Source organism: Xenopus laevis, chromosome 3S (assembly GCF_017654675.1).
Source record: "Xenopus laevis strain J_2021 chromosome 3S, Xenopus_laevis_v10.1, whole genome shotgun sequence".
Lineage (NCBI taxonomy): Eukaryota > Metazoa > Chordata > Amphibia > Anura > Pipidae > Xenopus > Xenopus laevis.
Window position 1 is genome coordinate 104928700 of NC_054376.1, and position 144179 is coordinate 105072878.

General features: G+C 38.8%; 1 protein-coding gene across 1 annotated transcript; it reads right to left on the minus strand.

Moving 5' to 3' along the window:
* Nucleotides 1-22884: 22884 nt before the first annotated feature.
* On the minus strand, nt 22885-93494 carry ergic1.S (endoplasmic reticulum-golgi intermediate compartment 1 S homeolog). The gene is given in 10 exon segments (NM_001091317.1): nt 22885-23261; nt 37451-37573; nt 39549-39649; nt 40211-40271; nt 42136-42240; nt 45423-45547; nt 46806-46900; nt 66664-66736; nt 74050-74111; nt 93292-93494. Coding segments are annotated over 10 exon segments (873 nt in total). The 5' UTR covers nt 93312-93494; the 3' UTR covers nt 22885-23153.
* Nucleotides 93495-144179: the final 50685 nt, after the last annotated feature.

Here is a 144179-nt window from a genome sequence, read left to right on the forward strand (position 1 = left end):
TTAGAAAACAACTTAGCACTAGTTGACCATTTAGACCTTTTTAGACATTTGTTGAACTCTCTACCCAAATCCCAAATGTTAAGGGGGGTGCAGATAGACAGTGACCCTGAAAAAAAAGAGCCCAAGATTTTGATAATATGGGTAGAAAATTTCTAAATAGAGGTTACTCTGAAAAAATAGTGAATGACACTAAATGTTGGGCCCTAATCCAAGATCGTAAAGCTACATTATGGGAACAAAGCAAGGCGAGTAAACAGGATAAAAGTGAGGCTATATATATTATGTAAGCCAATAGAACCCCTGGCACTCCAGTGGAGCTTGCTCTAGTGTTAGCTTCTCTTAAGTGTTTGCTCCTTAAGTGGGGAATCTGTAAGTGGAGTTACAAACACCGGAGTTGAAAACTAAAGGAGGTTCAAACTAGGTCAAAAAATTGTTCTAAACCCTCATTTTTTATATATTTATTTTCATTTTTTCCTGTTTTGATCTGTAACTGGGATAATGAGTGCTAGCAAGATTGAAGGTCTGACTCAGTGCACAGTCTGCCATATGTATGCAGATTTGGAACAAGAGATCCAAAATGCTTACCTCTGTGGTGGTTGTGAGCAAATTACCACTTTGGAGGCTCACGTTAGAGCACTAGAGCAACAAATTGCAACATTGTGGTCGATTGACAATCTTGAAAGGAGTCTTTTGCTCACTGAGCAGGACCTAGCGGGGTCAGATAGTTTGGGGGGAACAGAACAGCAGCAGGATATTGAGGCAGCTAGCTGGGTGACAGTTAGAAAATCTAAGGTGGGCAAAAGGAAAATGGAGGCCGATCCAGAGATTATACATCGCAACAAATTTGCCAGATTGTGTGAAGATGATGGGAGTATGAATTCTGGATTGGCAATTCTAGATGGGGCTGATCTCTCTAACAGCCGGGAGACCAGTTTCTCTAGTAGTGGTGGGGAGGAGAGTAGAGTCAGGCCTAAGCAGATTGTGGTTGTAGGGGACTCAATTATTAGGAAAGTGGATAGGGTAATTTGTCATCCGGATCGCTATAACCGAACAGTTTGCTGTCTACCTGGTGCCAGGGTTCGGCATGTGGTTGATCGGATAGACAAATTATTGGGTGGGGCTGGGCATGACCCAGCTGTCTTAGTGCATATCGGTACTAATGACAAAATAAATGGTAGATGGAAGACCTTAAAGAATGATTTCAGGGATCTAGGCTCTAAGATCAAGGAAAGGTCTTCCAATGTCATCTTTTCTGAAATTTTGCCTGTGCCACGTGCAAGTTTAGGAAAACAGCGGGAGTTTAGGGAGCTAAATGCGTGGCTCAAGTCTTGGTGCAGGAAGGACAGGTTTGGGTTCCTAGAGCACTGGGCTGATTTTTCGTTGGGGTACAACCTATACAGCCGTGACGGTTTGCACCTCAATGGAAGCCGGTCCGCGGTGCTAGGGGAAAGAATGGCTAAGAGGTTGGAGGAGTGTTTAAACTAGGCAAGAGGGGGTGAGATAAAGAATTATGGGGAAGCTAGGGTAGACGGGGCAGTGGGGTTAGTAAGGGGTCATGGGGGAGGAGTGAGGGGGGCATACAGTTAACCAGCTAAGGAGGTCCCTCTGTTACAAGGAAAACAGAATAATACTAACTTAACGTATAATTCTTCACTAAGTAATGCAAATTTCAAAAGTAAAAGTAGTAACCTCCGCTGTATGCTGGCAAATGCACGGAGTTTGTCAGGTAAAATGGGAGACCTGGAATTAATTGCATGCTCTAAAAATTATGATATAATTGGTATCACTGAGACCTGGTGGGATGAAACATGTGACTGGATTGTGAATTTAAATGGTTACACCCTTTTTAGGAGGGACAGAGGGATTAAAAAGGGTGGAGGAGTGGGTTTGTATGTAAAGCCTGAATTAAAACCATGCGCTAAAGAAATAAAAATAGCTGGCACTGGTGAGGGTGTAGAATCACTCTGGGTAGAGATTTCGACTGGGCAAAAGGTAACAAAAAGAATTATCATTGGTGTATGTTATAAACCACCTCGTATAAGTGTCGAGTATGAAGCCCAGCTACTCTTGCAGCTACAAGCGGCTTCACAGCTGGGTCAAGTTGTTTCTATGGGTGACTTCAATTATCCAGACATTGACTGGGGTAATGGGGTTGCTAAGACAGAAAAAGCTAGTAGGTTTGTAAATATGCTGAATGACAACTTTTTATTCCAGCTCATTCAAGAACCTACTAGGTATAACTCTCTTTTGGACCTTGTAATAACTAACAATATTGAACTCATCTCTAACATTTGTGTGGGTGAGCATTTAGGGAATAGTGATCATAACATGGTCTCCTTTGAGATTCTGTTGCAGAAGCAATTCTATAAGGGAGTAACTAAAACACTACATTTCAGACGTGCAAACTTTGACAGTATAAGGGCATCTCTGCAACATATTAAGTGGGAAATGCTTTTCTCAGGGTTAAACACAGAACAAAAATGGGAAGTCTTTAATAAATATACTTGTCCGTATATTCCACTTGTAAGCAAGGAACGTCGTTGCAAAGCAAAACCTTTTTGGTTCAATAGAATCGTTGGTGTTGAGGTGGGTAAGAAAAGACGTGCTTTAAGGCTTTCAAGTTAGCTGGTACAGCCAAAACATTTATAATGTACAAAGAGGCCAATAAATCATGCAAAGAAGCTATTAGGCAAGCTAAAATTGCTATAGAAAAGGATATTGCAGCAAGCAGTAAAAAAAATCCAAAATTATTTTTTAAATATGTTAATAGTAAAAAAATGAAGCAGGAAGGGGTGGGACCCTTACTATCAGAGGGGGGTCAGCTGGTTGATGAAAACAAAATAAAAGCGCAGATTCTGAACTCATATTTTTCATCTGTCTACACAAATGAGGAATCAGTAAGTGAAGGTTTCCTTCTTAACAGTCCCAATTCTAGTAATACAACTAATGATGCATGGTTCACACATGAAGAAATTCAAAAGAGACTAGAACATGTTAAGATTAACAAAGGTCCAGGGCCAGATGGTATTCATCCCAGGGTAATTAGCGAGCTTAGCTCTGTGATTGCCAAACCTCTTTACTTAATTTTTCAGGATTCATTGAGATCTGGCATAGTGCCGAGAGACTGGCGAATTGCTAATGTGGTGCCTCTATTCAAAAAAGGATCTCGTTCTCAGCCTCAAAACTATAGGCCAGTTAGTCTGACGTCAGTGGTAGGAAAGCTTTTCGAAGGGTTAATAAAGGATAAGATACTGGACTTCATAGCAAATCATAATACTATGAGTTTGTGCCAGCATGGTTTTATGCGTAATAGATCTTGCCAGACTAACTTAATTTCTTTTTATGAGAATGTAAGTAGAGACCTCGATTCTGAGATGGCAGTGGATGTGATTTACTCAGATTTTGCTAAAGCATTTGATACAGTGCCACACAAAAGGTTACTGGTTAAATTAAGGAATGTTGGCCTGGAACATAGTATTTGTACCTGGATAGAGAACTGGCTAAAAGATAGACTACAAAGAGTGGTGGTAAATGGAACATTTTCTAATTGGACCAGTGTTGTTAGTGGAGTACCGCAGGGCTCTGTACTAGGTCCCTTGCTTTTCAACTTGTTTATTAATGACCTGGAGGTGGGCATTGAAAGTACTGTTTCTATTTTTGCAGATGATACTAAATTGTGCAGAACTATAGGTTCCATGCAGGATGCTGCCACTTTGCAGAGTGATTTGTCTAAACTGGAAAACTGAGATTCAATGTTGATAAATGCAAGGTTATGCACTTTGGCAAAAATAATATAAATGCAAGTTATACACTAAATGGCAGTGTGTTGGGAGTTTCCTTAAATGAGAAGGATCTAGGGGTCTTTGTAGATAACACGTTGTCTAACTCTGGGCAGTGTCATTCTGTGGCTACTAAAGCAAATAAAGTTCTGTCTTGCATAAAAAAAAGGCATTAACTCAAGGGATGAAAACATAATTATGCCTCTTCATAGGTCCCTGGTGAGGCCTCATCTGGAGTATGCAGTGCAGTTTTGGACTCCAGTCCTTAAGAGGGATATAAATGAGCTGGAGAGAGTGCAGAGACTAAGTGGCAACTAAATGGTTTAGAGGGATGGAAGACTTTAAATTATGAGGGTAGACTGTCAAGGTTGGGGTGTTTTCTCTGGAAAAAAGGCGCTGCGTGGGACATGATTACACTTTACAAGTACATTAGAGGACATTATAGACAAATGCAGGGGACCTTTTTACCATAAAGTGGATCACCGTACCAGAGGCCTCCCCTTTAGACTAGAAGAAAAGAACTTTCATTTGAAGCAACGTAGGGGGTTCTTCACATGTCAGGACAGTGAGGTTGTGGGAATGCACTGCCGGTGATGTTGTGATGCTGATTCAGTTAATGACTATAAGAATGGCTTGGATGGTTTTTTGGACAGACATAATATCAAAGGCTATTGTGATACTAAACTCTATAGTTAGTATAGGTATGGGTATATAGAATTTAATTAAAAGTAGAGAGGGGTGTATGTATGGATGCTGGGTTTTCATTTGGAGGGGTTGAACTTGATGGACTTTGTCTTCTTATTTGTCGGGGACAGTTTTACCCATCCACAAACAGGTAAAAAATATGATATCAAACACAGTCCAGTTCATGTATGCAATATGCTTCTTTTTTAAGTAGGGCTTTATCATAGTCCCCCCCCCCACCGTGAACCAAAATCTGATCAATTTCCATATATCTCAATGATCCCGGTCTGTGCTTAGCCTCGGCCCAATGTTTGGCCACCAATTGTCGTGATATGTCTTTTTTTTTTTCTTTTTCACCTTTATCTGGGTTGAGAGCTGCCCTAATGCTGTATCTATGCCATAGAGTAGAGAGAATTGTAGTACATGGAAGTGACCACAAGATGCCATTAGTGGGTTATTTTCAAAAGTACGTTTTTACCACAAAATGTCAGTATTCACCCAGTTTATGCTACAATAAGCTGCTATGTTTTATTTGCAATAATAATTTGTTAGTACAGTAACACTGAGCTTTCATGCCGTCATATTGACCCAAAAAGAATCCTCTGTCCTTTGGCTAACAAGTTTACTCTGAATTGTTAAAACCCCATGGCATATAAATGATGGGGGATCTCATATATGAATTGGTGATAATCTCATATAAGAATCTCATTGTGCTTGTTTTTTCACATTTCAAATTGGGTGCTTTTCCTCACACACCACTTGGGTCCTGGGTAGTGATGAGCAATTTTTTCACCAGGCATGAATTCGCTGCAAAATTCTACACTTCACCAACTGCGGCAAAAATCTGCAGCAAAAAAGTTGCCAAGACAAAATTGTCGCAGAGACAAAAATGTCGCCCTAAGAAAAAAAGCTGCCAAGACAAAAAAGTCACTGTTTCAATGTACTGGGCTTGCGCTCTCAAAGATAATATACAAATACAAAGTGGTATAAAAAAAAAAAGGAAAGTCCTTTATATAGAGATAATAGAATGCCGGAACGTGGGGGTTATTCTCATGCTCTTTGTTGCTTTACTGCCCTAAGTACACATTTTGGTGGTATATATATATATATATATACTGTATCCAATGGAATTTAACTTTGCATGTTTATATACTTTAAACATATTATTGTTCTGAATTGATGTATTGTATATTATCTCTATATAATACACAAAAGCCATGAATATCTTGTAAAATATATACTTATAAACGATAGTGTACTATTTCAGGAGCTGCAGCTATTTAATATACAAGGTCTTACAATACAGTGCAATGGGCAATCAGTGTCATAAAGAGCAGTACATTATATATGTATAATACACAAAAGCCATGAATATCCAGTAAATGATATCCTTATAAACGGTGAGTTCTGATGTCATCAGTTATAAACGGTGAGTTCTGATGTCATTTCTGTCACATGACTCACTGAAACATGTGTATTATAATTAATAAAGTACCCCCAGTTGCAAAATATGAGGATATTAGAAGTTAACTCAGAGTTCCATGACCTTCGGCCTCGTGTTTTTATATGGTCATGAAACTCCTCGGTAACTTATAATATCCTTATATTTTACAAAAGGGGGTACTTTATTCACTATATAATACACAAAAGCCATGAATATCTTGTCAATTATATGCTTATAAACGGTGAGTTCTGATGTCATCAGTTATAAACGGTGAGTTCTGATGTCATTTCTGTCACATGACTCACTAAAATTTGTGTATTATAATAAATAAAGTACCCCCAGTTGCAAAATATGAGGATATTAGAAGTTACCTCGGAGTTCCATGACCTGTATAAAAACACTCGGCCTTCGGCCTCGTGTTTTTATATGGTCATGAAACTCCTCGGTAACTTATAAGATCCTTATATTTTACAATAGGGGGTAATTTATTCACTATATAATACACAAAAGCCATGAATATCTTGTAATTTTTATCCTTATAAACGGTGAGTTCTGATGTCATCAGTTATAAACGGTGAGTTCTCATGTCATTTCTGTCACATGACTGACTGAAACGTGTGTATTATAATAAATAAAGTACCCCCAGTATACCCCCAATATGAGGATATTAGAAGTTGCCTTGGAGTTCCATGACCTGTATAAAAACACTCGGCCTCGTCTTTTTATATGGTCATGAAACTCCTCTGTAACTTATAATATCCTTATATTTTACAAGAGGGGGTACTTTATTCACTATATAATACACAAAAGACATGAATATCCTGTAAATTATATCCTTATAAACGGTGCGTACTGATGTCATCAGTTATAAACGGTGAGTTCTGATGTCATTTCTGTCACATGACTCACTAAAACTTGTGTATTATAATCAATAAAGTACCCCCAGTTGCAAACTATGAGGATATTAGAAGTTACCTCGGAGTTCCATGACCTTCCGCCTCGTGTTTTTATATGGTCATGAAACTCCTCGGTAACTTATAATATCCTCATATTTTACAAGAGGGGGTACTTTATTCACTATATAAAGGATTTGCCCTTTTTGTGATAGTAAATTGAAACAGTGTCTATTTTGGTACTCTGTGAGGGGGTACTTTTGGGTTGTTTAATAGCATAGTGATTTACTTCATTGATTTGTATTTCAGGACAAAAAAGTCGCCAAGACAAATAAATCGCCACAAGAAAAATGCCCATTGACTTTAATGCATTTGGAGTGAGAAAAAATTGTCACGCGCATAAAGAAATATGTTGAGGCCTGACTTCAATGCGTTTTGCAGAAATTTCTTTGTTTTCTTTTTACTTACTCCTCGGTGCAGAGTTCCCGGCAGCCATCTTCTGGGTCTTTGGTAATCTGAGAATGAGACCGTCAAATCGACGCATGCGCAGTTGGAGCAATTTCCTGGTTTGCAACAACTGCGTATGCGGCGAAATTGCCAAAGTGCCGGAAGAAGACACGAAGACCCAGAAGATGGCTGCCATGATCATCCCATCCCTGAATCTGCATCAAGGGGTAAGTAAAGAGTTAGGGGCTCCTTTAAGGAAGAATGAAAGTCATAATTATTGTTGGATTATTTTGGTGCATCCCCTACCCTGAGTCAGTGATCCATTTGCCCAAAAAGTGACCACCCTGCAGCTCCAAATTTTGAATTTTAAGGTGAACTCATTTACAGAAAAGTAAAAACACATTCTTGATTAGTGGAACCAGGAACACCCCCAATGTGCTTCAGTATTCAAAGATTTGGTGAATGATTGCATACACACACACACATATACAAACACACATACACACACATACACACATAAACATACACACACACACACACACACACACATACACACATAAACATACACACACACACACACATACACACACACACACACACACACACACATAGACACACACACACACACACACACACATATACAAACACACATACACATACACACACACATACACACATAAACATACACACACATAAACACATAAACATACACACACACACTCACAGAGACACACACACATAGACACACACACATACACACACACACACACACACACATAAACATACACACATAAACATACACACACACTCACAGAGACACGCACACATAGACACACACACATACACACACACATAGACACACACACACACACAGACACACACACACACACATACACACACACACATACACACACACACATAGACACACACACATACACATAGACACACACACATACACACACACACATAGACACACACACATAGACACACACACACACATAGACACACACACACACATAGACACACACACACACACATAGACACACACACATACACACACATAGACACACACACATACATACACACACACACACATACACACACATACACACACACATATACACATACACACACACATAGACACACACACAGACACAGACACAGACACACACACATACACACACACACACACATAGACACACACACATACACATACACACATACACACATATACACACAATCCCTATACATCTTGGCTGCTGCAATGGCTGTAGGATATTAAATTGGTTATTATCTTTATTGATGGGTAAATAAATTCACCAGATGCAAATGTGTGGCGAATTTCTGCTTTTCGCTAAGGGGGGAATAAATTCGAAACTGTGGCAAATTGCCATCAAAAAAATGTGCGTCGGAATAGTAGATTGCGTCATAACGGTCACGTGTCAACATTAATCGGACGCCCAATGACTTTAACGCGGGCGTCACAATTTACGTGAATTGATGCAGGCGGCAAAATTTGCATTCCATGAATTTTTCACAGTTTCGTGGGAATTCCCACATTTTTCAGGGAAGCAAAACGGGACAAATTCGCCCATCACTGGTTATCTTGAAAGCGGCAGAACTGTAGGGAAGTAACAGGGGAATGGACCATTATCATCATCACCCAATCAAACTGCAGAAGAGATGGAAAAACTACCCGGGAGTAGCTTCACATAGTGACATCTTCCAAGATTAATGCTCTTAGTACTGCACTATATACACTTTCTTTCTTTTCTACACAAGACACATCCAGAAGGGGGTGCTCTAGTTCAATATATTAGTGGCTTTACTTAGTTACTAGTCAGAGAATCAGTGTGACCAAATACAACAAAACTTCTCAGTGATCGAGACCCCAAATGCAATGGACTTACATACAGTATATTGGACTCTTATTGCCAGAGTTTTTTTTAATGTCATTTAGACTCGAAATTCAGGGACTGCCCTTTCATGTGGAAGAAGCTTTTATTGAGAAAACATTTTTTCTCTTACACAGTCGCCAAAATACATTTTAAAACAATGCCCTTAGAATACAAAAAAGAAAGCTCCTTGAAAAGCTGATAATGGTGATTTTTGCGCTGTTACCTTTGATCATTGGGCCCAACGGTGCCTGTGTGAGTAAAGTAAGGCTTTTATTTTATATAACTAGTGATAGACGAATAAATTCGCCAGGCGCGAATTAGTGGCGAATTTCCAAGTTTCAGTGCCAACGTAAAACTACGCAGAAAATTCACCTACGAAAAATCCGCCGCGGCGTCAAAACCTGGGCGTGCGTCGGAATAGTCGTGCGCATAAACATTGTCACGCGTCAAAATTATTCAGACACCCATTGACTTTAATGCATTTGGCCAAAATAGACGCACGTATAACAATTGTTGCGGGCGTCGAAATTGATGTGCGTCAAAATTATTTTGATACCCATTGATTTCAAAGCATTTCGCTGTTTAGCAAATTTCCCGCAAAATTCTAAATTTTTTTGATGAAGTGAAATGGGACAAATTCGCCAATCACTATATATAACCACAATAAAGCCAGACTTTTCTATCATCTCTTTAGTCGCTGTATAGAGGGTATTCAACTCCCAGGAAATCAAGGGAAAATCTAATGGTAACTCAGTATGGACATATGTTAGATGGTCTTCTTTGTAGATCTATTAACCAGTGAATATGCAAGGCATTTGGAGAAATAGAGTAGTTGCTGTCTGTATTTGATTTGATGTCACCGAATCAATGGACGTGCAGGGTATTGGCTGTATAGTCAGAACCTGCAGTGCAGAACAGACAGATACTGCTTTCAAGAGGGATTATACAGATAACTGTACACTGAACAGTCATTTTAACCATTGCAGAGCCAAAGTCCTTCCGTTTCAGTTGTGCTTGGGCTACTATCCACTTGGAGTTGGGAATTTTCTTCCCATGTTTGTGTGGCTTTCCCTGGCAGTCGAAAAAAAAATGTTGGATTCTGAATTTCCGATGAACCTGACCCAAGTGTATGTGTCTGTGGAAGGGCAATTAGACCAATCCTGCACTGGGCCAGGGGAAGATGTCAATTTTAAGTACCTTTTATCCAGAAATCTGTTATCAAGAAAGCTCCGCATTACATGAAGTGATTGGCTAATTTGTCCCGTTTCAGCCAAAAGATTTGCAAATTTCCTGTGAAATTCACGAAACGGTGAATTATGACGCCCACGTCAATTTTGACGCTGGCGCTAAAGTCAAATAATGTTGGCACGCGGTGGTTTCAAATTTGTATTATTATTCCCCACGAATTGGCGCCTGGCGAATTTATTCACCCATCAGTAATGAAGACCATCTTCCATAGACTCCATTGTAATCAAATAATTCAACATTTTTAAAATTATAACAGCACCTTGCACCTCTTCCTAGCTAATTTTAATTCATGTATAAATGGTGTTTAGCATACTTATTGCAAGGAGATCCAATATACAGAAAGCTCCATTATCCAGAAAACCCCAGGTCCTGAGCATTCTGTATAACAGTCCCATACCTGTAGTATGTGCATGATGATCTTACATAAATAAAAAATATCAATAGCTTATCAATTTCAGTTGTAAAGGCCCCCATACACGGGCCGATAAAAGCTACCGACAGACCGAGTCGTCAGCTTATTGGCCCGTATGTGGGGCCACCCAGATGGGGTTTCCCCAGATCGATATCTGGCTGAAAGTCAGCCAGATCTCGAGCGTACAGGTTAAAAAATGCCGTTGGATCACGGCCGTATATGTGCGTCTATGTGGTCCCACGATCCGACTGCCCATATCAGATCTGTTATTATCCAATCATTGGGCCCTAGGGCCTACGATTGGATCAGCCCGATATCGCCCACTTCAATGTGGGATATCGGGGAAGAGATCGGAGAAATCGCCAAACGAGCGGATCTCTACGTCTATGGCCACCTTTACATTTACAGTCTCCTAACAATAAGGCAGAACAGACAGACTATTTCAATTAGAAGCTTTAAATTAGTGATGAGTGAAAATTTTGCAGCGTTTCCCCAATGGGGGAAAAAATTGTCGCACTACAAAAAAAATTTGATGCAACAAAAAGAATTTGACACCCATAGACCAATGCATTTTGGCAAATTTACCCCCGGTTTGTGAATTTTTGGCGAAACGAAAGGGGTCAGATTTGCCCATCACTACGGTGTAAATGGCTCTTCTTTTTAACAGGGGCAGAGAGATGCCGCCAGTTTAAGTCAGTACAGTTATTTGCCGATACCAAGCACTATGCTGTAAGTATCTGGAGGATATTTGGGCCCTTTTGACAGGCACTTTTACATAGTTGATCTTGATTAAGAAACCAGGACTATTAAAATGAATCAGGAGTTAATATGACATGCCAGGAAGAATGATTTCCTTCCCGCTTGCCTTTAAAATAAATAGGTCTTTGAGATTAAAGACATGCCACATGGATTACACCGCTGAAATCTTGAGTGTTTTGTGGATTAGTAAATAGGGCACTTTTTCTTTTATTTACACAGTGATATATTTTGAAATCTGCACACCTTCCAAATATGACTGTGAATGCAGCTCTCCTGGAAAGCGTCCAGCAGCGACTGTGATATTATTAATAATAAAGAGTGATCTTATCAAATCACAATGCCCGCTAGTCATAGCGGAATAAAATCCATGCACCGTGTGTTTTCTACCGTCCAAGATGGATTATTTCCCTGATACGTATTTATTCGGCATTAAAGAATCCACACTGTTTAGTCTATCACATTCTTTCAGCCCGAGAGGCGATACTGTAACAAGGGAGCTAGAAAGGAACCCGATTTACAGTATGTTAAATGCCTCAAATGATGGCTGTGATACTTGTAATTTAGATGCATTCAGGTTTCAGTCACCCCCACCCATTGCAGTGAGAGGCAGAGGAAGTGTGTCTCATGTATTTAATGTTCCTAGAAACCTGTCAGAAATCAGCACTGACTGTACAAACCATATAATGATATGGTAATTATTCCCTTACGCTAAGGGCAAGAGAAATACGAGAAGCGACAAAACTCCTCTTCTTCTGGCTACTAATCTCTCCAAACTGCCGGATGTAAATCGCCAGCAGGGTGGCACTCAGAACGCTTCGAAGTTTCCTCATGAAGCAACTTCAGGCGACTTTGGAAAATAAATCGCTCCAAATGCTGGATAGAATCTAAATCGACGCCGGGATGACACTTAGAATGCTTCGAAGTTTCCTCATGAGGCAACTTCGGAAAACTAAGCGCTCCAAATGCCGGCTAGAAACTAAATCGCCAGCGGCATGGCACTCGGAGCGCTTCGAAGTTTCCTTATGAGGCAACTTCGGGTGACTTTGGAAAACAAAGTGTTCCAAATGCCATCTAGAATCTAAATTGCTGTCAGAAAGGCAGTTCGGGAGATTAGTTGCCCGAAGAAGAGGCGATTTGTCGCCAGGCGACAATCTCCCCAAATATTCTCATCTGTCTCTGTCCTAAGGACTCTTATATTCACATGTATAGCAGATGAACTTCTCTTATTTCTCTGAGCCTTAAGCTAAAGTGTATTAAAATTGCATTTCTATTTCTCTTCTGCAGGGCTGTTTGGGGTGTTTAACATAGGGTGTCTAGGGATGCTTCCTTTTGTAGACAAACCCTACATGTTAGGTCACATGAGCCAATTAACAGACAGAGTTCTGTGTTCTACTTTCACACTTCTTCCTGTTACAGATAGAGTTGTAGTATTTCTGGTCAGGTGATCTCCGAGGCAGCACACAATGCCATCACAAAATGGTGTAAAATAAGTATAAGGGCAATAGTTACTCACAGTAAATATATATTCCAGTTTGGTAAGAATGTTTAATAAAATGTATTTTATTTTTAATGTATCTGTTGCTTAAGTATTTATTTTGTGGGTATAGTTTTCCTTCAAAGGGAATTATAATAGCTATGCACATTGTATTATCCAGAATACTTGGGACCTAAGGTTTGCTGGATAAAGGGTCTTCCTGTGATTTGGATCTCCATAATTTTAAGTCTACTAAAAAAAAAAACATTTAAACATTAAATAAACCCAATAGGATTGTTTGGTTTCCTGTCGATACGGTTTGCTGTCAGTATATCACTAATTGGTAACTACAGGTATGGGACCGGTTATCCAGAATGCTCGGCACCTGGGGATTTTCGGATAATGGATCATTCCTTAATTCAGATCTTCATACCTAAGTCTACTAGAAAATCGTGTAAATAAACCCAAGAGGCTGGTTTTGCTTCCAATAAGGATTAATTATATCTTAGTTGGGATCAAGTACAAGCTACTGCTTTATTATTACACAGAAAAAGGAAATCATCTTTAAAAATATGGATTATTTGCATAAAATGGAGTCTATGGGAGACGGCCTTTCCGTAATTCTGGATAACAGGTCCCATGCACATGATTTTCAAGAGAGAGAGAGATCCTCGGCACATCTTCTCCCTGGTTACAAGGTAATTTGGCCAATCTAGTGATAAGTGAAACATTTCCCCAAGTTTCACCACAAAAATGATGCCTATTGACTCTAATGGGTGAAAAAAAATTGTCCAAAAATGTTGTCCAAAATTTTTTGTTGCCCATTTTGGGGAATTTTCTCCATTTTGCGAATTTTTGCCAAAGCGAAATGGGTCAGAATTGCCTATTACTACCAATGACCTCTCTCTGATTTGTTGGGGGGGTGTGTTTACTAACAATGGGTAACCAATCAGTTGGTTTCTTTCTGAATTCAAATACCCAACATTGTTTGCTGATTGGTTGCACTGCTGTAAATTTACTCAATGCTAGTAACCGAGTCCTATAGAATTCCATGTTTTTTTTTCTCATACACCCTCGTGTTTTGGATTTCCTTGTGTTCTGTGAAACATCCAAATAATGATTGTTACTCGACTAATCTGTCTGTCACCATTGTATTAATGGAGGTCTTCTTAGTTATTAGCATGGCAAGTGCAACACCCCCAAAGAGAAAACAAGAACACTGCTTCCTCTTAATTCACACATATATTTTGGGAGGTAATGTAATAAAAGGTGCACATTTTACTACTTGTCTAGTCCGACATAGCAACCAGTGAGCAGCAGTCAATTACTGGTCAAACACCTGATTGGTTGCTATAGATAACTTGACCTGGGTACACTTTGTGCCTTCACTTACATTAACCTGCAATTATGAGATAATACTAATATTTGCCTATAATTATAACCTAGGCAATCACTGTATGTATGAGGATAAATCAAACGGGGTAAGTGTCATTTTCAAGCTGTATGTTGTCCTGGCCTGTCATAGGCAGGAAAACTGCTGGTTGACTAAAGTGTCAGTGGGCCCTCCTGTTCCTAATTATGTGGCCTAATGGTAATTCCATATCTCTGTATGCAAAAAAGACAAAACAGATGGCATAGTATGTAAACTTAAGACACGAGGTAGGAAGACTTCCTTTTAAACAGTTGAATTTTATTGCTACGACTCAGTAACAGGTAGACAGCGGCACAACCTTTTCTGCTCACCTCTCAAACAAAGACCGCTGTCCCTTCCCCTATCACTGCCAAAATCGCTACCGTATCCCAACTGTCAGAGGGACAGTTCCTCTTTTGACAGCTCAACCTGCAGTCCTTTGTTTGTACTGGAAAGTCCCGTTTTTCTCTGCAGAAAAAAGCAAAAGAAACAAAGTTTCTAGCTTAATTGGCTTTTGGCAGAGAGCCCAGAACAACCACAGCAGCAGACAAGATACTTTTGTAACAGTTTCTAGATAAGAAAATAAATAAATATATATAAATATAAGATAACAGGTCCCTTGAGAAAAGTTAGACTCACAGCTTAAAGGGCAATTCACCTTCATTAGCAAAACTGTAATTACTGAAAAAAAAAAAACCACAGAAATATGTTCAAACTTTCATAACCTGCCAAATGTTGTAAAATGAACATGGTAATTAGGGGGGGTGGCCACAAAAATGGGTGTGGTCAAAAAATTCCGTCGTGCTATGCACAGCAACTCTTTTGTCCCTTTTTTTTATTTCCAAAATGTTGGGAGGTATGTATTTCCTGTTCCTGTATGCTTTATTCACTCTTCAGTACCAACAACTTTCACAGTTCAACTTCTGACTCACTGCCACCTAGTGGCCAAACTAATTATACATTAAACATAACTTAACAATTCAAATTTCGCCCCCTTACAAACAGAATATAGTATGTAACCGGAAAAAAATAGGAGAATAAACAGGCTGAGAGTGGCCTATGGTCTAAGGCAGAGGTTCCCCCTCTTTTTTTACCTAACATAGTAAGAACAGGTTGAAAATAAGTTGAAGAATAGGTTGAAGACACACGTCCAAGTTCAACCTTTTAACCTGGGAGCCACATTTAGATGTAAAGAGATTTGGGGAGCAACACAAGCATAAACATGTTCCGTGGGGTGACAACAAAGGGCTGTGATTGGTTATTTGGAAGCCCATATGTAGAGAGACAGCCTACCGAAGGAAGTACACTTGTTTTTTATGCAAACACTTGCCTCCAAACCGGGAATTAAAAATTAAGCACCTAATTTGAGATCACTAGGAGAACATTCAAGGGGTTGGTGAGCAACATGCTGCTCATAAGCCACTGTTTGGGGATCAGTGTGGGTCCCTGTATCCCAGTCATACACTGAAGCCATTTACTCCTCTGTTCCTCATTACATTTATTCACTTGTGATGCTGTAGTTTCTTGGTTGTGTCCTTTGTTCCTAAATCTCTGTCGGTCTATCAATACTAAACTCATATCCTACTTCTTGGAGCCCTATCCTATGCCAATATCAAATATGGTACAATGGCCCCGTGCCATATAAGTTTGCTTCATTAGGGAAACAGACTATAAACAAGCATTTGCTACCAAACCTACACCACCCAGAAATACAAAGGGTCAATATTAGGACGCATAGAGTTCAGAAGGTGATGGGTGGAGTTTTATACTGTAAAATGAATGAAGGGCAAGTTTGTTATTCTTTGTTAATCCAAATCTTTTCTTTTAGATTTAAATGAAGACCAAAAGCTCCACAGATCATTTTCCCATTGCAAGACAAAGGGGCAGCTCCCTGACATCATACAAGATATGTTATGTACTTGCCACCTCAGCTTTGTTATATGTCAAAACCCCCAGGCAACCGTGAGAAAATATGAATGGAGGTATGCACTGGCAAATTGCTGGGTTTGTTTTTCCTGATTAACTCTTGGCAATGAAACCATTTTACCAAACAGGCAGATGTTGCTTTCCTTTGAATCGCTGAACTAATATTTAGTTGTACAGCAGTGTTTCTGAGAAGGGCTGCACATCTGTGTTACGTCAACCAAATTCTGGCACTGTTCCATAATTCTTCTGCATTTCTTGGTTTTGCCTCAGAAAAAAGCATTTTTTGATGTCACACCACAAGTTTTCTATTGGATTAAGGTCTGGGAATTGGTCTGGTGACTCCATAACGTCAATCTTGTTGGTCTGGAACAAAGAAGTTACTAATATTCTAGTGTGTTTGGGTTCGTTGTCTTGTTAAAACACCAATTTCAAGGCTATTTCTCTTCTTCATCTTCTTCAAGTCCTGAGTCTTTGCCAATTTGGCTATTCTTCTATCCTTTTCAGGTTTTGGTTACCATTTTAAAGCATTTGAGATCATTTTAGCTGAGCATTTTCTGCACTTCTTTATCTGTTTTCCCCTCTCCAATCAACTTTTTAATCAAAGTACGCTGTTCTTGTGAACAATGTCTGGAACGACCCATTTTACTCAGAGAGAGAAATTCACTATATAACCGCATGTACAACATTTGCTGCCTTCCTTCCTTAAATAAGGGCTGAAATTGAATGTTTTTTCACAGAATGAATGACCACTAATTGAACCCCACACTGCTATTATTTGGAACAAGCCTCAATTAATGATTCAATTACACAGAATCAGCAGCATGCATGTCATGACTGTTGGTTTTCTATTACTTTACTACACCTACTAGTAAATGATTTGCCATGTAGAAATAGAATTTGATTGATCAGATTAGTGATGTTAGACTGCTTTTAGTCTGAACACAACTGTATGTTTGTCTGGACTTGCAGTGGGAGCTGCTGAGTTTTAGATGTCTTGGTTTCCCTAAAAGGATGACATGTTTCAAACCCACGTATTCAGATGGACCTGCAGATACAGGCTAGTGGAGATATGTGCAAATGGAGTGTAACTCAAAGCCTGACTTCAGTTCCCTAGTGAACATTTGTGATTTCCTTGGGACCATGGGAAAGCTACTAAAGGCCTGCACCAGGCATATTCACATATGGAAGGAGGTCTTCTTCTTCTTCTTCTTGATCCAGAGTATAGTGTGACAATCACCCTAGATAGGCAAAAATCTACTATGGTCCCTGTCATTAATGAGTTATTCTGCCACCTACAATTAAATTGTAACCTATAAGCCCAGATAAAATTACATCTATGCACAAAGTGTGTACAATCGGCTGCATTTCATGGCTTTAACCTCTAAATCTTGCATTACACACAGTCCCAGCTATGAATTCCTGAGGCTCGCAGTAATCTGAATACGACCTCCAGATGTTCTGGGGAGAGTATCATCACATGGGAACCGCGAGGAATGAGGAAGACACAGCATTTACAAAGTATTCCTTTATTTCAAGGTTTTCTTTTTTAAAAAAACAAAGTCTAAAAGTAAAATCAATGATCCAGATTGCACAATATCCCCTGCTCTTCCCAACATTCGCACGTTTCCTTACATAGTTCCCTTTATTTGTAAATAACGATAAAACCAAAACAAACAAAAATCACATAAAATCGACATACAGTCTAGGCAAAGGATATGTCATTTTGTGCAGCCTTTGCTGAACTACATCTCCCAGCAACTCCCACCAGTCAACAGGTGATGTCAGTTATCCTATCATTTGAAGAATCAACAATTTCTGGTAGTGCATTAAAAAGAAGAGACATGGAGCTACAGTAATCTCATGGGAATCCTGGAGATACCAGTCACTGTCAGAAGTGTGTGTGATAATGCTGCCCTATTGCATTGCAGTGCATGGGGATAGCTACTGCCCACTTCATTCTTGTTAAAGATACGCTATGTATAAGCAGTGCTGAACTTTGGTTTGTTTCCAAAGAGAACACTGATTTTTTTAGTGTTACTGTTCCTTTAACAATTTTATTCCCCCTCAACCCAACATTCTTTTACCTGTTGCAAACACTCACACTGCGAGCAGATTGCAGCTGCTCTGATTGGCTGATTCTAGTATGAGGCAAAGCATTACAGACATTATGACTTGCAGCAGAAAAGTAAGTAAGCAGACAAGCAAAATATTCATATCTCAAAAAGTATAAGAAAGAAATAATAAAACCTAACTGGGACAAGAGAATTATTGAGATCACTGACCATTCCATTCCAAGCAAGAGGGGCAGAATATAAAAATTAGAGGTAGATCGAACAATTCTTTTCTTCCTATAATGGTAATTTGGTTTATTCTGCACAGATAGAGGATTATTCCTAATATAGAGAGCTCTTATTCCTTCATTTTAATCACCTGTCAGATTTATAACACATAAAAACTGTCCCAACCCACCACACATAAGCCCATTCGTACTGATTTCCTAATTAAAGACATAATATCTCAGACATTCCCTAGTCTGTAACGGTTACATGTAGCAATATCATAACATAAAATTGGTGGGAATGGGCTGACACGTTTGTGTTTATAAGAGAAAATATGTAACAAATTTCTCCAAAAATATTCTTTTTGCTGTGCAAGTTTCTCAATTTATTTCATGACCTTTTGGCAAATGCTTTAAGGAATAGGTGGATACCCATTCAATGAATTACAGTAGGGCACACAAATATAAAGCAGGAATTCTCAGCTGGCATCTCTCTTTTTGAACTACAGTTCCCAGAATCCCCCAAAAACACTTGGGCTTTTAGTCTTTTTTAGGGCAGACACGCGCTCAGATTCGTGGGAGATTTAGTCGCCCTGTGATAAATCGCCTCTTCTTCGGGGCGACTAATCTCCCCGAACTGCCTCCCGCCGGCGATTTATATTCTAGCAACTGGTGCGATTTTCGAAGTCGCCCGAAGTTGACCCATGAGGAAACTTTGGGCGACTTCGGAAAAAAGAAGTGCTCCGAGTGCCATCCCCTTGGCAATTTCGATTCTAGCCGGCGAGAGGCAGTTTGGGGAGATTAGTCACCCCGAAGAAGAGGAGATTTATCGCAGGGCGACTAAATCTCCCTGAATCTGAGCGTGGGCTCTTACCTGTAAGATCCCTTCAGTCGTTAAACTGCTGTTTATATTGTGAGAATTCTTCTTTCCTTGGGGTAAATCTATCAAAGAGTGAAGTTCCGCAGCTCTCAATTCATTTCTATGGGATTTTGAAAGGCGTATTTATCAATGGGTGAAAGTAAAAGTTCACCCTTTGATAAATGCGCCTATAAAAACCCCATAGAAATGAATGGAGAGTGGCGGAATTTCACTCTAGTGGCGGAACTTCACTATTAACTTAAAATATACCCCCTTATGAGAGCTGTGCTGTCATCATTATTCAAGTACTAATGGAAGACTAAAACCCCAGAGCTGAAAGGAACACAGGCAACAGACTAAACCATAAGGGGGCACTGATGCTTAAAGCACTGCCCATAATGATATTGACTTGGCTAGCAGCAAGTACAGTCATTATACTTCTATATATTTCATAGAATGACCAATGTAACAATATCTTGGTTAGTAACAGATCCCAGTGAATCAGTATATATGGATTGCTCCAAATGTAGAGGGGACAAGGACTAATAAGTAGCAGTAACAGCAGTATTAGTAGTTTCATTAACACACATTAATAACGGAACTATTGCACATTCAATTCCAAAGAGATCTTATTAGGCCTTCAAGGGAACGCAGCGGCCAAAGCAAAACACTTTGGCACATCTGATGCCCCTTTATCATCCCATCGGTAGAATACATATATGGAGAATTTTAACATTGAACTTAGTTGTGGAAAGCAATATGGCAGCTTCTTTTCTTAAATGATAAATGCAAATATACATGAACAAACTTGATACTACAAACACTACTAAATGTCATGTGACAGGTAATAAATACAGCACTGAGCCTTCCTGCACTGGAAGCAGGCAATTTAATAGTCGCTCAGTGATCAGCCTTCAAGGTTCTTTGCATCAACTCCTAATAAATGTAGCCACATTTCCACGATACAGCTACATATAAGTTCTTTTAACGGGAGCACAGATGTAGCAATATCATTGGAAACCAAAACACAGGGCCAACTTTGCTTAATAAATGACCCCTAATGTCTGCTTAAGGCAAAGAAAAAAAAACATTTGAACACTGATATAACGTATGTTCCTATCCTGCTGACTCTTGATAATAAAGTTACCACCATAATAATAATTTTGGCATCTTATAAGGAAACGTACTTTTAAGCAACATTCATTACAAATGTTCAAGTTACTTGTAAATGAGTCTTTCCATTCCTACTTACTTTCTATATATCAGCTTCCCTCTGGCCTTCAGTTGCTTACTATGGCTTGTACACTTATTCACCCTTCTCAGGTCTGTAAGTCAGCAAACAGGCAAAGAAATGGAGTCTTGGCTGAATACTGATACTACGTCGGAATGGTATGAGTAGAACTGTAAACTAAAGGAAAGGTTTCCAAATACAATTACACCTACAAATACCTTTAAAACGACTGTATATTGGAATTTTTCTAAGAACTAAATATAATGAGATTAAAATGTTTTAGATGAATGAATTACATCTCAGTTAACATTAAAGGGGTGGAAATTTTCATTTTAAGTTAGACATGAGTAGTGATGGGCGAATTTGTCCTGTTTTACGTTACAGAAAAACTCGCAAATTTACCGCTAAAATGGTGAGAAATTAGCGAAACGCGAATTTTGACGCCCGTGTCAATACTGACGCCTGTGGTAAAGTCAATGGGCGTCTGAATAATGTTGACACGAGGCAATCGACTTTTCCGCAGCGCGGAATTTTTTGATGCCAGCGAATTTTCACACCAGTATTGCAAACTTATTTGCCAGCAGCAAAACACGTAAATTCGCTGCGATTTTGCACCTGGCAAATTTACTCGCCCATCACTAGACATGAGCCTTCCATGATCTTTATAAATGAAAGATAAAGACTCCCTCAACACTTATACTTATTATTATTATACTTACTTGCTTATTAGGATGTGAATGTGTAACTCTCCAGCAGGAACTACTACAGCCCTTTGAGCCCCCAACTAGTGGATGCCGGAGAGCCACAGTTTTGCCATCTTTGAGGCTGTACAGATATATGGTAGGTCAGAAGTTAAGTAGCCCTTAAATAGATATTTTATGGCCCCAAACACTAGAGGGCTACACAGACTTCATCATATGAATAAATCCCATTCCTCAAGCACAGGGCAAGCTGAATAATCAGCCCAATGCACAGAAAAAACTGGACATCATAAGGAATTATATGTAAATATTGACTTCAATCTCACTTGTTACTTTTAGATTAGTCACCATAAACAAAGCTCAAGGGTCAGGGCACATGCTCAGATTCGGGGAGATTAGTCTCCCGGCGAGAAATCTCCACTTCTTCGGGGCGACTAATCGCCCCTAACTGCCTCCAACCAAGTAGAATGTAAATCGCCGGTGGGATGGCACTCGGATCGATTTGTTTTCCGAAGCCGCCCAAAATTGGCTCACGAGTAAACTTTGGTGACTTTGGAAAACGAAGCACTTCGAGTGCCATCCCACCAGTGATTTCGATTCTAGCCGACGGGAGGCAGTTCGGGGAGATTAGTCGCCTCAAAGAAGATCAGATTTGTCGTTGGGCGACTAATCTCCCCGAATCTGAACGTGTGCCCTGACCTTTACAGAATGGACATCGCCCTGCAGCAGCACCTAATATAGAAGAAATCCCTTTATAAGAACATCACACGCTGCAGAACAGGATTTTAAACCAGATGCTGTCATGGTGCCTCGTGTATAAAATACCCACCTGCTATTAAAGAAGACAAAATACAATTTCTAGCAAAGAAAATACAGGCAATAAGGGGCCAATCCACACAAAAAAAGCCACAAAATTCTCTCATGTCACTCCTACAAAATGAAGTGCAATAAAAACCTAAAATACATTTCTCTTGAACAGCATTGATTTTTTTTTTTTTGCTTCCTTCTCAATTGCCTGTGCTCTCAAGCATGATGCTGGGAATAAAAGTTCTGAATAAAAGTTATTATACAAAAATAATTTGGTAAAGGTTTGTAATGTTCGTACTCAATACTGTATTCTAAAGAAAAATTGTTATTGTACGCTGAGCAAAGTTGTATATTGCCCTCCCCTAAAAGTCCCTGCGTGACTTGCATAAAAGCTGAGCGTGCAGCAGCTGTAACATAAGTGATGAGCGAAAAGGAGCCTGAATAGGAGGCCCAATGTTATATTAACAGCAACACAGCAATGAACATTTGTACCTTAAGTCACATTAGGTCAGGGATAGGCAACTTGTGACACTGCTAATACTGCTTTACTATAACACTCAGGATCTCTCATTGCTAGCAAAGCAAGTAATGGGATTCTGAGAGTTGTAGTTCTAAAATAGCTGTTTTTTTTTCTTTAGTTTTGTCCTACATTAGGCTAAAATAACGGAGCCACTACAAACAGATGGCCGCTGGCCCTTCTACACAGCATGTAAACAAATGATATGAGTTAAAGGAGATGTACCTTCCTGAATCACTAGCTGCATCTGGCTAGGTCTGAGATATTGCATTTGTGCATCATTTATATTCTAAACAATAAAAGCCCAAAATGTGTTTCCTTAATGTATTGGTGTTTCTTCTGATTGGTCCAGTCCCACAATAAAACAGCGCGGGGTAAACATTCCCTACTGCATCTTCCCAAGCTGGATTTTTTTCCAGGCTTCCGAAGCTGTGAAAATGAAAGAGTCCAAAATCCCAGCCACTGTGAATGTTCCCCCGATGATGGCACAGACCTGTAATGGAAAAAAATTACAGTAGGGTTGGAAAGGGAATTCTCTATTTATGAAAATGACACAGAACATTGAATACAGTAAGTCACTTTATCTGGGAGGAATCGTAAACATTTTTCGGATTTGATGCCCGAAAACCACAAATTGTTCAAATTATTGGATAAAACCCAGCGCAGATCATTATATCTTCCAATTGTAAAAGGGACAACCACCCTTGACTTCTACATGACTTCGGCAGTAGTGATGGGCGAATTTATTCGCCAGGAGCGAATTTGTGGCAAATTTGCGCGATTAGCAGCCGGCGAAATAAATTTGCGAAACGGCCGCGAAAATTTGCCAGCGTTAAAAAAAATGTCGCCGGCGTCAAAAATGGATGCCGGCGTAAAAAAACTGACGCAGGCGGCAAAAATGAGACACACCGGCGCCATTTCACAATTTTTTTGCTGTTTCGCTGGAAATTTTGCAATTTTTTGGCCAAGCAAAACTACGCAAAATCGGCCATCACTATTCGGGAGGTATTTTCGGATTTGGACTTTTAGCAGCCTCAGGGTATAATAAATCTTGACACCATTTTTTTTATTTTCAGAAAAATTTGGATTTTGGTAAATAAGCCCCTATAAATGTCTTTATGCCCCCCTTAATAACCCCCTCAATTCCAAATGTTATATTTGAATTCACAGTCCATTTAAAACTGCTGAAACTAAGTTTTAAAAATGAAAAAAAAATATCTTTATCTGAACTTACAGAAGATTTCTGTACCTGAACTAGAACAATGTTTACATTTGCAGTGCAGTTTCAGGGAAACACTCCCCCTCATCCTGGCAATGAAATGAGGTTGTGCGAATAAGTGAAACTACGCCACGGTTCTATGGTGATGAGTCGCGTGTTTGAACAAATTCGCCAGGATAAGCACTTTTCATATTCTATTTCATACTGAAATCACAATCAATGGTAAAGTAAACAGAACTCTTTGCAATGGACACAAATTTGACACGACTGACAGTCATTCGATGACTACGTGGAATTCAGTAGAGCAAACATTCATTTGGCATTACTTTTGCCATGATTACTGCCCCCAATGTCTAAAGGGGAAATAAGTCAGAACATACAATTAGGGGCAGATTTATCAAGAGCCGAAGTGAAAATTCGATTTTTTTTGGGTGAAATTCGACTAGGAAATAGTTAAAATTTGATTTGAGTTTTTAAAAAAAATTCTCATTAGAATTCAAATTCAACACCTTAAAACTTGCCGAATTGCTGTTTTAGCCTATGGGGGATGTCTTGAGATCAATTTGGAGTTGCTTTTCGGAGAAAAAACAAATCAAATTAGATTCCAGTTTGTGGGTCGATCCCATTCACCCGAGTCTGAAAAATTAAAATTTTTTAATAAATTGCAGTTGGTCGAATTTCGAGTGCATGGGAGTTTAATAAAAACTCCCATGAACTCTAAATTCGACCCTTGATAAATCTGCCCCTTAGGGTAGAACTAAACGAGCGTTTTCGGTCCGTTCTGACACGCTCCAACAAAACGCAGATGCGCCGGAAATAAGGCAAGAGATAGAAATGTCGGATGAAGTCGCATCGTTCATCTGACACGACTGTCGGATGAACGATGCGACTTCATCTAACATTTCTATCTCTTACCTTATTTCCTGTGCATCCGACTTGACGCAGCACGTCGGATCAGACCGAAAACGCTGGTTTAGTTCTACCCTTAGGGGCCGATCCACTAACTTCGAGTGAAGGATTCGAAGTAATAAAACTTTGAATTTCTTAGTGTTTTTTGGGCTACTTCGACCATCCAATGGGCTACTTTGACCTTCGACTTTGAATCGAAGGATTCGAACTAAAAATGGTTCGACTATTCGACCAATCGATAGTCGAAGTACTGTCTCTTTAAGAAAAAACTTCGACCCCCTAGTTCGCCATCTAAAAGCTACCGAAGTCAATGTTAGCCTATGGGGAAGGTCCCCATAGGCTTTCCTACATTTTTTTGGTCGAAGGATAATCCTTCGATCGTTGGATTAAAATCCTTCGAATCGTTCGATTCGAAGGATTTAATCGTTCGATCTAACTATTTGCGCTAAAATCCTTCGACTTCGATATTCGAAGTCGAAGGATTTTAATTCCCAGTCGAATATCGAGGGTTAATTAACCCTCGATATTCGACCCTTGGTGAATCGGCCCCTTAGAGTGCTAGACCATTTATATTTAATCTAACATTAATCTAATATACCCGATCTGATCAGATCAGCTTCTTTTCTGACATTCAGACCACAATGTGGCACCACCCTACAACAATTTTGAGCAATTAATATTTGATTAGGAAACACGACCCAATTGAGTAGTGAACTTTCTTCTTGTTTTGCTCCAAAAACATTCAGCTCCTGAAACCGATTCAGGAATTTCTTTGTGTATAGCTTTACGCTGAAATGTCATATTATAGAGGGCTGCTTTTCACGTGTATCTTCCCAATGTTGTGGCAACTACCATTGGTTTTCCTGCAAATCTGGTGAAAAAGACAGGTAGCAAATGATTGTACCTTATACAGTTTGGTGTATATTTTTGTCATAATGACATCAATATCTATTCAGAAACACTTCCCAATTTAAAATACATACACAAGCAGGCAGCATAACAAGCTAAAAAATAACCCACATCAATCCTCAGTCTTCAACAAATGCTATATCTGGCTAAAATGCATATTTTTATCGTTCCCAGGGGCACCAGCTGCTGTTAATCCCATGTTGGGGCATGCCAAAGATGATGACAGAGTCATTTTGGTTTGACTGTTCTAATTTGGTGACTGTGATGATCTGGCTCTCGCTCTCTCATGTTCGCTACAGACTTAGCTCCTATTTTTGGTTGCCAGCTCTACTTAGATCAAGCCCTGTACGTGTTTTTTATTTTGTTATTCGGCCTTATATACGCACACAAGAATGAATCTGCAATGGGAAGATTATTCCTTGGATCTGTGAAAGATGCATAACTGAGCCATGCTGTTGGTCTCCTTTTCTTGGGAACATCGGTACCATGCATGCTCATAAATACTATTAAATAGGGATTATTACAAAAGAATATCATAAGCATACAAAATAATGCAGTAGCAGCAGAAATAAAGCAGTAGAGCAGCCTCTGGCGACTAGAAGGTCAGCTGACAAAAGAGTGACATATGATCCAAATCGAGCTTAGCTGGTCAAGTCAAGGTTTGGCAGGTGAGCAAGCTAAATAAATAAGGAATATTATAACTTCTCTTGAGGTCAACGCTCCCCCCCCCCCTCTGCCAGGGGATGTGTTAATCATTAATATTCACCCAAATGACGCAGAGCTCCCTATCCAAAGGCACAGTATAAAGAGTGACGTGGGAGAGGAGCTGCCAGCACACAACTAGGGAAACTTTGACTGCGCTAGCAAAATTGAACAAGTATGTAGCAGCCTCATAATGAGTCACTTATCGAAAATAATATTTTAGGTCAAGTGGGAACAGGAGGGATTTAATAGAAACTGCTAAAATAAATACAAAAATAAAAAGGTGAGGCTAAAAAAAAATATTGTGTCCTTGTGATAACTGCTTTATACCGTATACTGTATGGCACCGAATGAAAACAAAATCCATATGTTGGAAGTGGTGTTGGATACACATATTTTCTAGAGGTATTTGTGGGTTCTCCTTATTTGCTGAATTAAGACTGAACTATCTATGGCTCTGCCAGCACCACCCCCATTCAACAAATGATGGCCTGCAGGATGGGCAACAGTTTTTTAAAGTGCTATTTCGCAGCTACAGGGGCTATCATCCCAACTGGAACTAAAGAAACCACCTCACTATAGCTGCTATTCTACAGTCATATTACTTTCCCAGATACCAGAATCAAATATCATGGACCCATACCTGTATAGTATTTTTAGAGCCAAACAAGGTTTGTTTTAGAGCCAGGTGAAGATGACATTAAGGGGCCGATTCACTAACTTCGAGTGAAGGATTCGAAGTAAAAAAAACTTTGAATTTCGAAGTAATTTTTGGGCTACTTTGACCTTCGACTACGACTTCGAATCGAAGGATTCGAACTAAAAATCGTTCGACTATTCAACCATTCAATAGTCGAAGTACTGTCTCTTTAAAAAAAACTTCGACCCCCTAGTTCGCCATCTAAAAGCTACCGAACTCAATGTTAGCCTATGGGGAAGGTCCCCATAGGCTTGCCTAACTTTTTTTGATCGAAGGATATTCCTTCGATCGTCGGATTTAAATCCTTCGAATCGTTCGATTCGAAGGATTTAATCGTTCAATCGAAGGAATAATCCTTTGATCGTACGATCGCACTATTTGCGCTAAATCTTTCGACTTCGATATTCGAAGTTGAAGGATTTCAATTCCCAGTCGAATATCGAGGGTTAATTAACCCTCGATATTCGACCCTTAGTGAATCAGCCCCTAAGGGTCATATTTATCAAGAGTCGAATTTGTAAGTTGTGTGAGGGTTTTTCTACCTTCGATAAACTCTAATGTTTCATATCAAATCGATCAAATTTATATCCTGAAAACTCAAATTGATCGAGTTTTCAGATAAAAACCCTCAAATCAACCAAAAAACTTGAACTTTGCCTGTTCACTTCTACATGACCTCACTAGCTTTTAGATGGCAAATTTTTACATTCTAATTTTATTTTTTTTTGATTATTAACTCACGGATATTTGAGTTTACGAAAATATAACTTGAATGTGTGAGTTTGGGTGCAAAGAAATTTTGAACAGTGGAAAAAAATCACATTCTATTTTTGATAAATCTGCTAGAGGCAACGCTACCATTATTACGAACATGTCTTTATAAACGCTAACATATTCTGCAGTGTTATGAAACTTTTTTTGTTGAATGAGTAAGAAGTTTCCAAACCACAGAACTGGTATTACAGTCAAACCCCAATTTTACGTTTTCCAGGGGACCAAAAAAAAAAACTATACATAAAAAACCCTGTAAAATCCAAGAAAAAATAAAATGGAGGTAAATAAATTCAGGGTTTTTCTGTAAATGGTGTAAACTGTAAAAAAATATTTAAAATGTGGGAAAACTAACAACAAAAGCTCCCATTAAAGGAGAAGGAAAGTAATTTCACACTTGGGGTGCCAAATGTTAGGCACCCCCAAGTGAATGTATCTATTTACCTAAAACCCAGGGGTTATTCCAGCGAGCACCACGTAGCGATCCTCTTCCGGCTTAATCTTTCTTCAAATTTCCCGGGGCAGACGCATGCGCAGTAGAATGAAATATCCGGCTTTTTAGTTAAAGCTCGGCCTTCCACTCTAATGTGCATGCGCAGCCGCGAGAAGCAAGAAGAAGCTGGAAGAGGATCGCTCCGCGGTGCTCACGGAATAACCCCGGCTCGGTGCAGTTTTCTGCTGATAGGAGCACCGGCCCGGGGTTTCAGGTAAGTAAATACATTCACTTGGGGGTGCCTAACTTTTGGCACCTCCAAGTGTGAAACGACTTTCCTTCTCCTTTAAAATACATTAGAACATAAAAGCACTGTAAAACAAAAAAGCTAATTCTGGGAAAATATTGAATCAGGTGATGTAAACTCTGGGTTTGACCATATTTAATTTGTGAATAGGTGGCTAAAATGTTATTCTAATATGTATTTAACATTAAATTTAACGGTGATTAAAGGAGACATATAGGATAAATGGAAAAAACCCTAATTTTGTAAGCAATTATAAGTAATATATGGGGGCACATTTACTATGGGTCGAATATCGAGGGTTAAATAACCCTCGATATTCGACCATCGAAGTTAAATCCTTCGACTTCAAATATCGAAGTCGAAGGATTTACCGCAATTCGGACGATTGAAGGAAAAATCATTCGATCGACGATTCGAAGGATTTTAATGCATCAATCGAACGATTTTCCTTCGATCACAAATTGCCTCTTTTAAAGAGACAGTACTTCGACTATCGAATGGTCGAATAGTTGAATGATTTTTAGTTCGAATCGTTCGATTCAAAGCCGAAGTCGTAGTCGAAGGTCGAAGTAGCCAATTCGATGGTCGAAGTAGCCAAAAAAATACTTCGAAATTCCAAGTATTTTTCCTTCTAATCCTTCACTCGAGCTAAGTAAATGTGCCGCCATGGTGTTGCTTTTATATTGTGCTAAAAATTAATATTATCTTTAAAAATAGCCCCTTTATTGGAGCTCCCTAAAGATGTTCTCTGGTCCCTGTTTCAAATGAGGGGTGGGTGTGTCCCAACGGTCCCTGCCAGAATCACAGAAGGAGGGGGACAGCCAATCACAGCCCTGCAGTCACACAAGCACAGACAGGCTTCAGTTCCCTATCAGGTCCTGCTAGCTGCTAATCCCCTGCACAGCCTGGGAATTCAGGGAGCAGGAAGTGGAAGACAAGGGAGGGATTATTAGGGTTTCTGCAGAAATATTCAATAAATTAGTCTGAAACACTACTTTATAAGCACAATTCTTCTATATCTAAATGAGTATAATGCACTGGTACGTTATTATTTTTTTTAAACAAAATGTCTATTTAAGGGACATGGAACTGTAAAATATGGATCAGATGCCTTAGTAGTGATCTGTTTCGGTTTTAAACGTTCACAACATAAACAGTAACAATGACAATTCACTTTAGAATGCAAAAGAGGTCAAACCTATGATGCTTATTCTTAAAAACATAAATAGATAATTTATTGAGTGGCGAGAAAATAGGAGTTTCCTAAAATTCCTGTTTTACTACAGTGGTTGCACTGGAATCAGCCCTCTTCATTTGTGTATTTTTATTTATTTTGTGACACTTTCTAGTCTGGTTTTTAAACAATTGCAGTTTTGAGCTAAACAGGCTGAGGATAAGGAGGGATTATGGAAACCTCAGAGCTTTATATCACCCTTTAGGGGTAAGAGTGCAGACAGACAGACATTTGGTTCAAACTCTAGAGCATTGTTTAGAGAGAATAATGATGTCCTAAGATTAATATCACACTCCACAACCTCTGAATGTCAGTTTTCAGTACTGCCATGCATGGAAAGTCTGCAGCTCCAGTGATAAAGGACAGAACCTTTACTTCCCTTAAAAAGGGCAGTTGGAAGATATTTCTGGAATAAAATATACTGATGGAAGAGTTGGGCTTTCAAAGTAAAGCTGGCCATTTGTGACACAGAGAAGAGGCTGATGGTGCATTTAATACACATCTCACCCAAAAAATGTAGATTGGCAGAATGTCAGGAAAAAAGATTTATGGCAACCAATCACATCACAAATTCATTGCCATAAACAGGAATTAGCTAGTTTACCTTTGGAATGTGTAATGTATCTGAATATTAAAAACATAAAAATCGAACCTCAGCTCTTTATACTCAGCACGCATTCACATGTGCTCTTTTTTTAAATACTTTATTCTTCTCATGTATTTTGATTTATTTGGCGAGTATATATACACACACACACACTTTCCAAAATGTGTGTGTGTCCATGTGTCATGTTTGAGATAAAGGAAGCAACCGGACAGATCGTTACATGACACGGCTTCACAAAGCACCATGGATGAGGATTTGTTATCAGACACAATGGGTATGTGAGAACCAGCAATCACGTCAGTTCTCAGACCAATCCCTCCGAATCAGTGTGTCGGTCAGTAATTTTGGCACTGGGAATGCGGAGCACGCTGAGGAATTGTGTGCACGGGACAAACTGCAACTGCAGATTAGCAGGTGATAAGGTTACCGAGCAAGAGCTTGTGTGTCATCACTATAAATAGGATTATTCAACCCCCCTTTCCATTACTAAAGCAGACCACTTCCTATCCTAAACACTGTTCTCTGAAACCCCTCCCCAATGATTAGGGCAGAGACACGTGGAGATTCGGGGAGATTAGTTACCCTGCAAAAAAACGCCTCTTCTTCAGGCGCCTAATCTCCCCGAACTGCCTTCCCGTCGGCTAAAATCTAAATTGCCCACGGGATGGCACTCGAAGCGCTTCATTTTCTGAAGTCACCCGAAGTTGCCTCACGAGGAAACTTTGGGCAACTTTGGAAAACAAAGTGCTCCGAGTGCCGGCTGGTGATTTACATTTCAGCCGGCGGGAAGGTAGTTCGGGGAGATTAGTCGCCCAAAGAAGAGGCGATTTGTCATTGGTGACTAAATCTCCCCGAATCTCCACATGTGTCTCTGTCCTTAAAAAGCATTTTGCCGAAAGCTTCCATTATCGAAATGGAAGGGGGGGGATGTTACAACTTGATCAAAGGGAAGCACGGTGGATAAGGAGACTGGAATGTATTAAACCAAAAGGTATGAATGTCCATAATAGTCTCAAATGTTTCTTATAAGAATGAAAATGGTTTTTCCTTGAACTATTTATTAAGTTCAGAACCTGATATTTTTTCCTTCTTTTCTCAGGTATTAAGAACCAACTAGCCCTTGAATTTCACGGAACTCTTGCCGTGTAAGTAAATTAAATAAATAAATAAATAAATAATAAAACTGTTATTGATACAGGAGCTAAGTTTAATGAGCTGGTGCTGTATATTGTAATGACTATGGTTATCTACATGCTTCTCGGAACCCTTAAGTCGCTTACTCTAGCAGTATTTATGATCTGTATGCAATGGTAAAAGGGATAGGCAGAGATGACAATTTCCTGTTATGGACTTAAAAAGACTTGGCTATATCCCACAAAACAACAGATGATCACACGGACACACTGGATTGGACTATGAATGGAAAAAAGATACATGATTTTGTATTTTAGTTAATTTTTGTAACTTAATTATACTTGACATGAGTGTCCCTTTAAGAGGTGAATGGGGGAGGTTCCTGGTTTAGATGAGGGTATTTAATCCCATAATACCCTGCACCTTGCACACTTGACAAAGGGCTTTACCCCGAAATAAGTAGTGTTTACACTGCTAAATAAAAGAACACCTGCAGTTTGAAATTACTGCGTTGAAGCTGTTTATTCTTTTTCTACGTGAATTATCCTGATTACTAAAGGGGTGATTCACTTTAAATTGAGCTTTTAGCAGTGCTTTGAGAGCAGAATTCAAAGGCAATTTGCAACTGGTCTCCCTATTTTGTGTTTATTGTTTTGTGTTCTGTAACTCTCAGGTTTAAAGGTAAACTGTTACCTGGTTGCTAGGGGGTCAATTGTCTTAGCAACCACTGGCTAGTTCTGACATCCAAATGGAAGATAACTAGTAGAGGGCCTGAAAATAAAGTTAAAGGATTTCGGTGGTGAGTCAGCGATCCCAATAAATGTGTTATCTACAGTGCAAGAGGATAACAAATGAGGATTTAAAATGCATCAGTATCCCATTACCTCCTTGATACAGTTGCAGGCACTCGGGGACCGTGCAATGCATGTTTCCTACTGATTTACCTGGAATCTGGAAATCTAAAACCGCATGACATGGTGGCATGGTGTGTGTATGTGTGTAAATAAATTATATATATATATATATATATACACACACACACAGGTATAGAATCCCTTATCCGGAAACCTGTTATCCAGAAAGTTCAAAATAACAGAAAGGCCATCTCCCATAGATGCCCTTTTATCCAAATAATCCACATTTTTAAAAAAGGCAAAACCAGCCTATTGGGTTTATTTAATGTTTACATGATTTTATCGTAGACTTAAGGTATGAAGATCCAAATTACGGAAAGATCCATTATCTGGAAAACCCCAGGTCCCGAGCATTCCGGATAACAGGTCCCATACCTGTGTGTATATATATATATATATATATATATATATATATATATATATATATATATATATATATATATATATATATATATATATATATATATATATTTGTAAGCAAATGGAAGAAACAACCACCCAATTCTTGGAAACTCAAATGTAATAAAGAAGGAAGTGCCATGTCCAGTTTCAATTGCTTCCCCCCTGCATAGTATTGCATATCATTACATCTAATGGTTTATATGCATGTAAGTGATACAGCTTAAAGCCGTTTCTGTTTTTCTAATATTGTCCCTGTTGCTGTCAAACTGGACATCTGATCTCTGTCACGGCGGCTGGGAATGGAGGGTTAAGTCTCCAGCGTGACATTTGTAAAGTGGCTGAGGGGTCGTACAGCTTGTTTGTCAGTTCCCCTTGTGAAATGTGTAATTGCTCATGGCCACTTCCAATCTGACACCCAGTAAACGCCATGCATAGCAATGTACCCGCTTATTACAGCCAAAGAGGTTGGAGGCAGCCATATCACAATGCAGTATTTGAATATAAACCAGCCAATGGCCTGGCTCCTGCCAAGAAATAGTCCGTCTTACTGGCCCTGGGAAACGTTCCTTATATTCTATGTCCTTCTTTGTTTTCCTCTTCATTTTATTAGAGAGCACAAAAGTGTTTTGTTTTGCGGTGTACAAAAGGAGTCCCTTTGCTTCCCTCGTGCCTCCCACTCGCCTCATTAATAAGGAAGATGGCTGAATAACTTGTGTGAATGGATAAGCTGCTGTTGGCCTCATGCTCTTAACAGGAGACTGTGAATGAGATAACAGCAGGTGTCTCTCAATTACCCATTCCCCTAACCTCCCGGGCTAATTCGTCTATTCACCATCTGTCAGCAGAAGGAGCGCTCTCCTCTATGACTAGATCATTGGCAGATGGAGATTATACCATTAGCACAGGGGTAAGCTTGTTGCTTTAACTTCACTCTGACTGTGACTTTGCTTAAAAAAAAGGTACAGCAGGACAGCAATTCTATCTGTGAAATCACATACACTGTACTGCTGGTTTCCAACGGAAATACATGTATCGCATCAGAAAAAGCAGAATGGCAGCTCCCACCCATATGATTCTCAGCATTAATTAAATGAATGAAAAGGGCAAGACTGAAACCTTTAAAGGAGAAGCAAACCCAAAAGTTAAAAAACCCATTCCCTACATAGACCCCCCTCCCTCCTCCCCTCAGTGTTACCCGCGCAAATGCCCCTAAGTCTTTACCTCCCAAAGGTAAAGCTCTCCCAAAGGGGGCGGGAAGGGAGGTAGTAAGAGTACTATCCAACCATTGATTAATGCATCTTTATAATATGAAATATAGTAAAAATATGGATTTATGTAAAAATACAATTCCAATGTATTTGCTCATATTGAACAAAGGTGAATTGAAGCATACAAGAAAAACAAATAGATATCTAATGTGGCACTGTAGAGCACAGAGGTTAATGAACTCCACTGAACCCAGCAGAATGTGGGAGCTGCTGAATCGGATGGAAAATTGTAAATGGCCTCTAATTAAGTTTTATGTGGAAGCTGTTCATAAACTTGGTTGGCATTATAAAAGTATATATGGTTTTGCTGCGTGACATAACACACAGATAAACATTCCTAACTCTTCAATGCACATACACAAACAATACAAATGCACATTTCTATTGTTTCCTTTATAACGTACTATTACTTGCATAGTAACACAGGCAGCAACTGTCAAACTGCCAACCCTGTGACAGAAAGACATACAGAAGCGGTGTCCAAAAGGTAGATCGGGTTCAGTAGACCTTTAAGAGCAGAAGCACACGTGGATATTCAGGGAGAATCTCCCCTTCCTACCAGCTAGAATCTAAATTGGCGGCGGGATGGCACTCGGAGCGCTTTGTTTTCCGAAGTAGTCTCACGAGGAAACTTCAGACGACTTCGGAAAATGAAGCGATCTGAACGCCATCCTGCTGGTGATTTAGATTCTTTAGATTCTATCTCCCCGAATCTCCACGTGTGTCTCTTCCCTAACTGGTAATCAGTATATCTCAAGACACAAACAGCTTGTCTAAATTTTCCTCCTGTTTCATGTTCTTCATTCAGGTATTTTTATGCTAAGGTTATATAAGACATAGATGTTTGAATATAACAATATACATTTTCTCATGAATAAATATTTAAGTAATATTTTCCATGGGACAGAATGCTAACAATGCTTTCATGGATGTAGATCATAATGGAATAACATCACTAGAAGTAGACCTCGCATTAGTAAAGTATGGGCACTCGTGACCTATAGCAACCACATATTGGCTTTCATTTGCACTAGTTTAATGCTGATTGGTTGCAGTGGGTGAAACAGAGCTATTTATATAACCAAGTGCAATGTGTTATTTTTGCGACTGGCTACCATAAAGTCTTTCTCAGAAATTAACAGGCATAAAATAAGTTTAATCCTTTTGCCATTTTTAATAAGCTGCCAAAATCATAAATATCCTCTTTCTAGAGCACAATTTCCATGACGCAACTGCGTGATCATCTAATTCTTAAAATAACACAACTGACCCAGCCAGAGGGCTTTATGGTTACAAATAATTTGTTAATGCTCTTAAAACAAAATATGGGTCGGCTGAGAAAATTTAAGCTGCTCAACTATATAATGTCATTCATCACAATGATTTCTTACACTACACACTGTACATTGGTTGCAGTTAATGATTTACAAAGGAAAAAGGGGAGGAAGCACACCAGTGACAAGATAAACCCCCAAATAGAGAGTGGCACAATGTTTTAAATCATAGTTTCCTAATGTGCACCTAGTCAGCTAAAGTATTGGGAGCCGTTCTCCATACTTTGGTGATGCCACTGGATTGTAAGAAGGTCACAGCAGGGCAAAACGGATTCTCTGCATACCAGTCATTCAGCTGTTTCTATCTATACTATAAGCACACATGTGTAATCAGAATTCTATACAATGTCGCAATGCTAGGGGGGTAATTTATCAAGGTCCGAATTTATCTGAGTATTTCTAAATTAGAAATACGAGAAACTCTGATTGCCTGAATGGACCTTATTTATGAAGTAAAAAAGCCCAACAAATAGGGTCGGGCAAACTTCTGAGCTTTCCACAAAAACTCCAAATTGTTTGTGGTTTCTGCGCAAAAAAACTATGAAAAATCTATGAAAAAAATCTTAGTTTCCTGAGTTTTTTGTGCAGAAACCACAAACTCATCGGACATCAGCGCAGACACTGGGACCTTCCCCATTGACTTATACAGGACCTCGAGAGCTTTTACATGCCAGGGTTTCGGATTTGGAGTTTTTAGGGAATCGGACTTTAATAATTCTCGAAAAATTTGTTTTCTTTTTTTTTTTTTTGTGAAAACCTTGGTTCTCTTAGAGTTGGAGCTACACTTAGGGGGTTATTTATCAAAATCTCAATTTATCTCATTATTTTCTGAAATATACCCCGACCAATCCGCCCAAGTTATTTACCCTTATTTATCAATGCATTTTCCCGGAAAAATCCAGAGCAGGGGGAAAAAAAAAATCAGAAAATTGGTTTAAAATCATATGAAAATTCGAATTATTCTAATTTTTCCGGGTTTTCCACACAAAAACTCAAGATTTTTTGCACGAAACCCAGAGCAGATCAGGATATCTTCAGCACTTCTCCCATTGACTAATGCACAACCTTGGCAGGTCTGAGATGCCGGATTTTTGGATTCTGATTTTTCCCTTCCTCAAGGTATAATAAATCACGAAAAAGAGTTGTTTTTTTTACTAAAAATTCAGATTGTATAGGCAAACAAATGAATTTTTGGCATTCGGACTTTAATAAATAACCCCCTTATTATAGGGTTGTTTTCAGCCCACGATTAAGTACCTTTGGGATACGAAACGCCTATGGAGATGTAAAAATATATTTTTATACTTTGACTAATAAAGACAAATGGGGGAATGTAATTAAAGTGGCAAAGAGTAAAACAATTCGCACCAATAAGAATAAAAATCCACATCTCACAATGTAATATTGTTCCTTAAACTGTTATTGCATTGCGATTTGTAATTGCGCGCTCTTAAGAAGTGCTTGAAGGTGTCGTAATCTTTTGGAGCAAACATAACGACTTTTTCAGTAAGAAGTTTTATTACATATAACTGTCGGAAGTGGTTGCTAAACAGTTTCCGTGTTCGTAAAAGCTATTTTAAATTCGCGCAAAGCTAAAAATTGTTCACGCAAAGGCATAACTTTTCGCATTGCGAATAGTTTTTCCGTTACAGACTTTTATTACATTCCCCCGAAAATGTTTTAACTTATTCTTTTGGTTCTGTGGATTCCTCTGAGTGTCCTGTTGTCTATTCTTGTTTTCAGGGGTCCAATGAAGTGTTTAGTACTCTGAATCACATATTAAATCTTAAACTGTTTGCATTTTAGCTCCTTTAGTAAGGCAACATTGTACATACTTACCGTGGTTATAAACCTGTACATTGGCTGTCGCCTCTCTGTATATTTGACAGTGATTGGACTCAAGTCATACCGGAACCAGATGGCAGGTACTACGCGCCCTGTATGGCTGTATGCAACATATGCCTAGAAGGTAAACAGAAGCCTTTTGAAGATGCTTAAATGAAAACAGAAATGCAGACCTTCACACTGATCCGTATCTGAAAATTGAGCAGGTGGTAAGAATCAATCATATCTGCTTTTCTTTGTGTTCCTCAGACCTCGATAAGAGACAATTTCTAGCAATTTGCCTCAGCAGACTGCAGCGAAATTGTGTGTGTCTAACGGAAAACATAATGGACTACTCAGTTTCTAATGAAACATTTTTTTTGGTGTTGTTGGCCCTGGAAACCCTGTTTCCCCAAAAGAACTAAATATGTTTTGATTTGGTTTTAAGAACATCTGTGTACCTTTGAATTAATGACAGTTATGGATAACAACTCTTCCATAGGACATGTTCTTAAAAGAATAGTAAAACCAAAAATGAAAGTGTTTTAAAGTAATGAAAATATAATGCAGTGTTGCCCTGCACTTGTACAACTCTGTTTGCTTCAGAAACACTACTATAGTTCATATAAACAAGCTGCTGTGTAGCAATGGCGGAAATTGGAAAAAAGTCTAAATGGCACTGGTTACATAGTGGATAACAGATAACACCATTATGTTCTACAGAGCTTATCTGCTGTGTAACCTGAGCTTTTTTCCTTTAAATGGCTGCCCCAATCGCTACACAGCAGCTTATTTATATAAACTATAGTAGTGTTTCTAAAGCAAACACACCAGTTTTAGCAGTGCAGGTCAACAGTAAATTATACACACACTTGAAAAAGGGTTTCACCCGAAACATGTAGTGTGTTGCACTGCTAATAAAAAAACACATGTAGTTTGAAAATACTGCTTTGAAGCTGTTTATGCCAACATTTTTACAGTAACAGTACATTATATTTTTATTACTTTAAAACACTTAGGGGCTGATTCACTAACTTCGAGTGAAGGATTCAAAGGTAAAAAACTTCGAATTTCGAAGTTTTTTTTGTGCTTCTTCGACCATCGAATGGGCTACTTCGACCTTTGACTACGACTTCGAATCGAAGGACTCGAAGTAAAAATCGTTCGACTATTCGACCATTCGATAGTCGAAGTACTGTCTCTTTAAAAAAACCTTCGACCCCCTAGTTTGCCATCTAAAAGCTACCGAAGTAAATATTAGCCTATGGGGAAGGTCCCCATTGGCTTGGCTAACTTTTTTTGATCGAAGGATATTCCTTCGATCGTTGGATTAAAATCCTTCGAATCGTTCGATTTGAAGGATTTTATCGTTCGATCGAAGGAATTATCCTTCGATCGTACTATTTGCGCTAAATCCTTCGACTTCGATATTCGAAGTCGAAGGATTTTAATTCCTAGTCGAATATCGAGGGTTAATTAACCCTCGATATTCGACCAATAGTGAATCGGCCCCTTACATTTTTTGATTTTTTTTTTAAATTGTAACTGTTACTATAACAGGATAGTATTGGCCTGATTCAGAGCCTCCACATTGCCACATTCTAAATAAATATTTTAAAATGAGGGTTTGATGAAGGGCCAGGGAAGTCAAACGAATATATATATTATGCATTTCTTGACACAACAAGCAATCTCAAACCTGGATTTGGTGCAGAAGGCAGAATTAAGACAATCCTGCAAGTGCCGTTTTAAAAAAAACTTGTTTGAAAGACATGGCCAGACTATTTTACGTGCATTAAACAAAATAAGTAGGACCATCACAATCAAAACATAAGAACAGAAAGAACTGAAAACATTATTGCGTCATGGTGACGAGCTAACATTCCAGGCAACAGAAGCCTTCTTTGGTTATCTGATTGTTACTCATTATGTAATGCAGCTGGAATTCTATATTTTCTTTAATAAGTCTTGTGTTTTTTATTTTCTGCCCGCTGGCATCATTCGGGTAATTATAAAACTTACCTCATTTTTCCAGATCACACTTTTCCTGTTGTTAGCCTTACATTTCACTATGAGGCAATGCTCACTCTCTCTGTTTTTTTGAAAGACTTACCTTATTAGCCACTGTGTATTGGTATGAAAATTGCTGCTTCCCATTCAAGTCTTCATATACAGTCGGCACAATCTTTAAGACATAATCATGGGATTCCAGAGCTGCACATAGGAGATGTATGTCAGTAAAACAAAGGTATCAATGTATATAGAGGTCAACATTTGATTGTGTCTAGTTACTTCAACAGTTGCAAAGGAGTTGGGTAGCAAATCACAGGCATCTCAATTTCAGGAATAGAACAACTTTGGACAAATAGGTGAAGGGATGATGGGGTAGTGACAAAATTGGGACTCTCCTCTTGTAGGGGAGGAAAGTGTTTGCCTCTGTAACAGAGGCCTGAAACCCCTACAAAAACACTGGCATCGTAAGTGTAGAACTTGTAAACCAGGGGTCCCCAATCTTTTTTGGCCCGGGGACCAAAGAAGAGCCAATTTTTTTTTTTGCAAGGACCGGGAGGGGTTGGGGGTCGGGTAGGGGGTTAGGAGGGGCCGGTGAGTGGGTTGGAGGGGCCGGTGAGTGGGTTGGAAGGGCCAGTGTTCAATTTGGCGCGCTAATTGTCGGCTAACTTCAGGACTATCCGCGGCCCGGTTCTGGGCCACAGCCGAGCGGTTGGGGACCCCGGCTGTAAACTATTGAATAATTACATCGGTCAATATACATACCTTTTGAGGCCAGTTTATCGGCACCTCCTAAGGCATTGAAAGCACCATGAATGTTGTCAACCTGTAATCAGAGGAAAATATCACGTATGGGTATATGTCATGATGCATACTAAAAAAGCCCCCCAAAGCCATTAAATAAACAGCGAAAATAACTAGGTAATGCCTGTATTCACTTTAATAAAATAGTTTTATCTTCTTGTGCTATTTTTTTTCTCAATCAGATAATCTGCAGAACTTCCAGCTGACTAAATGAAATCAAGGGCACTGAAATTTCTAGGCGAGTTGTTGCAACAGCAAGTATGGGGCCGATTCACTAACTTCGAGTGAAGGATTCGAAGTTAAAAAACTTCGAATTTCGAAGTTTTTTTTGGGCTACTTCAACCATCGAATGGGCTACTTCGACTACGACTTCGAATCGAAGGATTCAAAGTAAAAATCGTACGACTATTCGACCATTCGATAGTCGAAGTACTGTCTCTTTAAAAAAGACTTCGACCCCCTAGTTCGCCATCTAAAAGCAAACTAGGGGGTCCCCATAGGCTTGGCTAACTTTTTTTTGATCGAAGGATATTCCTTCGATCGTTGGATTTAAATCCTTCGAATCGTTCGATTCGAAGGATTTAATCGTTCGATCGAAGGAATTATCCTTCGATCGTTCGATCGAACTATCTGTGCTAAATCCTTCGACTTCGATATTCGAAGTTGAAGGATTTTAATTCCTAGTCGAATATCGAGGGTTAATTAATTCGACCCTTAGTGAATCGGCCCCTTAGTGTTGAGAGCATGGGCGTAACTACAGAGGAAGCAGACCCTGAGCCCAGGAGGTATGGGGGCCCTATGAGGCCGAAATAATGCTCAATTTCAACATATATAAGTAAAACTGGTCAGCCTCTGGATATGTTGGGGACCCTAAAATTAATTTGCTGTGGGGCCCAGTACACCACTGGTTGAGAGCTTAGCAAATGCCACGAGCTTGCCAATTTGCAGCATTGCGAAGAAACAAATATTTTCCATGGCGCACAAAAAAATGATATTTTGATGATATGGCAGACCCTCTCGTATTAATCATTTGCAAGAAATCTGCCCCTTTCCCAGAAGCGAGAAAAAATAAAGGTTATAAACGTGAAGCATTAAACTGGCACCCATTCCTTGATTCTGTCAGCAGAGGGTATCAATATTTGAAGCTCCATTTTTAAATAGTAATATTTTTATTACCATAAGAGAATAGCCACATGCAGCAATGTACTGTGTCACAGTCATCATGCTCCCATTGACTGGCACACCCTAGCATATACTTTAAGAGGTTTGTATTGCTGGCTGAAGCTTCAGATTTACATAATAACACTAGGGCAGCCGAAAATTGACCTTGCTACACCCTGCTCTTCTACTACTCATTAATCCCCTGTTCTCTGCCAGCTTCTTTACAAAGAATGATTGTTGCAGGGAGCGGTTATGAAGAGTTGAAATAGTTATATAACATGTGGTGACCCAATAAACAGCAGCGAGGTGTGGTAATAAGAATGAATAAAACCACAGGCACAAACATGTGCATTGAACTTTTTATTCATACTTTTTCAGTCAATGAGATACTAAATAAAGATATTTTATGTAACTAGAAGACATTTCCCAAAGAGGGCACCCGGATGCACGGATTATCTAAAGGCTTTGAACAAGGAAAGGTCATTATGACTAAATAAAAATCACCGAGCAGAAGTGAATGTTTATTAAATCTATTTTATATTATTTTCTTCCCTGTTTAGATATGAATGTTTTATGAGATCCTCACACACTTTTCCTGCTGCAAGACTGATTCAAGCACTGTACAACATAGTAAATCCAACATCAGACCATCCATGCTCTTCTGTACAAAGTAGTTAGTTTATCAGTAGGAGAACGTTCTTATGGAAAGGACTGTGGGCACCCACCTGTAATGTGTTGCCAAAGCTTAGCTTGTGAATAATGTGTCTCATGTCAGGGTTTGCTGGCTGGGCTATGGCGCTGTGTGTAGATACGTGGAAATTTCCTGGAACCTATTTACAAAAGATAAAGTCACAGCAGTCAAGCCAAACAACTAGCAGCAGGCAAATACATAAGGCACTGAGAAAAATCTATTTGGAATAGAAAAACAGGATTTTCCATAGGATTATTTGTCAAATAGCATTAGATTGTTATGTACGTATAACAAGGAAAGGCAAATATTCTACTGTTAGCAAAAGAACCGGGCTTCTCCATAGTATAGACAGGTTCCCGGTGAAATTAAGCAAGACAAACTGAAGTTATCTGTCAAATGAAAGTGTAAATGAGTGAAATGAAAAGGACCTAGTTGTAGCAATCCTGCAATTGGTTGCAAAGGATTATTGTATAACCCTCATTCTGCAGATACGGATTTGCTCCTTATCTTTCAACAGGACCAATTTCTCAGCTTCGGCCTAATTCTCCTATGGCCCACAGTGTGGTGCCGAACATGGAGAGGTAGCGGTATAGTGCAGGACATGCGATGTAATAATACCTGTATTCCTCCTCACCCATTGCTGCTATAAAGTATACAGTTTATTTGCTTCTCTAAGGTGTTAGAAGGGCAACAAACTGTTAATTTTCAGATGGGAAATTAGTAAAGGGCCATAACAGTTTTCCAGTTCGAAAAGGAGATTTCGACCTTGCTATGTTGGTTCCCATGGCAACTGGTGCTTGGATACTGCCGGTCTCACTTAGCTATGAACCAATCAAGAATAAAATGTGCCCTCAATCAGAGTACTTGTATATAAAGAATAGAGTGTTATGATGCATACTGTATAAAGAAGGGATGAAATACTGTCCATTCTGACAGTAGTAACAGTGCCGGATTTACGGGGCAGGCGCCCCTAGGCCATGCGGTCCTAGCGCCTGCCCAGACAGACGCACAAGAGAGGCTGCTCCCCATAGAGAGGCTGGGCGGCATGCCACCCCTAGTAATCTGCTGCCTTAGGCCCAGGCCTTTGTGGTCTCGCCACAAATCCGGGCCTGAGTAATACTAGAGGTATATAAAGCAGTCAAAGGTAAATTTCCATAGCTATGATGCATTCAAGCGCAATGATTTACTGTATATACTGCAGCCTTCCAACTCCCAGCAGGCCTCAAAAGTGAAGAGCTGTCATTCAACAGCAACTAAATTAGAGTTACCAGATCATCAGGGATATGATCTGTGGTCAGTTAACCCTAAACTATAGGGCCATAGGACTTAAGAAATTAATGAATTAAAGCTTAACAAAAAAGTAGGCTAGAAATGCTGTAAGTTATGCTTTGTGCTTCTGTACCAGCCTGAGGCAAACACGGCCCTTTTGCAGTAAAGATCTGTGTCTCCAAAGATGCCCCAGTAGCTCTCCATCTTCTTTGCTGCTCATTCACTGCCTATACTTGGTGCTGCGGTCATTTACCAGAGCTTAGAGATCAGCTGACAATAAGCAACGACCCCTAAGCTTTTCAACAGCTGGTCAGCGTACACTGAGCATGTGCAAGGTCACTGACACTCCTAACAAAACCCAACATGGATGAGCTCCTGTGCACAGATGTAGGCCTTAATCAATACTCATATATGCTGAGCCTTTGGGCTGGTGCTGTGAGTTTAGTATCTAACTACAGCACTTCTAATTATATTTATTTTAAGGGTTTCGTTTTCTATTACCACTGGAGGGTCTTGAAAACCAAACTCTCCAGCTGTAGTTAAAATACAGCTTCTAGCTAAAGGAGTATGGTAACAGTTTATAAGCCAGAAGACATTTACCCTGTCATGGTTCTTTTACAGATAAAGGATACAACCGACTTTAACTACATACAGAGCAAGCAAGAAAAAACATTCAGATCACAGTTTACTAAAGAAAACAAAGACACAAAATACGTTAATGTATGATTTAATTGCCACTAGCGCATATTTATTGAATTACTCAGAGAGAATGTCAGTCAATGTGCACAGAGAGATCAACAAAATGAGTTTCCCCAGACTATGATATCACCCAGCAGACTGTAATGGTTTCACTGACACATGGGATAGCTGCTATGGTACAAATAGTGCCCCGTCCCTATTATGCCATAGTCCTGACCCAATTTTACCTCCCTATGTTAAGTGCAAATTATAAGATTCTTTTATAATTAAAGCTTATCAAAACATATGCCCAGAAAAAATATACTGCATGGTACGGCTGCAATTTCTCTGCTAAAGATAGACACTCATGTATCCGTGCATTAGGGCTCAGCTTATGTAATATAAAAACGTTCACCCTGGAGGGCAGACTGCTAAAACACGTGCACAAGTGGATGAATATTTATTTTTAAAAAATGTACATAGCATTATACAATGTATAATTAGTACATTATATCTATCCTGTATCAACCACCTCTAATCCACTGCAAAATGCAGTACAGGTATGGGACCTGTTATCCAGAATGCTCGGGACTTGGGGTTTTCCAGATAATGGATCTTTCCATAATTTGGGTCTTCGTGCCTTATGTCTACTAGAAATTCATTTAAACATGAAATAAACCCAATAGGCTGGTTTTGCTTCCAATAAGGATTAACTATATCTTAGTTGGGATCAAGTACAAGCTACTGTTTTATTATTACAGAGAAAAAGGAAATCATTTTTAAAAATTTGGATTATTTGGATAAAATGGAGTCTATGGCATACAGCCATTCCATAATTCAGAGCTTTCTGGATATCGGGTTTCAGGATAAGGGATCCTATACCTGTATTACTGTTACACTCATATATAAAAACAAATGCACACACAAGCTTAACTGGCATTAGCCCCTAAGTGTAAGGGCACACCTGGCGACTTCCTTGTGAGGCAACTTCGGGCGACTTCGGAAAAACGAAGTGCCGCGTGTGCCATGCTGCAGCCTTTTTTTCATTATAGCCGGCGGAAGCCGTTCGGGGAGATTAGTCACCCAAAAGAAGAGGCGATTAGTCGCCAGGCCACTAAATCTCCCCGAATCGCCAGGTGTGCCCTTACCCTAAATGTAATAAAAGGCACCAAGTTTGCCCAGGAGCAGTAGCACATAGCAACCAATAAGATGTTTGCTTTTAAACAGGTGACCAGTAAATACTACTTGCCGATTGGTTGCTCTGATTTACTTCACCTGGGCAAACTTAGTGCCTTTATTACACAACCCCTTAAGATTTTTATACAGTCCTGCAGCTGAGCAATTGTCCTGTATACTAAGTGGAATTCATATTACCTTGTTAATACTAAAGAGCCCTTCAAATCTGCAGCCATATGCATTATTTATAGGGATCTTCATAGAATTGTCAATGTGACCAACTTCGTGTCTTCCCATTTCATCTTGAATGTCCAGCCCCACCACTGAGGAGAAAGTGGAACAGGATGAAACATTTTACATACAGAAGGAAAAGTTCTCCGTACAATCCAACTAAAATGGCCAATATATTTTTGTCAGTATTTATGATGTGAAACTTATCAGACTTGAGTCTAATGAGCACTGGTTCGATTAGTGGCTTCAACAACTGTCAACCTGGAGGAAGCAGGTATTAACAGAGAACCAAACCCTTTATATTAAAATCCCCTACCCCCTACCCTACATAGACCCCCCTCCCTGCTCCCCTCCAGCCTAGGTGTTACCCTCGGTAAATGCCCCTAACTCTTCACTTACCCCTCGTTGCAGATTCAGCGCCTCAGAGTTCATGGGCGCAATCTTCTTCTCTTCGGTAAACTTTGGGTCTTCTTCCGGCACTTCGGCAATTTCCGTGACTTTTGGTGCATGCACAGTTGTTAAAAAACCAGCAGACTGCTCCAACTGCACATGCGCCGATACGGCGCTTACTTCGCGAAGGTTAACGAAGAGAAAAAGATGGCGCCCGTGAACTCCGACGAGGGGTAAGTAAAGAGTTAGGGGCATTCACCGAGGGTAACACCTAGGCTGGGGGGGGAGCAGGGAGGGGGGGTGTATGTAGGGTAGGGGATTTTAATATATAGGGTTTGGTTCTCCTTTAAGGAGGATGTTGAATTCTGGAGTTGGACACAGCCAACTTTGTTGGCAATATACTGGCAAACCTTTGTCATGAGTGGTGATAGATGGTTTATATAGATATATATGCCAGGAGACAAAAGGTTGGATTCACCATTTGTCCATAGATTGAAATGCAGAGAAAATCTACATGTGCCTAATAAGCCTAATAACTTATTAGGGAGCTTTTAGGCAGGTCATCAGGAAGTTTGTGGGCAGTCCGCTAGTAAGACATTGCTAATTAGACAAGGAAAGGCAATAACTTTACTTGAACCTTAATAACACCTTCATAGAAGCTTAGTGAGCAAAAAAACTAAAATAAAATACATGTAACTTTTTTTATATTTCAATTTGATAAATCCAAAGGATAAATAGGCATATAGATCTTCTAACCATAAAAGAGAGCAAACAAATATTGTTTTAAGGCAGTGTATTTGTTAACTTCCCTGATGGCTGAAAATTGGGCAGATTAGAAAATCCCTTCTGGTGGAGACAGCATCAACACGTTGATGCAGTCTTCTCCTGGTGGTTCGGCCTAGGAGTCAATTATGTTCGGATTGTAGAGCTGTGGTCCAAATGATCGGATCAGCCACTTACCTTCACAAGGGAGGTTGGGTAAGGTGACGTTTAGAGTCACATCTATTTTCCCACCACTATCCTTATCGGGGTCATCAACATACAGCTCATTAACACTGAAATTGAAAACAATATACACAAAAAATTAGCTAGAAGCCTCCTGTAATCATGAGAATAAAAACTAGGTTGGAAATGCCAACAAATAGATTGCACTTGAAAGAATAAAACTTTTGGATTGGTTAATCTGAACAGTGGACTTTCGAGTGATTAAAGAAAGATCAGTTTGTGTCTGATACCCCCACACTGTGCCCTTCAGATGCAGCATACGGTAGCATGACACGGATTATGTGCTTTAATCCAGCACTGTGTTATTGGGAGTAAAACACAATGAGGGAATCGAAGCAGAAAGAGGAATGCTAAATCAGGTTAAGCAAATAATAATGATAATAATAATTTTAGCTTTTCCATTTTTCTGTACAAGTGGAGCCCTGCTGTGTTTTGATGAAGAAGCTGGTGAAATCATCATTTTTGATTCATGAAGGACTCCCTAAAGCAAACTGAATACAGGTTCAGAGGGACTTTTATATCCTTCTTTTGGATCAGCAGGAATTGAGTGCACACTGAGCCTAAAGGTGGCCATAGATGTGCAGATTTACCTGCAAGATCGGACATCCCCGTCTCCCGACCTGCCACTAACCTTCAGTTTAAATAAAGTAGTAAAAGAACAGATGTTCTGCCCCTGACAGCAATCATATAAAAGTTTATGTCTGTCAAAAGCTGCTGACAGTTTCCCACTAAAAATCGGCAGATAGGCAATACATGCATAGATATTATCGGCAGCTGACAGAAATCTTCGAACCTGTCCGATCGTCATGGAACAACACTCCACACACAGCCCGAAAATCGTATGAATCGAGGATTCGTACAGTCGGATCTTTCCGTTTATGGCCAGCTTTACAGATGTTCGTCTATTTTCAACTTCAAGAACTGTAAACTGACTATGAGTATTTGTCACAAGACCACTGTAAAGTGTTACTGTTCCCTGTATGTCTTCTCAGTATCTAAAAAATAACACATTAATATATTTTTTACACTAAAAGCTGCAATGGAAAACTACTCTACTCTACTAATCTTTCTTGGAAAGGAAACAACTGAATGAATAATTAATTACACAATATGTTAATAAAGGTGGTTATGCAACAGTCGGGAATGTGGGAAACATGGGTGACTATTTGTAAAGTAATACTTAGGTTGGACTATATAGGTACACGCCAGCTATTACTCATTTGATATGCAGAAACTGGGTCAGGGAGAGGATGTCTCAATGGAATGGATTACAAAAGAGACAACTAAAAGTCTAAATTAAGAAAAAGAATGGGTGGAAATAAATCTGTATTGCCAAAAAGAACATCTGTAGCACAATACCAAGCCATGCACAAGGCATAGGCCCATGATACACACACCCTGCTGCTACTTTAATGGAATTGCCACTGACATTTAGGGGGTTATTTGTGAAAACTCAAATTTTTCTCACAGTTTGGAAAAAAAATTCTAACAAACTCACAAACCCAAATTCCCTTAATTTACTAATAAAACCTTATCAGTTTATCGTATGAAAACTAGAGCAAACAACCCAAAACTCTCAAATATCCAAAAGGTAAAACACATGTTCCAAAGGTTAAAGGGACCAACTGCCATTGACTTTTACATGATTTCAACAAGTTTTATCTGGTGTTTTTACAGATTCAAGTTTTTTGCAGCTTCAGAGCATGTTTCTTCCTCTAATAATTAAGATTGTTTTCCCATTTAAAACTCGTTAACAAATAGACCCTAACTGTTTTATTCTGTCCCTTAAAATATAGGTAGACTATACACAAAACACCAGGTTGAAAAATTAGCCCATGCGCATGTAACATCATAATCCGTTTGCATTTCAAAAGAATAAGAGACAAAAAGGTCTGCTTGTTTACAGTAAATAGCTTTCTGACGTCTTGGCCTTTTTTGTAAATTAAAAGAAACTAGCCCAATTGCTTCTCCTAGCAAATACCATGAAAGCTTTTAGATTTGCTACAGCATACTTTTAATTTTAAAGCAACTTAAATTGCTACTGAGCCCCAGTTTCATCACATATCTAAAGCTGGCCATAGATGTTGAGATTTTTAAAAGATCAGATCCTGATCGTGAGACCACGATCTTCTCAGAACGATCGTACGAATTTACCATCAACTAAAAAGACCAATTTGCCAGGAAAACAAAGGGGAGCTTCCTGCTTGGCCCTGCAAACATAGATAGATTGCACTGGGAACGACAAAGATTTTTTGACCTGGCCGATCAATTTCCTGACAGATGTCAGCCGAAAAATCGTAAGATGTACGATCATTCGAATCCCACTAACCGCACCATAATTTCGAAGGATTGGTCGGACTTCCCTAAAATCGGTCGTTCGGCAAGAAGAATCGTCGTGTCTATGGGGAGCTTTAGCGCATACCTTACTAGATCTGACTTACTTTCATAGAGATTAAAACTATACTGATGCCTTCCAGATAACCTAGAGATAAAGGATAATTCGATAATGATTGGCAGAGGATCAACCACCTTAAATTATGCTTTTTGGATGGGTGCTCCAGCAGCTTAAACCCTTGCCAGGGATAGTAAGTCATCAATCAATTTGCAAAAGGCGAAGAAAGTGTTTATTAAAGGTCAAAGAACAGGTGACGTTTCAGGCTGTTTCACAAGAGAAGGCCTGAAATGTTGGCTGGTCTTTGACCTTTAATAAAAACCTTCCTCCACTTTGCAAATAGAATTGCTGCAGCGTGTTCTTTGAACCTAAAGATAAAGGGACATACACTTGGATGCAATATGGTGCAGTATTTTGTATATGTATTGTATTGTATGTATATGTACTAAAGCCATTACAAACAAAGACTTTATTGGGCCTGTGTATTTGAAATAGCAAAAATGATGCATGCATTTTGGCAGAGTCCCACCAATAACTAGAGCTGCTGCTTGCTGGAACCGTGCCCGTGTACTTGTTAGCATTGTCACTTTGCCAATGTTGCCGTCACTGCTTATTTATTTACCAATGCAAAATAAGAATCTACTAGGAGCTTCTATTCCTCCTGTTCCGTCCTTAAACATCATTCCCAGAGAACTGCATGGTAACTTTTTCCTATAGCAATATGTCATAATATTTCTTAATTATTGCATGTACTTTGAGCATACTGTATGAAAAAGCACTGGCTCCAGGCCCTGTATTACAATATATTACAGAAACTATAAGAAAGTGGTGCATTCTTAGTTATACATAAGTGGATTTAATAGAAACCATATTCTGTGAATGTCATAGGACCTGACAGTAGGTTTTGATCTTCTAACCGAGACAAAGTAGGGTTGCCACCTGCTCGGTTTTGACCTGAACTGTTCGGGATTTTTTGGGCCTGTTTGGGTCTCAACTGTCTGTTCAGTTTTTTAGCCTTGTGAAACCCAAATAATAATTTGGTCATTAAATGAAACACATCTAGACAACATGGCTTAGTTATCACGAAGTACAGTTTTAAATTACTACAGAAAAAAAGCAAATCGGACAAAAATGAGGGATTGGCATTGCTGTATTTTAGAGCTTTTTAGATTTCTGTATAATAGATCCCATACTTTTCATAACATTTTTTGGCTTATCAGTCCATAAAAAACTAGTTTAGCAGGAGTCATGTGTCTTATTATAATCAGTGTTTCTTCTGTATAAAGAAACTTCACATTATTAAGAGTTACACGTGGTATGACAATACAACATGAAAAACAGCATGAACTACAAATGATTAAAATTGTAATTGTGATTTGCAAAAAAATCCCCAAAAAGTACCTTAACTCTGCACCACCTTCTGCTACTAATGGCTACATATAACATAATGCTGCCAATCCTAAAGACTGGATGAGCCTTTCAGCCCAGCAAGTAGAATTAGGTAGGTGTGCAGAAAACGTATTGGTTGGCAAGACCCTTTCTTAGGAAGCTATCCTGACATTACAATGACAAAAATACTTGCACGTATATAACAGTTTAGGAATAGGGCAAATAGTATTATTATGAAGTTAGATGTGAATGAAAAGAACCAGTTACTTAATAGCAATGTACCACAAGTTAAATATAAAGCCTTATTTTGAAAAGTTGTGTGGCAGGCACATAGTAACATAGTAACATAGTAAGTAAGGTTGAAAAAAAGACATGTCCATCGAGTTCAACCTTTTTTTTTTTTTATTAACTACCTATCTGCCAGTTGATCCAGAGGAAGGCCCATCTGAAGCCTCTCCAATTTGCCTTAGAGGGGGAAAAATTCCTTCCTGACTCCAAAATGGCAATCGGACTAGTCCCTGGATCAACTTGGACTATGAGCTATTTCCCATAACCCTGTATTCCCTCACTTGCTAAAAAGCCATCCAACCCCTTCTTAAAGCTATCTAATGTATCAGCCTGTACAACTGATTCAGGGAGAGAATTCCACATCTTCACATGGAAGAATTTCGACAACTCTGGGATAACTATTCAATGAACCTGTTCTTTGTTTGGTTTCCTACAAGACAATGTGTGATCATTGTTATTTCTGTTTCATAATAAAGCAAATAATTGTACTGTAAACATAAACTGAGCATATAGCTAACAGAACAGTAATACTACTGGGTGGAAGAATATTGCCCTATATTTCGTTGCAGCCATTTCGTCCTTGGAAAACATTGCTTAAAGGAGAAGGACAAGTTAAAATCCATGGGGTGCCAAATGTAAGCCACCAAAATTGCAGGTTTTAATAAGAAGTGCAAAGCTAGTTATACGTGTCAATATTGGTTGTTTGGTGAGATCACTAAATGGCAAGGTTTCACAGGTACAACTACTGAATCTGGGCTTATGATTACTTTTCTGTAACTGTTTTTTTTGTAAATAATTTTTTTTTTTTTAAATGAATGTGCGATCCAACTTCACACTTTTTCAACTACTACTGTGTGCACACAGTCATAGGTGGATATGCATAGGACACAAAACATTTCTCAATCGCCATATTTCAGCCAGTGGAGAAAAGTCAAAATTTTGCGGCTTAAAAAAGCCTGTCAAGAGCAGCGACAAGTGACTCCCATTCATATTAGTGACAGGAAATGTACCAATCAAGAAGCGATAAGCTTAAATTATTATATGTATATCTTTATTTAAAAGGGTTGTTCATCTTTAAATTAACTTTTAGTATGATTTAGAGAGTGATATTCTGAGACAATTTGCAACTGGTTTTCATTTTTTATTTGTGGTTTTTGCGTTATTTTGTTTTTTTATACAGCAGCTCTCCAGTTTGTAATTTCAGTAATGTGGTTGCTAGGGTCCGAATTACTCTAACAACCATGCCTTGATTTGAATAAGAGACTGGAATATGAATAGGAGAAGCAGGGCCGCCATCAGGGGGGCACAGGGGGTACAAGTGTACCGGGGGGGGCCCAGCAGTGCTGAACTTTTCAAAAGATCCAGGCCCCCCTCGACAGCGCTGAAGCCATCACGCCCTTCCGAAGTCCCAAACAGCCGAAATGCGGAAGTGCCGAAAAGCCGAAGTGGTCTCTTTTTATATTTAAAATAGTAGTAAATACCAATGTTTTTTAAAAAAAACTTTTATGGGGGCCCTGGCATCAATTTTTTTTTTAACTTGTAGGGGGGCCTTGAACACCAATTTTTTAAAAAAAACTTTTATGGTTTTTTAACTGTGGTCTGGAGTGGGCGGGATCTCGGGTGGGGCTTGGGGGCCAGGGTGGGCGGGGCCCAGGGGGCCCCAAAAATGTTGTTGTATGGGGCACCGTGATTTTTAATGGCAGCCCTGCGGAGAAGCCTGAATAGAAAGATGAGTAATAAAAAGTTGCCATATCATACATAGCATATGGTTTTTAGATGGGGTGAGTGATCCCCTATGGAAAGCTGGAAGAAGTCAGACGAAGGCAAATAATCCAAACTATACAAAAAAACTTGGTTTGAATCAAGTACAAGGTGCTGTTTTATTACTATGGTTTAAAAAAGAATTCATTTTTAAAAATTATTTTATTATAATGGAATCTATGGGAGATGGCCTTTCTGTAATTTTGAGCTTTCTGAAAAATGGGTTTCCAGATAATGGAAACCTGTACCTGTTTTAAATTGTAAACAATGCAGATGTTGCAAAACCTTATTGTGGTCGTAATTGTATCATCCTTAAAAATACAGCTATAAGCACAAAGGAATCCAGCATATTGGTAAATGGCGAGCAAACTGACTGATATAGAATGCAAGCATTTATTAGTGAACTTTGACTCTTTTATCTCTACCTCCATGAGATGGTTCTCGGAAGCATGTTTAATCGTAAAGCAAATAAAGAGAAAATTAAAACAGATTTATCACACATAAAACACTAATGAGCCATTCTGCAGAGAGTTGGTTGTGGAAAAAGTGCCACGTTGGCTATGGGAGCAGAGTTAAAGTCAGTGGTTCACAATTAGGGTTGATATTTACACAAACAGTGGACTGGACAAAGTTTCTGAGGTCTGGTATTTGCCTGGCAAATCTATAGCGTCTGTGCCAAAGACATTCCCGGGCAGCATGACAAGATAGTGTATTTTTTTCCATTCCTGATGTGACTTTGCCTAGTGCTGTTGTGCCTAGTTTTGCTTTAGACTCTACTATATACTTTATATCACCACCTGGATGAATGAACATTTTCATAGACACATTATAATAATAAGTTGAACATGTTTTGGAAGAAGGTTGTTTAGGCAACCAAACAAAAAGTGAAAGCTTACATATTTTGGCCAAAGTGTGTGTACAAATATTCGCTTTTTATCGTTTATAGCAGCTGGTCAACTCCAGATTGTGGGTTAGACCAAGTGCTGGCACAAGGGTGCTTCTAGCAGCTGGTCAACACCACAGCGTGAGTTAGACCGAGTGCTTGCGATTTCTTTCTGTGTATTATTAAAAAAAACACTCGCAGCCTCTCAACTAGGTAATCATATGATTAGGATACACCTACCCCAGACCTGTAGAAAAGGGAAGCAGATCACAACATAATGCTAAGCTAGCACTTGAGCATTCTTGTTAAAGCAAGAACGCTTTATTTGAATCCTACATAGGTATGGGATCCATTATCCGGAAACACATACAGAAAGCTCCAAATTACAGGAAGGCCTTCTTCCATAGACTCCATTGTAATCAAATAATTCAAATTTGGAAAAACTTTTTCCTTTTCCTCTGTAATAATAATACAGTATATTGTACTTGATCCCAACTAAGATATAATTAATTCTTATTGGACGCAGACTAATTCTGTTGGGCTTAATGTTTATATTATTTTCCAGTAGACTTATGGAGACACAAATTATGGAAAGACCCCTTATCCAGAAAACGCCAGGTCCTGCATCCCTGTATGAAAATTTTAAGTAAAACTCACGGTACATTAGGAATTTGCTTTGTCGGTGTCAGTGGAGAGACACCTGTAACCTCTTGCTATGCCCAACATAGACTTAAATGGCAACCAGAAGTGCCAGCTGGATTTAGGCCCCAAAATAATAAAATCTACATTTTTGGTGCCCTTTCACCATGTGATTACTGGTGACAAGAGCGTATCATACACTTCAGCGGCAGGTGACAAGCAGGCTTCTCTGCCAGCAGAAATACAACTGAGGAGTGAGCGCCTGGTGTGCCACAGGTCTTGTGCTAATGCCACATGGGGTTGAAAATATGCAGGCCAAGAATCAGCCCCTATATTGGCATCAGCCTCCTGTCCTGCCCGTATCTGGAACCACTGTGTCACCCAGGTGCAGGAACACACAATGGATTTCTTAAAGAGAATGTAAACTCTCAAATTTCTTCTCTGAAATCCACCACATGTGCCTGCACTTGGCCAGACACAATGGTTCCAGGTGGAGGCAGGTGAGGAGGCTAATGGCCACGTGAGGGCTGATTCTTGGCCTGTGTATTTCTGCAGGACCATTTTCAAACCCATCTGGCATTAGCCTTAAAGGAATTGTTCAGTATAAAAATAAAAACTAGGTAAATAGATAGGATGTGAAAAGTAAAAAAAATGTTTCTAATATAGTTAGTTAGCCAAAAATGTAATGTATAAAGGCTGGAGTGACTGGATGTGTAACATAATGGCCAGAACATTACTTCCTGCTTTGCAGTTCTCTTGGTTTCCACTGATTGGTAACCAATCAGAGACTAGAGGGAGGCCACATGGGTCAAACTGTTTGCTTTTGAATCTGAGCTGAATGCTGAGGATCAATTGCAAATTCACTGAACAGTTATGTCCCATGTGGCCCCCCTTAAAGTCGCTGACTAACTCGTAGTTAGAGAGCTGAAAAGCAGGAAGTAGTGTTTGGATCAAGTACAAGACACGCTTTTATTATTATGCACAAATTATATCAAAAAGATATATATCCCAAGGCTTTTTTTTTGTAAAAATATTTTTTTTATTAATAGCCACATTAAAAAAATATATTTGGTACAAACTGACCCCACATGGCCCACCTTACGCGTTTCGTACCCTCCGGCACTTAGTCATAGGTGTCTCTGCCAGTAACACATTCAGTACAGAATTTAAATCCAGGTAATCCCACCCCTTTTCCTGTTAAAACCAATCAGAAGTCACAAGCAATTAGCCCTGCTTCCTTTAAATATTTTTTAACCCATAATGCCTATGCAGGATATTTGTACCATTACTTTTAAATTATACATTGTAGTCTCAAATTCCAGTTTAATGTCATAGCCTCTAAAATTCATTATTGCACAACATAATAGATTAGAAGTGTATACATATTGTACTCTTTATAAATACAGTTAATCTACTTATAGAACTCTGCATTGACTTCATTATATTGTAAACCTGTTTTAAGTTTCTTACGCTGTCATCATTTCATTCTATTTGGAGTGCCATAGGATAAATGTAGTTTTTTAACATATGGCCTTTACACATTTAGGTGTAACATATGACATCAAATTCATGGTTAATCCCTAATGGCAAACGTGTTCTCAGATGAAAAATCCAGTATACCTCCCTCCTTTCTAAAAGTTTTTGATGGTCCCCTCCTCTCACTCCTAGGGGCAAATTTACTTATGGTCGAATATCGAGGGTTAATTAACCCTCAATATTCGACTGCCGAATTGAAATTCTTCGACTTCGAATATCGAAGTCGAATGATTTACCGCAATTCGTTTGATCGAACCGAAAATCGTTTGATGGAACAAAAAATCGTTCGATCGAACGATTAAATCCTTTGAATCGATCAACCGATTTTTCTTTGACCTAAAAAAGCTAGCAAAGCCTATGGGAACCTTCCCCATAGGCTAACATTGACTTCGGAAGGTTTTAGGTGGCGAACTAGGGGGTCAAAGTTTTTTTTTTTTTTTTTAAGAGACAGTACTTCGACTATCGAATGGTCGAATAGTCAAACGTTTTTTAGTTCGGATCGTTCGTGTCGAAGTCGTAGTCGAAGGTCGAAGTAGCCCATTCGATGGTCAAAGTAGCCAAAAAAAAACCATTAGAAATTCAAAGTTTTTTTTCTTCTATTCCGTCACTCGAGCTAAGTAAATGGGCCCCCTAGTCTTACTCTCTCTATCCCCTGAATGGAGAATTGGGTTATATCCCCTCCACTACACATCACAAAATGCCTAGAAATGTTACTTTTTTCTACAATTTTTTTTAATGTGACTATTAATAAATAATTTATTTTTACTAAAAAAAAAAGCCTTGGGATATATATCTTTTTGATATAATTGATTTACAGAAATCAGCCATGTGGACTTTCAACTATTAAATGATTTAACGCTTTTATTATTACAGAGAAAAAGGAAATCATTTTTAAAAATGTGGATTATTTGGATAAAATGTAGTTTATGGGAGACGGGCATCTCCAAATTTTGGACTTTCAGGATAACGGGTTTCTGGATAACGGATCCCATACCTGTAATGGGTTTCCGGATAACGGATCCAAGATCTGTACTTATTAAGGGATACCCAAGGTGTTTAATCTTGTACTGGGGGTTACTGTACTCTCCACACGGGAGGAGGAGGTGTATAATAGTAGGACATACTTTTTCATATATGAGTAATATCCCTGCAGTGAGCTCCAACCATTTGTTTTTTTTCTTGTTTGCTACCACCATCGATGGTGGTAGCACACACACACAAAAAAAAAACCAAATGGTCAGTTGCATTCTCTGGTTTAAAAGTAGGTGTGGATTTAAAAAAAAATGTTTTTTTCAAATATATATTTAAGGATTTCTACAAATAATGGCAAATTTATAAAACTGCAGACTAAAACATAATTTATAAATGCTTTCAGGGCATTTTCATTTCCTGGCCCTTTATAAAAAATTTTAAATATTTGAATTTTTGATTTTCCTTTTCTTCATTACACCAGTATTAATGTATTAGTCTTTGCCACCAAAGATTTAAGATAGATAGACGTAGATATCAAGATAATCATTTTGTAACTGGAATGTGGGAAAAACATGCTGTGCTATCAAAAAATGTGCTCTGCTTATTAAATGCCTCATAATTAACTATTAAAAGTATTTAGAGCAGGAGAGCAGTGATCACCTGAATAGCAACTTGATGTGTAGGTTTAGAAATGGGTCAGACATGTACAGCAGCCGTATTTATCATTTTATTGCAGTGATGAGCAAAGAAGAATTGCAAGCATTTGAATGGTGACATTCTTTACAGGTTGAATATACCCACTTTCAGTAATTTTCTCTGTGATGCAACCAATGAGTACAGTGCTCATTATAAACATGTAATGTAAACAGACACTTCATTCATACAGTACATTTCCTCATTCTCATCAGTATCCAAAACTGTTTTTAAATTCTGTTTTTTTAACATTTGTATTTTTTAACCTATCTAACATCTGTTCCTCCCAATAACTCTCCAAGTGGTTTTCTAATCTTGACATTCTTTAATGTGGGCATGATCAAGAAAGAAATCTCACCTCCACCATGGCTTTATGCAAGCACATTTAAGTTGCCATTTTTGCCTTTATATGGGGCCCTTTGAGGTGCCACACAAATGATATCTGGCTGAGAATTGGGTCCACATTTGCTTGTTAATGCTGTCCTTGATCAGACTGCTGGCATATTGCAATTATGCCTGATATCTCCCACCTCAGGGTGGGCATATCTGTGAAAGATGAGCCGATTTGGGACCCCACCAAACAAACTGATCAGTGGCCTCCAACTTATGTGGTACAGAGGGCTGGAATTTTTCTGGCCTACGAGGGCTGATAATGGAAGCCATTTTTCACCATTGGCACACACTAGGAGCATAGGGCGGGCAGAGTATGGAACACACTGGGAGCATAGGGCAGGCAGAGTGTGGCACACAAACAGGGACCATAGGGCAGGCAGACTATGGCACACACAGGGAGCATAGGGCAGGCAGAGCATGACAAACATGGGGAGTATAGGGCAGGCAGAGTATGGCACACAGGGAGCATAGGGCAGGCAGAGTATAGCACACACAGGGAGCATAGGGCAGGCAGAGTATGGCACACACAGGGAGCATAGGGTAGGCAGAGTATGGCGCACACACAGGGAGCATAGGGCAGGCAGAATGGAGCATAGGGCTGGCAGAGTATGGCACACAGGGAGCATAGGGCAGGCAGAGTATAACACACACAGGGAGCATAGGGCAGGCAGAATGGAGCATAGGGCTGGCAGAGTATGGCACACAGGGAGCATAGGGCAGGCAGAATGGAGCATAGGGCTGGCAGAGTATAGCACACAGGGAGCATAGGGCAGGCAGAGTATAGCACACACAGGGAGCATAGGGCAGGCAGAGTATAGCACACACAGGGAGCATAGGGCAGGCAGAGTATGGCACACACAGGGAGCATAGGGCAGGCAGAGTATGACACACACAGGGAGCATAGGGCAGGCAGAGTATAGCACACACAGGGAGCATAGGGCAGACAGAGTATGACACACACACAGGGAGCATAGGGCAGGCAGAGTATAGCACACACAGGGAGCATAGGGCAGGCAGAGTATGGCACACAGGGAGCATAGGGCAGGCAGAGTATGGCACACACAGGGAGCATAGGGAACGCAGAATAGAGCAGGAGAGGGAAATCGGGACTCTAAGATGGACAGTTCATACTGTGCTACATACAGTAACACAATGCTGGTGCCCCTCCAGTAGTTTGTATGAGTTGTGAACAGGTGATCAGTGTGGGCACTTTCAGTCTGGGTCTGAGGTATGAACAGTAGGGGGCTTTACAGGTGTGAACAATAGAGGTGTTATAAGTGTGACGAATGCAGGGGGGTTACAGGTGTGAATGCAGAAGCTTAACAGATATACCAAACATGTTTTAAATTAGCAAATTCAAGCAATGTACACATTTGTTTAGTTATGCTTTTGATATTTTCATATTAGTGCATATGATGTACAAGAACCAAGTAAGCAAGTGTTAATTACTTCCTATTCTTTTAGAAACATAAATGAGAACATTGTTCTGAAACAGGATCAGTTTGGAAGCAACAAATACTTGGGTCATCTTAATTCTTTGTGACAAGCAGCTTAGTATTTATTATTTGTGTTTTTTGAGTTATTTAGCTTTTTTATTCAGCAGCTCTCCAGTTTGCAATTTTAACAATGTGGTTGCTAGGGTTCAAATACACATAGCATGTTCTATAACATATATAACATTAGGGATGCACCGAATCCACTATTTTGGATTTGTCGAACCCCTGAATCCTTCGCGAAAGATTCGTCTGAATACTGAACCGAATCCAAACACTAATTTCCCTTTCTGGAGTTTATGCAGGTATTTAGGATGACTGCTTGGAGAAATAGGGGTAAATTTATCAAAGAGTGAAGTTCCGCCACTAGAGTGAAATTCCGCAGCTCTCAATTCATTTCTATGGGATTTTGAAAGGCGTATTTATCAATGGGTGAAAGTGAAAGTTCACCCTTTGATAAATACGCTTATAAAAATCCCATAGAAATGAATGGAGAGTGGCAGAATTTCACTCTAGTGGCGGAACTTAACTATTAACTTCACTCTTTGATAAATATACCCCATAGTACTCTCTAAGGAGATCACACATACTAGATAACATGGCATGCAAACTTCCATACTTTAGTCATGAATCAGTTTGATGAATGAAGAAAGAGAGAAGGAATTGGCCAGGAAGTGGAATTTAATATATTTAGTCATAAAAGGCACACCGACAATAAACAGACTATCCCTTATAAAGAACTTGTGTTTAAAGAAAGAAAAAAAAAAGTTACAATAACAATAATGTTACCTAGATGTCAACATCCTTATTATGAAGTATTATGGCATTTACAGATGTGTATAGTGCAGGCTGTGCATTTTGCCAACTTGTCTAATCACTGTTTGCACCAAAAGTAAAAAAAAGCAGTAAAAGTAAAAATATGTGAAGGCACCTAACTGTTCAGAGTGTGCAAACCACCCCATAACCCACTGTTAATCCCTCATGACTATTATCATCATTACACCGATAAGAATGTGAAAATACATTCCACATCACTGTCCAACAGGAGAATAGTTCTAACATTAAAATATACAAAAAAGATACACAAAAACGTCTCTCTCTTCAAAATGGTATACCTCTCAACTATCCTAATTTTGGCTAGAACACCTCAGCTCCTGTTTAAAAAGATGGGTGCTTATCAGAATCTTCACAAGGTTTAGGGTATATTGAGTGTGGTTTGGTCAGAGCCAGACTAAAGCTAAACACTGGGGCCCTAACTTAATACTAGGTGCCCAAAAAGTGCATTGCATTTCCTTCTACCCTTACCCTCTCTCTTGCACTTGCATTTTCTTTATTTTTTATAAATTCCTTTTTTTGCCATTAATTTTTTTCTCTCTCAATCTGCCTCTAGATCAGGGGTCCCTAATCTTTTTTTTATGCTCAAGCCACAATCAAATATAAAAAAAATAGAATTGAGGAGCAACACAAGCATGAAAAAACTTAATGAGGGGTGCGGAATAGGGGCTGTGATTGGTTATTTGGTAACCCCTATGTGGACTGTCAGTCTACAGGAGGCTCTTTTTTGGCAGTACACCTGGTTTTTCTACAACCAAAATTTGCCTCCAACCCAGGAATTGAAAAATAAGCACCTGCTTTGAGGCCACTGGTTGGGGTTCACTGCTCTGGATGGCCATAGTTTTGGTGAACAGTATTCCTCTAGCAAGGGATACTACTTATGACATTCTGGGAATATTTTAGTCCAAGGGCATAAATATTGTTTAGGCCTATGGCATATGTTGTGTATTTTCTGCTAGGTGTTTTCAGCCTGCAAAGAAGAACCCAAATACATTTCTGCAGTCTATCTTTTAATGGAACCCGTCTGTGCTTGCACTAAACACTAAGCATCCATGCTGTCAGATTAACAGATAATTTCATGGCCTCAAGGGAAAGTTGGATCTAAAACCACATTTATGCCTTGTGAAATATACCACAGGCATTAGTAGGAGTCTATTCTTGAAGGCTTGTGCGTGGTTTTTCGTCAAAAAATAGCATTTACCCTTAATGGGGAACACAATAACAGACTAATTAGCAAGGTAGAAGCTGTAGGATCTACAGTCAGGAAGCTTAAATAGTATAAACAGCAAGCGTTATTTATTGCCAGTTGGGAATTTAGATGATGCATAGATGGTCTATACCTTACTTATGCTTGCTTGCCTTCAAATGAAAGCCACAATTCAAGAGAGTCAAGTGGTTATATAAAGTGCCTCTCAAACTGTGCCAATTTGGCTTTTACACAACTTATAATCAAGCCCTTGTCAAAGCTGAATATGAAATGTGGTTTTGTGTACTCTTTTGCAATATAAATTGGAAAAGCACACACATTCTTATTTACTGCAGACATTTCCAGGTACAAAAGATTCCAGCGAAAGATAAGTAAATATTGGGAAACTAAGGACATTTTGAAAATATGAATATAGCAGCTGCCGCTCTATGAATCTAGAAGCAGGAAAAGCTGCTTTTATGAAGACTGTCCTTCACTAAAACTCTTTAGTATTTGGTACTGTCAGAAAGAAACAGACAGCAGCTTCTCTCTCAGTAAGCTATAGTTATTGAAATTGGATGATTAAAACATCATTTCAATATCATCTATCGAGAAAGAAGGCCTAACTAATACTTTGGCCCCTTCCAGATGACTTACTCGCTCCTCTTGAACCAAACCACTGCAATGTAATGCAATCCCCAAAACCAAAAAACCCCATAATATTCACTTTAGATCAGTGGCTTTAGTGGATGCTGTTGTACACTCTTCAGCTCCTCTGGAACATGTTCAATTGAAGCCAGTCCCAACTGAGCATGCTCCCGTCACAAGATTGCTGAGGGGCTGAAGAGGCAAGAATTGGTGCACACCAATCGCTATAATAAACTTTGCTTTTTATAACCAGGTACAACAAATTGAGCAGCTTTGAGGGACCTTAGTGCTCTGGTTTGGGAAGGGTAAGCGGACCTCTAGGTGGTTCACCTTTAAGTTAACATTTAGAATATTACAGAATGGCCAATTCTTAGCAATTTATCAATCGGCTTTCATTTTTTTATACTTTTGTAATGAATTAACTTTCTTCTTCTGACTCTTTCCAGCTTTTTGAAGGGGGTCACTGACCCCTGGAAACTTTTCAAAGTTAGGCAACTGTGCAATCAGTAAGCCATTGAGGTGTGCTGTTGGCATAGCAATCCAAGTAGAATAGCATTTCTGAGAGGAGAGCTTTCAAATAAGTTAAAATTTAAAACAATGTTTTCATTGTCTCAACTTTTCTATTTGTTTTATGCACTTTGAATTCTTGCTGGTTTTTAATAAATCACACCTTGTGTCTCAACCCTTTCAGATTGTAGGTGCTTTTGGGCAAGGCTCTTGTAACAGTTAGTGGTCCTTATGTACTATATGTAATTCTGCATTATCAGTGTATAAACCCATATATACAGTGCTGTGTAATATGTTGTTCTTTATAAATACATAATAATAATAATAATAATAATAATAATAATAATAATAATAATAATAATAATAATAATATCCATCTATATAGAAGGCCCATTATATCCATAAAAATATGTAGTGGTTTTCTGATCTCCATCACTCTATTAATTACCGTAACCATGTTAAGGGATCATTCCTTATCCAGAAAGCTCCGAATTACGGACAGGTCATCTCCCATAGACTCCATTTTATCTAAATAATCCAAATTTTTAAAAATCATTTCCTTTTTCTCTATAATAATAAAACAGCAGTTCGTACTTGATCCAAACTAAGATGTAATTAATCCTTATTGGAAGCAGAACCAGACTTTTGGTTTTATTTAATGTATAAATGATTTTCTAGTAGACTTAAGGTATGAAGATCCAAATTACAGAAAGATCAATTTTCCAGAAAACCCCAGGTCCCGAACATTTGAGATAATAGGTCCCATACCTGTATCTTCAATGGCCTAATTCTGATTTTGGCCGCATAAATGATAGCAACTGCAGAACACTGCAAACATAAAATTGAGCAAGCTTGTTAAAATGTATATAAAAAATGGTTTAGGATTATAGTTTCTCTTGAAGATATTGCCCTTCTTCTGCAACCATCACTTATTAAAAATGTACTCACAAAGTTAACACCTCCCCCCAGATTAGCTAATTGCTCAGCAGTCTCACAAGCGGAGACAGGAAGGGAGGAGAGGAAAAAGTAAATCAATGGGGCTGTCCCCTGTGGCTGATTATGCACAAGCATATCCTTGCATGAGGACCTATTTGATTTAAAATAAACACAAGTACCTGAGCCCAAGTAATGAGAGTGTGAAAACGGAAGCACTGCATAGCAAGGATCCACTTCTAGAGTTATTTTAACTTTAAACGTTCAAAAAAAAAGCAATTTGCTTTCCAAAAATATCTGACAGAGCATCTTTAAGAGAGAAGGAACGAATACTTAGGGATACACGATACACGGCTTCCAATCACATAAAACATTTTCCAAAGACCCCTCCTTATCATCGGACTGGTGTATTTAATATAATATTGATATATTATTATGTGTGAGTTCAGATGATCTCATGTATCGGACTGTGTAAATGTTGTAGTTACGACCTCGATGCAAACCCTGCCTAATATTATGGCTACAACGGCATTCCCTTCTGCAAAAGTTTATCCTGGAGCAGTGGCCGCTCCATCACTCCAACTTTTTTTCAGGTGATCCCTGTGGGCAACAATTTAGGAGTTTTGCCAGTTGCAGGTACAACATCCCATAGAAGTCAATGTAGAAATACTACAATTATATGAAAGGGAGTGTATTATCGGCCATATTGCCATATATGATCAAACAATACCTGTAAAAGCGAGCGCATTTTTGAAGCTTTATGCACAAAATGAATCAGATTTACAAACCTGGATTATTTTATGGAATTTAGGGGCACATTAGGGTCGAACATCGAGATTTAGGGTCGAACATCGAGGGTTAATTAACCCTCGATATTCGACTGTCGAAGTTAAATCCTTCGACTTCGAATATCGAAGTTGAAGGATTTAGCGCAATTCGTTCGATCGAACGATCAAAGGAATAATTGTTCGATCGAACGATTAAATCCTTCGAAACAAACGATTCGAAGGATTTTAATCTATCGATCGAACAATAATCCTTCGATCAGAAATTTGTTAGAAAGCCTATGGGCATTGATGTTCGGTAGGTTTTAGTTGGTGAAGTAGGGAGTCGAAGTTTTTTTTACTTCGACTATCGAATGGTCGAATAGTCGAACAAATTTTAGTTCGAATCGTTTGATTCGAAGTTGAAGTAGCCAATTGGATGGTCGAAGTAGCCAAAAAAAACGTTCGAAATTCGAAGTATTTTTTCTTCTATTCATTCACTAAGTTATAGGGATATTGCCCATAAGGCAATCTGATAATTTCTACTAATAGTTTCAGTTAAAGGAAAGCTGAAGTTGTGATCCACTGCATTTTGATTCTCTTCTAGCGGCAGTGCCCCAAAAAAAACCATATATACGGGTATTGGACCTGCTACCCTGAATTCTCGGGACCTGGGGTTTTCCGGATAACGTATCTTTCCGTAATTTGGTTCTTGATACCTTAGTCTACAACTTTTTTTCAGGTGATCCCTGTGGGCAACAATTTAGGAGTTTTGCCAGTTGCAGGTACAACATCCCATAGAAGTCAATGTAGAAATACTACAATTATATGAAAGGGAGTGTATTATCGGCCATATTGCCATATATGATCAAACAATACCTGTAAAAGCGAGCGCATTTTTGAAGCTTTATGCACAAAATGAATCAGATTTACAAACCTGGATTATTTTATGGAATTTAGGGGCACATTAGGGTCGAACATCGAGACTTAGGGTCGAACATCGAGGGTTAATTAACCCTCGATATTCGACTGTCGAAGTTAAATCCTTCGACTTCGAATATCGAAGTTGAAGGATTTAGCGCAATTCGTTCGATCGAACGATCAAAGGAATAATTGTTCGATCGAACGATTAAATCCTTCGAAACAAACGATTCGAAGGATTTTAATCTATCGATCGAACAATAATCCTTCGATCAGAAATTTGTTAGAAAGCCTATGGGCATTGATGTTCGGTAGGTTTTAGTTGGTGAAGTAGGGAGTCGAAGTTTTTTTTACTTCGACTATCGAATGGTCGAATAGTCGAACAAATTTTAGTTCGAATCGTTTGATTCGAAGTTGAAGTAGCCAATTGGATGGTCGAAGTAGCCAAAAAAAACGTTCGAAATTCGAAGTATTTTTTCTTCTATTCATTCACTAAGTTATAGGGATATTGCCCATAAGGCAATCTGATAATTTCTACTAATAGTTTCAGTTAAAGGAAAGCTGAAGTTGTGATCCACTGCATTTTGATTCTCTTCTAGCGGCAGTGCCCCAAAAAAAAACATATATACGGGTATTGGACCTGCTACCCTGAATTCTCGGGACCTGGGGTTTTCCAGATAACGTATCTTTCCGTAATTTGGTTCTTGATACCTTAATAGAGGTTCTTGATACCTTAAGTCTACTAGAAAATCGTGTAAACAATAAAACCCAATAGGCTGGTTTTGCCTCCAATAAGGATTAATTATATCATAGTTTGGATAAAGTACAAGCTACAGTTTTATTATTACAGAGAGAGAAAGAGAGAAAGAGAAATAATTTTTAAAAATTTGGATTATTTGGATAAAATTGCGTCTATGGGAGACAGCCATTCCATAATTCGTAACTTTCTGGATAACGGGTTTCCAGATAATAGATCCCATACCTGTATATGATATGCCGGAACCATTTTTAAGGAGTTCTCAACTGGGGACAAAGGCGTCTTGGGGCCAGTAAGGTCCCATTGGTCTCTAGCCAAGACCTGATGCTAAATTATCCACCCTCCAAGTTCCTGATGTGAAATTAACATACTCTTCCCTAATATCTAGTCCTTCCCAGAAGTTCCGATTTTAAGACCCTCCCCCTGGAAGCAGCTTGAATAAAAAATATGTAATCCATAGAAGTTTAAAAAAATAATAAATATTCCATTCTGCTGATGCTTCTTCTTTGTAGACGTATGAAACATCTGCAGGTCATTAAGAGACAGGAACCATAGGTCCCTCTAACTTTTCAGCAACTCAACTTGTCCAGGCAATCAACCAAGTTAACTGATCAAGGCTATTGGGCTATCCAACCTTAAAGAGATACTGGCACATTGAAATCAATTATTTGACTCATGTTTTTCTTTAGCCACCACCTGATCAGTCAAAAAATGACATGCATTTTTTCCAGTAATGTTTCATATTGCAACAGTGGGCACGGTCAACAGATGACTGAGCCCAAATACATTGGGTGCATGATCTGCTTTGGTCACCAGATACTTACATCTCGTTGGCAATAAATCCAGTGAGCTCAGACAAGAAGAGGAACGTAATGAAGAGGCAGCAGCAGATGGAAACTGCAAGACAAAACAAGAGTATTAGTCGCAAATGGAAACAAATACTGCTAGACCCTTAGGTGTCTAAGCCTAGTCACCATCATATGAGAATTAGTGCAGGACACGAGAACAGTGTGTACTTTTCCTAACCAAATATTGCTTAAATGGATGCTGGGACTGACTCATAGTTTATTTATGTGAGTCTCAAAATAATACACCTTCAGCTTTTCCCAAATTCTTGAAGAGTGAGCGAGAAAGAACAGATATTTCAGCTATTTAAGAGAATACATAATATCCTACAATAAACCAATATGTGAGTGATTGTGTTTCACTGCCAATACATGTTTTTTTTAAGTCATGGTTATTGCTAGACCAGTAGCACATATGGTTCATTGCTTTTGTTTCACCCATACTATCCTATCCTATGGCTGATCTTTACTTCTCTTTATTATTATTATTATTATTAAGGATTTATAATAACCTTATCTCTTCATTATTGCCCTGCGAACTCACTTTATTGTACCTACAGTATATGTTACCAATGTTCTCAATACTATTTGGTTGAGTTTTATCCTCCGCTCCGCATGTTGCTATTTGTGACTTGACTATTCTGCTTCTTAAATAGTATAATGTAATATTTATTTTACAATATAACAGGAAAATGCTTATTCACCCAAGACTCAATATGGCCAAATTCATTGGTGGCTGCTTGGCAAGAGGGGGGTTAAAAGACTAAATCAATTAATATGGTGATGCAGTAATACTTCCGCCGAGCTCAAATTCTTAGCAAAGCTGATTAGTAATGTTCTAGCTCATGTACTGAATTTAAGCATTCAAGTCCTTGGTGCCTTGTGAATGACAGACGGATTAACAAAACTGAGATGTCTACGTAGTACTCCATTTCAGCTGTACTTTAAACATCCACAGGGTATCTTTTCAGCGTTTGATTTAATACTGTTTGCAGTGAATCGAAAAAATATTAAAGGAGAACTAAAGCCTAATGTTGTACATCATGTTTTGGGCTTCTTTACTAGCCCAAGGCGACCACAGCCCTTTAGCAGTAAAGATATGTGTCTACAAAGATGCCCCAGTAGCTCCCCATCTTCTTTTCTACTGATTCACTGCACATGATCTGTGCTGCTGTCACTTACTGAGCTTAGGGACCTTTCATTTTGGGGTTTAGTTCTCCTTTAAGGCCCATACAAACACAGTATTTGACTGATTTGCAAGACTTGTTTTTCAAAGCTATAAAACATATTCTTTAATGTGACCTTTATATTAAAAAAAAGACTGAAATTAGTTTGAATAATTATTACATCATGCATTTTGCATCATACCTGAAATAATAAAGCAAAAATAATTAAATTTTTCAGAAGGCTTTAATATAGAACAGATAGGACTGCCTTTAATATGAATGTGGGGGAAAAAAGGAATTGTAAATCAGGCTTCATTGCCCCAAGAATGTGTTACTTTCCAAGCACAGGATGCCATAGGAGCAAACGTTGTCTGAAAATAGCTGACAGCAAGTAAACATTGGGCTAGAAGAGCAAGTACTGTTGTTCTGTGTTATCTATTCAGTAGGAGGCAGTCATGGTGTGTTTGTCTTTACCAGAGATCGGCTGTCTGTACAGATCATTAGCAATAGACTGGGACAGATTGTCAGAGCAGCTGGTTAGCAGTCACAACAGGAGGGTCCAAAGGCAAGTTTTGATGTGTTACAGAGTGAAACAGTTATAGATTGTTCCTCACTCCCTCCCACCTGTTTGTCCCCCGGCTAATGAAAGGAGCAGACTGGGAATTACAAGGCTACTTAGCATTGCTCATTCAGGCTTTCTGAATATGGGATGGTTTGAATGGCCACATCATTTTATTCAGGGGTATTATTCTCCATTAAGAAGGAACATACAAATATGAGACCTGTTATCCAGAACCTGGGTCTTTCCAAAATATAAGTCTCCATATCTTAAAGTGGATCTGTCACCCAGACACAAAAAGCTGTATAATAAAAGTCCTTTTCAAATTAAACATGAAATCCAATTTCTATTTTTTATTAAAGCATTCATAGCTGTTGTAAACTCATTTAAAAATCTCAGCTGTCAATCAAATATTGCCTGCCTCTCCTCTATGCCATGGGCATAGAGGCGGGCCGGACATTTACTTTCACTTTCCATTCAGCACTTCCTAGATGTCACTGCTCTCCACATATTCCCCCAGTCTCTTCACCATTTAATTGTGTAGTCAGGACATGGGGATGGACATCAGGTCCCCCATTCTGGTGCACAAACAAGATTCTGAGATGATGCAAGGCTCCTGCATGTTTGCTATAATTATTAATTCCCAGACTGCAGGAAACAAGATTCAAATAATTTATATTGTGTAATTAAAGTTCATTTTGCTTGACTAATGGGATAAAATAGGATTTTCAATAATTTATTTTATTTAATAAGTCTACTAAAAAAAAAAGCTGAAACAGTAATTAAACCCAGTAGGATTGCTTTAGATCAGTGATGATTAATTATATCTTACTTAGGTTAAAGTACAAGATACTGTTTTATTATTACAGAGAAAAGGGAAATCATTTTGAGTCTATGGGAGATGGCCTTCCTGTAATTCGGATCCTTCTGGATAACAGGTTTCGAGATAATGGATCCCATTATCTGGAAAAAAGAGATTCCGTTTTTCTGTTAAAACTTAGGGCAGGGGCACACAGGCAGATTCGGGAGATTTAGTCACCTGGCGACTAATCGCCTCTTCTGCAGGGCGATAATATCCCTGAACTGCCTTCCTCCTGCTAAAATGAAAAATCGCCTGCGGTGCTTTGATTTCTGAAGTCGCTCGAAGTTTCCTAGTGAGGCATCTTCGGGCGACTTCGGAAATCGAAGTGACGCGAGTGCCATTGTGCTGGCCTTTTCTCACTATAGCAGGTGGAAGGCAGGGGGAAGGCAGTTCGGGGAGATTGTCCCCCACAGAAGAGGCGATTAGTCGCCAGGTGACTAAATCTCCCCGAATCTGCCCGTGTGCCCCTGCCCTTAGTCCAGCCTGATTGGAGTGGTTAAGATTAGGAAATAGATCAAAAGCGGTGGGCCAAATCAAGCAGATGCAATGCTTGGACCACACATGTGTCCATATAGACCTATCAGTGTTTGGCTGAATCAGTATCCCAATCAGCATTTGAACAATAGTGATAGGGCAATCATTTTAGACTCATACACTGGCCAACAGGTTACCAATACAGGAGTGGCTAAGTCAGCCTCCAATATTAACCAGTATATGGTTAGTATGATAGGTGATAAGCAAAATTTTTCACCAGATTTCTCTCTGTGAAAAAGATGGCCAAAGACTCCAATGGGTGGAAAAATTGTTCGCTTCAAAAAAGTGTCACCCATAGACTTCAATGCATTTGCCAAATTTTTCGCTGTTTCGCAAATTTTCAGCAAAGCAAACGGGCCAGATTCACCCATTATTAATGGTTATCTTTAAGCTTAATTTTTGACTTTTGCTTACAAAAATTTGGATATAACTTTTGCTAAATGAAAATATCATATTCGATTTTGTTTGTATAAGCAAAAACCTCTAGCAGAAAAAACGAGCATAAAGATATACTCGGCACGTAAACAATTTTTCTGCACATTTTTAAGTAACAAAAGGTTAGCGGAAAGAAGATATTTCTAGGTCCCATTGTAGGAGATATTATTCATAAATGTGTGTATGGCCTCACTGCAATGATATCTGATTTGTGGCAACTGTGAGTGATGTCATAGGACTTTAATGCAGGGATTAATTGTTCTATGGGTACAACAAATAATACAGTCATGTGACTGTATGGGGATTTTCATTTAAGCAAAGTCCACTAAAAAAAGCACCAGTGTTAGCATCCCTGCCAAGCAAAACATGGGTAGGCATTTGCCTCGGGAACTTTGTTTATGAGGCACCCAATGCAGATGCAGCCTGGTTAGAGAAATCGGAAGAAAACAAGCACATAGCCATATGTTTGGCCTCTAAAGCTGGCCATAGATGTTGAGATTTTTAAAGGATCAGATCCTGATCGTGAGACCACGATCTTCTCAGAATGATCGTACGAATTTACCATCAACTAAAAAGACTAATTTGGCAGGAAAACAAAGGGGAGCTGCCTGCTGGGCCCTGCAAACAAAGATAGTTTGCACTGGGACCGACAAAGATTTTTTGACCTGACCGATCAATTTCCTGACAGATCTCAGCCGAAAAATCGTAAGATGTACGATCGCACGATAATTTCAAAAGGATTGGTCGGGCTTCCCTAAAATCGGTCGTTCGGCAAGAAGAATTTTTGCGTCTATGGGGAGCTTAAGGCATAGAGGCGGGGCAGACAATTACTTTCACTTTCCATTCAGCACTTACTAGATGTCACTGCTCTCCCCACATTCCCCTATTCTCTTAACCATTTAATTTTGTAACCAGTGCATGGGGATGGACATCAGGTCCCCCATTCTGGTGCACAAACAAGATTCTGAGATGATACAAGGCTTGCCTTATTAAAAGTGTCCACAAAATGGCTCCTGCCTGCTTGCTATAAATATGAATTCCCAGACTGAAGGAAACAAGATTCAAATAATTGATATAGTGTAATTAAAGTTCATTTTGCTTGACTAATGTGATAAAATAGGATTTTGAATATTTTTTGTTTTGGGTGATGGGTCCCCTTTAACTTACAGAGATGGTATCTAACCAATATTGTAGAATTTGACGTTTAAAAAAAAATCAATACAATTTTAGAAATGGTTTGCCTTCATAAAAACACTATATGCTGAATAACTGCATGAGTGATCAATTTTGAAAGCCATATGCTACAGTCATAGGTAATTTAATTAGACAATGTAACTTTATCAGCCCATTGCTTCCTTCTGGATGTATAAGGAGCAGACTTTAAGCAAAGCAGAACATTGGTGAATTTAAGAGAACAGTTCCATGAGACAGACACCCTCTAACCACCAGTTTCCTAGAGCAGCAACAGGACAAACCACACACTGGACAAATTCACAATCCTAGCACATGGGTCATCTCTGCTGAACAAAAGGCACTAAAGGGCAGTTTAATGAGTATAATGACACTTCCTTAGTTTGTACCAAGTCCCCATTAACAGGAAATGCCAATCAGATGATATCTTCTTATATGATATGAAATCCTGTTAGCCGGAAGTCGGGAATTGCAGGGAACACAATGACGAAGAAAACAGTATAATACCATAATGAATAATTGGGAACAGAAAAAAAGGTCACACTTAGAAAATACAGGTATATCAGCCTCCAGCAATTGTGAGCTACATTTTAGGCTTACTTTGCAATAAGCTAGTAAGCAATACCAGGAGATGAAGTTCACTATATGATATCACATGCACTGCCCTTTTCAGAAACACAGAGTTTGCCCCAGAGTGGTCAGGTTGAAATATAAACCCTGGAACATAATTTCTATTACCCCATCAGAACAATCATGACCTGATGATTGTTCAAGACCTAGATGCTGGTCAGACAATCTCCCTCTGTTGACCCTATAATTCTTGAGGTATACCGAGTGGCCAGCATCTCATAAGGAATGGAAAGTATTACTAGGAATTTAGTGGTACTTGGCCTTTAAAACCAAATGCTTCAGTTGACACTGGGACTTACCCCATAGCAGATTCCAGATCTCTGTTATATCTCACAGAAAAATGAGCATTTGCTCATGAGAATGCTTCTTGTCTAAGCTCAAATCCCCCCACTGCACTTAACAGTACAGACCCTCCCAGAGTTCTTCTAATTCCACCCACCATCCCTCAGTATTTAAAAGCCCAGAACATATTGTGTGCTCTGCTGGATACTGGGCAGATGAAATTAACGTTATGAGAATTTCGAATTCATGTGAATTCTTTTTTAATTTGAATATACTGACAACTCGACTGGGAGGTTATTTAAGAAAGAATTTGAATGTCTAATATACGATCAAATGGTTCCGACCCAAATTCAAATCGTATTTGATTCGTACAAATCGAGTTTATGTCCGATAAAAAAAAACTTGACTGTCAGGAAGGCTATTAACGTCTCCAAATGGCTCAATGGGCCTCTGCCATTGGCTTGTACATGAACTCGGAAAGTTTTAGGTGGCAAAGATTCGAATTAGGACTGTTTCCATGGTAGACGTGTGATAAATCTCACATTCAAATGACCAATGTTATTAGCCTTCGAAGAAAAAACTAGATTCGAGTTTAGTCGGGTCTGAAATATCCGTTTGAGTTTTAGATATTCAATTCTTTCATAAATACCCTCCCAATCGAATGTCGAGTATATTCGAATCTATTAGAATTAAAAACATGAATTTGAAATTCGACCTTTGATAAATGGGCCTCCCCGTGTTCTCACACTATACAGCAAGCAATGACTACGTTTTAGTTGAATCAAGGACAGCAGAATGTCAAAACATTTTGTTCAGCTGAGGTCAGGCATTGTTCCTCTTGCTGGTGTCCTCCTCTCAGACATCATCTGCAAAGTTCAGCTTTGCTGAGGGAGAAGGGAACAATATACCAATTCCATCAGCCTCGGCAGCTTTACACTCGCAATGCCCTATGCATGGGACAGTCATTATCTGTATATTTGTTTCCAAATATATGAGATGTTAGTTGCTTTGGCAGAGATCTATCAAACAAAACGGCATTTCTGAAAATAAACAATTTGTGCCAAGGAAAATGTACCAAAAGATAAAGTCTCTCCATCTGTCTATCTGTTTATTGATGCATCTATTGCACCATATATTTAGCACAACAAGTGCAAAAAAAACAAATCAAATCTTTAAAAGAAGACAGAAGGCACAGACGTAATACTGTAAACTAAGTCAGGCAATGCAATATCATTATTTATTATTTTATCTGTAAATAATAGAGATGCACTGAATCCGCTAGGAATCCTTCATGAAAGGTTCAGCAGAATCCCAAACCAAATCTGAATCCAAAATTGCACATGCAAATAAGCGTCCGGAAAGCTGAAGACAACTGTGTATTGTACAAGTGGATCAAACATTTTTAGCTTGCTTGTTTGTGTGACAAAAAGTCACGTGATTACGATTGGGTTCGGCCAGGCGCTTATATTCATCCGAATCTTAATCCTTAAGATGGAGTCCGAATCCTGAATTTGGTTCATCCATAGTAAATAAATGGGTGTATACACTGAGCATACAAATAACATACTAAAATAGGATCGATAGAAGACGTAAGGGGAAACTGGTGTGGGGATGGGCAAGAATGTTAAGGTGAGAGTGGCATTTAGCATTACATTTTTGTGTACACTAAAGCTATATTAGGCTAGATGAATTAAATAATGACTTACTTATAGCTCCTGTATAGGTTGGCTGTGTCAAATCTTTGGGCACTTTCCGGTAGATATCAAATCTATAATAGAAGATCACACAATAAGTTAATAAAAGGCACTCCACCATAATTATTATTATGATTATTATTATTAAATATTTGCTTATTGGCCCATTAAACTGAATACCCCCTTATCAGAACAGCAACACTGTGACAGCACAAAAAGGCTAAATCTTCCTTTCACATAAATGGCCTTTCCTTTATATTATAACAAACATCTACCGGTATGAGATCCGTTATCCAGAAATCCGTTAGCCAAAAAGCTCCAGAATACGGGAAGGCCATCTCCTATTGACTCTACTATAATGAAATAATTCACATTTTTAAAAAGGATTTCCTTTTTCTCTGTAGTAATAAAAAACAGTACATTTTACTTGATTTTGTTTTAAAATTTTTTGATCCTTACCCATGTTTTGCTTGCCAGGGATGCTTACGCTGGTACTTTTTTTAGTGCACTTTGCTTAAATGAAAATCCCCTTACAGTCACATGACTGTATCATTTGCTGTACCCTTAGAACAATTAATCCCTGCATTAAAGTCCTATGACATCTCTCACAGTTGCCACAATTCAGATATCATTGCAGTGAGATACACACATTTATGAATAATATCTCCTACAATGGGACGCTTTTGTTACTTACAAACGTGCAGAAAAATTTTTACGTGTCGTGTATAGCTTTATCCTTGTCATTTTTTTCTGCTAGAGGTTTTTGCTTATAGAAACAAATTCTAATATAATATTTTCATTGAGCAAAAGTCATATCCTAGGTTTTGTATACAAAAGTAACAAATGAAGCTTAAAGCTAACTATTAGTGATGGGTGAATCTGACCCGTTTTGCTTCTCTGAAAATTTGCAAAACAGCACAAAATTTGGCAAATGCATTAAAGTCTAAGGGCGACACTTTTTTGAAGCAAACAATTTTTTCACCTATTGGAGTCTATGGTCATCTTTTTCGCAGGGAGAAACCTGGCGAAAAATTTTGCTTATCACTACTAACCATATACTGGTTAATATTGGAGGCTAACTTGGCCACTCCTGTTGGCCAGTGTATGAGTCTAAAATACTTGACCTTCATTATTGGATTAGGGCTTGTTCAGCTGTTGATTGGGATCCTGATTCAGCCATAGCCCTAACCATTGACCACAGGAAAGATTGTTTGTTTTCATTACAAAAGTTAAGATCTGAATAGTCAGATATACAAGTAGAAACAGTAGAATTCTAACTCTATCTGACGATTGAGCAGTAAACCTTGGCCGATGTTTGGCATTAAATTTTTCTTTTGCTGATAATGATCGCCTTGTCTCCCACCATACATGCACCGAATGTTTTGTACAATAATATCTGTGCATGTATAGCCACTGTTACCCTGTGGTCTGGTACTAGAAAGAGAAAACAAGATAAGGTCTTGGGCTAACTCAGAAGATTTATCACACTATCAGAGTTATTGAAGTGATTTGGGCTGGTCCAGGAGGATTAATACACAATGCTCTTCTTTTCCATTCCAGTTTCCGAAACGAAGAAAGATGAACTCCTAAACATGAACTGTAATAATGGAGCACCAACTCAGTGCTTGCCAAAAGTGACTGATGGTTCACTGATCTGGAACACAGCTGAGTAGTCTTTAAGAACAGACAAACGGGCAAATTCGGGCGGATTAGTCGCCCGGCAACAAATCTCTTCTTCGGGGTGACTAATCTCTCCGAACTGCCTTCCCGCCTGCTAGAATGAAAATCGCCTGCGGGATGGCACTCGGATCACTTCGTTTTCTGAAGTCGACTGAAGTTTCCTTGTGAAGCAACTTCAGAAAACAATACGATACGAGCGCCATCCCGCCAGCGATTTTCATTCTAGCCGGCGGGAAGGCGTTCAGGGAGATTAGTCGCCCCGAAGAAGAGGAGATTTGTTGCCTGGTGACTAATCTCGCCGAATTACAGCGAGTGTCTCTGCCCTAATAGAAAAAGGTTCTGACATGCAAACCTAGAGGAGTTTACCCAAGGTTACGCTGACGTATTTCACAAACAAAGAACAAAGTACAATTGGACTCTGTTAAAAGCAGTTTAATCATGAGGGTACGATAAGCAAAGCCTTTTCAGATAATCCATCAAATATAAAGGCCATTATACTTATGGTTTCAAAAGTTTAACCTTTTCATTCATAGGCAAATAAATTAATAACTAATCAAACAAACACTTCTTTTTGGACCATACCAGATAAGTCATCATGTGAGCTTATCTTTATAAAAAATGGTGGTGAATCATGGGTATACACACCCTCACCAATTGGCTAATGCTAAAGATGTTGTGTTTGAACTGTGAGTGTGCATAGTCACAAAGCAAAACAATTTGCAGGGGTTCCTTCCCTATGAGGTGTAATGCATTTATTAGGGCTATGTATGCTTTACGCTAAGGTCAATTAAAATTAGTAGGTTATAATTAACTTGTCCAACCAGAGCTTACAATGTGTTTTGATATCAACATACTGGGGTCAACAGAATGGAGGCACAAGATGATATTAAATTAGTGTGATGGGTAAATCTGACCAATTTCGGCCAAAAAATGGTAAAATGTCAAAAAATGTCAATGGGTCTCATTTATAAACATGGGGCAAATTTGAACCTGGGCAGTAACCCATAGCAATGGTTTGATTTCATTATTCAACTTGGTTGCTATGGGTTATTGCCCAGGTACAAATTTGCCCAGTATATATAAATGAGCCTCACTGAGTGGCAATGTTTCAAACCATGCAACATTTTTTAAACTGTTGTAGTCTACGGGCGTTTTTTTTTGTTTTTTTTTTTTGTATGAAACCCAGGACAGATCACGATATCTTCAAATTGTAAAAGGAACATCTCCCATGGACTTATACATTACTTCGACAGGTTTAAGATGGTGTATTTTAGGATTTGGACTTTTTGCACCTTTGGGGTTTAATAAATCTCGAAAAATTCTAGTTTTTTTCTACTAACAATTTTAGTTTTTGCCCAAAAAACTCAGACCAGAAAAAATTCCTTCCATGGGCTTCAATTCCCCCATGTGGCCTGGATCTTACTAGTACGTTATCAGCGATGACATATCGAGCATCAAAAAGCCCCAGAACTTGACTTAGAAAAGAGCATCACAAAGCCCCAGAACTTGCTATCACTAGCAAGCACATGGCTAGGAGTTCCATTAGCAATTGCTAACTGGCTAATCACACCGTGACATCACAGAACTGTCCTTCCTTAGAAATTCCCCCATTAAAAATATTATTTGATATGAAGAAATCTATTAAACGTATGCTGCACATTTTCAGATGTCAACTTCCCTACAAAAGGTCAGTATTAATGAAGTTGCCCATATGTTAAGCAATCACACGTGTTTTGGTAAAAGTTTCCATAGCTTAATAGCACTGCAGAAATGATTCACTGTGCTATAAATGGTTCCTTGATTAATTCTTGATTTAGAAAGTGAAAATGACAGTGTTGCGAGACAGAAATGTGCTCAGAATATCTGAGGAAGGAGAGAGTGTAAGGGAGAAAGACAGAGTAAAAAAAATAATAATAATAAAAAAAAAAAAAGATTGGAAGATACATCTGCCAAACTAAATATTCAATTCATACTAAGGACCATTGCTTTTGGAATTCAAACGTTGGTTCACATTTTACCCTACGGGTTGTGGATGATAGAATATTACAGATTGTTATACATATATTATGATGTTAATCTCAACTATATGTTTTTCTCCAGTAGGTAATGTGTGCTTTGCCTGTTATTCCCTTCCTCCCTTTGTTCTTCCTCTGTACTATTATTTCCTACCCAAAAATGAAAAAGGTAATGACAGCGGACAGTATATACCAAACAGCCTCAGCATGAGTACTGGAAGTAACGGCTCTCATATTGATTTGATACTAGTATAGTGTTTCGTTCTGTGAAGCTAAAATTAGGCTATTATACAAACACAAATGTTTGAAGGAAAACAATGTGTGAGAACTGTGTTGCAACTGTGCTGCGTATGTATTTGCATATGGAACCAATGTCTTATGATATTTGTTGAAAATCAATAAAAATCAACAATATAAAAGGCATTTTACTTTGAAGTGCAAATATTGTTGATTTTCTCGCTATCTTATAATTGGCTCATACATATAACTCCAGACCATTCACTAATTCTACCATTTTTATGAAATTTTGGCCACCAAATGAATAGGACCATCTCTAAAGTAGTAAGCTCCCTTGTAATCAATGCAAGGATCAGATTGGGGTGTGTGAGGCCCACCAGGGCTGTAACCCTAGGGGTCCCCACACCCCCTCGGTCCCTGTTTCTCCCCCCAGGTATTTCTCTATGTCCCACTGGCCCAGTCTGATCCTGGTCAATGCCATGGAATATGACTGAATTCTAGAATTTCTTGATTTTTGGGCTTTTGTACACAAGACTTTTAGACTAGCAAATGAAATGTAGAGCGTTCAAGTACTGTACAACACTAGGCAGCTGGTTCTAACCTTTTATTGTAAGGCAGATGCAGGGTGAAACACCCCTATCCATTTCATAGGCATAATGGTGGAATTTGTTATTATTTTGTGAGTTACCAACCCATGTAATTTCCATTCTCAGTTGTAAGTATAACACCAGAATTTAGCTACAGTCTGGTCTATGTTAAACACCATCTGAACACAGTGCACACATAAAACATGGGTCCACAGATGTCTACAGGTTTCTGTACATCTTACCTAAAAGCATGTCATTAGAAACATTACTTTTTGTATGTTTTATTTCCAACCCATGATGGCTACATCACAGTGCAGCCAGAGTAAGCCCTTGAGCATGTCAAGATTCTCAGTGATCCATTCAGCGATCACCATGGAACATAAAATGCTCAAATTCCTTGCCAGCAACACCTGCTTTACCCTTTAGCTGCTGCATGTCAATCAATGTAATGGCACCGCTTTCAGTGTTTATGAAAGGCAGTGGAATGAATGGTAGTATTTCATAATATTGCAGTCATGGCCCCAAGTCTGCCGCCAGGGAAGGATGGAAAAAAAAAGAGTCTTGCTATTTCCTTTGCCAATACATGCGGAATCCAGCTTCCTGACACTATTTTAAGATTACAAAGGAATGCTGACCCAAGTAAGTCACATCCCATAGCAAACCCTCCCTGTGGGAATAACTTGGAATATAACTTTCATTCTACGAATATGAGTTTGGGCACAGAATGTGCCTTGAATGGGACTCAAAATTGTACGATGCGCCAGAAGCAACTTCACCGCCCTGAAATTTAGATTTTTTGTATTTAGGACTAAATTACCCTTAACAGCAGGTTAAAGGGAAAGTAGAAGCGTATTTTTTGCCTATTTACGGTTACTATGTGAAAGACAGTAGCCAATAACAAAATGAAATAAGGGCTTATAGGGAAGTAAATATACAGTATATACTTACTATATTTTTTTGACCATGCCCATTTTTGTGGTCACACCCCCTAATAACCATAACACATTTCTGTGATTTTAATATGTTATTACAGTTTTGCTAATGAAGGTAATTAAGTCACAGTTTCCCCAAGAGACCTGCTTATCTTATATTGTAACAAAGTATCTAAGTATCTATTCTGGGCTCTCTGGCAAAAGACAATTAAGTTAGAAACTTTGTAGCGCAACAAATCTTTTTGTCCCTCTTTCTATTTACAAAATGTTGGGAGGTATGTAAACTCACTTGCATTTATAAACACAATGTATATTTTAAGAAGCTTTTTAATAGACACACCTTTAAAAGATGTGTGCAAGAGCCTTAAATCTATACACCTACTCTCTCTTGTCTAGTCATTCATTTTCCCGCATAGTCTGAATATTCTTTATTTTTATAAACAAAAAAAAAACAGCCTTCTTCTTAAAAGTCCCCAGATGTTGCTGAACTACAGCTCACATCACTTCTCTACATATAATAAGGTGAAAGGTTTGGATCTGTAGTCCAGCAATGATTTTAATTTGATTTAGCAATAAAAATGTATGTGTCTGCACACAAACCAGGTCTCGTTTAAGAACACGTGTTGAACTAGAGCAGAGCAATTGCCCATAGCATCCAGTGTGCCGGTGTTCTCTGGAAGGCCTAGCACAATTAAACGTGGCCATACATAGAGAGATCCACTAGTTGGCGATGTCGTCAAAAGAGCGGATCTCTCCCCGATATGCCCACCATGAGGTGGACGATAGGCTGATCTGATCGTGGGCCCTAGGGCCCAAAGGTCGGATCATAACGAAGGGTAGGGGGCGGGCGGATCGTGGGACCACATCAGCGGCCTCGATCTGGATTTTTAGTCCTGTCCCATCGACATCTGGCCGACTCAGTCTGTCGGCAACTTTTATCGGCCAGTGCATAGCCACCTTAAAGTGGACCTGTCACCCAGACACAAAAAGCTGTATAATAAAAGTCCTTTTCAAATTAAACATGAAATCCAATTTCTATTTTTTATTAAAGCATTCATAGCTGTTGTAAACTCATTTAAATATATCTGCTGTCAATCAAATATTGCCCTGGGCATAGAGGTGGGGCAGACAATTATTTTCACTTTCTATTCAGCACTTCCTAGATGTCACTGCTCTCCCCACATTCCCCCATTCTCTTCACTGTTTAATTGTGTAGCCAGGGCATGGGGATGGACATCAGGTCCCCCATTCTGGTGCACAAACAAGATTCTGAGATGATACAAGGCTTGTCTTAATAACAGTGTCCACAAAATGGCTCCTGCCTGCTTGCTATAATTATGAATTCCCAGACTGGAGGAAACAAGATTCAAATAATTTATATAGTGCACTTAAAGTTCATTTTGCTTGACTGATGTGATAAAATAGGATTATGAATAATTTTTTGGGGTGACAGGTCCCCTTTAAAGTAATAAATGGGTTAAAGTGTAATTATGGGTGAATTTGATAGGCTAATCCTTTTCGGCTGTTTAATGAAGTTTTGCACTCTAATGAATACACAGCAAGATCAAAAGCCACAGGAAATCTGCAACCGTTCTTGCATAAAATACCACCTGTTACAATCCGCACACATTTTGATCGTTTGAGACACAGGGTGAAAATGCGAGGGAGGAAGCCTGTGCGTGGGGATTTACATAGAGAAGTAGGCGTGAGGGACTATTTAAAGATGACTATGCAGCCAGTACTGAGTGACAAAAAGTATTGAGGGAAATATATCTACTAAAAATATCAACGCCCCAGCTAACCGAAGATAGCTTGCAAAAGTCAAACCACTAACCCACACAATACAACAATTAGTTATCATAGAAGGCCATTCGCACTTAACCCTCGCTAGAAATAAAACCAACCCACATCCTACAAACAGTATCAGGGGAATTTTATTGAAACATAAAGGGAGGCAAGTGAACACACAAGTACCCACCACATTTTGAAAAGCCATCCTACCCCCCAGCAGATTTAATTCTAGTTATTTTTAACAATTCCATTGTTTAGAATTATTTTTTTTTTTGCTTTCTATTTTCCTCTCTCTGGTGTTTCAGACTAGCTGCTCCCCAGGTGAAGGTTCTTTAAGGGCAATGGCACACATGGAGATTAGGGGGGCAGATTTATTAAGGGTCGAAGTGAAAATTCAAATTTTAAATTTTTTTTTTGGTCAAAACTCTCAAATTCGACTAGGGAGTTATTAAATTACGATTTGAGTTTTTTTTAAAAAATTTGTATTCGATTTTCTAAATTTATCTTACTCTGGTCCCTTTAGGAACTCAAATTTGACTATTCGCCACCTACAACCTGCCGAATAGCTGTTTATGTCAATTGGAGAGGTCCAGGGACCAATTTGGAGTTCTTTAAATTAGATTCAAAGTCAAATTGAATACAATTTGAGTAGGGATGGGCGAATTTGATCCCTTTAGTTTCGCCAAAAATTTGCCGCCCGCGAAATGTCGCAGACGCCCATTAAAGTCTATGAGCATCAAAAAAATTGTCGCGCAGCAAATCTACGGGCGTAATTTTTTCGGCAAAACGAGACGAAAAAATTCGCCCATCCCTAAATTTGAGTTTTCGGGTCAATTCGATTCTCATCCGAGTTGTAAAACTTCAGATTTTATTAAGAAATTTCAATTGGTCGAATTTATGAGTTTAGGGGAGCTTTAAAAAACTCACATGAATTCGAACTTTGATAAAAGTGCCTCTAGTGAGGCAGTTGTACCAGTTGATCAGGAAATCCAGTCACAAGGGGCAGAGACACACGCAGCTTTTGGGCGAAATTAGTCTCGGAGCACTTCGTTTTCCGAATTCGCCCGAAGTTGCCTCACGAGGAAGCGATCCGAGTGCCATCCCACCGGCGATTTAGATTCTAGCCGGCGGAAAGGCTTTTCGGGGAGATTAGTCTCCCAAAGAAGCGATTTGTCGCTGGGCGACTAATCTCCCAAAATAGCAGCATGTGTTTCTGCCCTTAAATTTCAGGCTTTGGCTTCTGCACCCGGGTCAGTAAGGTATGATTAGTGTGCGCATATACTGTATACTGTTCTGCTAAACAAGGGGCTCAGGGTGCTTTGTAAAATTAGCAAAATATTACATTTACATTAAAGTTCCCATTTTTTACATTTTTCAGGGGACCAGAAAAAATGGTGTAAAATCCAGAAAGGAGTGCGCTTTTTGGCTCACATCCTGAGCTATATCTGTTTTAGGAAGTCATTATCCTCAGATATTTAAAGACTAGAGCTGTGCATTAAAATAGGTTAGTATCAGAGGAAAAACTAGATGACCTATTAACTGGTTTGGTATGGAAATCTTTTTATCAATTCCATCAACTCCTTTACACTCGACTGGTGTCCTAGAAAATGATTGAACCACTTCCTGCACACCTTAAAATAAATTCTAAATATAATCCGCAAAGCAGAAATGGCACTTCATTGAGATGGCTACCAGAAAAAAAAAAGACTAAACCTTACAGTTAAATCGTCATGTAGCTAAATGCACAAGGCAGCTGACAGCAGTCAGATTTGACAGGTTTGTTGTTTTCGTAGAAAGAAATGTGGTTTGAAAAGCAGTTTGCAATGTACTCATTCTATTGTTAGACATCCAACTGCTTATATATAGAGTAGATCTTTACAAAAAGGAATATTTTGCAGCTTTCTCAACTTACATGTATGGGATCCATTATCCGGAAATCTGTTATCCAGAAAGTCCTGAATTACTGAATAGCCACCTCCGATAGACTCCATTTTATCCAAAAAAAATTTTTAATGATTTCCTTTTTCTCTGTAATGAATCATACTCATTACATTCCATTATCTATTTTGATTTTTGATCTTCAGGGTTATTCCAAGCTCACAGGTTTCATTACAGGGGCGCAGATCCATTGGGACTGGTGGTGGGGTACAAATATGCTACAAGGAAGATTTTGGTTTCAGCTGACCAAAACCGAAAACCATTAATATGATTTGATATACTATTTAACTTTATTTTTAGACTGTATATGTAAATTATTGGCTTGCTATCAGCAAACCAATAGTTTAGCTTAGGGGGTTCCCATACTTTTTAGGGGGTTCCCATGCTTTATACCAGCTGGTTCTGAGTCACAGGTAGAAACACTGCTAAATGCAATTTTTAGATTCTGCCTAACACCAAATTCTCCACAAAAGATTTGCCTGCATACTGAACCCAAGCTGATGCCTAATTTGAATATTTAGAACTGAGAAAAAATGGTGTAAAATCCATGTGATAATGTTCATGTTTAAAGGTTCGTGTGATTTGGAGAGTTTGGGTATCCGTTCTGGGCAAAAGTTGGGATTCGGCCAAATATAAATGCTGGGATTCAGTCAACCTGAATCCGGGATTTGATGTATCCCCAAAAGCGAGGAATGTTGCTCACAGTGAAAACTGTAAAGCAATCATAAAAGTACTCTGGCTTTAAAGATAGTTTTAAGAGCTCATAGCAGTCTAGATTTTCAATTAGAATCTGCAATTTTTTATAAAAATTCAGCTGCAACAAAGAATTCTGGCCACAAAACATAGAAAAATGTTTTTTTTTGTTTTTCTGTGTGTTGGAATACCCTGTTTTTTTATAAATTAATGTAAAGCATTAACTTGCTGATGCTATATAAATAAATGAGGATGATAGTGACATGCTGGAGGTTCCACCCAACTTCAAGCTCTGTTTTCTAGCCCCTGATGATGTTCTATGCTGCACAGCCAAGCTTGCCCTTTATATCAACAAGCAATAAAAGTCATGCTGGGCTTAGCAGATTTAGATTTTTTTAAATTCAGTACGGAGAATAAAAATGCAGTGCTGAAGAATAGAGTTCTAAGACAAAGAGCATGTCTAGCTTGGCAAAAGGGAAGACGGAATCACATGAATTGTTTGGCTATCACATAACTAAGACTGATTAGAAGAACATTGTTTAAACACATCTATATTTATCTTATAAGATGATCTATACAAAGATTACACTAAACTAAAGGTGGCCATACACGGATAGATCCGCTCGTTTGGCGATGTCGCCAAACGAGCGGATCTCCCTCCGATATGCCCACCTTGAGGTGGGCAATATCGGGCTGATCCGATCGTGGGCCCTAGGGCCCAACGATCGGATCCTAGCGTTCGCCAAACGGGTGGTCGGATCGCGGGACCGCATCAACGAACAGATGCGGCCGCGATCCGACGGGATTTTTAACCCCATCCGATCGAGATCTGGCCGACTTTCGGCCAGATCTCGATCGGGGAAGCCCGTCGGGGGCCCCCATACACGGGCCAATAAGCTGCCGACTTGGTCTGTCGGCAGCTTTTATCGGCCCGTGTATGGCCACCTTAAGAATGACTTTGTAAAATAATCTCAAACCTGACATACGTGGTTGCAAAGCAACATTTTTTTCATTGTTTTCTGAGAACTCATACAGGTATTTGTATTCGAGAGTACAGTGGAAAATTGTTTCTTTAGGTTAGCAGATCTTGGCCTGCAGAGATACACAGGCCAAGAATCCACTCCTCCACTGCTCCCCCATTTAAATGCATTGCCTTAGCAAGTAGATTTTGGGGGCACTACACAAGAGTTTGCATTTCGGTGCTGTCTGCCTGCACCCGGGCCAAGGTAATGTATCTCGGTGCAGGCACATCGAGGAACAGAGGAGCAGCAGATTCTCAGCCTGTGGGCCTGAAACTAGCCTTATGCATTGAAAACCATGGCTTTTTGGGAGAACAGACTTCACTGCTGGTAAGCTTTTCTTATTAAGTAGAATGAGAATCACAATGTCTATGGTAAATCATAGTATTGCTAGGGGACAAGGAAATCCACTATTTAACATAAATCTCAATGGTTCTACAATGTCTTGTATTTGTAATTTTTCTCAGTACAATCCAGTAAATGGGAAAAGTGCCTTTTAAAAAAGGAAGGCCAATTCTCCCTTACCTACTTTTGGGACTCCACATTCCTTGATTAAGATATTAATATCACCTGCACAATAAAATATGTATCAAAGGGATTGTCTATCTTCCAAACACTTTTTTTCAGTTCAGTTGTTTTCACATTGTTCATCGGTAATATTCGTTCGAGTTTTAGATATTCAGTTTTCTTTTTACAATAAATAACCCCCCAATCGAATTTCAATTTTTTAGTTTAAAAAATTCACTTGAATTTGAAATTTGACCTTTGATAAATGTGCCTCTATTTATGCACTGTGGTAGAGAAAACACCTTGCTGGATATTTTGTGTCACTCCACAGTGTGTCTGCCTTTTTGGGAGTGATCCTAACTGACTTTTGGGTAAAGAACCGACCATTAAAGTTTTATGGTACAGATAGCAAGTCATTGTTTGAAGAGTGACCATTTCATTTCTTCAAGTTTATGAGAGAAAAGTGTTAACAGCATTTGCTATATTTTATTTCTTATTTTAGACAGAGACAAAAGACAAAAATGGCCATTTTAGCACACTGAATGAGTCTTCAGACAACTGCTAAACCCTTAAGGGTAGTGGAACATGCTACTACTTGGGGAGATTAGTCGCCCATCGATAAATCGGCTCTTCTTTGGGTGACTAATCTCCCTGAAATGGATTCCCGCCGGCAAGAATGTAAATCGCCGGCTGAATGGAACTCAGGTTGCTTTGGCTTTCCGAAGTCGCCTCGTGAGACAACTTTGGGCGACTTCTGAAAATTAAGCGTTCCGAGAGCCATCCTGCCAGCGATTTACATTCTAGCAGCGCAAAGGCATTTGGGGGAGATTAGTCACCTAAAGAAGAGGTGATTTGTCACTGGGCAACTAATCTCCCCCAGTATCTTTGTCTGCCACCACCCTTATACACTTTTTGTATTGAAATAACCACAATGTGATCATCTCAAAGAGTAATGTAAAAGCAAACAGTGGCATACACTGTATCAAAGCCCAAGTCAACATCTTAAATTGCTGCAAGGCAGGGAGTCATAAACACACATTCGATTCTCACCCTCTATCTTCAGGCAAGAGGGAAAAGGTTTTTTGCTGTATATTAGAATTAAAGAAAGGGTAAACAAATAAAACCCTTGAAACAACAATAAGCTCCTGCATTAGTCACACACAGTTTTAGGACGTTTGATCTTCTTATCAGAAAACAGATAAGAGGTTCAGGATGTAAGATAACGGAGACATGTAATGATGGCACGTTTTGTTACTGTACAGAAAGGTAAACCTCTGAGCTTCTGGGTAACTGACCCCTACAAATTCAGAAAGCTGGTGCTTGTGATCTGGTTTTTGAGGTTCCCTTAACATGACAGGTAGAGAGCCTTAGGGTAAGGGCACATGGGCAGATTCGGGGCGAGATGGCACTCGCAGCACTTCGTTTTCCAAAGTCGCCCAAAAGTTTCCGTGTGAGGTGACTTTGGAAAACGAAGCGCCGCGAGTGCCATCCCGCTGGCGATTTCTCATTATAGCCGGCAGGAAGGTAGGAGAAGGCAGCTCGGGGAGATTGTCGCCCCGATGAAGAGGCGATTAGCCCTTTAGTTGCACTCCGGGCCACATTGGAAAACAAAACGCTCCGAGTGCCATCCCACCGGCGATTTCGATTCTACCCAACGGGGAGGCAGATAGGGGAGATTAGTTGCTGGGCAACTAATCTCCCCGAATATTCTAGTCTGTCTCTGCTATAAAGGGGTTGTTCATTTTCAAACACTTATTTCAGTTTAGTTGTTTTCAGATAGTTTGCCAAAAATAAAAATTTCTTGCAATGCCTTTCTATTTTCTATTTCTGTTTTTCTAATATTGAAGTGTAAAGTTTCAGCAAACTGGGGGGGAAGGGGGGTTGCCGCCTCAGTAACTGTTCTAAATTGGATACATTTAGAGGCAGATTTATTAATGGGCAGATTTATCAAGGGTCAAATTTAGAGTTTATGGGAGTGTCTAAAAACTTCCATCAACTCCCATAAACTCGAAATTCAAAAAAAAAAAAGACCAATCAAAATGTATTTAAAAAATCAGATTTTTTAAAAATGGATTAATAGGACTGAGCTGCAAATTCGAATCGAATTCGATTCGAGGCTTTTTACCCCCAAATTTTTATTTTTTTTTTACATTTTTTTTTTCAAAAGTCCACCAAATGACTCCAAATTGATTGTAGAAGGAAAAAATGTTTTCAAATTTGAATCGAATTTGGACTATTGCCTAGTCAAAGTAACTCTAAATTAGGATTTTTTAAATTAGAAAATTTGCCTTTGATAAATCTGCCCCTAAGGGTCGAATTGAAAATTCAAATTTTTAGAACTTTTTTTTATGGTCTAAACTGTCAAATTTGACAAGTGACTTATCCAAACTCGAATCAAATTGTTTAAAAAATTTAAATTCCAATTTTGAGATTTGTCAAATTCTATTTGCCACCTGAACCCTGCCGAATTCATGTATAAGTCAATGGGAGAGGTCCAGTGACCAAAATCTACAATGAGAAAATGCCTGCGCCAATGCACTCGCGGTGCTTCGATTTCCGAAGTTGCCCTAAGTTGCCTCACGAGGAAACTTCGGGTGGCTTGGAAATCTAAGTGCTGCGAGTGCATTGGCGCAGGCATTTTCTCATTATAGCAGGGGGAAGGCAGTTCAGGGAGATTGTCGCCCCGCAGAAGAAGCGATTAGTCGACAGGCGATTAAATCTCTCAAATCTGCCAGTGTGCCCCTCCCCTTAGCCTGCAAAAATACACAGACTGGAGCCTTCAACTATGTGTGTCCAAGGCCGAAAGCTCTAGAGACGATATTACCTGTACTGAAATCCACAGGGGTTACCAGGGAAGGCACTTATATGCTGTTGAATAGAACAATTATATACCTATCTTACCCTCAAGCCAAGCTTCATTTAAAATTACTCTGAAGCCTATGGCTAGGATGGAAGATTAGTCTCTGGGCTTTGTCAGTAAAGTTCAATTATTAGCTATATTCAAGCATCATCATCATCATCAAGTCTATCATTAGACTTCCTGCGGTTCTGATAGGTCAGGCTGTAGGAAATAATGAACAAAACAATGGAACATCACTAACCATGAGCCCCTTGGTCGGAAACAGTGGAGAGACACATACGGAGATTGAAAGAGACAAGCAAAAACCTTGAAAATTGAGGCCATCTGACACTGCAGGGCTTTGCTCCAATTAATATTTATTCAGTGTGATACTCAATGCTTCAGAAACTGGTTGACAAGGTTGTAAAACTGGACAAATTCCATCTAAAATGGAATTCACCCCATGTTCACTGAAAGGCAGATGCTGTGCCTGTCTGTGAATTCCAAAGATGGAGGGGAAGAGCTGAACATGCTTTCTCCACTGGCGTAATTACACCAGCGTAGAAAAGGTAACACATAACACTAGCCTTAGTTATTGCAGATTAAAAAAATACATTGCACTATAGAAGCCAGTCACTATTTATTGGACCTGTGCAGGGCTTGTTTGGGCCACTGTGTACTTGAAATACCAGGGCCTATTTTGAATCTTAGTCTGGACTGTAACAATAAAAGCTAAAGAACACTTAGGGGGTTATTTATTAAAGTCTGAATTTATCTCAATATTTTCTGCTACAAACTCCGATCAAATCCGTTCGGGTTCTTTACGCTTATTTATTATTACATTTTCCCGAAAATTAGATTTGTGATTTTCACGATTTTTTGGGATTTTTTCGTCCGATTTTCACGTTTTTTTCTGAATTTTCACCCGAAAACTCAGAAAACTTCAGGGTATTGCACGAAACCCAGTGCACATGAAAAATCATTGGGACTTCTCCCATAGACTTATATACAACCTCGACAGGTCTGAAATGCCGGATTTTCATATTCGGACTTTTCCATCCTCGGGGTTTAATACATTCCAAAAAATTCCTGATTTTTTAAAAGTCAGATTTTATATAAAAAAAAAATTCAAATTTTTTGGGATTTTTGCATTCGGAGTTTAGTAAATAATCCCCTTAGAGCTTGTGCAAAAATAAAACAAATATGAAAGGCAGCAATTCAGTCAAATGCAATCAGTGCAACCCACCTGCCTGGATTTTCTTTCATAAAGCAACTTTTACTTTAGCTGACAGAACACAATGGATTTGTTCCACTGATTACAATGAAGCATCTCTCATTAGCAATTTTTTTTTTTTATCTTTGGGTCTTTTAAAGCACCTGTCTGGGTATCTGCCATGCATTCCAATGTGAGGATTATAATCTGTCCACTGCAATATACACAAGTAATTTCTATTTTCTCTTGCAACCAGCACCATATGTATTTAAACCTAAACCAAACCTACAGGCTATACTGAATGTAATCCTAAACCAATAATATATAAAGGCAAACAAATATGCTGTACAGCAGTTATTATAATATTTCTATGCAATATACTTCCTATCCTCAAGCCATTCTGATTGATGTACATGGGCTTCATTGACAATTCTGGTATTTGTTTCACTTTGCAAGGAAATGCCATAAAGGCAATCATTATCACTCCTGCTGTTGGAAACTAAAATCCCCAGCATGCCCTATCACAACTGAACTGCATGATAATAGTTGAGAGCAAAAAAAAAAAAAAAATGAATAGGTGGCTGACAGGTTCCCGTCCACTCACCCCCTGTGTGAAGTGTGTAGAAGCTACAGGAAAAAAACAGGATATAGCCCTGTAGCTGGTGGCCAAACATTGGCCATGATGCAGCCAATAGAGCAAGTATCCAGCCATGCTAGAGGAGGAGACACTTATAAGACACAGTTGAGATGTGAAGTTTACTGGATATATGAGCTTGACTGTGTGGCCCCCCATGCGCATAAGCGGGCAACGTGTATTAAACTGTTTCCTACATTAGAAAAGTTATCCGTTTCTATCCAATACACTATGTAATAATGTTATACCATTGTATCGGCACATTGGAAGATGTGGATAAGGTTCTAATAAGTTACACTTTATTTAACAGGATGGATTGTTTACTGTATCTATCGCTTCAGAAACAAAATATACATATTTTTTGTACTGAATGGGACTGAACATTCTCATTCACCTCATTCACCTCCTAAAGTCAAAGGACATTCAAGGAGGTCTGCCTGGAGGTCTAGAGTGCTGATTTAATGTTACCACTGCCAAATAAGATTTCTCTTCAAGCCTGCATGCTACACACACAGGAGGCTTTGCAGCTTGTGATTGGCTGGCAGCTCAAGAGGAGAGAGCACATCCTGCTTCAGTTTAAAGAGACTCCACATAAGTCACGTGGGTTGTTCCAATAAATGGTGAGTTGTACCTTACAATCAACATTCTTCTGGCATCCTAAAGGTCAGTGGTATAACTACTGATCAAGCAGAGCTGCAGAGCCAGAGCAAAGTATTCTATTTGCCTTATGTACAATAACGTTTTTTTTTTCATTATTCAGAGCACACTGTCCGGTAGGGTTCTAGAAACAAATGGAAAGTGCAAGAGGGAGGGGAGGGCAAACAAAGTGCTGTGCTACATTGTCATTATTGCCCTTCCTTACAAAGTACTTTTTCATTCAATATCAGGTTGTTCATACAATGTGACACACACATCCATCCATTCCGCAATCAATTAAAATAAAATACCTTGTAGACCCTGTTCCTCATTGAATGGCCAGAGTACAAGGTGGTCTGGGCCAGTCTGCTCTTTTGCTAGGCCAAGACAATAGGGGTCATTTAGTATGTGCAGGGCCGGTAGTGGGTGCAGGGCCGGTAGTGGGTGCACCCTGATGTGTTTTTTGCACTTTGCACCCTGCTGTGCTCTTGCATCTCTTAAAGGGGTTGTTCACCTTCCAACACTTTTTCGGTCCAGTTGGTTTCAGAGAGTTCATCAGAAATAAAGACTTTTTCCATTATCTATGTGTGACCGTTCTTCTAAAATTGAAGTGTAAAGTTCAATTTTTCACCACTAAAGAAGCTCTGGGAAGAGGGGGCCGCCGACCCTCTAATCTGCTCTGGATTGATACATTTAGTCGATTCATTTCTTATCTTTATTCCTGCTGAGCAGGGTGCCAGAGTTTCATTAGAGGCAGCTGTTAGAATTGATACAATAGTTGCTAATACTCCAGAGATGCTGCTGAGAAATGTATCAACTAAATGCTGCAGAATTGTAACCGTTCAGAGTCTGCGCCTGAATTACTGAGCTGCCAGACTGAAACACCAGAGACTGAAACTTTTAACTTTAAACTTAGATTTTGGAAAAACTGTAAATAATAAAAGATGGAAGTAATTGATAAAAGTCTTTATTGCTGGCGAACAATCTGAAAACAAGTGTTTGGAAGGTGAACATCACCTTTAAAGGGCACCTGATGAAGGGAGATTGAAACCCCCTGAACCGCTGATCATTGTGGTGAAAAATTAATAAAAAGAGGGTCCCAGACTGCAGATAAATAGAGTGTGTTCGGATCCGTTAATCTTCTACTGATGCATGCTATTACAGCCTGCTCTCTCTTTGGGGGAAACAATACTTTTTTTAAAAACTTTGCCCCCCAACAGCACTATGCTGGCAGCCATGCTTCATTACATGCTTGCGCTTAATAAGAAAGCCTCCAACTCACACATGCGCATAATCTGGCAAACTAAGATTAATTTGCATGCTGCCCAAATTGTGCTGGTGGGGGGCAATTTTTTCTAACAATAGTATTATTTTCCCAGTCATAGTCGGAACTCTATTAATGCAGGAAACAATTTACCCCGCTAGGTGCCCTTTAAAAAGGAATATCTGTCTTATAATAAGTAATATCTTACTGCTATTTCCCTGGCTCTGGGACCCACAGCTGCCATTATACTCCAGCCACCTATGTATTATTATTAACATGTATTTATATAGCGCCAACATATTGCGTAGCACTGTAAAGCAAATGTGATTATCAGAGCCGGGCCAGGGCGGGCATGCGCCCCAGGCAAACTGGCCAGCTGTTGCGCCGAAGGGGGCACGCATGGGCAAATAGACGCTGGCCTGCACAGTCGCTGGTGCGCAAGCATGAATCACTGCTGGCGTGCATGCACAGACTGACGCCAGCAGTGGCGTAACTAGATATTACTGGGGCCCCACAGCAAATTATTTTTCAGGCCCCCAAAATTTTTAGCAGTTGACTTGTTTTACCAATATTTATTGAAACTGTATATGAATTAGGGCCTCATGGGGCCCCCCTGCTTCCTCTATAGTTACGCCCCTGGACGCCAGTGCGCATGCGCCAATCAACGTGAGCGAACAGACGTGGACAGTCCAGAAAGGAGAGAGGGGACCGGACTAGGGGGTAGGAGCCAGAGGCAGGTGCCTACTCTGCCTACCCCTAGTTCCGGCCCTGGTGATTATACAATTTAATCACATGAATTATATACATAGAACCTTAACTCAAACGTAAAGCCTGTCCTGGAAGTAACCCGGAGTCCGTAACACAGAAGTTATTAATTTCTATACAATGATTTTTGATAAATATATTAAACGATGCAGCCTAATGAAACAGATTTCTCTTTCTCTTGTAGTATACAGCCTGTGAAGAACTGCTCAGTGCACAGGAAAAGCCAGAGGTGTCAGCTAAACCCATGCTATTCTGACAGTTGCACATTAATTAACAGTTCTGCCATTTGCTTCCAGAAAAGGTCATAAAGGTACAATCATTGGCACTCCTGCTGTTGGAAACTACAATTCCCAGCATGCCCTGTTACCACTGGACTGATGATGTTATTGTGTATTTTGCATCACCCCATTCCCCTCCATTAACCCACAAGAAGGTCCCTAGGACCATGAAGATGCCCTTGGCACTGATCTTTCTCATACCCCCCAGTACAGCTGCTTGACTCACCTCCTGAAGTCAAAGGGCATTGTGCAATAGCAGGGGGCGCTTGCCTGGAGGTCTGGCGTGCAGATTTAAAGGAACCGCTGCCAGATAATCAGCACCAAGTGACAAGATCCCACTTCAAGCCTGCCGGCTACACACAAAGGAACTGGCGTCAGAACAGGACGCTTTGCAGCTTGTGATTGGCCGCCGGTTCAGGAGGAGTGAGCACATCCTGCTTCAGCTTAAAGAGACATACACGGAGTCTGTGCTACAATGACATCCCTGTTCCTCCAACTGAATAGAAGGAGGAGGAGGGGATGGAATACACAGTGTTATGCTACTATTCCCCCCCCTGCCCTTCCTTCCAAAGGTACTTTCCCATTCAAGAGCAGGTAATTAATGCAACGCCCCCCCCCCCACAAACACACACGTCCATGCTCCTATCAAGTAAAAAGAAATACCTTGTGAACCCCCCCTGCTCCTCATTGAATGTGGTCTGGTCCAGTCTGCTCTGCCAGTGCAAGACAATAGGGTTCTTATAATACACAAAAGCCACAAATATTTGTAAATTATATCCTTATAAACGGTGAGTTCTGATGTCATCGGTTATAATCGGTTCTGATGTCATTTCTGTCACATGACTCACTGAAACGTGTGTATTATAATAAATAAAGTACCCCCAGTTGCAAAATATGAGGATATTAGAAGTTACCTCGGAGTTCCATGACCTGTATAAAAAATATGGTCATGAAACTCCTCGGTAACTTATAATATCCTTATATTTTACAAGAGGGGGTACTTTATTCACTATATTATGTGGAGTGCAGGTAGCTGCTGATTCACCTTTCTTTTTACACTTTGTACCCTGCCCTGCTTTTGCATCTCTCTTAAAGCTGGCCATAGATGCAAAGATCCGATCGCACGAATCGAGATTCATCCTGGGTGAATCTGTGTAAAAGTTTGCCACGCCCTACAAAAGCGAAAAAAATTTGCCCATCCCTACGTGAGGCCTGCCTTAAAAGGCTGGGCATACTCCAGGAGGGGAGGGGGCCCTGGTGCACATCTTGCACATGGGCCTGCTCAGTTATAGTTACAGTGTAAAAAAATGACACAAATGTTTTGTGTATTAATGCCGTTCATTAAAGGTATTTTTACCCAAACATGCTCCTTGCACTTCTGTATAGTTGGGCTAAAAGCTTAAGTTCCCGTCCAGTCAGCTTGATGAATCGTGCACAGTTGCACTTATTGATGGGGGCGGATAGGATTACCAATGGGCTGGTAAAAACGAGTTTTAATGACAATGTTATTAAAAATCACAAATGTGGAAAAACTGGTATTTTTTTCTAGAAAGTGGCAATTCTAGCTGGGAAACCCTTCAAGCTGCTGCCACCATGAACATGGTGGTAAATCCATTGTTTTGATTCCGTTGAAGGATGTGGTAAAACATGCAACAGACTTGCTCCAAAGGAATTACATGCTAATAATATTTTTTACTCACGGGCGTTTGAAGCCGCGCTCCCCTGCTTTCCGGGTTTATGCGTTCAGACGCAGGGGAGCGCAGGAGTAGACGCGCTGAATTCTTTTCAATGCGGCTGTACTCAAACAAACGCAAGTAAGCGGCGAATGCAGGTTGGGACGCAGCATGTTGCATTTTTTCTACGTTCAGTGCTTACATGCGTCTGGACCCTTGATATGGGCTAATAAATCACTAAAGATTTTTGCAACACTAACAGAGTGCTATTGGATTTTTTCACTTACATGCGTCTGTGTGAAAAGAATTCAGCGCGTCTACTCCTGCACTCCCCTGAGGCTGAATGTATAAAACCGGAACGCAGGGGAGCGCAGCTTCAAACGCCCGTGAGTAAGGGCCCTAAGGCTGTTGTCTGAAATGACACCATCCCAATCTGACAATTTTGATCACAACTTGAACCCACAAATGAGGTGCAATTGCAGTGGAGCAAATCAGTGCCTGTGGCCACAATTACTCTGGAGCTGTTGGTAAAAGAACATGGAGATCTGGCAGTTTATACACTGCACTTTGTTCATAAATTCTTCTTTTGGAGTGCGGGTGTTAGAATTCTTGTCCTAAATCAACAGACCCCACAGCCACATGTGAAATCTGGGCTCATCCCCGAATTTTTGTGCTTTGCATATGTGACCTATGATGAATACACTGGAGGCAGAATAAAAATTTTGTGGGGGAGGGGGCATGAAACCAATTAAGCCGTTGTCCTTAACGTGCACATATTTTAATGCCTTTTCCAACAATTCAAATATTTTACTCATGACTGTTCTTCCCAGAGACTTGATCTGCAAATGAAACCTTCACACTTGTGAGTGTATTTTTAAGAATTTTTTTATAAGTAATAAAACTGTTTTACACGTGCTCCATATTTTTAACCACAGCAGGGATCTCTATCTGGCAAATCAAATTGGATTTATTTGATGTGCGCATAATATGAATAAACATTTGTAAGTACCCACCAGAGGATTAATACACGTGGTGTTTCAGGACGGTGGGAATATGAATTTTATGGAGTAACTTAATGAAACAACAACAATTGGTGATTGTAAATAGTGGGTCAGTGTGGGCCATTGAAAAATAAATCATACTACACTATATTATTTTGGTGCTGTGTACTTATCTCCCTAAGCTTATCTCAGCGCTGACTCCCATTTATCAAAAGAAATTTCCGTTTGCGTTTACTCGAGGGAGAATGAGTCGGAGAACAAGGGGGACCCCTGGGACTTTGGATAATTTGTTATCAAGTATTTTCTGAGATAGGCTACAGTCTTGGTATCCTTTATTTATGCAATTCACCTCTGCCAATTAGAAACCCCAGGGTTTCTGTATTACCTGGAGCCTCCAGCAGCTATGTGGTTGCTAGGGTTCAGTTTGCCCTAGTAACTGAAGATAAATAAGAAAGAGCTTGAATATAAAGATTAGCAATAAAATATAATTAAGTAAAATAATAAAACTGTAACCTCACAGAGCAATAGCTTTTCACTGCCAGGGTCAGGGACCCCCTTTTGAAAGCTGAAAAATAAGGAGAACATAAAAAAATCATTCAAAAACTATAACATACTATAGGTTTACTATAAAGGCAAACTACTCCTTTAGGCACTCAGGTGCCAGAACCCATAGAAACCAAAAGCCTATCTACTTGCTTATGGTCACCTTACTTTTTTCTCTCTTTAGGAGCACAATGGGCCTAATGTAGATGCAAAATTGCACAAGTGTGGTTATCCTCATAAGCCAATCAGCAATTAACATGATCAGTCAGCTACAAGTTAGAAAATAAAACGTGAAGATCACGTATATATATATATATATCCTCTCAGCTATGCTGAAGATGCAGGATCATAAACAGTGGGGAAGCTGGCACAATTTACAGTATATATAAAAAAGATGGGTTTGGGGGGAAGAAGTCTTTAATTTTGCCATTTTTAAACGTCTAATGGTTTTACTGGGGAACAGAGCTAATGGGTCTTATCTGCAATTCTTATTGTCAAGGGAGCGAAGTCTGTACGTCATGTACTTTTAGCACTGAGTTGGAACAAGTAAAGAAAACATGACTAACTGTTGGCACGGCACTCCTGCTGATCATTACTACCTTTATGCATGCTGCAAAACATTTACTGGGTACATAGCACATTCCAAGTACCTAATAACAGCTGTCATCACCAATTGTTTGCAAAATTCACCAGAGCCAAACTCACTGTAGCTCATTCCCACCATACATTTGGCTGAATACTCATCAGAACCCATTTTTGACTATTTCCTTTGTTGTGTTTGTAAACATCTTTGTAGGATGTGAGGCTATTCACTCACAACCAGAGGAGGAATACAGTACTGACAAGTTAGAGCAGCAATATAATTTATGTGTGGTGTGTTTAGGGGTGTGTTTATCTAAGGTACAGACTGGAAGGACACTCAGAGCAAACAAACTATTTGAGCATGCGTATAACTGTTTTAAATAAAATAAAGTACGGCTAAACTAGAACCCACGATTTGACCTTATTTATCATTAAAAAAAAGCACGATTTAACCAGTTCAGCTTTCTCGAAAAGACACACAGCAACTTACGGAGCACTCGGAGTGGTGTGTTAAAAAGGTATAAACTTTAATAATCCATTTTAAAAAGTAATATCAACGTATAAGCATACAAAACATCAGATCATGCGCTTACTCTCACGGAGGTGAGAGTGTGAGAGAGATGAGATGCTCCCCGTTCTTGGATTTATATAGCTTTCTCGAAAAGCCTGAATTTTTCAGATTTTAGCCCAAAAAGATTGGATTTTCAGGCTAATTCCATCGCAGACCACAAAAACTTCAAAATAGGATAGGGGCCTCTTCTATTGACTTATACACAACCTCGGCAGGTCTGAGATATGGCGGATTTTCAGATTCTGGCTATTTTGCTAAATACGGCTTTAATGCATTTTGAAAAATTTGAGTTAAAAAAAAAACAAATATTCGAGTTTTGCCCACTAAAGGAGTTTAGTAAATAACCCCCTTGGTGTGTGTAAAGCTATTGGCAATCAGCTTACAAATAAAACTGAAAAGGTTAAATGGGCTCTTGATCACACTGCACCCCTATGTTATAGCCAGTGTCGGACTGGGACACCAGGGGCCCACCCAAAAACCTTACACCAGGGGCCCACCAAGAAAATTTAGACCAAGGGCCCACTCTCAGTACTATTATTATTCCTCTCCTCACTCAACCTCTTTTCTCCTAGTCTCTTTAGTTATACATACTATAACCTATTATTCCATCTATTTAGCCTCTTTGTTCTCATAGAAATAGGGAATGGCCATGAAATAGGCCAAATGTTTAGGAGCACTAGGGCCCACTGACACCTTGGCCCACCGGGAGTTTTCCTGGTATCCCGGTGGGCCAGTCCGACACTGGTTATAGCCTAGCGTAGCCTATGCATTAATCTGCCCTTGTAGGTGGTACTGTGTATTCTGCATTTTGGGGTTCTGTTTACTTTATATATGTCACAATGTGGACAAGGGTATTGATATCCATGTGCTTGGTAAAGTTGTGGGGTTGTTCTATGGATGGTCCATTTCTATGGAAGAATACAGTATAATGATAACTCAAAGTGAACGAGCCAAAGGTTAGGCTAAATGCAGAGAAGACCGGGGTTAGGTGAAGGGCCCCTGTAGGTGGTACTGTGTATTCTGCATTTTGGGGTACTGTTTACTTTATATATGTCCAAATGTGGACAAGGGTATTGATAACCATGTGCTTATTAAAGCTGTGAGGTTGCCCTATGAGTGGTCCATTTCATGAATTGAACAAGCCAAATCTTAGGCTAAACAAGTAATACATAGAAGACAGGGATTAAGTGAAGAGCCTTTTTGGTGGTGTGGAAATACAACACAGACTAGGATTCTAATCCCAGATGGCCCTACCTGTGTTAAGCACATGTGCATTTATATCGCCATTATCATGTGATCTGCCCTATTGATTGCCCCCTCAGGCTTTGCTCTGTTCTGGGTTCTTGCTGAATCCAGTTATGCTTGTGTGCCTAGTGCATATACCAATCCTTTTGCCTGTTTACAGGTCATTAACCTGTTCTGTCTGCAGCCAGATACCCAATCTGAGACCTGCCTTCAGCCTTCTTCAACTTAAGAATTCTTAATTATTTTTTAATATAACTTGTGGGGGCACATTTTCTTAGCTTGAGTGAAGGATTAGAATTAAAAATACTTCGAATTTTTTTGGCTACTTCGACCATCGAATTGGCTACTTCGACCTTTGACTACGACTTCGACTTTGAAACGAACGATTCAAACTAAAAATCGTTCGACTATTCGACCATTCGATAGTTGAAGTACTGTCTCTTTAAAAAAAAAATCGACCACCCCATAGGCTTTCCTAGCTTTTTTTGATCAAAGGAAAATCGTTCCATTGATGGATTAAAATCCTTCGAATTGTTCTATTCGAAGGAAATGCGGTAAATCCTTCGACTTCAATATTCGAAGTCAAAGGATTTTACTTAGACGGTCGAATATCGAGGGTTAATTAACCTTCGATATTCGACCCTAAGTAAATGTGCCCCTAACTGTATGGTGAAGTAATATCTTCAGCCTATGGGCCTGCTTCCTATCATGATGAAAGCTCCACATTCTGAGTGTGATATCATCTTGCCCTTGGCAGAAGAAAAGACCCCCCTGCTTTTTTTAATTACATAATTCTTGAGAATACTAGTTGCTTTTTCGTAATTACAGTCAGAGTTAAAGATATATGATTTAAGAGACCATTAGTCATAATAATATTTGTAATTGGTATATCAGTCATGTCTAGGATATTTACTTTAATTCCTGGCCAAAATGATTTTATTACAGTGTTTTATTTGAAACCATTCCGAGATAAGCAGCCATCTAATGACCCTCCATTAAATCATTAATGGTGTTGGAAAACTTACAGCTTTTATGTTGGCTTATAAAAAGGTTATTTTATGACAGCATGCAAAAACACCATTACTGTTATTTAATTTACACTTAAAAGTGAAATAAAGATGAAACACAAATGGGATCATTTAGGTACGTGATTATGCTTATGTACAAACTTGTAAACAGAGCAATCACTCTTTACTGCTGTACTGCAAGTTGGAGTGATATCACCCCCTCCCCTTTCCCCCCCAGCAGCCAAACAAAAGAACAATGTGAAGGTAACCAGATAACAGCTCCCTAAAGGTGGCCATACACGGGCCGATAAAAGCTGCCGACAGACCAAGTCGGCAGCTTATTGGCCCGTGTATGGGGGCCCCCGACGGGCTTCCCCGATCGAGATCTGGCCGAAAGTCGGCCAGATCTCGATCGGATGGGGTTAAAAATCCCGTCGGATCGCGGCCGCATCTGTTCGTTGATGCGGTCCCGCGATCCGACCGCCCGTTTGGCGAACGCTAGGATCCGATCGTTGGGCCCTAGGGCCCACGATCGGATCAGCCCGATATTGCCCACCTCAAGGTGGGCATATCGGAGGGAGATCCGCTCGTTTGGCGACATCGCCAAACGAGCGGATCTATCCGTGTATGGCCACCTTTACACAAGATAACAGCTGCCTGGTAGATCTAAGAACAACACTCAGTAGTAAAATCCCATGTCCCACTGAGACACATTCAGTTACATTGAGAAGGAAAAACAGCTGCCTGCCAGAAAGCATTTCTCTCCTAAAGTGCAGGCACAAGTCACATGACCACGGGCAGCTGGGAAATTGTCAAAATGTCTATCCCTATATCACATTTGAATATAAAAAAATCTGTTTGCTCTTTTGAGAAATGGATTTCAGTGCAGAATTCTGCTGGAGTAGCACTACTATGTTTTCTGATGACAGGATCCCTTTAAAGCAGACGATTAAAAATCATCATGTAGAAAAACTCACCATCAGCAGAAATTATGATATATTGTGTTGTATGATTTTATGATATACTGTGCACTACATTACACAAGTCTAGAAAATAACTACATTACTTTGCACACGTATCAGTCATGCTTAAATGTACTAGTTAAACCTTTCACTCTTCAAAAAAGTTCGAGTTATAGACCTCATTATGAACCTATACAGACTACTAAAGGGTAAACTGTCTTTATATAAACATTGACTCATGTACTGTGAAAAGCAAATGATATAATTTAACCACATTTCTCCTTTATGGTACAGAACCAGTCAAATCTGTCTGACATTAAAATAAGATTAGAAAAATAGGTTGCATCTGGGTTCAGTTTCTTCTATATGCTGGGCAGGTCAGGGTGCAAACTGCAAAAATATGGCAGCTTGTGCCTCTTTTTTCCACTTTGTATTACAGTATATGAAATTCTTTTACACACTGCTGTTTCTGTGTTTTCTCCACCTGTATTTAATAAGCTAACACCCATCCAATTTCAGCTTCAGTAGCACCAACAGATGTGCCATCTGTCTGTCAATGCTAACACAGGGTCAATTTTGCACCCAGAAATCAACCAGCTGTGCTTATTCAGACTGAAACCTGGCCTTCTGTGTAAGCACATGTGGATGCCATGCCTATGTGATGGAACATAGGACTGATGTTTTGGGTGACATTAAAACATGCGTTTTTTTTATGGTATTGTCAATGCACGCAGAGGCAAATTTCAGGCCAAATATGTGCGTTTATGGACCAAAATCAACTGTCCCCAGTTGGATGCAGATGGACACTGTGCTGCTGGAACAAGGGGTAGATGACATTGATTTGGCAATTTTAATGGTTAGAACAAACCTGATCATTGCACAGGTACCCAAGGTTATACAAACCTAAAAAAAATCACAGAAAGTTTTTAATTTTCATCAATGCATAATAGAGTATTCAGCAATGTTATGTCAAATAATGTCGCTATTTTGGAACATTGCAGAGATAAACCTAATGCCAACATGCACAGTCTGATGTTTTTATAAAAAAAAAAAAAAATCAAATACTGTTAGGATTGAACTGGCATTAAATAGCCATAATAGCAGACCAACGTAAGGTAATTTCAAGTCCAGAACTCATAGGGTCCCTACAGGTGTGCCGCTGCAGTCATGGGACTGAATCCAGGCCATGAGGGGCCCCATGGACATTTCTAATTATTAGATCTTTCACCACAATATAAACAGTCACCTTAAGAGCACATTTCCCAATCTTACATATATAGCTTCATAGAAGGTAATGGGATTAATAGCCGGTCACTGGGGAATTGTTTGTTTGGGAGGATAAAGGGAGAAACTGTACTCTGCCCCCTGGACTTATTTGCATAACCCTGCTTCCATACTGGGATTAACTTTATAATTTATGTGGTGGTTGTGCACAATATTCCCTAAAATAGTTTTGTACGGGCAAGCTTTACTTGCTTCTGGCAGAAAAATCAAAATACTGTGTTACCACACACCCTGCAATGATTTCATGGGTGCTTCCTCTTTTTATTACGGGATTTATATGATCACATTTTGCTTAGATATGATGCAAATTTGTGGCTTGCTGTAGTCACTTCCTCTTGTGAGTTTCCAATGCATAATTTAGTTCCCATCACTTCTTAGTACTTCTTAATATACTGTAATATGGTGTCACTTTCTAGACTTGAACCATTACACCCAGGTGTATAAATATCAGAGTAGGAGTAAAGTCCAAACCCGAGAGCTGTAAAATAAAAGGCATAGATAATTTACAAAACACAAAAAAGTCTAAATGCAGGATTGCCTTAGAATACTAATATCTACTCCATGCTTAATAACTTCAACGTGAATTATGGGGCCAATTCACAAAGAGTCGAATATCGAGGGTTAATTAACCCTCGATATTCGACTGGGAATTAAAATCCTTCGACTTCGATTTTAGCGCAAATATGCCTTCGATCGAACGATAAAATCCTTCGAATCGAACAACTCGAAGGATTTTAATCCAACGATCGAAGGAATATCCTTCGATCAAAAAAACTTAAGAAAGCCTATGGGGACCTTTCCCATAGGCTAACATTGAGTTCGGTAGCTTTTAGATGGCGAACTAGGGGGTCAAAGTTTTTTTTTAAAGAGACAGTACTTCGACTATCGAATGGTCAAATAGTCGAACGATTTTTAGTTCGAATAGTTCGATTCGAAGTCGTAGTTGTAGGTCGTAGTAGCCCATTCGATGGTCGAAGTAGCCCAAAAAACACTTCGAAATTCGAAGTTTTTTTACTTTGAATCCTTTACTCGAAGTTAGTGAATCAGCCCCTATGTATTTACAGTAGGCATCGGCAAACCTAGACCACTCCAAAAAATTGATACTTTTAGGTACATTCCTCACCAGTTGCCCAATATAACTACTGAAGATTCATGTGATTTGGCAATCAGCAAACAAGTTAGTCTTGGGTGGTCTGAGATGAGTAGACATGTCAGTTCCAACATATCATTTCTTCTTCCTTCCTCTACAGCAGGGATGCCCAATTTTTTTTACCTGTGAGCCACATTCAAATGTCCATAAATGTTGGAGAGTAATATAAGTATTCAAAAAGTTCCTGGGGGTGACAAATATTTACTAAGATTCCAATTTTTATTTTTTTCATGTGTGTTTTTATCTCAACATTCAAGATTTATTAAATGTAGACACCACAAAAACTATGTGCCAAATAAAAAATGTGCCAAATAAATGTGCCAAATAAAAGCAGTCAAGGTCCTATAGAAGTTAATGGGAGCTTCACTAATCCTATTGGACCATTTTGAAACAATTAGGACTTTTAGATGTTTTCTGAATTTTTTTTTTATACTAGTCATTGTTCGAAAAACTCAATGGTTTCATATTTTTTAGCTCATCGTTCTGCTTTTATTTTTATTTTGTGCTTTTTATATTGGGACCTTTTAATATATTACTGTACATGGAATTGTGGTTTCAGAGAAAAGGAGTTTATTCCTGGTTTTAAAAACTCTAAACATCACTAAAATGAGACTGTTAAGAAATGGGCCTCATAGAGTGAATACTCTCTCTCTGCCTCTTTTTGAATGAACTTTGAATACTCTGCTGACATAATGTATAACAGTGAATTACATTTTTGAAATGCTATACTGTTCTTTTTATCATAGGGCCTGTTACGAATCTCAGTCCAGACCTCGCCCAATGTAAGATGAAGCAGTGTACCTTCAGTGGAAGGGCAAGTGTTTTGTCTAACCATAAAAAAACATCATTATAATTACAATTTCAATGTTGATCGCAGAAGGATTTGTTTTAAAAAGATAATGTTTTGGAGACTCAATGCAGGAAATAAATCAGTAAAGAGTCATAGGGGCCCATTTACTTAGCTCGAGTGAAGGAATAGAGAAAAAAAACTTCGAATTTCAAATGTTTTTTTGGCTACTTCGACCATCGAATGGGCTACTTCGACCTTCGACTTCGATTCGAACAAAAAATGGTTCGACTATTTGACCATTCGATAGTCGAAGTACTGTCTCTTTAAAAAATACTTCGACCCCCTAGTTCGCCACCTAAAACCTACCGAGGCCAATGTTAGCCTATGGGCAAGGTCCCCATAAGCTTCCTAACAATTTTCTAATCGAAGGAATATCCTTCAATCGATGGATTAAAATCCTTCGAATCGTAGGAATATCGCTAAATCCTTCGACTTCGATGTTCGAAGTTGAAGGATTTCAATGCAGCAGTCGAATATCGAGTGTTAATTAACCCTCGATATTCGACCCTAGGTAAATTTGCCCCTAAATGTTGAAAACACATCCATAGATGCAATAAACCAAGGGGAAACTGCTGCGTCAAGAAATTCCAGTATATTACTTTCAAGAAATATATCCAAAACATAGTTTGCAATTTTTTAAGAAATGTTTTTCATCTTTAAAGGAATTTCTAGAGCTACCGTCAGTATTGTAAGTTTTACAATAAGCACAAGCTGGGGAAAAACGAAATAGGAAAAAAATATGACAGCATAATTGTGTTCATTTCATGCATTTCAGTCTTGGTCACAAAAGGAGAAGTCAAAAATGTTTAGTCATAACACATTAATATTTCCTGCTACATGGCAGAATACACATTGCACCAGTAAAATCCCATGCTTAAGAAAGGTCCAGGGCTTTGGCTTTTGCCAGCTCTAATTTTTCAAGAAGTTCCCACAGAATCATCGCATGTGATTCTTCTCAGACTATTGGGCAAATTTACTAAAAGGCGAAGTGACTAACGCTGGTGAAAATTCGACAGCGTGACGTCATTTTGGGACTTTGCCGATTTACTAACGGACGTTGGCGTAACTTCGCTAGTGAAGGAGATAGACTCTATCGGTACTTCACACTCTAACGTCAGGCGAACTTTGGCTCTGGCAAATAGACGTAACTACACAAATTCAATAAGATGCGGATTTTAATGAACGTTACCTCTTGCGCCAGACTTGCCTTCACCACCTCCGACCAGGCGAAGTGCAATAGAGTAGATAGGAGTTCTTCAAAAAAAAACAATTCTAAGTCCCAAAAAACATTGGCGACTTTTCAGTTTTTCAGATTGACAGGCTGCAAAAGATTGTACATTTTTTTTAGGGTATCCGGCTCCCCCCTACATTTCCTAACATATGGCACATACACTATACACTGGGCTCATGTGTAGGGCAATATAACAACTTTATTTTATTTCATTAAGGTTCCCTGGTCTTGTGTAGTGTAATGTATTTGCTGCAACATATACGTCCATTGAAATTTACTCTAGCGCAACTTCGCTTTGCTTGCCGAATTAACACTAACAAAACTTCGACATAATTTGGCGCCCTGGATGCAACTTCGGATTTTAGTGAATTAGCGTTGTCCTGGCGAATTTTCACCTGGCGAAGTGTGGCAATGTGAGCAAAGACGTCGCTGGCAAATTTCCAGGGGTTAGTGAATTTGCCCCTATGACTATAACATTAGGATGGATTTCCCAAAGAACACTTATAACGATTTCATTGGTTAAACAGACTCTAAAAATATCCAAAAATAACACACAAGATACTGTAGTAGACTATCAAATGTCTGCTAGTATGGTAACTTTTTGATTGTGGCTTATACAGGATTCTTGAAGCATAATTTTCTCTAATTCATCAACTCTGGCAAGAGTCTAGGGGGCACATTTACTAAGGGTCAAATATCGAGGTTTAATAAACCCTCGAATTTGACCCTCAAAGTAAAATCCTACGAATTAGAATATCAACTTCGAAGGATTTACCGCAAATCCTACGATCGATCGATCGAAGGATTTTTCTTCGATCAAAAAAACCATAGAAAACTGATGGGGAAGGTCCCCATAGGCTAACATTGTACCTCGGTAGGTTTAAACTGCTGAAGTATGTAGTCAAAGTTTTTTTTAAAGAGATAGTACTTCGACTATCGAATGGTCGAATAGTCGAACGATTTTTAGTTTGAATCGTTCGAGTCGAAGTCGTAGTCGATGGTTGTAGTAGCCTATTCGATGGTCGAAGTACCCAAAAAAATACTTCGAAATTTGAAGATTTTTTACTTCGAATCCTTCACTCAAGCTTAGTAAATGTGCCCCTAGATCAGTGATCCCCAACCAGTGGCTCATGAGCAATATGTTGCTTACCAACCCTCGGCTGTTGCTCCCTGTGGTCTCAAAGCAGGTGTTTTTTTTGGAGGCAAGTTTTGGTTGCATGAAACCAGGTTTACTGCTTATCAGGGTCTGCCATGCACATAGGGGCTACCAAATTGGCAATAGCAGTCCTTATTTGGCACCCCCTTTTTATAATGCCTGTGTTGCTTCCCAACTCAATTGAATGTGGCTCATGTGTAAAAAAGGTTGGGGACCCCTGGTCTAAATTGATAGATTGTATTTGCCTTAACAAGAAATAGAGGGGAGAGTTCAAAAAGTGCCTGGGCCCAGAGGTTCTCAAAAAACAAACCCCATAATAAAAGGACAACGTTGTCATAATAGAGAGCAGCAGCACATGGACAGTCACTATTACATTGTTGTTGTTGATTACTTGTACAAGGAATAAGAATAGGAAGCATAGTTTATTGTTTGTTGTATGTTGTCTGCCATATTAGTTCATGTCCTAGGTAGCCTATATTACCAACTTTAGTGTGAATCAGGAAGGAGGGTGTAATTTTCTTTTGAGAGGCTACCAATAGTAGGCATTCCACTTTTTACCTAATAATTATATTTGACTATACAGAGGTTGATTTATTTTGGTAGTCTAACCCTCCCTAAATCGTTATTATTCTCCACCTATAGAGAGAATTATTTGTAAAGGTTAAAATTTTAAATTTTTTGAGGTGACAATATACAGTAGCAACAAGGCACAATAATGAATGTCTACGCAACAGGAAAAACCTTTGTGTAGAGTTGATTACACCTCTATAGAAGCCAAGGAAAAATATCTTTATATAAAAATAATGTGCATTTACCTATCATATGTATTAGATAAATACAAAGGGAAAAATATATTCAAGTCAGTACCTCCTTTATCTAGCTTACAAATAATGTAGGCCCCAATCTTAATTGACCCTAGCTATATAATCAACATGATGTTGGTTAGTTACCATTCTATTCAGGATTCCCATTTCAAATATCCTTTCCACTTCTAAGAAAAGATGAAAAATAATAAAAATGAGTCCTGGTCACTGTTACAGAATATAATTTAAAAAATATGTTTATGTTGTGAAATGTGTCACCGTTTGGCCTTAATAAAGCAGATATGAAAATCAACCTTCAGTAGTAAATACTGTGTACAAACAAGAGTTTTGTGCTTACCAAGGACAAGGTTATGGGCTTTAAGGGGCTGATTCACTATGGGTCGAATATCGAGGGTTAATTAACTCTCGATATTCGACTAGGAATTGAAATCCTCCGACTTCGAATATCGAAGTCGAAGGATTTAGTGCAAATGCTACGATCGTACGATCGAAGGATTATTCCTTCGATCGAACGATTAAATCCTTCTAATCGAACTATTCGAAGGATTTAAATCCAACGATCAAAGGAATATCCTTCGATCAAAAAAACATAGGCAAGCCTATGGGCACCTTCCCCATAGGCTAACATTGACTTCGGTAGCTTTTAGATGGCGAACTAGGGGGTCGAAGTTTTTTTGAGACAGTACTTTGACTATCGAATGGTCGAATGGTCAAATAGTCGAACGATTTTTACTTCGAATCCTTCGATTCGTAGTCGTAGTCGAAGGTCAAAGTAGCCCATTCGATGGTCGAAGTAGCCCAAAAAATACTTCGAAATTCAAAGTTTTTTTACTTCGAATCCTTCACTTGAATTTAGTGAATCGGCCCCTAAGTGTAAAAATAACAGGAGATGTGCCTTCTGCTGTTCCAGATGATCTTGACATTTCTGGTTTGAGCAAATGGCTTGCTTGAAAAAACGAGACTGATGTGCTGATGCACTAAAAATAGAGAAAACCTTACTTGTGTATAGAACTAGAGTTAAACTTGGATGCATTTTGGAAAAAGGAGAAGGCTATTTCCTAAAATATACTAGGTGAGATCATAATCAAAATAAATAGATTTCGCCTGGCTGGAACACTGACAGTTCTGTTGGTTTGAATGATATTGTATGTTTACTATACTTTCTCTACAGTACCATGTTAAAGGGACTCATCTGGAAAACAAAAACTGTTACCTTACAGCAAAGTTTTCCAAATATCCATAGAGGCTTTTTTAGGGTTGATTGTTGGAGCAAATTCTGTAACCCTTCTTACTTTTTTTTTTCAAATATAAAGATGACCTCACTCCATAGTGACAAGGAAGTGAAAGCACATAAACCTTTGCTTATCTCTAAAAGCTATGGCTTTTTTCTGTATGCTTTAGTAAATAAATAACTTAAATGAATGTAATCTATTCCTGGAAAAAGATAATCACGGAAGGGCCACAATATCAGTATATGTGTCCATAAAAACAGCAAAGAGTTGCTATTCTCAAACTGTGGGATAATAAGCACAACAGAAACGGCCTTTTTCAAGTGATTGCCCTTTGCCTGTATCTCCTGGGATAGTCTACCCATGTTACTGTTACAGGTAGTGAAAGGAACAAAGAGGATTTGTTTGTGTCTTTCAATGATGCATCTAAATTAGCACAGTGCCACTTGCCACAGCTTTCGTTTCGCTTGGCAGTTTTTTTGCCACATGAATTTGTCCTGTAACTTACATTTGCCCATTAGGATAACTAGACTAGGTAGTGTTACAGTATTTATAAAAAGACCTTTACAAAGACTTGACTACTAAAGTGCCAAAATGAAATACCACTGTCTCTCGTCTGTCCCTTTTGATCCATATACAATCAGACTGACAAATAGCTGGACCTTACTCTTATATCTTAATAATAAATACATACTTCTCTAAAGCAGGCAAAAGTATGCTCTATTAAGGGTAGACTGCCTTAAAAATAATTTTATTTGCCAAATTAATGAATGTTCGCTAGACTCATCCATCTATTTCGCCGCTCAACATCAGCTGCTCCCATATGCATGTCCCTTCACTGGCTCCCAATCTCTTCTAGAATCAAATTCAAATTACTTACACTCACATTCAAGGCCCTTAATAATGAAAACCCTCCCTATATTTCATCTCTGATCTCCAAATACTCTCCTTCACGCAACCTTCGCTCTGCTTCTGACCTTCGCCTCGCTTCTCCTCTGATCACTTCTGCCCATTCTCGTCTACAAGACTTCTCTCGGGCTTCTGCTTTTCTCTGGAACTCTCTGCCACAAGCTGTCAGACTTTCTCCTTCTTTCCGAACTTTCAAGCGCTCCTTAAAGACCCACCTGTTTAAAGAGGCTTATTTGATGTACCTTAATTAATCATTGCTGTATCAAAAATGACAAAATGTTTATATAATCCTAATGTCTCAATTGTACCCTAACCTTTTAGTTTGTAAACTCTAATCTCTAGGTCCTTCTAACCCTATTGTACTCTATAATCCTTGTTTGTTATCCACCATTTATTCCCTGTTTGCTATAACTGCAGTAAAGCACTGCGTATCTTGACACCGCTATATAAATAAATGATGATGATGATGATGATTTATTCAACAGACAAGTACATTTTATAAGGCCAATCATATGTCTGGTACGGCTGCCAAAATGTTCTATTACTTAAAGGTTACTATTTCTTTCTTACACTGATAAGACAGCTACACTCCAAAAGAAGGATGAACTTAAAGCGAGTTTTTACCTGCTGTTTATCATTTTAGTGGATTCATGTCCAAGTTAAAGAATGCAACAATGTTGTACGTTTTACATTCTGATTAATGCCGGACTACAAGTTTGCGGGAACATCTCAATTCACACTGAATAAACGCAGCAGTGCATAAAGTATTAACCTGCCAAAACCCAGTTACATATAATAAGGTGCTCATAAAATGCTGATCTGCTTTAGGTTTTGCCATTATATTTTACATTTAGATTAATGCCGGACTACAAGTTTGCGGGAACATCTCAGTTCACACTGAATAAACACGAAGTGCATAAAGTATTAATCTGCCAAAATCCAATTAAATCTATAATTAGGTGCTCATAAAACAGGGGTATGGAGCAAATCTACTACCATAAGTAATATGTTGCACTAAATCAGTTGCTCATAGCATCAGATTTTTGCTTTCATTTTTTACCTTTTAATACATGGATTAACTAATTGCTGATTGGTTGCTATGGGTAAGGGCAATGATGTAATTCAGCAATAACATTAGTTAAATGATTGAAGTACTTTGTTTTTTAAACCAGATGCCTGAAACATTGGTAAAAAATGTAGAAACCACAACCGTGACATAAGTGTAATGTATTTGACTGGCCAAATTAGTGATATAACTGGCTGTTTCCCTATGCTGCACCCTACAAAAGACTAGGATTTATGGTGCACACTGATGGTGTCTTCAGAATATCTGAATTCCAGATTAGTAGCAACTGATTAAAGTTGGCTAAAAATTTATTTTTGTAGCAAGTACTCTGTTCCATAGCAATGATTCAACTGGATGGAAAGCTAAAACAGTGGTTGCCTCGCCTGTAGTCCCACAATACTAGTGTTTTGTGTATCCCTAGAGTGACTTATACAACCATTCCTATAAATCAGGGATCCCCAACCAGTGGTTGGTGCTCTCAAACCCCTTGGATGTTGCTCGCAGTGGTCTCAAAGCAGGTGTTTATTATTGAATTCTTGGCTTGGAGGCAATTTTTGGTTGCATAAAAATCAGGTGTACTGCCAAACAGAGCCTCCTGTAGGCTGTCCAATGAGGAGCTACCTGTAGTCAATGGCAGCCCTTATTTGCCACTTCCAGGAACTATTTCATGATTGTGTTGCTCCCCAACAGTTTTTTTCATTTCCATGTGGCTCATGGGTAAAAAATGTTGGGGATCTCTGCTATAAAAAGACACTTTCTAAGAGTCCTGATAAAACTAAATAGTCTTGGAAGACTGCTGCCGTCTAGGGAACAATAAAGCTACGGTAGTTTCAAGGCAGCTACAAGTAGCAGCTACCATCCTCTTGTTACCATTTGCCATGCTGCTTGAAGAATATACTAATTCAAAATCACAGATGTTTAGCAGAAATTGCATACATTCTTCCCATCCAAAAGAAAACTATTTGTTTCAATTCTGTTTTAAAAGGAACATTTGATTCAGAACTATGCAGTGATGTGTTGACCTTGGCACATTATTATAGCCAGCTATTTATATACAACTGCACAAATGACTTGTGGACATGCGCTTAAAGGTTAAGGCTTTGAGTCTTTATTTCCTTCTTGTTTTCATTTAGAACTTAATGTACCTCTATTTTTTTGTGCGTAATAGGAAATATCCTGCAATTCCTGCCTCAACCCCCCGCTCATGAATCTGTTTGGGAACTGAAAGGAGCCTGCGTGGCGTCTCCCAGCATACAGGAACAAAACTGGTCTATGTGCTTCTTAAAGCCTATCTACTGAGACATCTTTATAGCATATATACAGAATTATTTTTACAATAGTTTTCAATGAAACTATAATAAGATCTTTGGGGGGGGGAGCATTAATGACATGTATGATTCCAGGTCATAATTCAAAACCAAGCCTGACATAAGAATTATAGTATAATGCTAGGTTGTTTCTTGTTTCTACAAATTAACCTGATTCTATAAGAACAATGTATTTTATTGAAACTTTAACTGCAGTTCCTCATATGTCTTATTATATTGTTGTAACTAATGGAGTAGTTAACACTGGATTTTGTTTTAGAAAGTGACTAGAGTCATGAGACTAGTGTGAGATTGTGCAAATGCCCCATTGCATTTGGCTAACGTGGTGAGTATTATATCCACCTTATCGACTTAGTCACCATTACATGTGACTTCACTGGCTACAAGTCAAGAGACATGCCCATATAATATACCTGTTTCATGAAAAATCTAAATGCAGGGATCTCCCTCCTCTACATTTTTTAAAGGAAAACTATACCCCAATATGAATACTGTACTTAAAGGAGAAGTAAAGCCTAACTAAAGCAATAGCTAGAAATGTTATACTGTATATCATGTTTTGGGCTTCTGTACCAGCCCAAGGCAACCACAGCCCTTTAGCAGGGTCTCCAAAGATGCCCCAGTAGCTCCCCATCTTCTTTTCTGCTGATTAACTGCACATGTTCTGTGCTGCTGTCACTTACTGAGCTTAGGGACCCACTCACAATATACAGTACACATGGAATAGAAATTTCAAAATATTAAGCTGATTAGTAATTAATACAGATAACTACTACATGGCATCAGAATTTAATAATCAGCCCTGTAGCATCAGTTTATATTACAGGCCAACCTCATTTTCTGCTTGATAATCAGCGACAATCCCTAAGCTTAGCTTCTCAACAGCTGCTCAGAGCCCACTGAGCATGTAACAAGTTTGAAGTCCTGGATCATTGCTGCTATTGACAAGCTGAAACTTTAGGCTGGTGCAATAAACTCAGCATATAAAATATGGTATTTTTAGTCATATTAATTTTTACGGTTTAGTCCTCCTTTAAGCAACAGATAGTTTATATCAAATTAAATGGCATATTAAAGAATCTTACTAAACTGGCATAAATAAGTAAATATTGCCTTTTTACATCTCTTGCCTTGAACCACCATTTGGTGATGGTCTGTGTGCTGCCTCAGAGATCACCTGACCAGAAATACTGCAGCTCTAACTGTAACAGGAAGAAGCAAGGAAGCAAAAGATAGAACACTGTATGATAATTTGCTCATGTGACCTTACATGTATGGTTTGTTTGGTCTGTTTGTGTGCACCGTGAATCCTAGGATCCCAGGGCTAAAATTAGCATTTTCTATTTAGGATTACTCAATAGCACATACTATTAAAAAAATATATTATTATGAAAGTGGTTTATTTACATGAAGCAGGGTTTTACATATGAGCTGTTTTATGCAATATCTTTTTATAGAGACCTACATTGTTTGGAGGTATAGTTTTCCTTTAGTCATATGCAACTTTTAAAGGTTGTGCCAGGTATACAGACCAAGTAATTAGCTAAATATTTTACACAGTGCAATTATACATTTAAACCTCCCCAACCTGCCTACTACATTAGCAAAAATGTGTGAATAATTTGTAAAATAGAATAATGAAAATTGCTATAAAAATAATAAATACATAACAATAAAAATATCAATATCCCAAATGTTTGCATACATTGTCCGTATTGATATACCATAAATATTAATTATTGACATTCCCTAAGCCTTTAAATTATCAATTGATGCAAGTAAGATTTATACAACTTATTCATTATTATACGGCATCAATAAAGTAGACGGAATTCTAAGAGAGGTAAACAAGCCTGAAAGAGTCACTAGTCTGAGGGATGGAAGATGGCATAACATACAATTTAGGTTCTATCTGTGGATTTTTTGTATACAAGTGGCATCATATTTCACATTTACGTCCAAAAAGTATAATTCCCCTGGATAGAATTCCAATGAGAATTTAATGGTTTTGCAAACATTATACCAATAAACCAAAAGCTTTTTTTTCTTGTGTGCTTGAAAAAATATTTCACCCATTTCACACATATAGGATTGTATGTAATGATTGTATTCATTGTTAATGTAATAGGGCTGTTATGCTTCCTAAACTAAATTTTGGTTCTTTATTCTTTGTTCCTTTTCTATTTAACATAATGGTATTGTTTTGTTTGATAATGTGACCTCGTGAAGAGAAAATCCCATATTTTCCTATATCAAGATGCTATTTATCATTTATGGTATTTGAAATAACTAACAATGAATCAAAAATTTTAGAATATATCTGGATATAAACTGCTTATATATATATATATATATATATATATATATTTCCCTGTGAGAGTGATTTTCCACATTATTGCTGTACTAGTAGTATAAACAGAAAAAAAATAGCAATGTGTTGCTACAAAGTGGAATGTATGGATCAGTTATTACAGCTAGTGATGGGCAAATTTGTCCCGTTTCGCTGTGAAATTTGCAAAACGGGTGAAAAATTCACGAAATGCAAATTTTGACAGTGGCAAATTTTACCCTGCAATTTCGCAAATTTATTTGCCGGCGGTGAAATGCAGTAATTCGCCGCAAATTTGCACCTTTCTATTACTCTAACGGAGGTATTTCTGCCTTTTAGGTCCATGGCCTATTAAAGGGGTATTTCAAATCTATATTAACATTTACTATGATGTACAGAATTATATTTTGAGGCAATTGGCAATTGGTATTCATTATTTATTATTTGTAGGATTCAGCAGCTCTCCAATGCATTTAAACAAAGGACTGGAATATGAATAGGAGAAGGCCTAAATACAAAGAGGAGTAATAAACTGTAGCCATTCCAATAAATGGGTAGCCTTAAGATGGCCATAAACGTAGAGATCCGCTCGTTTAGGCCAAACGAGCGAATCTCTCCCTGATAAACCCACAATGAGGTGGTGATATTGGGCTGATCCAATCGTAGGCTCTAGGGACCAACGATCGGACATAACGCATCTGATACGGGCGGTCAGATTCCGGGACCTCATAAACGCACAGATACTAAAAGTAAACTTAAAGATGAAACACCCATTGAATGGCCAGGCACCACTGGCTAATAACAAGGTTACAGATATATGAGAACATGGTCATCACATCAAGTCTCCTATAGGTTTAGGGATATACAAGGCAATAAAATAGACACAGAATCTGAACAACATGGTTAATAGCCACTCGCTTCAGTAAGGAGCAGATGTCTGCTATTCTTTCAGCTGGGGCAGGTACAACTGGAAGTATCAGGTATGTTAATTAACATAAATGAGCCATCTAATAGGCTACTAATGAATCAGTTACAGTCAGCTTATCGCTATATGTGAAAATATAGCTTGCCCAGTTAATGTGTAGCAATGGTAAGGAGACACATATAGTGGTGTTCTGTCAAGTTATTGCCCCATATAAGAGTTGCAATCACAATTTAGAACATGTCATCACTGATTACTCACTGTGGGAAAGCCAGTCAGTGTGACATTTCCATTAAATTATTAGATAGGTGAGTGATCTTTGTGCTATTGACAGAGCAGGAAAAAAAAGGAAATTTATAATTATAGCAATTTAAATTTTGACATCTCAGCACTCAGATCCGGGTTTCTTACTGACATTTCCAGGGTTTCCTTTGATCTCCTGCATTGATGCCAGAAACAGAGGCCTTTTTTGCCCAGCTCTACTTCCATACATTTGTAACAATTTGAGGTAAGCAAAGACATAATTGTAACAATTTAAGATAAGCAGGTCCCTTGGGGAAACTATGATGCACAGCTCAAAAGGCATTTTCAGCTTCATTAGCAAAACTGTTAAAACACATAAAACATGGCCCTAAAACTTTCAGAAATGTGTTCAAACTTTCATAACCTGCCAAATTTTATAAAATGGACATGTGCAAGATGTGATAAGTAGTGCATGAACTGATGGATAGGTTGTAGATGTGGATGTAGGCTATAAAGAAATAATATAAATTGATGACATCTGTGCCCCTGCCAGTAAATGATGCTTTTGCTATATATCAGATATTTTGGGCCCATATTCCATTATAAATCTTAACGTGGCCATACACAGTAAGATTCACTCTTTTGGTGAGAACCATCTTTGGTCGGCGATATTATAGTAATGTGATCTTTTAGTCGTAGGGCCAAACAATCGTAGTACAATGAAGGGGATACGAAAAGTTGGAGCATAAAAACAGAAAAATCAAGCCTGTCTGATCAGGGAGCCCTGTCGGCAGGCCCTCTCCCTAATATGCCGAGCACCAAGAAAAAAATGTGCGATATGTGCTGGCATTTGAGCTGGTGTTCACGCAAGCATGGTGCGCACCAGCGTTTGCATATATGAGCAGGGGGCCCAGAAGTGTGGAATCCGGTGGGCCCCCCATGCTCCAGTCAGGACTATTTATCAATTTGCTGGATTCCTTTGTGTTTATGGCTGTATTTTTAAGCAGGCATATCTGCCATTTGAGGTGCATTTCCCACCCATTGAGTACTGAAGGATGAAACAGCCACAATAAGGTTTTGCAACATCCACATTGTTGAGTATTTAAAACAATTACAGGTAAGGGCTCCATTATCTGGAAACCACATTTTCCAGAAAGCTCCAATTTACAGAAAGGCCATCTCCCATAGATTCCATTATAATAAAATAATCCACATTTTTAAAAATGATTTCCCTTTTCTCTATAATAATAAAACAGCACCTTGTACTTGATTCAAACCAAGTACCAAGATCTGGCCGTTATTTTACCGGCCTGGCAGGTAAAAATGATGGCTGATCCCAATGTTATTAATAGGGAAAAAAGATAAATATATAGGAAGGCCAGTATTTTTTTTTCAGAAAAGGTGGCAACCCTAGTTGCAGCAGAGGCAGATGGGCCTGGAGGTGGTGTGGGGACCCCTGTGATTGAAGTCCCAGTGGGCCTCCGACCTGCCAGTCCAACGCTGCCTGTCGGAGAGCTCCATACATGGTCTAAAGGACCTGAATCGGCAACTTACATCTGTCTGTGTATGGTCACCTTTAAACTGATTACTATTTCCATGAGTCTTAAGTGAATGTGTTACCCCTTATTGCAAGTCCGGACGGAGAATTAAAATAGGCCCTGGCATTTCAGTTACACAGAGGCCCAATCAGCCCACATAGAGGCCCAAACAGCCCCCACCAGCCCACTAAATACTGACTTTCTATGGGATCTTATAGCAGCCCCTCTGGCATTTGCCAGAACCCACAGATTGCCAGTCCTGGCCTGCCTTATGGCCATTTTAAGAGAAGGAGAAGCATAAATACTACATATGGATATTAATAGGTAACAGACTTTATTGTAGATGCAGGATCCAATTTCCATGGTGTACTCCCATTCCTATGTGCCCCAGTATGTATTTCACCTCTGAGAGGAGTGGTTTGCCAGCTAAAGAAACCCATGCTATGGATCTATCTCTCAGGCACAGCAGCACAGTATTAGTATTTTGAGGTAAATAAGGAAGCTAACAACTAGAGAAAAGAGAGCAATGAATGCTTCATTTGGTCAGGCAGTTTGCCCAATTTGAGATATTTGAGCATGTATGTCAGGACAGGATTCAGTATACAATCCTTCGATCGGAGACGATCTATCCTGATCTACCCTGTTGGAAAATGTCTTCTGGCTATGCACCTTGTTGGCACTTCGTGCAGCTTTAAATACCTGAACAAACAGAACAATGGAAGGTGATGCTTGTGTATAACCACTTGTACAGTATCTGTCTTATTGGTTGGATATTGTGGAGAATTTTACAGTGCATGGCCGGCTTTATAGAACCTGTTAGCCAGTAGTCTTTTAAAGCCTCTATAGCAGGGGTCCCCAACCTTTTTTAGCCGTGAGCCACATTTAAATGCAACACAAACATGAAAAAAAGTCCCTGGAGGTGCGAAATAAGGGCTGTGATTGGCTATTTGGTAGCCTCTAAGTTGACTGGCAGCCTACAGGAAGCTTTGTTTGGCAGTACACCTGGTTTCTATGCAACCAAAGCTTGCCTCCAAGCCTGAAGTTCAAAAATAAGCACCTGCTTTGAGGCCACTGAGAGCAACGGTAGCCACTGGTAGGGGATCACTGCTCTATAGCATCATGAGGAACATAAACATGACAACATTTAGATATTCATCTCTTAATATGTTTATTAAATGCATACGAAAAACTAGAGAAAATGGTTATTCTTTCTACAGTAAAGGGTAAATGTGAAAAATCGTATTTTATGTTTTACCCCCATTAAATATTCCAAGCAGAATCCTCTAATCCTCTAACCTAACAGCTGTCTAAGATGTATTGTTGGTCATTATTGTACAGCTCTATGTAAAGTTTGTATGTGCTAAATACTGATAATCATATAATGGCTTGCTGTGTGTTTTTTGTTATCTCTTTAACAAGGAGCACATGACATAAGGAACACAATTAAGCAAAACATTGCTAACCTCATGACATCATGCACACAGTGGGCTTGGTCACTGTATAGAAGATATGCCACTGCCCAGACAAGCACATTCCATTACTTGTACAGTCCACAAAAACAAACAACACACCTATTTCTATAAACAATAACCAGTGCCAGTTACCTGCCTGTGAATGCATTGGCTGCATTGCTTAGACCTCCCTATATGTAACAAGTTATGTCTCCCTCCAGCATAGTTATCATAAAGCATTCTTTAAAATTGTGTTGAAATCTGGTATGAGATTAGTAGGGGGATATATTGTGCAGCAGATGCATTCTATGAGGGTGGACAAAGCAGTTACAAGAGGGGGGTTGTGGGTGCACTCCTAAGGCCATATAAAAAAATATATAAATACAATAATCCCCTGTCTAAAAAAAGAAAAACAGGGTTTTTTGTTACAAAGTTATGATCATAAAATTGGTAAGCCGCCATACCACGTCAAGGTAAACCCCATACGGCGGTCCCTAACCTGTTTACCTGCGATCAAAATTTAAAACCTTGGTTTCAATCTGGACTAGATCCTCCCCCGCCACCTGCATATGCGGCTTATGAAGGGGAGACTGCCCAGACCAACGCCTATTTAAAAAAAAAAAATGTGATTGTGAAGAGACTATAATGAAGGAAAAGTAAAGTTGTATATATAAGTGCTCACTTGTGTGTGTATGTGTGTGAGTATAGATTTAGAGGGAGATGAAAAAAGAAAAGCTAAAAGGGAGGCACATTTATCAAGGGTCGAATTTCCAATTCACGTGAGTTTTTATTAATTCACATGAATTTGATTTTACTCTAAATTAGATTGGGGGGTAATTTATTAAAAAAAAATCGAACATGTAAAACTAATTTTACTGACCCGAAAACTTGATTCCAATTCGACCAAACTGGTCACTGGACCTCTTCAGGTCGCAGTGAGGAAGCAGCCTCAGAGTCCGGAGGGGGGCCCTGAGGCAGAAGCCCTGGTGGGCCCCAGGCCCCCCAGTCTGACCCTGGACCTCTCTCATTGACTTATACAGGAATTCGGCAGGTTTTAGGTGGCAAATAATCAAATTCAATTTCAAAGGGCCAGAGTATGATACTCCTCGACAATTTTATTAAAATATTTTTAAAAAACTTGAATCCTGTTTGGATAATCGAATTTGACAGTTTTGACCATAAATTTGTTTTTAAAAAATTCTAAATTTGAATTTTCAATTCAACCCTTAATAAATCTGCCCCTTACAGTTAGTCGTTAAGACTAAATCAATTTTTGTGTCAAAGAATATGTGAAGTTCCTGTCAAAACCAGTTCTATACAGCTTTTGTCAATGTAGCTGTACCTAGCTGCCGTCATCGATAAGTCATGTTGTTGCCACAACAACACTATGTTCAGCACTTATGCAGTCATTCCTCCCAGCAGGGGAAGGGTTACTGAAAGCTTTGCTGTATTATCAGGTATGTCAGAGCCCAGCCCTGTAACGTGTTATGTTATTACACGTCGGAAACACAAAGTTCACAAGGAGAAAAAAACCCAGGGTTCAGCAGTGCTTCTCTCTACTGGGAACTGTAACCTGGTCAGCGAGATCTAATCAGATTATAATTAGGTGATAGGTGTAAAGGATTACTGTTTTGTACTTTTCCAACACATGTGCCAATGTTTACTTCTTGTTTTTATTTCCGTAAAAATATTGCTTAAACAACAATTACTTGGGAAAAGGTCTCCAGCAATCACATTCCTGCTTTGAAAGTAAGGGGAAAAATGATACTCTCATATATTGTAAAGTACATAGTGAGATTAAACATCATTTTCTCCCCCCCCCCCGTAGATTACACATTCACACACAGTAGCGTCAATTTTATCAGGAGCCAATTAATTTGCCTGCAGTGTCGGACTGGGCCAGCGGGACACCGGGAAAAGACCTGGTGGGCCCGGCCCAGACCAGCCCCATACAGAAAAAAAGCTGCCCACAGTGTTAGCGCAACGAGCTATGTCGGCATACGCATGCATCATGATGTATCAGTATATGCGCACGCCAGGGAATCGGAGATCGGGAGGGGACCTCAGGGACTGCAAGAAGGTCCTTTCATTTGCATCCCCGGTGGGCCCCCAAGGCTCCAGTCCGACCCTGCCTGGATGTTTTTGGAGTGCGGAGGAAACCAGAGTAACCAGAGAAAACCCACACAGACACAGGAAGAACATGCAAACTCATTGCAGGTAATTCCCAGACCAGAATCGAACTCTGTACTCCAAGCCAGAAATGCTAGCCACTGAGCCACTGTTAATTCACAACATTTACACATACATTAGTGGGAAAATAGATTATTCTAGCTCTATCATAGCACCATATCATAGCACCATATATTCTGGTAGGACACATTATTTTGGAAACATTGTGCATGTGATTCGATTATTTCCATTATATATATATATATATATATATATATATATATATATATATATATATATATATATATATATATATATATATATATATATATATATATATATATATATAAATATATATATATATATATAAACATTATGGAATGCCACTCAACCCTTTTTATTGGGTGCACATGGGTCCGGCTAAATATACAAGTTACAAAAGTTGACCCCAGTACTCCAACACAACATATAGCCCCCTGGAAAAACCCATTTTGCACAAATGAACTGTAACTCTAGTAAAAAGAAACACTTTTAGTTAAAAAGTTTGTGCAAAGTATGCATAAACTGACGCGCCGCATCAAGGCAGTGTCCAAGCGTCAGTTCTAACTAAGTGAAAAAAGTATTATCTTTGGGGGGGAGAAAGACCATACCTGCTTTTCTCTTTATTTAGCATGATCACTTGGGTTGGGAAAAAAATATATATATATATATATATATATATTTTTTTTATATATTATATGCACCAGCAATCGGACCTGGGGTGGTCTGGGGCAGCACCCAGGGCTGATGCCCAGACATGGCTGATTCTCGGCCTGTGGAAAAACAAGAATCAGATTCTAAGCTGGCATATCAGCCTTCCCCCTGTGCTTAGGGTTGGCCAGGCCGGTAAAATGCCGGCCAGGTGGCAATCCTACTTGTGTCTGCACCCAGAATCATTGCATTGGCCAGGTACAGGCACACAGAGCAGATTCCGGCACCAAAATGCATGTTTCAGCACTAAAATCTGCCAGCATCCAGCCTTATGCAATGGCTCCCGGTGCAGGCATAGGGAAAGACTGATGCCAGGATAGGGACTCATTGCCGGCTTGCTTTTTTCTGCAAGGCGAGAATCTGATACATCTGGCATTAGCCTAAGTCGCTTAGTTACCAACCACATTTTGCTAGATAAGGGAATAAACCAGTTATATCATAAAACCCTTACCCTTCACCAAAATTATATCTATTACTTATATAGACTTTTGTTCACCTTTAACAGAAATAGACGTATGCAAACAATATGCAGAAAATCTTCTTGTAATCAGAGCTCAAATGACTTCTCTGTGTAAAAGTGCCTAATTTAGCCGCACCTTCCCCTATTTATGTGCAAAAATGTGACGCATGGCTGAACGCATTGTTCCCGTCTTCTACTTAAGTGACATAAAATCACGGAAATTAATATTGTTTTGAAACGTTCCTTCTTGTAAGTCTCAAACAATGATTTGACTGTTTCTTTTATGGAAAGTACATCTTACCTAGGTCTTCAGAAAGTTTAGAATACCTGTAACTGAAAATATAAATACATGTATCTACTGTACTGTATCAGTAGTTAAATAAGAAGTGCTATGTCTGTGCAGAATTTTTTTACAATTTTAAGCCATTATCCGGAAACCCGTTATCCAGAAAGTTCCGAATTACGGAATGGCCGTCTCCCATAGAATGGATGAAGATCCAAATTACTGAAAAATCCTTTATCCGGGAAACACCAGGCCCCAAAAATTCTGGATAACAGGTTCTATAACTGTACTATAATAAACAGCTTTCTATTGCACTTGCGTTGTTCTAGTCAGCTTTTATTTCTTTCTCAGAGCTAAATCTGTCTAGCTTGTTTTTTTATTTTTTAAACCATTTTTTTTTTTGTTTAAGGGTAAAGGAAACACGAGCCAAGGTTTTTCTGCATCCTTACTCAACTTTTCTATTATTTTTTTTAACAAAAGTACTGCTTTTCACTAGTGTTGGGCGAATAAATTAGACAGGAGGGAATTTGCAGCAAATTTATTTTTGAATATATTCTATGGGTGTGCAGTTTAAATTAAATTAGATATACAGTTACTCCTTTCAGAATAAATGCTGGCATTTTTCATTCATTGTGGATGAATCTTTTTGGGACTGTGACGGAGGTTACCTGGCATTATCTGGAAAATATTTTTACTATCTGTGTGAATGTTCACATTTTATATTCCAGTTTATTGCACTTAATCAGGTCCCTCTTCAGATTTTACTAAGGGCTCTTACTTTCGGGCATTTGAAGCTGCACTCCCCTGCGTTCCGGTTTTATGTGTTCAGCCGCAGGGGAGCACAGGAGTAGACGCAATGAATTATTTTCAATGCGGCTGCACTCACACAGACGCATGTAAGCACTGAATGCAGGTTGGGACGCTGCATGTTGCATTTTTCCTGCGTTCGGCGCATACATACGTTTGTGAGTACAGCCGCATTGAAAATAATTCTTCACGTCTACTCCTGCGGCTGAACGCATAAAGCCGGAACGCAGGGGAGCGCGGGTTCAAATGCCCTGTGAGTAAGGGCCCTAAATGTGACCAAATACCAATAGCTAAGTTGGATGGCAGTCCCCCAAAGCCAGTAAAAGTTACAAACATGTTTACATCCATGCCTCTGAACCCGTCAAAACAAAACATTTTGGACACAACTGAACAACTAAAAGGTGACATCACCAAATGCTTTTGTTCACAAGAATGGAGGATATAGCTCGCTGGAAATATTTTTGAGCAGGGCTGGGAAAGGTAAATGGAGCAAACAACACAAAACAAGGAAGCTCACTGCAAGAATGCGGTAGTAATAAATGAGAAGGCTTAACAATGAGAATTACGTAGCTAAACTAAAAGCCTTAATGTGTCATTAAATGTAAAAAAATAAAATGGTTTTCGATACATTGTACTGCTACACAAATAAGCACTGAAGCCATGGGACATCCATTAAGGTTCCATTAGGGATGTAGAACCCCTGGTACATAACAGATAGCAGATATTCATGCATAAATGGAGTTAGCCAGTCCTAATATTGGCTACAGACTCAATATTATAGCAATATCTCAAAGACAATAGGGTAATGAATATACTTGCGAGCACTGCACTTGATGTCAGCAGATATACAGTATATATATATATATATATATATATATATATATATATATATATATATATATATATATATATATATATATATACATATATATATATATATAATTTAGAAAATGTATCCAGTGTGACCAACCACCATACAAGTTAATGTATTAGGTCTGGATTTATCTGTCCCCAGGGTGAAGCAATTGGCAGATTAGCCTAATTTGGCCCACTGCATAGGTTATAAATCGGGTAACAAATCGGGTAACAAACACTTCTTTACTTGGCATGGTGCTTTTACGAATGCCAATTTACGGCTAAACTGTTAATAACCAATCACAACTAAGTCCCTGGCTACAAGTACAGGCCACCAAACAAAAACAAATGTGAACAATTGTGTCTCAGAATTCTTGAGATGAAAGAATTATCTTTGACTCCTCATCAGAGTTAATTCCTAAAGTATGGTAAAATCCTTATTAAATGTAGCAGTACTAATGCAGTATATATAGCGGGTTAACTCAATGAACTTTAAATTACTTGGGCTATTTGTTATAATGAAAGAATCATTTATTATTTTAAAATCTCCAGAAATGAGGATCCTGGCCAAGGCGTCATACTGTATTACAGCTGTTTGTTGGAAGAACAATAACCTGGATTTATGATGTGGTGAGAAAACCTAACAATTGTTGTTCCTTGGAGTCTATTTATCATAGTGTCTGAACCGCTTCTCCTGCTGATAATTAGGCGCCAGAAAATAACAACTGCAAAACATTTTGTGACTTTAAAGGGATTTAGTAGCCATAAATTAAAATTGTCAAACCACTAATAACTGTAATTTACATTAGGATAAGATTAGTGCAATAAAATCCTATATTTTCTTTGTGTTTTTTTTTTTACATTCTCATGCTTAGTTTAGGATTCCTAAGAGCTGTACAGAGGAGGATTCATATTAAGGGTAACTACATTTGGCTTCACAAACACACCGGGGCTATGGCTGTATGTAGGATATGTATGGGAAATAGATATACAACATATTAACCTCTTGACTGTGTAGGCAAGTTCTGTAGTGGCAGTAGGGATACCTAATAGTCTCTTACAAGAGACAGAATATGACAGATATACTGTATTTGGGTGGAACAATTGCAACAAAACTTCTCCACAAATGGCTATTCAGTTGTTAAAATATAAATTCTTGTAACCACCAACAGCCAAATGGCTTTATATGTGAACAATAGCTGAAGGGACATACCAACTTTATATAAATAAAGACTGCCTTGTTGATAACTCCAATGTTATACCACTTCTTAGAAAAAGCAAAAGCAATTGCATTCTATTGCCTAAGAGAATAGATTGCTTAATGGTTAAGTCATTGGATTCTGACTCATTAAAATCTGGGTGTGATCTCTTTGTCAACTCCTATTCAACTTCTCATGGCCTTGAGCAAATATCTTAATCTCTCTGTGCTTTAGGCATTGGACAAGTGATTACGTTTTATAGCGTATCCCTGTGTGATCTTAAGGTGGCCATACACAGGCAGATTTAAGCAGCCGATTCAGATCCTTCAGACTGATTTGGCAGTTTATCTACCTAAAGGTGGCCATACACAGGCAGATTAAAGCTTCCGATATCGGTCCTTTAGACCGATTCGGCAGATTATCTGCCCATGTGTGGGGGCTCCGGACGGGGCCCTCCCGATCGATATCAGGCCAAAAATCGGGCAGATATCGATCGGTCAAGTTTGATTTTTTTGTACGATGCACGACCGCATCGGCTAGTTGATGCGGTCCTGCGACCCGTCAGAGCCTATTCATACTATTGTAATCCGATCGTTCGGTCCCGGGGCCGAACGTTCGGATTCATCCGATATTGCCCAGCCATTAGTGGGCATATCGGGTTAAGATCCACTCATTTGGCGACCTTGCCAAATGAGCGGATCTTATAGTGTAGGATCTCATTGATGTGGTCCTCGCTCTGACATCTTGTATTCTGTTGCAATCTGAAAGTTTGGCTCTGAACGTTTGCTTGGATTAGCCCAATACCTCCTATATTAGGTGAGTATGTTGGTGGAAATATCCACTAATTTAATGACCTTGCCAAACGAGCAGATCGGATCGTGTATAGCCAGCTTTACTAAGGTGCACAGAGGAAGCTCTCCCCATATGCAGTGCTCTCCGAGGCTGGAATAGCAAACATTGAGTTCAACATGTTTTTTTAAGAAATGGCTACAATCTGGCTGTAGCCATGAGAGTAACTGCTTTGCAGATTTTACTCAAATGGCAGTTAAAATGCATTTTGGTCTCTGGCACACAGACGTTTTGAATGTTTTGCCAATGTTATTTCTACATTAAATATAATAAAAACTCTTGCTCCCCATTGTTGTCTATGTGAGCCAGTTGAAAGTACCATGCATTTCTCTTCTGAAGCCACCCATGACTATGATCTCAGTTAACTGTACTTGATTAAGCACTATTATGCATATTGATGTTATCCAGCAATTCAAAGTTAGGAATGTCGGAGGAGATCTGTGACTTTCTAATACAGGTATCAGATCCATTATCCGGAAACCCGTTATTCAGAAAGCTCCGAATTACAGAATGGCCATCTCTCGTAGACTCCATTATAATGAAATAATCAAAATTTTTTAAAAGTTATTTCCTTTTTCTCTGTAATAATAAAACAGTAGCTTGTACTTGATCCCGTCTAAAATATAATTAATCCTTATTGGAAGCGGAACCAGCTTTTTGGGTATATTTAGGGGCACATTTACAAAGCTCGAGTGAAGGATTCGAATTAAAAAAACTTTGAATTTCGAAGTGTTTTTTGGGCTACTTCGACTATCGAATGGGCTACTTCGACCTTCGACTACTACTTCGACTTCGAATCGAACGATTCGAACTAAAAACCGTTCGACTATTCGACCATTCGATAATCGAAGTACTGTCTCTTTAAGAAAAACTTCGACCCCCTACTTCGGCAGCTAAAAGCTACCGAAGTCAATGTTAGCCTACGGGGAAGGTCCCCATAGGCTTGCCAGCGTTTTTTTGATCGAAGGATATTCCTTCGATCGTTGTATTAAAATCCTTCGAATCGTTCGATTCGAATGATTTAATCGTTCGATCGAACGAATAATCCTTCGATCGTTCGATCGTAGGATTAACGCTAAATCGTTCCACTTCGATATTCGAAGTCGAACGATTTTAGTTCCTAGTCGAATATCGAGGGTTAATTAACCCTCGATATTCGACCCTTAGTAAATCTGCCCCTTAATGTGTACATGATTTTCTAGTATGAAGATCCAAATTACAGAAAGATCTGTTAATCGGAAAACCCAGAACATTCTGGATAACAGGTCCCATACCTGTACTGTGTTTTTAAAATGTAAATAGCGTGAAAATAGGGGCCGATTCACTTACTTCGGGTGAAGGATTCGAAGTAAAAAAACTTCGAATTTCGAAGTTTTTTTGGGCTACTTCGACCATCGAATGGGCTACTTCGACCTTCGACTACGACTTCGAATCGAAGGATTCGAAGTAAAAATCGTTCGACTATTCGACCATTCGATAGTCGAAGTACTGTCTCTTTAAAAAAAACTTCGACCCCCTAGTTCGCCATCTAAAAGCTACCGAAGTCAATGTTAGCCTATGGGGAAGGTCCCCATAGGCTTGCCTAACTTTTTTTGATCTAAGGATATTCCTTCGATCGTTGGATTTAAATCCTTCGAATCGTTCGATTCGAAGGATTTTATCGTTCGATCGAAGGAATAATCCTTTGATCGTTCGATCGTACTATCTGCGCTAAATCCTTCGACTTCGATATTCGAAGTCGAAGGATTTTAATTCCCAGTCGAATATCGAGGGTTAATTAACCCTCTATATTCGACCCTTAGTGAATCAGCCCCCATATGTGGCATTCTCCTCAAATTGTACCGTTTACACCTAAAAATGATTTAGAAAGAGCTGCTATTACAAATAAGGGTAAACATAGTAAATTAAAAGCTGGAAGGTACTAAGGGTGCACTGTAATAAAATATTTCCCCCTCTGATTTCTCTGTTAAAGATTTAATTAATTAAATATATAAAAAAAATACAGATTAAAGAGTAGAGTTTGCCGGTTGTGTGAGTGCATGCTTTCATGTTAACAGAACTGAGATACGTTGCTACGGTAAGCAAGTTTTGTTACATCCATCCAAAAGAAGTTCTTTCTAGCTCACGCATTTGAGCATTCAGCCCCGGACCAACCCAACACACTGTACAGTCCAAAATGGTATTTCCCCCTAAAAAGGGAATGAAATGCATTTGAGCAAAGAGCTGGTTCTTGGAGAATGTAATCACTGCCAGACATATGCTCCTGCAGTATACATTCCTCACAAGACTTGGCCCCGTGTATGAAAACTGAATTATACAGGCTTTCACTGCGGTATGTGGTGGTCTCTGCTGAATTTCAGCAGTGAAAAATAACACTGCACCTTCCAAAGACTTCCATTCCATTCCAATGACATCAACCCTTATAACTCAGATGTGCCTTGGAATGCTTGATATGTAAGTGTTTATTTGCCTTGCTTCTTTGAGAATCATATTACTGATCCATCTTGAGAAGCATTAACCCTTCCCTGGGTTTAAGGAATTTACTTTAAAATCTCAATTGGTGTTCCATCCACTGGGATATGCTGATGTGAGCAGCAAAATATCTGTATTTTTTAAGAAAATTCAGCAATAGTGCATATATTCAGTCCTTGTTCAACATTGTTCAATCCACTTAAATTTTAAGAAATTTTGTGCAAGACACCCTTTTACTACCAGTGAACCTGGGATTATAAATACTATGTCGGTGGAAGTTTCACTTCTTATTTTGGGATTATACTATAGTTTTTATTGAAGGTGGCCATACACCTGAAGATCCAAGCATTTGGCGAGGATTACATACAACTGGATACTTGCCCTATATAGCTACCGATGTGATTGGTCATATCAGGCTGATCTGATCATTTGGCCTTCAGTCAAACAATTGGATCACAACGAAGGCTAATGCAGGCCTTCAGGAGAGGACCGCATCAATGAAGTGTTGCAGTCCTGCCTTAATGGGATTATTAAACTGATTTTTAGCCCTATTGGGAAGGCCTATACACTCAAACCCCTTGGATGTTGCTCCCAGTGGCCTAAAAGCAGGTGCTTATTTTTCAATTCCTGACTCAGAGGCAAATTTTGGTTGCAAATTCACATAGCCCAAAATACCAAATACCCAATCACCTCTCTTATTTGGTACCCCAGGGACTTTTTTCATGCTTGTGTTGCTCCCTACTCTTTTTACATTTAAATGTGGCTCACAGGTAAAAAAAAAAAACGTTGGCGGACAGAGATTTAAGGTTAAGCGTTTTGTTCCGCAGGCCGAGAATCCACTCCTGCACCTTAGTACATTGCCTCAGCTCGGTGCAGACAGACGCAGCGGATTTCAGTGCTGAAATGCAAGATTTTGCATCTGATACATCTGCTTGCAATTGAGCCGAAGCAATTTATTTGGGTGGCAGCAGAGCAGCTCTGGATTCTCAGCTTGCGTTTCTCCATAGGCCAAGTTCCTCAATGTTTGGCGCTAGCCTAAAGTAGAATTAAGCATATTTAAAAAAAGGTGAACAGATAATTCACCACTAAACAAAAGAGAACCCTGGGTCTTCTATACATTATGGAGTGTTCTTTGTTTACTAAATTCACTGATAAGCACACACTGTTTGGGGTGGTGCCTTGAAAAAAACAAGTAATTATGCGTGGGATGGACTATCAATTCTTTTCATTGTATACTGTCTATTCAGTTATAGCTCCACTTTCTCCCAGAAATGTACAACTAATATGCAGTTCAATCGGGGCAAAGATGAGGCACCAATTCACAGTATATTACACTCACTAAGGGGCAGATTCACTAACTTCGAGTGAAGGATTCGAAGTAAAAAAACTTAGAATTTCGAGTAGTTTTTTGTGCTCCTCGACTTGGCGTAAATTCGCCTGAGTAGAATGATTCGAATAGATCGAGCGCAAAAACACTGCGACTATTCGCCATTCGATAGTCGAAGTACTGTCTCTTTTAAAAATACTTCGACTGCCTACTTCGCCACCTAAAACCTACCGAATTGCTTTAAAAGCCTATGGGAAAGTCCCATAGGCTTGTTTTCCAAGTTTTTGATCGAACAAAAAGGCATTAGATCGAATGAAAATCCTTCGAGCGAATATTCAATTGAGCGCCTATTCACCTGGCGAATATTCGCCAATTCGACTATTCGCCAGCGCGTAAATTCGCCCGAATTGCCTATTCGATTCTATTCGATTCTATTCCCCAGTTGAATTTCGAGGGATTTAACCCCTCGAAATCCGACCCTTGATGAATTTGCCCCTAAATGTATAAGCTTTAGCCCTATGTATTAAATAAGTACAACCAGCAAGAATAGATTCACCCTGCACAGTTAATGACCCAGGTGCTAAAGCTCAGAGGCCTGCACAAGCGGAGGAGAACACGGCCAAGTTCAAGCTTCAGAGGATTTAAATAAATTGGACACTCACCGTAGTCTTGCAATGGTCCAGGTACAAAATGCACAAATCTGTAGCAGAGGAGAGAAATACTATCTTCCTATATAAAGAAGCTGAAGTCTTGCAGCGTCCAGGGTGCAAAAAGCTCCAACCCTATTGAGGGGAAAATGCAATCTAAATGTAACAAGAGCCTTGTGAGTCTTTATTCCATAAAAAAAACATTAAAAACGCCGGGCTCCTGTAGTCCTACAAAGGACATAATCATTAAGACTGAATGCATCAGGCATTTTTTGTTGTTTATGAAATAAAGACTCACAATTTTATCCGGTGTGAAGGCTCCTGTCTACATTGAGACCACTTTCCTTCAGGCAATGAGCAGGCCATGAGCAGGTGAATTTGAAAGGGAAGATTGTTATAAAATTAACCTTTAGGGTAATAAAGACATTAGTATGCTAAAAACTTTACAACTGGGCATCATTTTTCTTTTTTGTTGAGCTAGTTTAGCATGGTACATGTACACGGAAGAATAGAAAGATGAACGAAGGAAGGTTAATATCAATCACAACAGGGCTGCAATAATCTGTGTCCTTGCTGCTAAGGCAACTTAAATACATAGAATCAAATACTATATTTAATAAACTACTTTTCTGGGATTGGAGTCCTAACCTACTGTAAACTTACACCTCATCTTTGGGTGACTTTATACAAGGTCACAGCTGAATACACTCTCACCGGATGTAGCATTACGACTACGCTTGCTCCTTGTACAGATATTAATTCACACACTTGAGTGCAGGGAAGATTAAAGGGTAATAGGCCAGCTATGCATTGTGGGAATTGTTGAACTGTGTGGCATTTTGGCATTCCTCCAAAAACAGCTGGTGTACTTATACTAAGCCTTCTATGTATAGATGCCAACTGTACTGATTTAATTCCATGGCTCTAGTATGCTCCGCTCAGCTGCCTTTGAGTGTTCTCATTTTAGCACAATTTGAATCATTGGTTAAATTATTTCTATTTATGTTGTTCTTAGTGCTCATATTGTATTTCTTTTCAGTTCTACATTTTCCTACCTAGAATTGAATTGAATACACTTAGCCTAACCCTTCACATGTCAGCGTATGCATTATTCAGACTTGTACTATCTGTGTTAATATAGAGAGTGCAATGACCATATGGTGTCACAATAAACAGCTTGTGGTCTAAATTCCTAGTTTTCCTGGAATTTTCACTGTACAGTTTGTGCTATGGTTTGTACAGTGCCTTATTTCATTCCGCGGAAATGCTGAGCTAAACCCACCCACTTACAGCTAAATGGATTACAAAACTTGAGTGAAAATGCTTATTATCTTAGCAATTTGTATGTAAATTGGCGAAGTGAAGGTTTTAATGGTTACCATTAGGATACATCCCGCTATTGACCATTGTTACGACAAAGCTACCAGATCTCAGTTGAACTTAGTGATCATTGTATATTTATTGGGGTCGTGAATTTTATGTTGCAGACACTACCAGTCCTTTACAAATAATGTAATGCTGAACTTCAACAGTTACAACATACTTGTGTTTTTTTTTTAAACATATATTGGAAAATTGTATCCAATATTGAAAAATAATTTAGAAGTCACAGGTGAGCTTCAATGCCATATATAGGCAGAAGGATGCAGTTCCTATGAGAGACATGATTCATGTGACATCACAAAGCACAGTTTATACTATAAATATCACCTGAAACTGTTTATAAGGATTTTACAGGCTGTTGTAAGTTTGTTGCAGTTAACATGTTTACTGATAAGAATTGGAATCATTTCATGTCATGTGATATCTTTAGTGTAATATTATTTATGCTACGACTGTTAATATATATATATATATATATATATATATATATATATATATATATATATTCTCACATATATTTAATATATATAAAGGCTTTAACTTGATGTACATAATTTTTATGTTTTGTAGCATTTTTATCCGATGTGCCGCAGATGGTTCATCAGTTTCCTGCACTCCTATATCCGATGGGTAACGCAATCTCAATGTATGATTCATGGGGCAGAGAGCCTGATTCACAGAGAGAGAACAATGATTTTTTTTTGCTAATAGTCATCACATTTCCTAGTAGGTATTTCATCTTCTTGCTGAACGGTGGGTTGATTCAGCTGATGTCACTAACTGGCCCACCTTTACATATTCAGAACTAATCGTTAACATTTGAAATCAGTAACATGCCCGGTAATGACACAACATAATCTCAGCCCCCTCTTGGAATTTCCTCCAGACCTATCCTTACATGTCGTAATCATGTGCTCATATCAATGCTTCTAAAATGAAACAATTAAAGACGAACTATACGTTCTGAAGAAAAACTTAACTAACAGAATAATTAGTCACCTATTTAAGAACTTGATCAAAATGGCTTATACATATCAGTAAATATTTACTATTGTGAAAATAAACATCTAATATCAGCTTCATCTCATGGAAATAAGGAACTTTGTAAATGGATTCAATCACAAGTTGCAGTTACTCTTTACTTTCCCCTATGAGTAATCTGTTTTTCCCTATGCAGAATTCAGAGTAAAATTTGATTGGGTTCAAATAAATTGGTCTGTGCTCCCTTTGCATAGACAATTTATTAGCTCGTCTGTAGTTAAAGGGATCCTGTCATCGGAAAACATGTTTTTTTCAAAACGCATCAGTTAATAGTGCTGCTCCAGCAGATTTCTGCACTGAAATCCATTTCTCAAAAGAGCAAACAGATTTTTTTTATATTCAATTTTGAAATCTGACATGGGGCTAGACATATTGTCAATTTCCCAGCTGCCCCTGGTCATGTGACTTGAGCCTGCACTTTAGGAGAGAAATGCTTTCTGGCAGGCTGCTGTGTATCCTTCCCAATGTAACTGAAGGCGTCTCAGTGGGACATGGGTTTTTACAATTGAGTGTTGTTCTTAGATCTACCAGGCAGCTGTTATCTTGTGTCATGGAGCTGGTATCTGGTTACCTTCCCATTGTTCTTTTGTTAGGCTGCTGGGGGGGGGGGGGATAAGGAGGGGTGATATCACTCCAACTTGCAGTACAGCAATAACGAGTGATTGAAGTTTATTAGAGCACAAGTCACATGACTTGGGGCAGCTGGGAAATTGACAATATGTCTAGCCCCATGTCAGATTTCAAAAGTGAATATAAAAAAATCTGTTTGCTCTTTTGAGAAATGGGTTTCAGTGCAGAATTCTGCTGGAGCAGCACTATTAACTGATTCATTTTGAATGACAGTATCCCTTTAACTGTACCTCAAAAAAAATTAACTCTGACACAAAGCTGAAAGTAAAGAGAGGGAGAGATGGGGATCACAGATGACGTGTCTGAAATTTAGGAGGTACCAAGAGATACCCTAGACTAGAGTAATTAGACGGCAAAATTCACTAGACTATACATTTTCTCTCACTATTGTGTTGTGTAATATGTTGTTGTAACATAAATAAGCACAATAATTAATAAGTCCCTACGTAATCAGATTTCAGCAGTCTCCTTGAGAAACAATCTTTTTGGAAACCTCTGGGTCGGGAAGTCCTCCAGACAGCCTGCAAGTGTGGCACATTATGTTCATCATTAATATTTCTTCACACAGTCTTCTTCCTCTTTTATTTACAGTCTCCCTTTACATCTCATGCTGCAGAAAGAAAATGACCCAAAGAGCATTCTGGGTGTTGTGAGTTGATATGATCTACGGCACCAATAAGAAATAGCAAAGTGCAAGTTTCTTACCAACAAAAATAACAGTATAATTGTATAATTATACATTTATAGATTTTTGATCTGGCAACAGGTAACATTCCATTCTTATATTATTTGCACTTCCACCATGCCTGAATCGTTTGCAACTTGTTTTTGTAAATGAGCCCTTATATGTCCTTAGCTTTGATTATGAGTATAAATATGGATGCCTATGTAACTAGTATTGTGAAAATGATGTTGTTAGTTTTTATTACATTATAAATCTAATTTCTACTCAATAACAACACATATAAATAAAGGAAATACTATTTTTGGATTAGCCAGTACTGAACATATTGAAAAAAATTGCATGTGGGCCCTGAGATAGTTACATAGTACTAATAGCAAGAATCAAGCAGAACCAGACATATAAAAGCAAAAAAAAGAGGGACAAACAAAAAAATGGGGAATAATATGGTAATGAAGTTATTGTGTGGTTACAGTAACGCTGAGGAAGTGATAGGGTGTAAGGAAGCAAAATGTTTGAGCAAGGTACTCGAATAGGTCCCCATGGATCACATAAATGTTAGATAAAAAGAAAAAAAAATATTTGTATAAACAACTCATGCTGGACGCGTGAGTTGTTTATACAAATAACATTTTCTTTTTTATCTAACATTTATCTGATCCACAGGAGACCTATTCGAGTACCTTGCTCCAACATTTTGCTTCCTTATATACGGTTTATCCGCTCCCTTGAGCTGAGGGCCGGGGGCAGGAGCACCTGGGCCACCTATTCAATTTGGTGAGTTCATCAATTTGCGACGTTTGATGCTTATACATATGTGTTTGAAGTGATAGGGTGTTCCGTTACACATGATAGATTTCAATAGCTGTACTGAAAAGTATATTCCATTGAGTGGAAGTAATAAAGACAGATCTCTTGTTTCCGTAGAGTTAATACTCATGGACACACCAGAGCCTCTGAAAAACAATACTGCTTAGTGGACGATCCTCTGGGAAGACAACTTACACCTGCCAGTACTCACAAATAGCAAATAATTTGGGCCAAACAAATACTGCTTGGTGGACGATCCTCTGGGAAGACAACTTACACCGGCCAGTCCAAACAAATACCAAATCATTTGGGCCAAACACCCTCACATTTATGAGGTCAATCACAAATTAAAGTTTCGATTATGTGTTTCCTTTCTTCACCATTACAAGAGGAATATACTGCTACTGGGCAAAGTGCCCCAAATAGCCTGTTTATATCCATCATCAACAAGTAATGGTACTTTATGTTACTTTTATAATCCCACTTTGCTCTGCTTCTAGTTTGTCCCAAAATATAAAACCGCATAACGGTGCCTGACAAGTGAAAGAGTATCATATAGAACAACCTTATTTGCAATTGAATACTGTGGATCATTTTTATAAATTATCTGTTTTTAACAGAGAAATTTGGTGTAAAATAAAGGGTGAATATACAGTATAAAGGCCTGTTGTAGTCCCTATGAGTCAATTAACTCACCCCCCAACAATGAAGGAATAATCCAATACAAAGACAGAATTAATGTAGTTTTGTAAGCTGTACTTATAACTATTGTCCAATGTGTAATATTTAATAGCATTCGTGTAACCCTCCTCTACATGCAGAAGTAATAATAATTAAACATTCATTTGATAAAGTCTTCTTCAGTTTTGTGTAGGCATGGCAATTTGAAGGTATTAATAACCACTGTGGATGGAAGATAGCAAACAACAAACAACAATTCATAGATCTTTGTGTCAGGCCGGCTGTTTCTCTGGTACATATCAGTCATAAAGGTGAGTATACAGTCACATGTGCAGAGGTTATTTTAAAAGGAAAAACAGAAAATCTGATGTTTACCACAATGACTAATGTGTTCTGTATTTAACCCTGGACATTATTTCCCTTATTCTTCTTCCCTTTTGGTTTGTTTCGTATAAGGACTGCCTCTCTTATCACATGACATGTTACTAGTTATTGAGCTGTAAATGTGAATCATCTTTGTTTATTGACATTCTTGTACCAGGAATCTATTCTCTTGGCTATTAGTCACAGAAACAGGGAAAAGATATGATGGGAACCATCAGTAAAGGAAACCCTGAAGCAAGTGATTTTAAGAAGTAATTTACTAGTGTCTTCCTTGAATTATGTTCCTTGAAATAGATCACAATATGTTAACAATATATTAACCAAAATGATGGCACCTAGGGATAACTATTTTGGATAAATAAAACAAACTTGGATAAACAGAGGCAACATTGAAGTCTCATTGGCATTGCCACCTCTGAAGAATCCTCTGACACGGGACTGTTGATCAGTACAAAAAAAATTCAGTGTTTTCAAATTTTTCTTAGAATATCATTATGCTTTCACGGTTTTGATATTGTTCTGGAAAGGTGTGCCTTTTCTCTTTTAGTCAGTGTATTATAATTGCATGGAATTTCTCAAAATTACCTTCTTTGATGTACCTTGAAGTACAGAAACAGTAAGGAAAATATGGGAGTGGCTGTGACCTCCAAGAGAGTGTAAGAGTTGTGTCATGCTGGGTTCAACTGCAAGTGTCTATATTGGACTTGGTGGTGTTCTTTGCTCAGGCCCACATGGGGACATCTTAGAACAAAATGCTACTATGGTGTATTTGTTCACAAAAATTGTCTTAATAACAAACAGCTTATTGGATATGACAGTGTGTTCAATGGGTTTAATATGACGGTGGCTCAGTAGTTAACACAATTCCAGTAAGAAAACTTTCTGGTATTAATCTGCATCTGTGCTATGAAACCAACAGTTCTGGATGCAGATGTTGACATAAAGGAGTGATTTGTATGTATCCACCCATAATGCCTTATGTGATAGTTAAAATCTAATTTTTTTGGTATGAAGGCAGTGCTATGTGTGTAGCATGAGGCATGTAAATACCTTCTGTCCTGCATTCATGTATTGCACTGTGAAGGGCTTTTTGGCTTGTCTAACCCTAACTAGGTTGGTTTCTCTGTAAAGAGTGTGTAAGCTTCCCCAAGGTCCTTGTGCAGTCCTCTAGTGGCTCTGGTTTTTTTCCACACTTTAAATATATACTTATATATATACAGGTTACTTGGCTCCGGATAAAACTGATCTTTGTGCATGGCCTTTGGTCAAGGAATGTAGACTGTAAGCTCCCTTTGTACAAGTGACTATATCGGTTTATTCATATAATTTTATCTTTATTATTGTATTTTAAGTTTACTTTATTCTAGGGTTGTGTTGCACTGTAATTGCAGAGACTCTCAGGACTAGAAAAGAATATGGCTGTCATATGGCTGCTGGGTAGACTGAAGAGGTACGGATATACACATGACGATGGTTCTGCAAAGCTTGGGCTAGGCATTTTTCTATTATTTTTAGGATACTCTACTACTATATCAGGAACTGATTGCAAAAGTCAGAATTTTCATGTATATTTTTTCCTGGTGACAGATACTGTCCCTATCTGTAGTAAATGTTGATAAAAGTATGAATTTTCTCTGATTCTGCTAATCATGTTTCTATAGCCATGTACTTGGCCAATTAAACATTTTAAAACTTTTATTAATATATTTATTTTACAACAATCTTTCTTTAGTACACAGTGTCGCTTTTTTCCATGCAATGAGTATGAACAAAATGAAGTACAAACATCACGTGCTAAACATTAACTCATTTATAACTCATTCCTATAAGATAAGGAAAGGCTCATAAACCACATCATACCACTTAATTGCCATTAATATGTTATTCGTTTTTAACAAAGCATTTAAAATATTTGCATATTGATATTGATATATGTTTTAGCTTTTGAAAAAGTGGCTGGTATCTTTGAAATGCATCAAGTACGTGGTATGGGGATATACCTGTAAAAGCTCTTTGTTTTAAATGGCTTAAATAAAATACTGATTTTAAAAAAATCAAACCTCGCTATGTATGTTTGTAAACTGTAAATGTTTTATAGAGCTTAATAAACTGGAGATTAATATTAATACTAGCATCAATGGTACTCATGCAAAAGGGCAATTCTTTCCAAAAAGGTGGAGAAGCTAGTATCTGAATCCCTGGCTCAGTGACCCCAGGGCTAATAAGCAGAATAATCCTGAAGCTATGATTGTATTCCAATTTTATTATCTTTAACAATTGCATTTTGAGGCTTTCTGGAACCCTTGCAACAAGATAACAGTTTAAACAGAGCATTAAAGGAATAGTTCAGCGTGAAAATAAAACTGTGTAAATAGATAGGCTGTGCAAAATAAAAAATGTTTCTAATATAGTTAGTTATCAAAAATATAATGTATAAAGGCTGGAGTGACTGGATGTCTAACATAATAGCCAGAACACTACTTCCTGCTTTTCAGCTCTCTAACTCTGAGTTAGTCAGCGACTTGAAGAGGAGCCACATAGTACATATCTGTTCAGGGAGTTTGCAATTGATCCTCAGCATTCAGCTCAGATTCAAAAGCAACAGATATGACCCATGTGGCCCCCCTTCAAGTCTCTGATTGGTTACTGCCTGGTAACCAGGGTAACCAGTCAGTGGAAACCAAGAGAGTTGAAAAGCAGGAAGTTGGGCAATGTTCTGTTATGTTAGACATCCAGTCACTCCAGCCTTTATACATTACATTTTTGGCTAACAAACTATATTAGAAACATTTTTTTATTTTGCACAGCCTATCTATTTACCCAGTTTTTATTTTGACACTGAACAATTCCTTTAAATACAGTTTAAAAAAACATAAAGAATGAAAAATAAAGGACATGGACAAATGGTTTTTAAATACCACTGTTGACTTCAAATTAATCTTTAGTTGATATGCCTCTTTAGGGCCACCTCATCTCTGATTTCAGGGTTACACAACCCAAATGACCTCATAATAATTACCAATGACATCATCCGTAGTCAAGACAAAAAACAATATACATATGTCAAATCTGCATTTACTCACATATTGAGAAACTTGGCGACTTGAATGATCCCTGGCAGTCACCTAGTAGAATAAAACCTTCAGGATCGATTTCATCAACCTGTCACTTGCCTCGTTATCAACACTACAGCAATTTGAAATGAATACAGTTGTGAGAACTCACCCTGGTGGTGTAGTGGGTGTGCGACGGGGACACCCATAGCGTCCATCTTCTTTGGTGCTGTCTTCCTGAATGTGCATACTTTTGGGTTTGCCTGCTCAGCTATTTCTGAATTTATCCGGAAAGTGCCGAATGTGACATCATCATTGGCGCGAAATTCAAATATTTAAAGGGCTCTCTGTGTTTTCTTTGCCCAACGTAAAGGTCTATTCATTAGTTCCTGGATGTGATTATCTGTGTTTCTACTTGTGTACCAAGCCTATGATTAAGTGTCCTAGTGACACGAAACGCATCAGGCGAGAGATGACTATATAAATAAAGCTTTAATTTTTTTATCTACTACTTTTTGGTCTGATCAATACGTGACTTTTCCAGTGTGCCCTGCACCAACATTTACGCTTTATCGACTTGTGTTTGACCCTGTCTGTTCTTGACCAAGTCCTGTCTGCTGCCTGTCTTTGACCCCTGCCTGTGTTTTGACCATTCTCTCGGATCCTGAATCTCTCTGGTATTTTGACCCGGCCTGTGACCAGATTACGCTTCTGACTCCTGTTTTGTACTGTGCTGTCCATTTGGTAAACTCACCCAGCTTATAACTTTGATTACGCTACCGTCTCCTGTTCTTGTTCTGCTCAGCTCATCTGGTATATTGACCCAGCCTGTGACCCCGACTACGTTCCTTGTTCTCCCATTTATTTTAACATGTGGTTCCCTTGCTTGCCTAGGACTTTTTCCTTGCTCCTGCTGAAGCCAAAGGTGGTTGCTAAAGGTAGAAAAGTGAGCCGTGACCAAGACTTTGTGGTTTGTTCTATGTTCGGGATACCAATCGTAATAACAGTGTTTCAGTAGTTGTATCACAAATGTAAGATTTCATATATTATAATCCACCAGAATAAAAATACATACAGTTACGAATGAAATGTAATACCAAGAAGACTACTTTTTTTTTCTCTGTATCGGTAAAGAATTGCCCCAATAGACGTTCTGCAAATGTTAAGAGTTGAGTTAGTTTACAACTAATGTTTTGCAGATGTTCGGACACCCAAAAATGTTTTTCTATCCTGTTCGATCAGTGAGGCAACTAATATCCAAGGATTTTGCTGATATCAGCCACCTTGTCTCCCTCCATACTCGTACCAAATATCTTAAGTAACTTAATTTCATACGGCAATATTGGTGCGCGAATGGTCACCTTAAGGGCAATAGCATATGGGGGGGATTTTCATAAGTTTTGACCTTTGTACTATTGTGGGTCATTTATAAAGAATATGCTACAGCAGTGTTATCATGGAGTCATGAAGTCACAAGTTGCCAGTGAATGCTAGCAAAAACATTCACAGACTGAAATTAACTCGGTTTGAATGTGGTTTAAAGCTGGCCATAGACTTTTCCATCTCCCGACCTGCCACTAACCATTCCAATCAAATAAAGAACAGATCAGCGATATTCTGCCCCTGACAGCAATCGTATGAAAGTTATGTCTGACCAAAGCTAGTGACAGTCTCCCTCGGAAAATCGTACTATCGGCAGTACATGCAGAGAAATTATCGGCAGCCAACAGAAATCTTTTAACCTGTTTGATCGACCAAACGACCGATCTCCGCTGGACGTAAAATGTCAGGGCTCTCCACACATGGTCCGAAAATCATATGAATCCTCGATTCGTACGATCTGATCTTTACATCTATGGCCAGTTTAAGCCTATTACTCCCTTAGAAACTTTGGAGTGTGAAATGGTCCAAGATAACTGGAAAGTACTAAATAAACTAAGAAATCTGACTCTCGGGGGTCACCTTACCTATTGCTCCATTATCTATTACTTCTTAGTTATGTAAATAACAATTTTCAAGACCGTAGGATTCAGCCTTAGGAAGGTTTTGTTATGCATCCAGGCTAAAATGAGACAATACTGCACAGGATGTGTTTATTTACATTTCAAAAAAGCTGTTTGTGTGGGAAAGGGAAAAAAAGCAACCTGTTTCCATGTAGATACTAATTTCAATACTAAATTCTTCTATGATCATGTTGAAGCTTATTTTAAATACATTTGTTAACTGATTTTGGAATTTCTTGTTATAAAGCTATCATATAATGACCCCTCTCATTTTAATAGTTGTCATTTAATCTTAGAAGCAAGCTTAAAGAGTACTTTGTATTTTTTCATATGTGTATATTAAAAAAATAACCTATTTTCGCTGTGCTACAGCTAACTTTCCTATCTTTCTCATACGACCTAAAAGGCTGCAGTGATATCCAGGCAAAAGGTGATTCTATATAAACAGTTCTCTATTCTCATGAATACAATAAAGTTGATTGTACATGTGGCGAGTTTCAGGCCAAAGCGTTTTAAATGGCTGAAAAATGCATAAAATGCCCCCCCCCCCATGTAGTTGATTAGGAAATACCAGTAAAGGTGGTTTCAGGCATTTCCTTTTTAAACCAGTTGGTCAAAGGAGATAATTTCCTACACTAGTCACCCAGCCACATATGCCATCAGTATAAAACATACAAATATACAATCTTCTTCAAATACGTGTTTTTCAAAAGGCATGATAGGGAAATGCCACACTGGATGACTATTAAATACATGAATATGAAGTAGTAATCTTCGCTTATCTTTATTGGACGAAATTTATAGTTGAAGGCTGATGGAACATAGGGAGATTTTTTGCTCATCTCCTGAAAACACCTAACCACAAACCTTCGCTTCTCCACTGAGCTAATCTTTCAATTAAACAATAATTTTCCATTTGTGTTTATGTTTGAGTTGGGGATTTCCATGAAGCCCTTACTCCACCCCTAGATATTGTCTCTTCTTCTGTGTACCTTTCTTTTCTCTGTGCCAGTGCCATTAAGTTATAATATGTCCCTTATCACTTCTGGTTTTATTTCGTTCTTTTATTCTGTGTATTTGAATTTGTAAATTTTATTTCTATTTTTCCCACTCATTTTACTCCTTCCACATTGTCACAGTAGTTTTGGAGCATTGTGAAGTGACATGGCGTACTGAAGGATCTGTTTAGGGGAAGGCAGTAAAGCAATGAAGGTAAAAGTGGTCATAGACATTAAGGAGATTATTTATCAAAACTAAATTTTTCTATTTTATTTAAACAAAGTCCAACTAAACTAGAATCCAATATTTGACTTTAATTATTATTTAAATAGCTCAAGATTGGGGAAAAACTCAATAAAATTGAGCAAAAACCAAATTGTATGATTGTATGATGAGTTTTTTCCAGGTTCATATGATTTTCTTCCCGAAAAGTCAGAATTTTCTTGGATTTCTTTTAATTCTAGAGAGGACAACAGAAACTGCCAAATAGTATAGGGACCTCTCCAATTGACCGATTGACTGATACAATTCGAGTTTTTTTAGCACTAAAAATTCAGATTTTATAGTAAAAAAAACAAGAATTTTTCGAGTTTTTTGCATTTGCACTTTAATAAATAATCCCCTTTGATTTTTGTCTACCTAACGACCAAATTTTAGTGTGATCTGACAAATCCATAAAATTAACGTGAGGTTAGTGGGCACCGAACAATCACACAATAAAGGTGGTTTCATCTTAAAGTGCAAAATGGGTAATAGACAGTGAAAGCTAATGAAAACTAATGCAATTCTCTCTGTAAAGTGGTTGTACTGGTGGAAAAGGATAAATGTACTGTATTTTTAGCAAGTGAGGAAATTAAAAGTTAATGCAGGTGTGCCCAAAAGGTAAATTGGGATCAGTAGACCTTTAGCTGGTGATCAGTAGATCTCAAGACGCTGTCAACACACAGCTTGTCTGAAATACCCTCATGTTTAATGCTTTTCATTCAGATATTTTTTGTTAAGGTTACATAAGAAATAGATGTTTAAATATAACAATATACATTTTTTAAGTAATATTTCCTTGGAACAGAATGCTAATGCATTCTAATGCTAATTTCTGGGATCTATTGGTTATCAACTGGTAAGCCCCAATACATTCAACTTGATAGATATGTGTCTTTTTTCAGCCTTAACTTCTATGTATCTATGTACAGCATCTGCTGCAGCTTCAGTATCTCTTTTGCCAATATTTTCTTTGGTAAAAAAAAAAAAAGAGGTGGTTTTGCAAAGTGAGAAAACATTACTATGTTAATGACACTAGTTTCTTGTGATATCCGTGCTTGTTACTGCAATGTATGTATTTGTATAGCGCTCCTTGACGGCAAAGCACTGTACAGCAAAACAATAAATTAGTAGTAACAAACAAGGGGTCATTGGAATAAAAAGTAACAATAAGTGCATTATTAGAAATACAATTCACATAAATATAAAAAATATAATTACATTACAGATTAAGTGCTCAGTGTCAAGGAAACAAAAGGCTAGCGGACCCTACGCTGTAGGGCTTACAGTCTAAATGGGAGGGTAACATACAGACACAATTTAAGGGGTATTAAGGTGCTGTGGGTTACAGTTTGTTACACTGTTATATAAGTACCAGTTCAGGTGTTATCCAGGTGCTCCCAGAGGTAGTCTTTGAGTTTTGTTTTAAAAACATTGAAGGAGGATTCTCTCCTGAGAGATTCAGGAATGGCATTCCAAATATAAGGAGTCGCAAGAGAGAAGGGCTTGATACGGGAAACAGCAGTAGTAGTGGGGGGTACAACCAAGCAGTTGCTTTGAGAGGAGCGGAGGTTTCGGGCAGGAACATATAGAGAAACAAGCAGGCACGGATTTGCGGCAAGGCCGCATAGGCCCGGGCCTAGGGTGGCAAAAAAACAGGGGCGGCATGCCGCCCAGCCGCATTATGGGGACGCGTAAGAAAAAGTGACAGGTGTCACATATTGCAATTTCCCTGTACTGGAGGATATCTAAAAGCTATGTGCAAACTGTCATTGTGTACATCAAGTGCTAGCTATATATGTAATGTAACATTTGTTTATTTTTCAATATTCTGGTTCATGCAATCAGGCTGTAGTATATAGCATCAGTATATTGTTTTGTTTTTTTTTTCAAAATATGTGTATTTGATTTAATACAATATACTTTATAATAATAGTTTAAAAGAAAAAAACAAATTCTATATTTGACAAATGCTTTATTTGCCTTCCTCTTACACCACCCTTTTCCTAAAACATGTAACATGATACATATACACAATGAATACCTCCTTGTCACTGTGACGTGCTATATGAGTATTCTAGCCTCTCCTAGAAACATCACAAACGTCATGTGGACCTTGTCCCTGCTGAAATCAGCTTGCTGTGATATGGACTAGTTAAGCACACACAGGATAGGAGAAGGACTTGGCCACCTGCTGTTGAGAGAGGTTTAGAAAATATTAATCATGTCTTGAACTAATACTGAAAACACCATCTGGCGGCATGCTCAGCACTAG